The sequence below is a fragment of the Stomoxys calcitrans genome, chromosome 1 (genome assembly GCF_963082655.1).
Source record: "Stomoxys calcitrans chromosome 1, idStoCalc2.1, whole genome shotgun sequence".
NCBI classification, from domain to species: Eukaryota; Metazoa; Arthropoda; class Insecta; order Diptera; family Muscidae; genus Stomoxys; species Stomoxys calcitrans.
In genome coordinates this window covers 32,582,531-32,726,709 of record NC_081552.1, presented here as the reverse complement: position 1 = coordinate 32,726,709, position 144,179 = coordinate 32,582,531, and the positions used below count along the sequence as shown (strand labels likewise).

At 38.4% G+C, this 144,179-nt stretch overlaps 1 protein-coding gene and 1 long non-coding RNA gene across 3 annotated transcripts; one reads left to right on the top strand and one right to left on the bottom strand.

Moving 5' to 3' along the window:
- Positions 1-65,974: 65,974 nt before the first annotated feature.
- On the bottom strand, positions 65,975-136,837 carry LOC106094438 (transcription factor GAGA). Of its 2 annotated transcripts, none has more exons than XM_059361255.1 (7): positions 135,380-136,837; positions 111,826-112,062; positions 111,525-111,747; positions 111,157-111,456; positions 109,842-109,979; positions 85,286-85,833; positions 65,975-66,058 (listed from the first exon to the last, which is right to left on the bottom strand). In XM_059361255.1, the coding sequence occupies exons 1-7, from the start codon at positions 135,572-135,574 to the stop codon at positions 66,023-66,025; spliced, it is 1,677 nt and encodes a 558-aa protein (XP_059217238.1). In that variant the 5' UTR covers positions 135,575-136,837; the 3' UTR covers positions 65,975-66,022. The 2 variants fall into 2 exon arrangements, with proteins under 2 accessions (XP_059217238.1, XP_059217237.1); XM_059361254.1 differs by having other exon boundaries at positions 66,018-66,104.
- Positions 129,033-130,979, top strand: LOC106092880 (uncharacterized). The gene is made up of 3 exons (XR_001222253.2): positions 129,033-129,283; positions 130,002-130,095; positions 130,242-130,979. It is a non-coding gene; the product is annotated as an uncharacterized LOC106092880 (long non-coding RNA).
- Positions 136,838-144,179: the final 7,342 nt, after the last annotated feature.

Here is a 144,179-nt window from a genome sequence, read left to right as displayed (position 1 = left end):
GGATAGAGCCCATAGGGCGGGTGTGTTCTTTGATCTTACTAAGTCATTTGATTTAGTTGATTATGACATCCTTCTACGCAAACTTAAGGTCATTGGACTCACAGCCAACACCCTTTGATTGATTAAAAGCTATTTGGCGAATAGGAGGCAATTTGTTCAAGTTAAAGATGATATAAGCGACATATGTACGGCATTGAAAATTGTTTTTAACCCACCGCGAAGATATTTTACTTCTGACCTTTTTAAAAATTTTGCTATCAATGTACTTCCAATTAAAGCTTTATATAAACAACAATTCAATTTTTAGGTTTTTGAGGGCATGAGGGGTGTTGGATCGCATACTGTAGAATTTAATTCAAATTTTAATATCACACATCGAATCACAAGACAATCAAGCAATTTAGCAATTGCTCGCTGCCGACTAAACTAACCAAACAACGCATCACATATATTGGTCCCATGATTAACTGTACATTCCTTTAGATGACAAAGGGCGAAAAGATAGATTCTGCCCACAGTTGCGAGTAGCATAGGACTCGCTGCAATTCTCATCCAGGTTAAAGATGACGGGTCGAAAAGGCCTATTGCCTTGGAGGAGAAGTGCATTTTGAATACAAGACTACCTTGGTGGTAGTCTTGGTGTGTGTTAGTAGGGAGGAAAAGTGCATTTTGAATACAAGCCTACCTCGGTGGTAGTCCTGGTGTAAGAAGAAGGGGGGGAAGTACATTTTGAATACAAGCCTACCTCGGTGGTAGTCTTGATATTTAGTGGTATTTTGTAGTAGTAGGGAGGAGAAGTGCATTTTGAATACAAGACTACCTCGGTGGTAGTCTTGGTATTTGGCGAAATGATAGATTTTGCCCAGGGAGGGAGGAAAAGTGCATTTTGAATACAAGCCTACCTCGGTGGTAGTCCTGGTGTAAGAAGAAGGGGGGGAAGTACATTTTGAATACAAGCCTACCTCGGTGGTAGTCTTGGTGTAGAAGGGGGGAAAAGTGCATTTTGAATATAAGCCTACCTCGGTGGTAGTCTTGATATTTAGTGGTATTGGTAGGGAGGAGAAGTGCATTTTGAATACAAGACTACCTCGGTGGTAGTCTTGGTATTTGGCGAAATGATAGATTTTGCCCAGGGAGGGAGGAAAAGTGCATTTTGAATACAAGCCTACCTCGGTGGTAGTCCTGGTGTAAGAAGAAGGGGGGGAAGTACATTTTGAATACAAGCCTACCTCGGTGGTAGTCTTGGTGTAGAAGGGGGGAAAAGTGCATTTTGAATATAAGCCTACCTCGGTGGTAGTCTTGATATTTAGTGGTATTGGTAGGGAGGAGAAGTGCATTTTGAATACAAGACTACCTCGGTGGTAGTCTTGGTATTTGGCGAAATGATAGATTTTGCCCAGGGAGGGAGGAAAAGTGCATTTTGAATACAAGCCTACCTCGGTGGTAGTCCTGGTGTAAGAAGAAGGGGGGGAAGTACATTTTGAATACAAGCCTACCTCGGTGGTAGTCTTGGTGTAGAAGGGGGGAAAAGTGCATTTTGAATATAAGCCTACCTCGGTGGTAGTCTTGATATTTAGTGGTATTTTGTAGTAGTAGGGAGGAGAAGTGCATTTTGAATACAAGACTAGTAGTAGGGAGGAGAAGTGCATTTTGAATACAAGACTACCTCGGTGGTAGTCTTGGTATTTGGCGAAATGATAGATTTTGCCCACAGATGCGAGTAGCATAGGACTCGCTGCAATTCGCATTCAGGTTGAAGATGACGGGTCGAGAAGACCGATTGCCTATTTTCGTCGAATGTCCAGTGATTCGAAGAGGAAATAACATGCATATGAATTGCAGGTTCTGGCGCTAGTGGAGGCTTGTGATCGATGCGGACTGTATCTACATTAGTCTTGGTATTTGGCGAAACGATAGATTCTGCCCACAAATGCGAGTAGCATTGGACTCGCTGCAATTCGCATTCAGGTTGAAGATGACGGGTCGAGAAAACCGATTGCCTATTTTAGTCGAAAGGCGAAAGGTTTCTCGTGTGTCGCGTTGGTTTTTTGAAGCTACTCAAATGTGGTTTCAAATCTTGCCATCGTCCGGTGAGGCTCCATTGGTGCCATGGTCGCCTTTATTGGCCGAACAGAGGGCCAATAGGACTCGCTGCAATTCGCATTCAAGTTGAAGATGACGGGTCGAGAAGACCGATTGCCTATTTTAGTCGAATGTGCAGTGATTCGTAGAGGAAGTAACATGCATATGAATTGCAGGTTCTGGCGCTAGTGGAGGCTTGTGATCGATGCGGAATGTGTCTACATGGTTTACACTGATTACTCTGCTATTTCGAGTAAGAGACCATGGCACCAATGGTTTCTCGTGTGTCGCGTAGGAAGATGGCGGGTCGAGAAGACCGATTGCCTATTTTAGACGAATGTGCAGCGATTCGAAGGGGAAATAACATGCATATGAATTGCAGGTTCTGGCGCTAGTGGAGGCTTGTGATCGATGCGGACTGTATCTACTTGGGAGAAGAAGTGCATTTTGAATACAAGACTACCTTGGTGGTAGTCTTGGTATTTGGTGGCATTTTGTTTAACACCTAAGCGATGACAATAGGGGAGAAAAAAAATTAGCTGCACATTTCTTTAGATGACAAAGGGCGAAACGAAACGCTCATAAAGTCCAATATTTTCTTGGGCAATATGACCGCCAAAGAACCGGCAATCAAGTTAGTATTCAAAAACGACGCAACTGAAATTCTACCTCTGCAAAGTGTGTTTTAAGTTTCAGTGTACATCATATAATTAGTGTCGTGCATTGTCACAAATCTAACAGCTGAATCATAAAAGTCTGTTATGCATCAATTCAAGTTGTAAATTCATCTTTATTGGTGTTCGTTTTTGAACATATTTACAAGGTTTAGATCTTATTATACAATATTCTCATAAATGATATATTTATTTAAGTGATGGTTTATAATACGTACTTTATAAATAATACAATGATTGAGGGAAAAGTAGGACAAACCCTTCATTTAACTTTTATTCTACTTGCAATTACTGTATCGACTCGTTTGCTCAGAAATTTCAATATATTTTTTTCGATTTATCCATCCTAGCCATCGAATAGCAAGCATGGCAGATAGGGCGTTTAAATTTTTGCCAAATAATACCATCTTCAACATCCATTCCACAATGAAGGCATATTCCCTGCATATCATCGCTGTTGTCAATGAGAAATTTTTTCATATATATGCGATATGTGTCGGGATTCTCCAGCTGCAGCAAATCTTGGTTGGTCAAAGCGGCTACTACAAATTGACATACAAAAACACCGCAATTAAAATCATCGGTCTGTAACGTGTGTTTCTGAGGCATCATGGTAAAATCATTGGCATCATTTGCTTTCTTGAACCTTTGGAAAAGACTTTCAGTTTCTTTGGGCATTTCCCCCTGCGGATCCAAATAGCTAAAGGTTTTAGCTTTAGTATCAATTATGATCACAGTGAAATGACCATCATGCAATATGGGTACAACAATAATTTTAAACATTTCCAAAGGCAACTTTGCAATTTCTGAAAGTTCACGTTTGTAATAGAAAATCTTTTCGCCCTCTTGGCAAGTCAATGCTATGACATCGTTACGCTGAAGGGATTTTATAAACACGCCAATAAATACATCTACAATTATCTCATAAAGCCATTCCTCGGGCATCAAACTCTCAAAATGTCTCAGACGTACTTGTGAATCAAAATATTGGCTTTGGAAAACATTTCGAAATCTCAGCAAAATATATTCCTTTTTTCTTAACTCTAACGAAAGTCCATGGTATTGGCGAATTTCTTTAGCAGTGCTCCTACGAAATGCTACTTTAGCGACGTTTGAACTTTTATTCGCAGTTCTATGGGCAATCGCAAACCTAAGGCGGCGAATTGAGTTGGTCGCTAATGCTTTCATTTTTGTTTTATCTCTTACTATATATACCAATGAATATATTGAGCAATAGCAGGAGATGAAAAACTCGTCTTATAATGAGTTGTGACCTTTCAAATTGTTGGTCTTGTCCAGAATGCCAGAAAATCAAAATGTCACAATTATAGTTATTCTTATTCTTAATATTTCCTTAAAATTAACCTGATTTCTACAATTTCATATTGTAGTCATGAATTAAACTGCGAATAGACTTCCTTGGTGATGGCTTGCTTCCATTTAAAAAATTGAGACACAAGGAATGCTGACGCCAGTTGGATGACCAGACATTTCATCTATGGCCTTAAATTCGCCCAATAACATTGCATTCCAAATCTTTTAATTTTCTTCTTATATATAGGAAAGTTTCCATGCTACTTCTTCCATCAGACGACTCCCCAGGTGGTGGATAGGGCAAAGCTCATTACATATGACGGGTACCGCAGAAAATAAGTATGCGGGGCGAACCAACAAGTTAGCACAGGCATGGGGTGTCCCACTTGCACTGATACGAATACGAACACGATGGGTTCGCCAGCGATGGCCAATAGCCAAAGGTGGCGCTCGAAGATCTTCAGAAGTTTCACCATCAAGAAAGCCCGGCGTAGAGGGTCGCTGGCACCGGACGATGGCAAGATTTGAAACCATATTCGAGTAGCTTCAAAAACCAATGCGACACACGAGAAACCATTGGTGCCATGATCTCTTACTCGAAATAGCAGAGTAATCAGTGTAAACCATGTAAATACAGTCCGCATCGATCACAAGCCTCCACTAGCGTCAGAACTTGCAATTCATATGCATGTTTTTTCCTTTTCGAATCACTGCACATTCGACTAAAATAGGCAATCGGTCTTCTCGACCCGTCATCTTCAACCTGAATGCGAATTGCAGCGAGTCCTATGGTGATCGCATCTGTGGGCAAAATCTATCGTTTCGCCAAATACCAAGACTAACACACACTTGGTGTCATGATCCCTTACTCGAAATAGCAGAGTAATCAGTGTAAACCATGTAGACACAGTCCGCATCGATCACAAGCCTCCACTAGCGTCAGAACCTGCAATTCATATGCATGTTATTTCCTCTTCGATTCACTGCACATTCGACTAAGATAGGCAATCGGTCTTCTCGACCCGTCATCTGCTACTCGCATCTGTGGGCAAAATCTACCGTTTCGCACTTTGTCATCTAATGAAATGTGCGGTTAATTTTTTTTCTTCCCTATTGTCATCACTTAGGTGTTGAACAAAATACCACCAAATACCAAGACTACCTCCGAGGTATATAGCGCTTCTTCTTGGTATACTTCGTCAACCTCTGGAAACAAGGCACACAATGGCTTCATTTGTCACTGCTGGATTTGCGCTTCCTCAATGTCTTCAAAGACGTATCTGTCGAATTGCAAAAGTTTCGTGTCGATATATGGGCCTCTGTTCTTTGCATCCAGTTTCCTAGATTTCCCAGTGCTCGACATTGCATTCCCCAATCGAGACTGGATCGTCTTTATTGTACTGGTAAGATGGTTTATATTTCGTTGTTGTCGTTGCGGAGATGTTGTTCGTAGCATCCTCTTGGTGACTGCTTCGCTGTTACATGTTGTTGTTGTAGCAGTTTATTGTGTACTATCTTTCGTCTGCTTGATTCTGTTGAGTGTCAAGACCCAGGAACTCCGCGACTAAGATGGGGTGCGTCCACAGGGATCTGGGTCTGAGTCGAGTGGGTCTGGCCGGGCAGTTAAACAGGTGACGTATATCATGCGGTCCCTGGTTACAGTCGGGACATACATCTTGCACGTCGGCATCAATCCTAGCTCTGTGGGAATTGAGGCGGCTGCATCTGCCGGAACGTAATTGAGCCAGAATCACTCTGGTTTGCCGGGGGAGGTCGATTTCTTCGGGTGCAATGGGTGGCGGTCGTTCTCCAAGGACTACATTCACCCGGTAGCCAGTTAACGCGTCTGCTACCGTGTCTGCATGAATGTTGTTCAGACCCGCTTGATATGCCGCTTGATCTAGAGGTTCTCTCTTGTAGCGCTGGACCTCACGCTCTAGATCATGTAGATCTACCTTAAGGCTTCTGGGCGGTGGGTATCTATCCACAAGATGATGATTTGGATGATTTCTGCGATAACAGCCCAAAAGGTATTGCTTAGACAGCATGTAGTTATGTCTTCGCACTGGTAGGATCTTTGTCTCCTGGTGGAGGTGGTCCACATGAGAACTAAGGAGGCAGCCCGTCGCAGTTCGGAGGGCGGCATTCTGACAGATCTGAATATTATTCCACTGCGTGTCACAAAGCTGACGTGACCACACTGGCGCTGCATAACTTACCACAGACCGGCCAATTGCTTTGTACGTGGTCAACAAGGTTTCTTTGTCTGCACCCCAAGTGCTGCCAGCGAGTGACTTGAGGACCTTGTTTCTACTTTTGACTTTATTGCAGATTGCTGTGGCATGTGGGGAGAAAGTGTAGGAGCTGTCAAATGTGACGCCAAGTATTTTGGGACACTTGATGGTCGGAATCAATTCTCCATCGACCATCACAGTCAGCTCAGAATTCACCTCACGCGTATTTGTAGTGAACAGTGTGGCTGTAGATTTGGTGGCGGATATCTTCAGATTTCTTGCAGCGAAATATGAGGCAAGCTCGTTGAGGTAGACGTTCAACCTATCGCAGATGTCATCAATGGGTGGGGGGCCTGATGCCAAGATCGTACAGTCGTCCGCATATGATACGATCTCTATGCCGTCTGGAGGAGGTGGGATGGAGGATAGGTAGAGGTTAAACAGAGCCGGAGATATCACCCCACCTTGGGGAACTCCCTGTTTCACTCTACGGTGTTTTGACTTCTTATCCCTAAATTCCACAAATGACTGGCGGCCACACAGATAATTCGCAACCCAACGTTTAAGGCCTGGCTGGAGGGACGTGTTGGCGATGTCCTCAAATAATTTGGCATGGTTGACCGTGTCGAATGCCTTCGATAGGTCCAATGCCACGAGGACCGTCCTATCACATGGCCTGGGTTGATTGAAGCCACGGCAAATGTGTGTGGTGATGGCATGCAAAGCTGTTGTTGTGCTGTGCAGTCTCCGAAATCCGTGTTGATGCTCGGCGAATGGAAATTCTCCTACGAGGCTCGGGAGGAGTAATGCCTCAAGCGTCTTAGCCACTGGTGAGAGAAGGGAGATCGGTCTGTACGACTCCCCCAAACTCGGGTCTTTACCAGGCTTCAGTAGCGGGATCACTCTGCCCATTTCCAGACATCGGGAACTATAAGAGTGTTCAATGACAGGTTAAGGACAGTGGTAAGGTACTCAACTCCAGGTAAATCCAGATTCTTCAGCATCAATGTAGAGATTCCGTCGGGGCCGAACGCCTTGGAAGATTTGGCGCCACGGATGACATTCGTAACTTCGCCCACGGTAAATTGTGATGGCTGTTCATCGGCTCGGAGACCACGAATACGGCGAATGGCTCTCCTCCTTGCCCTGTCTCTCTCGGGATGCACGATAAATTGACGGTTGAACAACCTGGCGCATCTCTTCGGATCAGTCACGGTTAACTCGCCAAAAGTGACTGAGGTCCTGTCGTCCCGTCTACCGGGGTTCGAGAGAGACTTAACAGTGGCCCACAATTTGCCTGCACCGGTGCCTAAGTTACATTGCTCCAAGTGTTCCAGCCACAAATTCCGCTTATGTTCGTTGACTACCCTGTTTATTTCCAGATTCAGCTCGCTGATTCTGGGGTTAGCGGGGTCCATAGCACGAATCCCATCACGCTCGTCTGCGAGTACCACTGCTTGCGCCGGGAAATTGGGTCGCACTTGCGGTATTCGACCGGCTGGTATAAAGCGAGCGGCTGCTGCGTTGATGATGTCTCGGAATTTCCTCTCGGCCACAAGCACATCAGAGGGGGGTGGCAGTTCATTGAAGCGGCGATTGGTATACTCTCTGAAGCCAGTCCAATTGGCCTTCTTGTAGTTGATGAACGTTCGGCGCTCAGAGGTTATGAAGTCGGGTGGTCGGTCGATGGTGAGGATTATGGGGAGGTGGCCTGACCCCAAAGAGATGACGGCTTGCCAGGATACGTCACTCAGGAGATCAGGGGATGCGATTGAGATGTCTGGCGAGCTGCTGCACCTCCTCGTAATCCTAGTGGGGGCATCCTCATTCACCGTGCAAAACGTGGAGCTATCTATCTGCTCTGCCAAAGCTATGCCACGCTGGTCGTTGCCTAGGGGAGAATGCCATGACGAGTGATGTGCATTGAAATCCCCCAGAACCAGACGACTATGGCCAGATAGCAACCCACTTATGTCGGGGCTGTAGGCCTGGCCATTAATCGGGACACAGCTGCCAACCGGCGGTATATACACGTTGTATATCTCTATCTCGGCAGTACCAGACTTGACTGCTACCCCCATACATTCCATGTATGGGTCACTAGCGTCAAGCGCAGGCGAGATAGGTCTATACTGCACGGAATGGTGTATAACGAAGGCCAATCCCCCACCTCCATTCCTTGAGCGATCCTTACGTAGCACATTGTAGCCGTAACAACTGTGCAAGCTGCAGGTGTTAGTCAGCTTTGTCTCTTGGATCGCTGCGACCGATATGCTCTTCCGACTCATAAAATCCACAATCTCATCAATCTTGCCTCGCAGTCCATTGCAGTTTAACTGCAGGAACGACACATTTCCCGACACTGGCCTGGCAATAGTAGGGCTAGGGTGCTGTCTTTGCATAAATTGCCGTACGGGAGAGGTCGGGGGGGTCACATAGTCCGTCGACGAGGACGCCGAAGGCGACGACGGCGACGCTTGTGACCCACTGCTGGCTATGTTCGCACAGCACCTAGCGACATAGCCAGTATGACTATACTCCCGTAGCGAAGTTAGGCCAGAGCAAGAACGGAAATGTACCCACTCCAAGCACCTGTACGTGTTCGCTGTTACATATTCTGGTTCTGCTTCTTCTACCACGGGAGTTCTACTCATAGCGTCAACATGCATCATGAGCCTCACCGGACGATGGCAAGATTTGAAATCATATTCGAGTAGCTTCAAAAACCAACGCGACACACGAGAAACCATTGGTGCCATGGTCTCTTACTCGAAATAGCAGAGTAATCGGTGTAAACCATGTAGATACAGTCCGCATCGATCACAAGCCTCCACTAGCGTCAGAACTTGCAATTCATATGCATGTTATTTCCTCTTCGAATCACTGCACATTCGACTAAAATAGGCAATCGGTCTTCTCGACCCGTCATCTTCAACCTGAATGCGAATTGCAGCGAGTCCTATGGTGATCGCATCTGTGGGCAAAAATATATCGTTTCGCCAAATACCAAGACTACCACCGAGGTAGCCTTGTATTCAAAATGCACTTCTCCTCCCTACTACCAAGACTACCACCGAGGTAGCCTTGTATTCAAAATGCACTTGACGGTCTTCTCGACCCGTCATCTTCAACCTGAATGCGAATTGCAGCGAGTCCTATGGTGATCGCATCTGTGGGCAAAAATATATCGCTTCGCCAAATACCAAGACTACCACCGAGGTAGCCTTGTATTCAAAATGCACTTCTCCTCCCTACTACACCAAGACTACCACCGAGGTAGCCTTGTATTCAAAATGCACTTCTCCTCCCTACCTATGGTGATCGCATCTGTGGGCAAAAATATATCGTTTCGCCAAATACCAAGACTACCACCGAGGTAGCCTTGTATTCAAAATGCACTTCTCCTCCCTACTACCAAGACCAAGACTACCACCGAGGTAGCCTTGTATTCAAAATGCACTTCTCCTCCCTACCTATGGTGATCGCATCTGTGGGCAAAAATATATCGTTTCGCCAAATACCAAGACTACCACCGAGGTAGCCTTGTATTCAAAATGCACTTCTCCTCCCTCTTACTCGAAATAGCAGAGTAATCGGTGTAAACCATGTAGATACAGTCCGCATCGATCACAAGCCTCCACTAGCGTCAGAACTTGCAATTCATATGCATGTTATTTCCTCTTCGAATCACTGCACATTCGACTAAAATAGGCAATCGGTCTTCTCGACCCGTCATCTTCAACCTGAATGCGAATTGCAGCGAGTCCTATGGTGATCGCATCTGTGGGCAAAAATATATCGTTTCGCCAAATACCAAGACTACCACCGAGGTAGCCTTGTATTCAAAATGCACTTCTCCTCCCTGCAAATTGCAGCGAGTCCTATGGTGATCGCATCTGTGGGCAAAAATATATCGCTTCGCCAAATACCAAGACTACCACCGAGGTAGCCTTGTATTCAAAATGCACTTCTCCTCCCTACTACACCAAGACTACCACCGAGGTAGCCTTGTATTCAAAATGCACTTCTCCTCCCTACCTATGGTGATCGCATCTGTGGGCAAAAATATATCGTTTCGCCAAATACCAAGACTACCACCGAGGTAGCCTTGTATTCAAAATGCACTTCTCCTCCCTACTACCAAGACTACCACCGAGGTAGCCTTGTATTCAAAATGCACTTCTCCTCCCTACTACATGCTGAGATTTTGTTCGTAGCATCCTCTTGGTGACTGCTTCGCTGTTACATATTCTGGTTCTGCTTCTTCTACCACGGGAGTTCTACTCATAGCGTCAACATGCATCATGAGCCTCACCGGACGATGGCAAGATTTGAAATCATATTCGAGTAGCTTCAAAAACCAACGCGACACACGAGAAACCATTGGTGCCATGGTCTCTTACTCGAAATAGCAGAGTAATCGGTGTAAACCATGTAGATACAGTCCGCATCGATCACAAGCCTCCACTAGCGCCAGAACCTGCAATTCATATGCATGTTACTTCCTCTACGAATCACTGCACATTCGACTAAAATAGGCAATCGGTCTTCTCGACCCGTCATCTTCAACCTGAATGCGAATTGCAGCGAGTCCTATGGTGATCGCATCTGTGGGCAAAAATATATCGTTTCGCCAAATACCAAGACTACCACCGAGGGGGTTGGGGTGGTCCCCCTAACACTTTTCTTATCCTAAATACCTTTCATTTGAGTCCCATATGGTCGTGATTGGTCTAAATATATGTTTGATAGGTTTTAGGGTGGGGCGGACCCCCTAGGTACCCCATCCGAAATGTGGATACCAGATTTTTATTTTTAGGGTACTATATGAGAGCACACAAAATTTCGCTTAAATCGCACCACGCATCTCCGAGATCTGACGTTGCTAAAAATTATGGTAAGGGGGAGGGTCCGCCCCCCCTTCAGAAATGAAAAAATTTAGTACCCTATTTTCACCACGGGATCATTTCTGAGTCTGAGTCTATAAGGAACACACAAACAAACAAACCTACAAACAAACACAAATTGATTGTTATATATAAGACTAGCTGAGGCCGGCCCGCTCTGCTGCGCCCGATTATGCAATGTTGGAGAGAAATACTCTAAATTTGAACATTTCTGCGTAATTGTAGTTGAAAATGTATTCCAATTTTCCTATGGATTTTTCTACACTCAAGTACCTCTTATTTTAACCCCACATTGCAATGCTCAGTAAAAGTCCTTCTTGGGGTGTGGTGGACCCCCTGACACTTGGTCCTAAAAGTGAAATTCAATTTCGTGCTCTTTTCCCAAAGATTTTTCATTTAAGATCCATATTGGCATGATCGGTAAATATGTCCGATTTGAGGGGTTTTATAGTGGTGGGGTGACCCACAAAACACTAAGTTCCGCAATGGGATATCGGATTCGTTTTCTACTCTCAAAATACCTTTAATTTGAGTCCCATAATGTTGTGGTTGGTCTATAAATCCGTTTGCCGAGTTTTTGGGGGTGGTCGCCTCTCCTAGGCATCCCACCCCAGAATTTGATACCAAATTTTTTGCTTTTAGATCCTTCCTATATTCCTATATTTTATTTTTTAATAATTATTTACCACTCTGCCCTCTCTCTGTTCATGTTGGCATGTTTTTAATTGGATCAACTAAATCCAATTGGATCAAACAATTTCAGCTGAAGACTGCCAGATGACGCTAATTTAAATGCTAGTGCTACTCGCTAAGAGTGGATCATATGGTATGGTGGTTGTCTATGAATAGTCATTCATAGACAACCACCATACCATATGACTACCTATTAAATAGTCATCATTTAGTCTTTTTTATACCCATTTTTACCCATTTTACCTATATTCCGTTTGCAACACATCGAAATATCCATTTCCAACCCTATAAAGTATATATACTCTTGATCAGCGTAAAAATCTAAGACGATTTAGCCATGTCCGTCCGTCTGTCTGTTGAAATCACGCCACAGTCTTTAAAAATAGAGATATTGAGCTAAAATTTTGCACAGATTCTTTTTTTGTCCATAAGCAGTTTAAGTTTGAGGATTGATATAGCCCCATATAGACCGATCCTCCGATTTAGGTTCTTAAGCCCATAAAAGCCACGTTTATTATCCGATTTTGCTGAAATTTGGGACAGTGAGTTGTGTTAGGCCCTTCGACATCATTCCTCAATTTGGCCCAGATCGGTACAGATTTGGGTATAGCTGCCATATAGACCGATTCTCCGATTTAGGGTCTTAGGCCCATAAAAGCCATATTTATTATCCGAATTAGCTGAAATTTAGGACAGTGAATTGTGTTAGGCCCTTCGACATCCTTTGTTAATTTGGCCCAGATCGGTGCAGATTTAGATATAGCTGCCATATAGATCGATCCTACGATTAAGGGTCTTAGGCCCATAAAAGCCATATTTAGTATCCGATTTTGCTGAAATTTGGGACAGTGAGTTGTGTTAGGCCTTTCGAAATTTTTCTTCAATTTGACCCTGATCGGTTCAGATTTGGATATAGCTGCCATATAGACCGAACTCTCGATTTAAGGTTTTGGGCCCATGAAAGGCGCATTTATTGCCCGATGTCGCCGAAATTTGGGACAGTGAGTTAAGTTATGCCCCTTGACATACTTCTGCAATATGGCACAGATCAGTCCAGATTTGGATATAGCTGCTATATAGACTGATCTCTCGGTTTTGAGGCCATAAAAGGCGCATTTATTGTCCGATTTCGCTGATTTTTGGGACAGTCCGTTGTGTAAGACTCCTCGATATTTTTCTGCATCTTAACTCAAATCGGTGCAGATTTGGATATAGCTGCCATGTAGTCTTGGCCCCATAAAAGGCGCATTTATAATCCGATTTCACTGAAATTTGACACAGAGACTTATGTTAGGCGGTTTATTTTTAGATATAGCTACTAGAAAGACCAATATTTTGTTATACACAATTGAGCAATGACTTGTACTTATTAGTATTTGGTCCAAATCGGAACATATTTCGATATAACAGCTATGGGACATAAGGTATGCAATTTTCACCGGATTTTGATGGAAGGTGGTTTACATATATACCCGAGGTGGTGGGTATCCAAAGTTCGGCCCGGCCGAACTTAACGCCTTTTTACTTGTTGTTTTTCTTTTAAATTCAAATCTACAAAGCCACAAATGTTAGTTTTTTTTCCGTTAGTAAATTATTCATTCAAAAACTGTGATGTATTGTATAGCTATAGATTCTTAGTTTTAAGTGTTTACTTGGTACAATTGTTGTTCCCGCACTTTAATTATAAGAATTTTATATTCTTGTTGTGCGGGTGTATATAAATAAATTACAAAATTATAAATAAAAAAAAGAAGAAGAAAAGTTTTTATACCCTACACCACTACTGTGGTATAGGGTATTTTAACTTAGTGCATTTGTTTGTAACACCCAGAAGACAGAGATAAACCCATTGATAAGTATACCGATCGACTCAGAATCACTTTCTGATTCGATTTAGCTATGTCCGTCTGTCTGTCCATGTTAATTTGTGTACAAACCACAGGTCGTAATTTTTATCCGATCGTCTTCAAATTTGGCACAGACATGTTTTTCTGCCCAGAGAAAGAAGCCTATTGAAATTGGAAAAAATCGGTTTAAATTTAGATATAGCTCCCATATATATGTTCGTCCAATTTGCAGTAATAATGCAATAAATTGGTCATTTATTAACCGATTCTCTCGAAATTTGGCAGGAAGAATTTTGTTATGAATTTCGAGAAATGAAAAGCATTTCGTTTAAAAAGATTTTATTGTAATTTATCGAAATCTTTTTAAAAAAAATATATAATTTCCATGATGCCCGGACCAGAGCAACATTATACCTTTAGACAATATTTCACTGGAATTTTGCCGTTAGAAAAAAATGCCTTTCAAGCTTACATAGAAAAAATTTCTTTTTTTTATTTTATTTTGCGATTTTTAATTTTTTTTACCCTCCACCTAAGATGGGGGTATACCAATTTCGTCATTCTGTTTGTAACACCTTGAAATATGCGTCTGAGACCCCATAAAGTATATATATTCTTGATCGTCATTTTAAGTCGATCTAGCCATGTCCGTCTGTATGTCCGTCTGTCGAAAGCACGCTAACTTTTGAAGGAGTAAAGCTAGCCGCTTAAAATTTTTGCATAAATACTTTTTACTGGTGTAGGTCGGTTGAGTTCGTAAATGGGCCAAATCGGTCCATGTTTTGATAAAGCTGCTATATAAACCGATCTGGGGTCTTGACTTCTTGAGCCTCTAGAGGCCGCAATTCTAGTCTGATTTGATTGAAATTTTTGAACGTGGTAGTTTGGTATCACTTCCAACAAAATCGCTTAAAATCGGTCCATGTTTTGATTTAGCTGCCATATAAACCGATCTTGGGTCTTGACTTCTTGAGCCTCTAGATGGCGTAATTCTAGTCGAATTTGACGGAAATTTGTGGTGTTTTGGTATCATTTACAACAACTGTGCTAAGTATGGTTCAAATCGGTTCATAATCTGGTATAGCTGTCATATAAACCGATCTTGGATCTTGAACCGATCTTCTTGAGCCAATATAGAGCGCAATTCTGATCCGATTTGGCTGAAATTTTGCATGAGGTGTTTTGTTATGATTTCCAATAACTGTGCTTAGCATGGCGCAAATCGGTATATAGCCTGATATGGCTGCCATATAAACCGATCTGGGTTCTTGACTTTTTGAGCCTCTAGAGAGCGCAACTCTCATCCGATTTGGCAGAAATTTCATACGACGGCTTCTCTTATGACCTTCAACACACGTGTCTAGTATGGTCTGAATCGATCAATAGCTTGATACAGCTCCCATATAAACCTATCTCCCGATTTTGCTTCTTGAGCCCCTACATGGCGCAATTCTTATCCGAATGAACTGAAATATTACACAATGACTTCTACAATGTCAATCAGCATTCATTTATGGTTCGAATCGGACTATAACTTGATATAGCTCCAATAGCATAACAGTTCTTATTTAATATTCTTTGTTTGCCTTAAAAGAGACACCGGGAAAAGAATTCGACAAATGCGATCCATGGTGAAGGGTATATAAGTTTCGACCCGGCCGAACTTTGCACGCTTTTACTTGTTTCTGTTTCTATTTGGGACAGAAAAGCATAGTGTCGCAAAATGCATCGAGTGAGCGCAATAAATTTTATTATAATTTTGGCTAAACTATTCAATGGTCTAAAACCGGACAATGGAATCTCAATTTTGGCTTTATAAAATAATTTCATGGTAGGTGGGGCTAATGTTTGACTTTAGAAAATTTTTCACTGAAAAATAGCCGGGCCGAAGAGAATGTTACGCTGAATTATTAAAATTTTGTCTTTAGGAAAAATTGTGATGAAGTGTTGTCTTTGAGTTGCGCTGAAATTTTCATTAAAATTTGTTTAGAAAAAATTTTATTAAAATTTTGAACTTAAGAAAAATAATACTAAATAATAAAAGGTGATCCTGGTCTGATCAAAAATTTGTCTCTGTAGAAACTTTGTCATTTTAAAAAGATTTACCAAAATTTTGTATTTGGAATAAATTTATTAAAATCTTTTTTTCTATGCACAAAATCATTTTATGCGGGGGCTCGAGCCCGAGCCCCCGCACAATTCGAAGGCGATACGTTTAAATTCGATGAAAGATGTTGGTCATATTTTTTACAAGCGCGCTAGTATTGCAACTTATCAACGAGGAATTCCCATGAAAAAATGAAAATGAAATTAGTTCTGATGACGAATGTGAAAGAGGTGGGTCCTTGGTATCACCAAGGCCCCATTCGACCCACCCCAAAACCTACCAAATATATATATATACACTAATTACGACAATATGGGACTCAAATGAAAGGTATTTAAGATTAGAAAACGTATCTGATATCCAATTGTCGGATCAAGTGTTTGGGGGACGACCTCAACCCCGAAAGCACCCCTAAATTTGACATATTTACCGACCATGGCAATATGGGAATCAAATGAATGGTATTTGCGAGTAAAATACGAATCTGATATCCAAATTTGGGACAAAGCTTCTGGGGGTCCACACCTTTCCCAAAACACCCTCCAAACAGAACTTATTTACTGACCATGGCAATATGGGGCTTAAATAAAAAGTATTTGAGTGTAGAATCTGATATCAAGATGTGGGACCAAGTGGCCCATCCCCGAGAACATACCCCAAAGAAGACAAATTTACGACCATAGCAATATGGGACTCAAATGAAAGGTCTTTGGAAGTAAAGCACGAATCTGATATTAATGTTCGGTAAAACTGTCTATGGGGCCCATAACACCACCCAAATAGGAAGTATTTGCTGACCATTGCAATATGGACTCAAATAAGACGTATTTTAGAGTAGAATACGAAACTGATATATATTTCAAAGCCACTAAGTAGCCGCCCCATCCCAACAAAACACCGCCCAAACCGGTCATGTTTGCCGACTATGGAAAAATGGAGCTCAAATGAAGGATATTTGGGAGTAGACCAACATTCGGACGTATTTGCTCACCAAGACAAGATTTGGGTCTTCAAGACAGTGGAGCTCGATGTTCATAGCTTTTAGGGCCCATACCCCAAACCAGACATATTTGCTGGCTTTTTTTTAAAAATGGATTTAAGTGAATGGTATTTGAGATTAGAAAACGAATTTGATATCCAATTTAGAGGCCAATGGAAATATGAGGCTCAACTATATGAGAATAGAGCACGTTGCTGATATATTTTCAGGGCGAAGTGTTGGGGGGGGGGGAACAACTCCACTCCCCAAAACAGCAAATATTCAGCAAAATCGGGAATATTTACCGACCACCTCAATGTGGGTCTTAAATGAAAGGTAATGGGGGGTAGAGCAAGAATTGATTCTCACTTTCGGGACCAATTTTTGGGGGTCTAACCTATTGCCAAAATACCCCACAAACAGCTCTTATTTACTGACCATCGCAATATGGGGCTCAAATAAAGGTATTTGGGAGTAGAATACAAATTTGATATCCAAATGTAGGACCATGTATTTAGGGCATCACCCCTTCTCCAAAACTCCCCCCAAAGTGTAACAATTTTTCGACCATGCCAATATGTAGCTCAAATGAAAGGTATTTGAGATTAGAAAACGAATTTGATGACAAATCTTGGGGCCATGTGTTTGGCGGATGCCCCATCCTGTAAACTCCCCTCAAAACCAATTGCAATATGGGGTTTAAATAAATGGTATTTGAGAGAAGAGCACGATGCTGATATTTTTCAGGGCCAAGTGTCTGGGGGACCACCACACCCCCGGAAACACCCCTTAATCAGACATCATGAGAATATCGGGCTGAAATAAAGTATTTTGAGAATGGAGTACACCTTACATCCTAACTAATACATATAAAGTAAAATAAGGCGCAGCAGAGCGGGCCCGGTCCAACTAGTAGAATATAAAAACAAGTAAGAAGGCGTTAAGTTCGGCCGGGCCGAACTTTGGATACCCACCACCTCGGGTATATATGTGAACCACATTTCGTCAAAATCCAGTGAAAAATTCATACCTTATGCCCCATAGCAGCTCTATAGATATCATCCGATTTAGACCAAATGCTTATAAGCACAAGTCATTGTTCAACCGAGAGATCGGTCTATATGGCAGCTATATCCAAATCTGGACCGATCTGAGGCAAATTGAAGACAAATATCGAAGGGCCCAACACGAGTCATTGTCCAAAATTTCGGCGACATCGGACAATAAATGCGCTTTTTATGGGCCCAAAACCTTAAATCGAGCGATCGGTCTATATGGCAGCTATATCCAAATCTGAACCGATCAGGGCCAAATAGAAGAAAGATGTGGAAGGGCTCAACGCAACTCACTGTCCCAAATTTCAGCAAAATCGGATAATAAATGTGACTTTTATGGGCCTAAGACCCTAAATCGGCCGATCGGTCTATATGGGGCTATATCAATCCTCAAACTTAACCTGCTTATGGACAAAAAAAGAATCTGTGCAAAATTTTAGCTCAATATCTCTATTTTTAAAGACTGTGGCGTGATTTCAACAGACAGACGGACGGACATGGCTAAATCGTCTTAGATTTTTACGCTGATCAAGAGTATATATACTTTATAGGGTTGGAAATGGATATTTCGATGTGTTGCAAACGGAATATAGGTAAAATGGGTAAAAATGGGTATAAAAAAGACTAAATGATGACTATTTAATAGGTAGTCATATGGTATGGTGGTTGTCTATGAATGACTATTCATAGACAACCACCATACCATATGATCCACTCTTAGCGAGTAGCACTAGCATTTAAATTAGCGTCATCTGGCAGTCTTCAGCTGAAATTGTTTGATCCAATTGGATTTAGTTGATCCAATTAAAAACATGCCAACATGAACAGAGAGAGGGCAGAGTGGTAAATAATTATTAAAAAATAAAATATAGGAATATAGGAAGGATCTAAAAGCAAAAAATTTGGTATCAAATTCTGGGGTGGGATGCCTAGGAGAGGCGACCACCCCCAAAAACTCGGCAAACGGATTTATAGACCAACCACAACATTATGGGACTCAAATTAAAGGTATTTTGAGAGTAGAAAACGAATCCGATATCCCATTGCGGAACTTAGTGTTTTGTGGGTCACCCCACCACTATAAAACCCCTCAAATCGGACATATTTACCGATCATGCCAATATGGATCTTAAATGAAAAATCTTTGGGAAAAGAGCACGAAATTGAATTTCACTTTTAGGACCAAGTGTCAGGGGGTCCACCACACCCCAAGAAGGACTTTTACTGAGCATTGCAATGTGGGGTTAAAATAAGAGGTACTTGAGTGTAGAAAAATCCATAGGAAAATTGGAATACATTTTCAACTACAATTACGCAGAAATGTTCAAATTTAGAGTACTTCTCTCCAACATTGCATAATCGGGCGCAGCAGAGCGGGCCGGCCTCAGCTAGTCTTATATATAACAATCAATTTGTGTTTGTTTGTAGGTTTGTTTGTTTGTGTGTTCCTTATAGACTCAGACTCAGAAATGATCCCGTGGTGAAAATAGGGTACTAAATTTTTTTAATTTCTGAAGGGGGGGCGGACCCTCCCCCTTACCATAATTTTTAGCAACGTCAGATCTCGGAGATGCGTGGTGCGATTTAAGCGAAATTTTGTGTGCTCTCATATAGTACCCTAAAAATAAAAATCTGGTATCCACATTTCGGATGGGGTACCTAGGGGGTCCGCCCCACCCTAAAACCTATCAAACATCTTTTTAGACCAATCACGACAATATGGGACTCAAATGAAAGGTATTTAGGATAAGAAAAGTGTTAGGGGGACCACCCCAACCCCCTCGGTGGTAGTCTTGGTATTTGGCGAAACGATATATTTTGCCCACAGATGCGATCACCATAGGACTCGCTGCAATTCGCATTCAGGTTGAAGATGACGGGTCGAGAAGACCGATTGCCTATTTTAGTCGAATGTGCAGTGATTCGTAGAGGAAGTAACATGCATATGAATTGCAGGTTCTGGCGCTAGTGGAGGCTTGTGATCGATGCGGACTGTATCTACATGGTTTACACCGATTACTCTGCTATTTCGAGTAAGAGACCATGGCACCAATGGTTTCTCGTGTGTCGCGTTGGTTTTTGAAGCTACTCGAATATGATTTCAAATCTTGCCATCGTCCGGTGAGGCTCATGATGCATGTTGACGCTATGAGTAGAACTCCCGTGGTAGAAGAAGCAGAACCAGAATATGTAACAGCGAAGCAGTCACCAAGAGGATGCTACGAACAAAATCTCAGCATGTAGTAGGGAGGAGAAGTGCATTTTGAATACAAGGCTACCTCGGTGGTAGTCTTGGGAGGGAGGAGAAGTGCTAGTAGGGAGGAGAAGTGCATTTTGAATACAAGGCTACCTCGGTGGTAGTCTTGGTATTTGGCGAAACGATATATTTTTGCCCACAGATGCGATCACCATAGGACTCGCTGCAATTCGCATTCAGGTTGAAGATGACGGGTCGAGAAGACCGTCAAGTGCATTTTGAATACAAGGCTACCTCGGTGGTAGTGCATTTTGAATACAAGGCTACCTCGGTGGTAGTCTTGGTATTTGGCGAAACGATAGATTTTGCCCACAGATGCGATCACCATAGGACTCGCTGCAATTCGCATTCAGGTTGAAGATGACGGGTCGAGAAGACCGATTGCCTATTTTAGTCGAATGTGCAGTGATTCGAAAAGGAAAAAACATGCATATGAATTGCAAGTTCTGACGCTAGTGGAGGCTTGTGATCGATGCGGACTGTATTTACATGGTTTACACTGATTACTCTGCTATTTCGAGTAAGAGATCATGGCACCAATGGTTTCTCGTGTGTCGCATTGGTTTTTGAAGCTACTCGAATATGGTTTCAAATCTTGCCATCGTCCGGTGCCAGCGACCCTCTACGCCGGGCTTTCTTGATGGTGAAACTTCTGAAGATCTTCGAGCGCCACCTTTGGCTATTGGCCATCGCTGGCGAACCCATCGTGTTCGTATTCGTATCAGTGCAAGTGGGACACCCCATGCCTGTGCTAACTTGTTGGTTCGCCCCGCATACTTATTTTCTGCGGTACCCGTCATATGTAATGAGCTTTGCCCTATCCACCACCTGGGGAGTCGTCTGATGGAAGAAGTAGCATGGAAACTTTCCTATATATAAGAAGAAAATTAAAAGATTTGGAATGCAATGTTATTGGGCGAATTTAAGGCCATAGATGAAATGTCTGGTCATCCAACTGGCGTCAGCATTCCTTGTGTCTCAATTTTTTAAATGGAAGCAAGCCATCACCAAGGAAGTCTATTCGCAGTTTAATTCATGACTACAATATGAAATTGTAATTTCAGGTTAATTTTAAGGAAATATTAAGAATAAGAATAACTATAATTGTGACATTTTGATTTTCTGGCATTCTGAACAAGACCAACAATTTGAAAGGTCACAACTCATTATAAGACGAGTTTTTCATCTCCTGCTATTGCTCAATATATTCATTGGTATATATAGTAAGAGATAAAACAAAAATGAAAGCATTAGCGACCAACTCAATTCGCCGCCTTAGGTTTGCGATTGCCCATAGAACTGCGAATAAAAGTTCAAACGTCGCTAAAGTAGCATTTCGTAGGAGCACTGCTAAAGAAATTCGCCAATACCATGGACTTTCGTTAGAGTTAAGAAAAAAGGAATATATTTTGCTGAGATTTCGAAATGTTTTCCAAAGCCAATATTTTGATTCACAAGTACGTCTGAGACATTTTGAGAGTTTGATGCACGAGGAATGGCTTTATGAGATAATTGTAGATGTATTTATTGGCGTGTTTATAAAATCCCTTCAGCGTAACGATGTCATAGCATTGACTTGCCAAGAGGGCGAAAAGATTTTCTATTACAAACGTGAACTTTCAGAAATTGCAAAGTTGCCTTTGGAAATGTTTAAAATTATTGTTGTACCCATATTGCATGATGGTCATTTCACTGTGATCATAATTGATACTAAAGCTAAAACCTTTAGCTATTTGGATCCGCAGGGGGAAATGCCCAAAGAAACTGAAAGTCTTTTCCAAAGGTTCAAGAAAGCAAATGATGCCAATGATTTTACCATGATGCCTCAGAAACACACGTTACAGACCGATGATTTTAATTGCGGTGTTTTTGTATGTCAATTTGTAGTAGCCGCTTTGACCAACCAAGATTTGCTGCAGCTGGAGAATCCCGACACATATCGCATATATATGAAAAAATTTCTCATTGACAACAGCGATGATATGCAGGGAATATGCCTTCATTGTGGAATGGATGTTGAAGATGGTATTATTTGGCAAAAATTTAAACGCCCTATCTGCCATGCTTGCTATTCGATGGCTAGGATGGATAAATCGAAAAAAATATATTGAAATTTCTGAGCAAACGAGTCGATACAGTAATTGCAAGTAGAATAAAAGTTAAATGAAGGGTTTGTCCTACTTTTCCCTCAATCATTGTATTATTTATAAAGTACGTATTATAAACCATCACTTAAATAAATATATCATTTATGAGAATATTGTATAATAAGATCTAAACCTTGTAAATATGTTCAAAAACGAACACCAATAAAGATGAATTTACAACTTGAATTGATGCATAACAGACTTTTATGATTCAGCTGTTAGATTTGTGACAATGCACGACACTAATTATATGATGTACACTGAAACTTAAAACACACTTTGCAGAGGTAGAATTTCAGTTGCGTCGTTTTTGAATACTAACTTGATTGCCGGTTCTTTGGCGGTCATATTGCCCAAGAAAATATTGGACTTTATGAGCGTTTCGTTTCGCCCTTTGTCATCTAAAGAAATGTGCAGCTAATTTTTTTTCTCCCCTATTGTCATCGCTTAGGTGTTAAACAAAATGCCACCAAATACCAAGACTACCACCAAGGTAGTCTTGTATTCAAAATGCACTTCTTCTCCCAAGTAGATACAGTCCGCATCGATCACAAGCCTCCACTAGCGCCAGAACCTGCAATTCATATGCATGTTATTTCCTCTTCGAATCGCTGCACATTCGTCTAAAATAGGCAATCGGTCTTCTCGACCCGCCATCTTCCTACGCGACACACGAGAAACCATTGGTGCCATGGTCTCTTACTCGAAATAGCAGAGTAATCAGTGTAAACCATGTAGACACATTCCGCATCGATCACAAGCCTCCACTAGCGCCAGAACCTGCAATTCATATGCATGTTACTTCCTCTACGAATCACTGCACATTCGACTAAAATAGGCAATCGGTCTTCTCGACCCGTCATCTTCAACTTGAATGCGAATTGCAGCGAGTCCTATTGGCCCTCTGTTCGGCCAATAAAGGCGACCATGGCACCAATGGAGCCTCACCGGACGATGGCAAGATTTGAAACCACATTTGAGTAGCTTCAAAAAACCAACGCGACACACGAGAAACCTTTCGCCTTTCGACTAAAATAGGCAATCGGTTTTCTCGACCCGTCATCTTCAACCTGAATGCGAATTGCAGCGAGTCCAATGCTACTCGCATTTGTGGGCAGAATCTATCGTTTCGCCAAATACCAAGACTAATGTAGATACAGTCCGCATCGATCACAAGCCTCCACTAGCGCCAGAACCTGCAATTCATATGCATGTTATTTCCTCTTCGAATCACTGGACATTCGACGAAAATAGGCAATCGGTCTTCTCGACCCGTCATCTTCAACCTGAATGCGAATTGCAGCGAGTCCTATGCTACTCGCATCTGTGGGCAAAATCTATCATTTCGCCAAATACCAAGACTACCACCGAGGTAGTCTTGTATTCAAAATGCACTTCTCCTCCCTACTACTAGTCTTGTATTCAAAATGCACTTCTCCTCCCTACTACTACAAAATACCACTAAATATCAAGACTACCACCGAGGTAGGCTTATATTCAAAATGCACTTTTCCCCCCTTCTACACCAAGACTACCACCGAGGTAGGCTTGTATTCAAAATGTACTTCCCCCCCTTCTTCTTACACCAGGACTACCACCGAGGTAGGCTTGTATTCAAAATGCACTTTTCCTCCCTCCCTGGGCAAAATCTATCATTTCGCCAAATACCAAGACTACCACCGAGGTAGTCTTGTATTCAAAATGCACTTCTCCTCCCTACCAATACCACTAAATATCAAGACTACCACCGAGGTAGGCTTATATTCAAAATGCACTTTTCCCCCCTTCTACACCAAGACTACCACCGAGGTAGGCTTGTATTCAAAATGTACTTCCCCCCCTTCTTCTTACACCAGGACTACCACCGAGGTAGGCTTGTATTCAAAATGCACTTTTCCTCCCTCCCTGGGCAAAATCTATCATTTCGCCAAATACCAAGACTACCACCGAGGTAGTCTTGTATTCAAAATGCACTTCTCCTCCCTACCAATACCACTAAATATCAAGACTACCACCGAGGTAGGCTTATATTCAAAATGCACTTTTCCCCCCTTCTACACCAAGACTACCACCGAGGTAGGCTTGTATTCAAAATGTACTTCCCCCCCTTCTTCTTACACCAGGACTACCACCGAGGTAGGCTTGTATTCAAAATGCACTTTTCCTCCCTCCCTGGGCAAAATCTATCATTTCGCCAAATACCAAGACTACCACCGAGGTAGTCTTGTATTCAAAATGCACTTCTCCTCCCTACCAATACCACTAAATATCAAGACTACCACCGAGGTAGGCTTATATTCAAAATGCACTTTTCCCCCCTTCTACACCAAGACTACCACCGAGGTAGGCTTGTATTCAAAATGTACTTCCCCCCCTTCTTCTTACACCAGGACTACCACCGAGGTAGGCTTGTATTCAAAATGCACTTTTCCTCCCTCCCTGGGCAAAATCTATCATTTCGCCAAATACCAAGACTACCACCGAGGTAGTCTTGTATTCAAAATGCACTTCTCCTCCCTACTACTACAAAATACCACTAAATATCAAGACTACCACCGAGGTAGGCTTGTATTCAAAATGTACTTCCCCCCCTTCTTCTTACACCAGGACTACCACCGAGGTAGGCTTGTATTCAAAATGCACTTTTCCTCCCTACTAACACACACCAAGACTACCACCAAGGTAGTCTTGTATTCAAAATGCACTTCTCCTCCAAGGCAATAGGCCTTTTCGACCCGTCATCTTTAACCTGGATGAGAATTGCAGCGAGTCCTATGCTACTCGCAACTGTGGGCAGAATCTATCTTTTCGCCCTTTGTCATCTAAAGGAATGTACAGTTAATCATGGGACCAATATATGTGATGCGTTGTTTGGTTAGTTTAGTCGGCAGCGAGCAATTGCTAAATTGCTTGATTGTCTTGTGATTCGATGTGTGATATTAAAATTTGAATTAAATTCTACAGTATGCGATCCAACACCCCTCCTGCCCTCAAAAACCTAAAAATTGAATTGTTGTTTATATAAAGCTTTAATTGGAAGTACATTGATAGCAAAATTTTTAAAAAGGTCAGAAGTAAAATATCTTCGCGGTGGGTTAAAAACAATTTTCAATGCCGTACATATGTCGCTTATATCATCTTTAACTTGAACAAATTGCCTCCTATTCGCCAAATAGCTTTAAATCAATCAAAGGGTGTTGGCTGTGAGTCCAATGACCTTAAGTTTGCGTAGAAGGATGTCATGATCAACTAAATCAAATGACTTAGTAAGATCAAAGAACACACCCGCCCTATGGGCTCTATCCAATCCATCACATATGCTATCAATAAGGTTAACTACACATTCGTTCGTCCCAGGTCTCTTTCTAAAACCAATCTGACGCTCCAATTTCCTCAAGATAATCAGTCAGCTGCAAAAAGATAACTCTCTCAACAACCTAACTAACAGTGGAAAAGTGTAGTTATAGGTCTATAGTTCTGAATTAGCTGCATATTTTATCTTCTGCAGCTTTATTACATCGAGAAAATTAGCCTCGTCTATCATAAGATTAAAATCAATGTCAGAAACTGAGCGACAATATGTTTCCTCGTCATTAGAAGTTTGGTGGTCATTTTATCGAACCCAGTAGCCTTTTAGCAACCTAAACTTTCCATTACATTCTGAACGACATCCGAAGAAACCGGCTCCAGATAATATAAAATATTTGTCGGGACCAACATGGTATTGTAGAACGTATATTCAATATATTGGGTTGCCCAAAAAATAATTGCGAAATTTTTAAAAGAAAGTAAATGCATTTTTAATAAAATTTTGAATGAACTTTAATCAAATATACTTTTTTTACACTTTTTTTCTTAAGCAAGCTTAAAGTAGCAGCTGATAACTGACAGAAGAAAGAATGCAATTACAGAGTCACAAGCTGTAAAATAATTTGTCAACGCCGACTATATGAAAAATCCGCAATTACTTTTTGGGCAACCCAATAGAATCCGAAAGGTACTGTTTAAAATATTAAGCTTTATCCTTATCCGATAATAGTAGAATGCCATTCTCTGTTAGAATACCTGGTAAGCTTACTTTCTCTTTTGTAAACTGTTTATTCAAAAACCTCCACATCTTCTTCATATCACCATTGCATTTCTGTAAATTATGCCTATAGTAATTATTCATCAAATTCTTACTACATTCTTTCATGACCTTACTCACTCTTTTGAGTATCGCTTTTATGCATTTCTTATTTCTATTTTTCCTTCTTTGTAACAGAAGTTTATTATACCCACCACCGAAGGATGGGGGTATATTCATTTTGTCATTCCGTTTGCAACACTTCGAAATATCCATTTCCGACCCTATAAAGTATATATATTCTTGATCAGCGTAAAAATCTAAGACGATCTAGACATGTCCGTCCGACTGTCCGTCTGTCTGTTGAAATCACGCTACAGTCTTTAAAAAATGAGATATTGAGCTGAAACTTTGCACAGATTCTTTTTTTGTCCATAAGCAGGTTAAGTTCGAAGATGGGCTATATCGGACTATATCTTGATATAGCCCCCATATAGACCGATCCGCCGATTTAGGGTCTTAGGCCCATAAAAGTCACATTTATTATCCGATTTTGCTGAAATTCGGGACAGTGAGTTGCGTTGGGTCCTTCGACATCCTTCGTCAATTTGGCTCAGATCGGTCCAAATTTGGATATAGCTGCCATATAGACCGATCCTCAGATTTAGGGTCTTAAGCCCATAAAAGCCACATTTTATATCCGATTTGGATGAAATTTGGCACAGTGAGTTGTGTGAGGCCCTTCAACATTCTTCGTCAATTTGGCCCGGATCGGACCAGATTTGGATATAGCTGCCATATAGACCGATCCTCCGATTTATGGTCTTAGGCCCATAAAAGCCACATTTATTGTCCGATTTTGCTGAAATTTGGGACAGTGAGTTGCGTTGAGCCCTTCGACATCCTTCGTCAATTTGGCTTAGATCGGTTCAAATTTGGATATAGCTGCCATATAGACCGAACCTCCGATTTATGGTCTTAGGCCCATAAAAGCCACATTTATTATCCGATTTTGCTGAAATTTGGGACAGTGAGCTGCGTTGAGCCCTTCGACATCCTTCGTCAATTTGGTTCAGATTGGTGCAAATTTGTATATAGCTGCCATATAGACCGATCCTCCGATTTATGGTCTTAGGCCCATAAAAGCCACATTTATTATCCGATTTTGCTGAAATTTGGGACAGTGAGTTGCGTTGAGCCCTTCGACATCCTTCGTCAATTTGGCCCGGATCGGACCAGATTTGGATATAGCTGCCATATAGACCGATCCTCCGATTTATGGTCTTAGGCCCATAAAAGCCACATTTATTGTCCGATTTTGCTGAAATTTAGGACAGTGAGTTGCGTTGAGCCCTTCGACATCCTTCGTCAATTTGGCTTAGATCGGTTCAAATTTGGATATAGCTGCCATATAGACCGATCTCTCGGTTGAACAATGACTTGTGCTTATAAGCATTTGGTCTAAATCGGATGATATCTAGTAGTAGTAGTAGTAGTAGTAGTAGTAGTATTCTTTATTAATTTCATTAATGTTTTCATATAAATATAGCAATATAAACATAGCATTCTAAAAGAATAAATTGAGTATATATTTTCTTGACATTGACCTTCGGTCGTCTGTCCATTATTAAAATATAGTGTATATACTAGAGATTTACGAGTTTGTTTTTCCTTTCTTTTATATATTAAATTCAGACAATAACTGGTTTCTATATAACATACAAGTTTTTAGATAACTGGCTAAACTTTTCCAGTGTATAACATTTCCATTGAGAATATTTATTAAATCAGATTCATTAATTATGGGCATTTGGAAGAACATTAATCGGAATTCTTTGAGAGCTGGGCATCGACCCAGGAAATGTTGAATGTTTTCTATTTCAACTGTATTACACATTGAACATATTGGATTTGAATTTGTTTGGAACCTGTTGGAATTTAATGAAAACATCCCACTTCGAGCTTTTAATATCCACATCAGTTCGTCCTGCCTCAAGGGTTCGACAAAGTATAATCCCCCAAAAGTAGGTTGGAGCTTACTGTAGAAGCGGTGTGTATTATTTGCGTTTGAAAGTGCATCATTTGTTTTTGTTGCACGTATGTTTTGGAGGAGATTTTGAATGTTTTGTAACCAACATTGTTTTGACAGATTTGGCGTGAAAGCTTCTGTACTATTTTGCAGAGTTAAAGAATTTATATGCGTTTTCCAAAATATTTCGTGTCTCATCACTTTTTTGGCTAGTATTTTAGGTAGCCTATCATCTTTGTAATCATACAAAATTCTCGTTATATAGTTAAGATGGTTGTTCAAAGTGTATATATGCCCGTTTTCGACACCAGTCTCTAACATCATTATGTACGTTGGAGTAAAACTTGGCATTTTTAATACCTTCTTTAAAAAATATAGTGTCAGTTGGTCAACTTCATCAAAGTGAGAAAACCCCCATATTTGTGATCCATATGATTGTATAGACCTACTAATGGCCAAGAAGAGTTTCCATTTTGTTTTTATGGACACATTAGGTTTTGATAAGAAACAATTCCAAGTGGTGTTGATGCTATTTTTGGCTAATTGATTTCTCTCCTGTATTTGTTTCCGGAGTGAGAGTTTAGGTGTAAATGTCAACCCCAGGTAAGAATATTCCGATGTAATTGAGATCTCTGTTCCATTATACAGCCACTTTTCCTTACTCGAAAGCTTTCCTCCCTTCCGAAATACCATTATTTTTGATTTCTCCATGTTAACCTCCATGTTCCATATTTTGCAATATTCCTCCAGTTTTTGTATCATACGCTGCATCACGTCTATTTCGTCAGCTAGGATGACGATATCATCGGCATACATCAGAAGTCGAATATTTTGATCATCCACTGTGGTACCACCACCAATGTATTCATGTAGGTCATTGAGGTACAAAGCAAATAGGAGAGGAGATAATAAGCAGCCCTGTTTAACACCTGTGGTTGTATTAAAATCACTGGAGAGTTCCTGGCCTGTCCATACAGAAAAATTAGTTTCTTCATATATTTTTTCAATAAAGTTAACTACTTTTGTTGATACTCCTATGGTATGAAGTTTATATATCATGGCTTTTCGAGATACTCGGTCAAACGCAGCTTTAAAATCTACGAAGAAAGCATAGGTTTTTTTGTTTTTGTGCCAGTTTAAGTGTATTATTGAGGATAAGTTGAACAAATTATCAACGGTAGAGTAATTTTTACGAAATCCAGCTTGATATTCATTTATTTTTCCATGTTTTTCTGACCAATTAGCCAGTCGATCTTTGACAATACCCATCATCACTTTTGGTAAGCAATTCATGAATGATATTCCACGGTAGTTATTGGGAAGAGTTTTGTCACCTTTTTTAAATATTGGGTAAATAATGCTTCTAACGAACGACTTGTCTACTTCTCCTTTTTCGAAAATAACGTTGCAAGTACATGTTATTTCTTGTAGCAATTCATCAGTTGCGTATTTATAAAATTCGTATGGCACACGATCTTCTCCTGGTGCTTTATTTAGCTTTGCTTTGCCTAAGGCCTTTTTAACTTCCATCAAACATATTTCCCTATCCAAGTCATCATCTCTCCAGTGTATATAGGCGTAATGAATATCTGGAAAATTTTTTGTGTGGGTTAGCAGTTGTTGGAAATAATTCTTTAAGTCCTCCGTTTTCACGGGTATGCTACCACACCTTTCTTCGTTTCTCAGCTCCCTAACGATCTTCCACCAATCATGAGAATCTTTCACCTCGTCTATCTTTCTTTCCAATCTGTTATTATATTGGGCTTTGGCATTTTCACAAATTTCTTTATACCGTTTGTTAAAGTATACATACTTTTCTCTATTTTCACGACTAGCGTACTTTCTAAATTTATCCAAATATTCAAAAGATTTTTTCCTTGCGTTAAAACATGTAACGTTGAACCATTTTTCACGACCTGAAAATGTCATTGTTGTCGTAGCTATAGATCGATGTGCTTCTTGTATTATTTCCGCTATTTCGGAGAATGAATAAGGGGAGAGTTGGATGGATGATATCTATAGAGCTGATGATGTCTATAGAGCTGCTATGGGGGATGATATCTATAGAGCTGCTATGGGGCATAAGGTATGAATTTTTCACTGGATTTTGACGAAATGTGGTTCACATATATACCCGAGGTGGTGGGTATCCAAAGTTCGGCCCGGCCGAACTTAACGCCTTCTTACTTGTTTTTATATTCTACTAGTTGGACCGGGCCCGCTCTGCTGCGCCTTATTTTACTTTATATGTATTAGTTAGGATGTAAGGTGTACTCCATTCTCAAAATACTTTATTTCAGCCCGATATTCTCATGATGTCTGATTAAGGGGTGTTTCCGGGGGTGTGGTGGTCCCCCAGACACTTGGCCCTGAAAAATATCAGCATCGTGCTCTTCTCTCAAATACCATTTATTTAAACCCCATATTGCAATTGGTTTTGAGGGGAGTTTACAGGATGGGGCATCCGCCAAACACATGGCCCCAAGATTTGTCATCAAATTCGTTTTCTAATCTCAAATACCTTTCATTTGAGCTACATATTGGCATGGTCGAAAAATTGTTACACTTTGGGGGGAGTTTTGGAGAAGGGGTGATGCCCTAAATACATGGTCCTACATTTGGATATCAAATTTGTATTCTACTCCCAAATACCTTTATTTGAGCCCCATATTGCGATGGTCAGTAAATAAGAGCTGTTTGTGGGGTATTTTGGCAATAGGTTAGACCCCCAAAAATTGGTCCCGAAAGTGAGAATCAATTCTTGCTCTACCCCCCATTACCTTTCATTTAAGACCCACATTGAGGTGGTCGGTAAATATTCCCGATTTAGGGGTGTTTTGGGGAGTGGAGTTGTTCCCCCCCCCCCCCAACACTTCGCCTTGAAAATATATCAGCAACGTGCTCTATTCTCATATAGTTGAACCTCATATTTCCATTGGCCTCTAAATTGGATATCAAATTCGTTTTCTAATCTCAAATACCATTCACTTAAATCCATTTTTAAAAAAAAGCCAGCAAATATGTCTGGTTTGGGGTATGGGCCCTAAAAGCTATGAACATCGAGCTCCACTGTCTTGAAGACCCAAATCTTGTCTTGGTGAGCAAATACGTCCTACTTGGGGGTTGTTATGGTGGTGGGACGTCCCCTAGACAGTCGATTCCGAATGTTGGTCTACTCCCAAATATCCTTCATTTGAGCTCTATTTTTCCATAGTCGGCAAACATGACCGGTTTGGGGGGTGTTTTGTTGGGATGGGGCGGCTACTTAGTGACTTTGAAATATATATCAGCTTCGTATTCTACTCTAAAATACGTCTTATTTGAGTCCATATTGCAATGGTCAGCAAATACTTCCTATTTGGGTGGTGTTATGGGCCCCATAGACAGTTTTACCGAACATTAATATCAGATTCGTGCTTTACTTCCAAAGACCTTTCATTTGAGTCCCATATTGCTATGGTCGTAAATTTGTCTTCTTTGGGGTATGTTCTCGGGGATGGGCCACTTGGTCCCACATCTTGATATCAGATTCTACACTCAAATACTTTTTATTTAAGCCCCATATTGCCATGGTCAGTAAATAAGTTCTGTTTGGAGGGTGTTTTGGGAAAGGTGTGGACCCCCAGAAGCTTTGTCCCAAATTTGGATATCAGATTCGTATTTTACTCGCAAATACCATTCATTTGATTCCCATATTGCCATGGTCGGTAAATATGTCAAATTTAGGGGTGCTTTCGGGGTTGAGGTCGTCCCCCAAACACTTGATCCGACAATTGGATATCAGATACGTTTTCTAATCTTAAATACCTTTCATTTGAGTCCCATATTGTCGTAATTAGTGTATATATATATATATTTGGTGGGTTTTGGGGTGGGTCGAATGGGGCCTTGGTGATACCAAGGACCCACCTCTTTCACATTCGTCATCAGAACTAATTTCATTTTCATTTTTTCATGGGAATTCTTCGTTGATAAGTTGCAATACTAGCGCGCTTGTAAAAAATATGACCAACATCTTTCATCGAATTTAAACGTATCGCCTTCGAATTCTCATCTCTCTTTGCAAAAATGTTACCATAAACGTATTTATAGCCCACAGATTTTAATGACTTTGAGTAGTTAAATAGTTGCATCGATTCTCTATTCAAAAAATCGTTAACATATACTCCTTTCATATCATCCAATTTGTTTTTTTTTTACCTACCACCATAGGATGGCGGTACACTAATCTAGTCATTCCGTTTGTAACACCTCGAAATATTCGTCTAAGACCCCATTAAGTATATATATTCATGATCGTCTCGATGTTCTGAGTCGATCTAGCCATGTCCGTCCGTCCGCCCGTGTGTCGAACGCGTAAAGCTATCCGCTTGAAATGTTGCACAGATGCTTAATATTGATGTAGGTCGCTGGGGACTGCAAATGGGCCATATCGATTCAGATTTAGATATAGCTCCCATATAAACCGATCTCCCAATTTGACTTTTTAAGCCCTTATAAGCGCCAATTTTTGTCCGAATTTTGCACATAGTGTTCTGTTGAGACATCCTATAACTGTGTCAAATACGGTCCAAATTGGTCTATAACTTATATAGCTCCCATCAGGGACGTAGCCAGGGGGGGGGGGGGGGGGGCTAGGGCTCGAGACCCCGCACAAAATGATTTTGTGCATAGAAAAAAAATTTTGATAAATTTATTCCAAATACAAAATTTGTTTGCAAAATCTTTTTAAAATGACAAAGTTTCTACAGAGACAAATTTTTGATCAGACCAGGATCACCTTTTATTATTTAGTATTATTTTTCTTAAGTTCAAAATTTTAATAAAATTTTTTCTAAACAAATTTTAATGAAAATTTCAGCGCAACTCAAAGACAACACTTCATCACAATTTTTCCTAAAGACAAAATTTTAATAATTCAGCGTAACATTCTCTTCGGCCCGGCTATTTTTCAGTGAAAAATTTTCTAAAGTCAAACATTAGCCCCACCTACCATGAAATTATTTTATAAAGCCAAAATTGAGATTCCATTGTCCGGTTTTAGACCATTGAATAGTTTAGCCAAAATTATAATAAAATTTATTGCGCTCACTCGATGCATTTTGCGACACTATGCTTTTCTGTCCCAAATAGAAACAGAAACAAGTAAAAGCGTGCAAAGTTCGGCCGGGTCGAAACTTATATACCCTTCACCATGGATCGCATTTGTCGAATTCTTTTCCCGGTGTCTCTTTTAAGGCAAACAAAGAATATTAAATAAGAACTGTTATGCTATTGGAGCTATATCAAGTTATAGTCCGATTCGAACCATAAATGAATGCTGATTGACATTGTAGAAGTCATTGTGTAATATTTCAGTTCATTCGGATAAGAATTGCGCCATGTAGGGGCTCAAGAAGCAAAATCGGGAGATAGGTTTATATGGGAGCTGTATCAAGCTATTGATCGATTCAGACCATACTAGACACGTGTGTTGAAGGTCATAAGAGAAGCCGTCGTATGAAATTTCTGCCAAATCGGATGAGAGTTGCGCTCTCTAGAGGCTCAAAAAGTCAAGAACCCAGATCGGTTTATATGGCAGCCATATCAGGCTATATACCGATTTGCGCCATGCTAAGCACAGTTATTGGAAATCATAACAAAACACCTCATGCAAAATTTCAGCCAAATCGGATCAGAATTGCGCTCTATATTGGCTCAAGAAGATCGGTTCAAGATCCAAGATCGGTTTATATGACAGCTATACCAGATTATGAACCGATTTGAACCATACTTAGCACAGTTGTTGTAAATGATACCAAAACACCACAAATTTCCGTCAAATTCGACTAGAATTACGCCATCTAGAGGCTCAAGAAGTCAAGACCCAAGATCGGTTTATATGGCAGCTAAATCAAAACATGGACCGATTTTAAGCGATTTTGTTGGAAGTGATACCAAACTACCACGTTCAAAAATTTCAATCAAATCAGACTAGAATTGCGGCCTCTAGAGGCTCAAGAAGTCAAGACCCCAGATCGGTTTATATAGCAGCTTTATCAAAACATGGACCGATTTGGCCCATTTACGAACTCAACCGACCTACACCAGTAAAAAGTATTTATGCAAAAATTTTAAGCGGCTAGCTTTACTCCTTCAAAAGTTAGCGTGCTTTCGACAGACGGACATACAGACGGACATGGCTAGATCGACTTAAAATGACGATCAAGAATATATATACTTTATGGGGTCTCAGACGCATATTTCAAGGTGTTACAAACAGAATGACGAAATTGGTATACCCCCATCTTAGGTGGAGGGTAAAAAAAATTAAAAATCGCAAAATAAAATAAAAAAAAGAAATTTTTTCTATGTAAGCTTGAAAGGCATTTTTTTCTAACGGCAAAATTCCAGTGAAATATTGTCTAAAGGTATAATGTTGCTCTGGTCCGGGCATCATGGAAATTATATATTTTTTTTAAAAAGATTTCGATAAATTACAATAAAATCTTTTTAAACGAAATGCTTTTCATTTCTCGAAATTCATAACAAAATTCTTCCTGCCAAATTTCGAGAGAATCGGTTAATAAATGACCAATTTATTGCATTATTACTGCAAATTGGACGAACATATATATGGGAGCTATATCTAAATTTAAACCGATTTTTTTCCAATTTCAATAGGCTTCTTCTCTGGGCTGAAAAACATGTCTGTGCCAAATTTGAAGACGATCGGATAAAAATTACGACCTGTAGTTTGTACACAAATTAACATGGACAGACAGACGGACATAGCTAAATCGAATCAGAAAGTGATTCTGAGTCGATCGGTATACTTATCAATGGGTTTATCTCTGTCTTCTGGGTGTTACAAACAAATGCACTAAGTTAAAATACCCTATACCACAGTAGTGGTGTAGGGTATAAAAACTTTTCTTCTTCTTTTTTTTATTTATAATTTTGTAATTTATTTATATACACCCGCACAACAAGAATATAAAATTCTTATAATTAAAGTGCGGGAACAACAATTGTACCAAGTAAACACTTAAAACTAAGAATCTATAGCTATACAATACATCACAGTTTTTGAATGAATAATTTACTAACGGAAAAAAAACTAACATTTGTGGCTTTGTAGATTTGAATTTAAAAGAAAAACAACAAGTAAAAAGGCGTTAAGTTCGGCTGGGCCGAACTTTGGATACCCACCACCTCGGGTATATATGTAAACCACCTTCCATCAAAATCCGGTGAAAATTGCATACCTTATGTCCCATAGCAGTTATATCGAAACATGTTCCGATTTGGACCAAATACTAATAAGTACAAGTCATTGCTCAATTGTGTATAACAAAATATTGGTCTTTTTAGTAGCTATATCTAAAAATAAACCGCCTAACATAAGTCTCTGTGTCAAATTTCAGTGAAATCGGATTATAAATGCGCCTTTTATGGGGCCAAGACCACATGGCAGCTATATCCAAATCTGCACCGATTTGAGTTAAGATGCAGAAAAATATCGAGGAGTCTTACACAACGGACTGTCCCAAAAATCAGCGAAATCGGACAATAAATGCGCCTTTTATGGCCTCAAAACCGAGAGATCAGTCTATATAGCAGCTATATCCAAATCTGGACTGATCTGTGCCATATTGCAGAAGTATGTCAAGGGGCATAACTTAACTCACTGTCCCAAATTTCGGCGACATCGGGCAATAAATGCGCCTTTCATGGGCCCAAAACCTTAAATCGAGAGTTCGGTCTATATGGCAGCTATATCCAAATCTGAACCGATCAGGGTCAAATTGAAGAAAAATTTCGAAAGGCCTAACACAACTCGCTGTCCCAAATTTCAGCAAAATCGGATACTAAATGTGGCTTTTATGGGCCTAAGACCCTAAATCGTACGATCGATCTTTATGGCAGCTATATCTAAATCTGCACCGATCTGGGCCAAATTAACAAAGGATGTCGAAGGGCCTAACACAATTCACTGTCCTAAATTTCAGCTAATTCGGATAATAAATATGGCTTTTATGGGCCTAAGACCCTAAATCGGAGAATCGGTCTATATGGCAGCTATACCCAAATCTGTACCGATCTGAGCCAAATTAAAGGAGGATGTCGAGGGACCTAACGCAACTCACTGTCCAAAATTTCAGCAAAATCAGATAATAAATGTGACTTTTATGGGCCTAAGACCCTAAATCGGCCGATCGGTCTATATGGGGCTATATCAATCCTCAAACTTAACCTGCTTATGGACAAAAAAAGAATCTGTGCAAAATTTTAGCTCAATATCTCTATTTTTAAAGACTGTGGCGTGATTTCAACAGACAGACGGACGGACATGGCTAAATCGTCTTAGATTTTTACGCTGATCAAGAGTATATATACTTTATAGGGTTGGAAATGGATATTTCGATGTGTTGCAAACGGAATATAGGTAAAATGGGTAAAAATGGGTATAAAAAAGACTAAATGATGACTATTTAATAGGTAGTCATATGGTATGGTGGTTGTCTATGAATGACTATTCATAGACAACCACCATACCATATGATCCACTCTTAGCGAGTAGCACTAGCATTTAAATTAGCGTCATCTGGCAGTCTTCAGCTGAAATTGTTTGATCCAATTAAAAACATGCCAACATGAACAGAGAGAGGGCAGAGTGGTAAAAATTAATCATCAGCATGTATCTTTGTTATGACAACCTATCGGGCCTTTGAATAAAGAAAAATAAAATATAGGAAGGATCTAAAAGCAAAAAATTTGGTATCAAATTCTGGGGTGGGAGGTGGGACCACCCCCAAAAATTCGGCAAACGGATTTATAGACCAACCACAACATTATGGGACTCAAATTAAAGGTATTTGAGAGTAGAAAACGAATCTGATATCCCATTGCGGAACTTAGTGTTTCGTGGGTCACCCCACCACTATAAAACCCCTCAAATCGGACATATTTACCGATCATGCCATTATGGATCTTAAATGAAAAATCTTTGGGAATAGAGCACGAAATTGACTTTCACTTTTAGGACCAAGTGTCAGGGGGTCCACCACACCCCAAGAAAGACTTTTACTGACCATTGCAATGTGGGGTTAAAATAAGAGGTACTTGAGTGTAGAAAAATCCATAGGAAAATTGGAATACATTTTCAACTACAATTACGCAGAAATGTTCAAATTTAGAGTACTTCTCTCCAACATTGCATAATCGGGCGCAGCAGAGCGGGCCGGCCTCAGCTAGTCTTATATATAACAATCAATTTGTGTTTGTTTCTAGGTTTGTTTGTTTGTGTGTTCCTTATAGACTCAGACTTAGAAATGATTCCGTGGTGAAAATAGGGTATTAAATTTTTTCATTTCTGAAGGGGGGGCGGACCCTCCCCCTTACCATAATTTTTAGCAACGTCAGATCTCGGAGATGGGTGGTGCGATTTAAGCGAAATTTTGTGTGCTCTCATATAGTACCCTAAAAATAAAAATCTGGTATCTACATTTCGGATGAGGTACCTAGGGGGTCCGCCCCACCCTAAAACCTATCAAACATATATTTAGACCAATCACGACAATATGGGACTCAAATAAAAGGTATTTAGGATAAGAAAAGTGTTAGGGGGACCACCCCAACCCCGCAAAATATCCCTAAATCGAACATATCTACCGACCATGGCAATATGGGACTCAAATGAAAGGTATTTGCGAGTAGAATACGAATCTAATATCCAAATATGGAACCACGTTTCTGGGGCTCAAATGAAAGGTCTTTGGGAGTAAAGCACGAATCTGACATCAATATTTGGGAAAAGTGTCTTTGGGGCCCCCCCCACCCCCACAACACCACCCAAATAGGAAGTATTTGCTGGCTATTGCAATATGAGGCTTTTAGAGCAGAACACGAATTCGATATGGGGCTCAAATTAAAGGTATTTGGGAATAAAGCACGAATTTAATATCAATATTCAGAAAAATTGTCTATGTGGCCACCCCACCCCCACAAAACCACCCAAATAGTAAGTATTTTCTGACTATTGCAATATGAGGATCAAATAAGAAGGTTTTTAGAGCAGAACACGAATCTGATATATATTTTCAAGGTCAACTCACTGATTCCCAAAAACCCCTCAAGCCGGTCATATTTGCCGACTATGGAAATATGGAGCTCAAATGAAAGGTATTTGGGAGTACACCACGTATCTGATATCAACATTAGGGACCAACTGTCTAGGAGACGTCCCACCACCATAACAACCCCCAAATAGGACGTATTTGCTCACCAAGCCAATTTGGGTCTTAAAGAGAGTGGAACTAAATATTTATAGTTTTTAGGGCCAACACCGCAAACCGGACATATTTGCTGAATTTTGCAATAAGGAGTTTAAATGAGATTAGAAAACTAATTTGATATCCAATTTTGAGGCCAATGGCAATATGGGGTTCAAATAAATGATTTATAGATATATGAGAATAGAGCACGTTGCTGATATATTTTCCGGGCTTAGTGTTTGGGGGACCACCCCAATCCCCAAAACACCCCTAACAGACATCATGAGAATATCAGGCTGAAATAAGGTATTTTAAGAATTTAGTACACCTTACATCCAAACTAAAATTCGTAGACCAATAAAGATCATATGGGATTCAGATAATGGCACTTATATTGTTAAACTGTTAGTCAAGCGATATACTATTTTCGTAGAATGGTATTTCACTAAAAGCTCTTTAACTGTCGAAATTTGTTTTCATCTAAAGTAAAAGAAGGCGCAGAGGAGCGGGCCCGGGTCAACTAGTACAAATATAAAACACATTTGAAGAAGATAAATTTTAAAACAACGTTTATTTCTAGAACCACTTTGACGTTTGAATTTACGGCGTTTACCAATCAAAGTAGTGTCGGGGGAAATAACCATTTCCGACCCTATAAAGTCTATATATTCTTGATCAGCGTAAAAATCTAAGACGATCTAGCCAAGTCCGTCCGTCTGTCTGTTGAAATCACCCTGCAGTCTTTAAAAATAGAGATATTGAGCTAAAATTTTGCACAGCAGGTTAAGTTCGAGGATGGGCTATATCGGACTATATCTTGATATAGCCCCATATAGACCGATCCTTCGATTTAGGGTCTTAGGCTCATAAAAGCCACATTTATTATCCGATTATGCTGAAATTTGGGGCAGTGAGTTGTGTTAGGCCCCTCGACATCCTTCTTCAATTTGGCGCAGATCGGTCCAGATTTAGATAAAGGTGCCATTAAGACCGATCTCTCGATTTATGGTCTTGCGTCCATAAAAGGCGCATTTGTTGTCCGATGTCGCCGAATTTTGGGACAGTAAGTTGTGTTATGACCTTCGACATCTTTCTTCAATTTGGCTCAGATCGGTCCAGATTTAAATATATCTGCCATATAGACCGATCTCTCGATTTAAGGTTTTGAGGACATAAAAGGCGCATTTATAATCCGATTTCGCCGAAATTTGGGACAGTGAGTTGTGTGAGGCTCTTCGACATTTTTCTGCAACTTGGCTCAAAACGGTCCAGATTTGAATAGTTGCCATATAGACCGATATCTCGATTTAAAGTCTTGGCCACGTAAAAGGCGCGTTTATAATCCGATATCACTGAAATTTGACACAGTGACTTACGTTAGGCTTTTCGACATCCGTGTCGTATGTGGTTCAGATCGGTTTATTTTCAGATATAGCTACTAAAAAGATGAATGTTTTGTTATACACAATTGAGCAATGACTTGTACTTATTAGTATTTGGTCCAAATTGGAACACATTTCGATATAGCTGCTATGGCGCATAAGGTATGCATTTTTCACCGGATTTTGACGAAAGGTGGTTTACTTATATACCCGAGATTGTGGGTATTCAAAGTTCGGCCCGGCCAAACTTAACGCCTTTTCACTTGTTTTTTTTTTTTCGCAAAAAAAATCAAATAACAAAAAGAAAAAAACGAACCATTGAAATTAAAAAAAAAAACAACAATGATGCCTACAATGATGTCAAGCGTTGCCACTAAAATTTCTTTTTGCCATTTTCCTCACTATAAACAGAGTACTACTTTTTTGCCTATTTTGCTCCAGCATTTCGCCGACGTTTTTTTTTTTTATATGGAGTTTGACAGCATTCCGCTTGAAAAGCTGAACGGAATACTCAGCTTAAGGCAACGGAGATAGGTCTGCGGAGATTCGCGTTCTTCGTCATGGGAAAGCGGTTCCTCTTATTGACCTTGGATAACGGACTAACGCAGTTTTGCATCACTTACTTAGGCATATAGTGGTAAAACCTGTGCTGGATATTCAAATAAAAACGCTACGTTGTCTTCACCTTTGATATTCATAAATCTACACTCAAAAAAGTGAACCCACAGATGAGTTTAAATAAATTACTTTCGAATAAACTTCATATAGCGCTAAAGACATTTTTATTGATTTTTAGTTAATGTATATCTAAAAACTAATTACTTCATATGAACTTCGTGATGGTTCAACGTTAACTAAATGGAAATAAACTATTCTTTATTCGCTATATATGATGAACCATTGTGTATTGCATTTTTAACTCAACTCAAAACAATTGATGGAATAAAATGTTGGAAATTTTCCTGTGTGTTAATACATCTGTACAAATTTATTGCAAAATCCCTACTTCTATTCCGTTTAGTTTTAACTAATCCGCCCAAAATAATTGTTTTTATTGTAGATACGCTATACATTTTCATAATAAATTTTTGTCTTTTATTCATTTATTTATTTATTTAGCACTAACAAAAAACAAGTAAAAGCGTGCTAAGTTCGGCCGGGCCGAATTTGTCGAGTTCTTTTCCCGGCAACTCTTCTTAGGCAAAAAAAAGGATATAAGAAAAGATTTGCTCTTCTATTAGAGCGATATCAAGATATGGTCCGGTTTGGACCACAATTAAATTATATGTTGGAGACCTGTGTAAAATGTCAGCCAATTCGAATAAGAATTGCGCTCTTTGTGGGCTCAAGAAGTAAAATAGAGAGATCGATTTATATGGGAGCTGTATAGGGCTATAGACCGATTCAGACTATAATAAACACGTATGTTAATGGTCATGAGAGAATCCGTCGTACAAAATTTTAGGCAAATCGGATAATAATTGCGACCTCTAGAGGCTCAAGAAGTCAAGATCCCAGATCGGTTTATATGGCAGCTATATCAGGTTATGAACCGACTTGTACTTTATTTCAAATAGTTGTTGAAAGTAACAATAAAAAACGTCTTGCGAAATTTCAGCCAAAACGGATAGGAATTGCGCCCTCTAGAAGCTCAAGAAGTCAAGTCCCCAGATCTGTTTATATGGCAGCTATATCAGGTTATGAACCGATTTGAACCATACTTGGCACAGTTGTTGGATATCGTAACAAAACACGTCGTGCAAAATTTCATTCCAATCGGATAAGAATTGCGCACTCTACAGTCTCAAGAAGTCAAGACCCCAGATCGGTTTATATGGCAGCTATATCAGGTTATTGACCGATTTGAACCATACTTGGCACAATTGTTGGATATCATAACAAAACACGTTGTGCAAAATTTCATCCCAATCTGATAAGATATGCGCACTCTAGAGGCTCAAGAAGTCAAGACCCATGATCGGTTTATATGGCAGCTATATCAAAACATGGACCGATATCGCCCATTTACAATACCAACTGACCTACACTAATAAGATGTATTTGTGCAAAATTTCAAGCGGCTAGCTTTACTCCTTCGGAAGTTAGCGTGCTTTCGACAGACAGACGGACGGACGGACGGACAGACGGACGGACGGACAGACGGACGGACGGACAGACGGACGGACATGGCTAGATCGACATAAAATTTCACGACGATCAAGAATATATATACTTTATGGGGTCTCAGACGAATATTTCGAGTAGTTACAATCAAAATGACGAAATTAGTATACCCCCCATCTTATGGTGGAGTGTATAACAAGACTTCTGTTTATCAATATTTTTCTTAAATACACTTTGCGAATATGTATTTCATATATAACAACAATTAAAAAAAAAAAAAAACAATTCACACTTTAAGTTCTCAGGGGCTCTGGAAAAATTCCTAGAGATGAGTTTCTACCGGGTAAATACCCAACGCTTGGGTATTTATTTATTCGGTAAATACCTTTTATGGGTATTTATAACTTTGCAGATATCTTGGGTATAAAAATATTTTCCAAACAATTTTTGATGATTTCGTATTCTTTGTATGTAAACCTGACCTTCTGACCTCATAAAGTCAGATTTTAGTTTTATATAGCCGCTAAATAGACCGATCTCCAGATTTAAAGTCTTGAGGCAATAAATTGGTAATTTTTTCATCCGATTTCGATGAAATATGTCACAGTGAGTTCTGGTGGACCTCTCTTCTTTTCTGTGAAGTGCGGTTCAGATCGGACTATATTTGGATATAGCTGCCATATATATTCCGATCTCCCCATATTGTGTAATGAGCTTATAAAAGGAGCATTTGTCATCCTATTTCGATGAAATTTGACACAACGAGTTCCGGAACTCCTCTAAATCTTTTTGTTGAATATCGTCCAGATCGGACCATATTTGGATATAGCTATAGACAGATCTCCCGAAATAGAGTATTGAGCCCATAAAACGAACATTTTTCATCCGATTTTGATGAAATTTGAAGCAGTTACATACGTACGCTGACGATGTACAAATATATATCGGCAGTCCGAGGGATGAGAATGCTGAAAACATACGTCTGCTTAATCATGATCTGTCAAGAGTCAGCACGTGGGCGAGAGCCAATGGCCTGTGTCTCAACCCTGTAAAGTCCAAGTGTGTGGTTATCAGAAACAGGCTGTCTCGTTTTTCATGTGATGTCGCTATATTCATTAACGACTCTAGATTGGAAATATAATTGGATAACTAACTTATTTATTCTGAATGGATAACCTAAAAGTTCCATTAAAGGAATTAAAAGTATAATACAAGAAAATACAAAAACCTGGAGACAGAAACATGGGGACATATGCCACTTAGGAATCCTAAACTAAGTAATGCGTAAGAGCTAAGAAGGTGATTTTTATAACTCTAGAGAGATATGTTGGGTTTTTATTCATTAGCTTTGATAAGCGTCCCAGCACACGATAGCACAAAATACTTACTTTTTATACATACACAACGGACATTTTAAAACTTTCTTTCCTTATTTTTCATATATTTTATTATTTCAATAAATTTTATTAAATTATTATTATGTTAATTACAAGTTCTTTGTGTTTTATATTATAGGTTAACTGTTTTGTAGCTAATATCCTGAAATGTTTTAAGCCTCACTTCTGAAATATTGTCCCCTTATATCCCCTATACTCAAATATGGTCTGATCTGGATCATATTTGATACGGATGTCACGAGGCTTGATGCAATTTACTGTTGCAAAATTCAGAGAAATCAGAAAATAAATGCGGCTTTTATGAGCTTCAGACCCTAAATCGACAGCTATATCCAAAAATGATCGAAAATGGTTGAAAGTTGACGCAAGTGTGTAAGTGTCCATCATATTTCAATCTTAGATATGCTATGATTTATTAAATGAAAACCTTTTTTCATTTTTGATTTTGGCACTTACGTCTTTTTGGCGTTTAGGGGACGATAAGACTTAAGTATAGTCCCAAACGAGAGATGTGTACGAGGCACTTTGTCTTTTCCCAGACGAAAGCTGAGAACTATTGACAATAAGAACTAGAGCTGCGTGGTAGCAGAAATTATCTGGAGTCAGAGTACGCTTTGCAGTTGAGCAAACTTGTCTTGTTTACGACCCTAACCCCGAAAGCAAAGCTCCATATCCGCAGTCCTTACAGGTAAAACTTTTTTTTTTTTTTGAGTAAATGTAAGAAGAGAAATGTGAGATGAAATAAGTGGGGGCCCAAGAACCCAATGTCTCATAATAAAGAATTTTCTTCAAAACAAATAGGAGCTTACAAAACTGACAACTTCTCATATAAAACACCGTATTCTATGATTTAAAAATTTATATATTTACAAATAACTATAATACAAGTTTTATTATAAGAAAAATAGTTTTGATGAAATTTTTTTGCATTTTCAATAATTCTCATAAAACATTTTTTTAAAATACTTTAAAGTACTTTTTTATTTATTTATTTTTTTTTTTTTTATCAAATATTGGCTTATGCTAAGCTGTATTAAATATGAAATCGAATATTAAAAACACTGTAAAACTAATTAAAAACACAAGATAAATCACTACAAAGAGGTTTGTCTCTAGAGGTGGAGAACTATCGATGGTTTGACACTATCGCTACAATCGATAGCGGACAAGACACTATTGATAGTGCCCATCAATACTATCGTCGATAGTTTGGTTTTTACATCACCAAGTTAAATTTGCGCGTTAATTTGTGACTCCTGCTAAATAAATATGTGTGAAACAAGTAAAAGCGTGTGAAGTTCGGCCGGGCCGAATCTTGGGAAACCATGGATTCTGTTAAAAATTTATACAAAATAAATTTTGTGGCAGGGTATAATATTACTCTACATACCAAACTTCTGTCAAACCAGCAAAAATGAAAGCTTCTAGCAACCGAACAAGGATGATCGAGAGACTGGTTTACATGGGAGCTACACCATGTTATAGACTGATTTGGACCATATCTGGCACAGTTGTTGGAAGTCGTAACAGAACACCGCCAAATCGGTCAAAATCCTGGGGCTCATGAAGTCAAGTCCGGCGATCGGTTTATATGGGAGCTATATCAGTTTATAGACCGATTTAGACCGTACTTGGCACAGTTGTTGAAAATCATAACGGAACACTACATACAAAATTTCATCTAAATCGGTCAAAAATTGCGACTTCCAGGGGCTCAAGAAGTCAAATCCGACGATCAGTTTATATGGGGCCTATATCAGGTTATAGACCGATTTAGACCGTAATTGACACAGTTGGTGGAAGTCATAACAGAACACTACAGCAAAATTTCAGCCAAATCGGAAAAAAATTGTGGCTCGTAAGGTCTCAAGAAGTCACATCAGGAGATCGGTTTATATGGGAGGTATATCGGGTTACAGACCGATTTAGACTGTACTTGGCACAGTTGGAAGTCATAAAAGAACACTATATGCACAATTACATCCAAATCTGACAAAAATTGAGCCTTCTAAGGGCTCAAGAAGTCAAATTGAGAGATCGGTTAATATGGGAGCTATATCAGGTAATAGACCGATTTGGACCGTAGTTGGCACAGTTGTTGAAAATCCCCAACGGCCTACATCGATATTAAGTATCTGTGCAAAATTTCAAGCGAATAGCTTTGTTCGACCGCTATTGTGATTTCGACCGACGGGCGGACGTGGCTAGATCGACTCAGAACGTCGAGACAATCAAGAATATATATATTGTACTTTATGGCTCTTAGAAGAATATGACTAGATTAGTATACCCCCATCCTATGGTGGTGGGTATGAAAATTGATTAAAAGAGTTATACAAAGCGATAAGAGTTATATGGAGAAATGGATCGCTTTCTTCAAAAAAGGTATAATGTTTTCTTTTAAAGTATTGTAGTTATTATGAAGCATTTTGACTACGTGTTGAATTTAAGGTAAACGTAGAACCTTCATCACACTCAGTGTGTCGAGCGCTGAAAGGCAGACATGCGATTGCAGCAGCACGGACTCGGAGAAAGATGTGGCGGCCGAGAGGTGAACACAAAAAAAAATAAAAGTAAAATCTCACAAGTATGGAAATATTGTACTTTAAAAGGTCAGATGACAAAAAATTTCCAAAGTGTATAAACTGCGGAAATTAGTACAAAACCAGCGAAAATACTTCAAACTTCCACGATCATTTGAAGAGATACCGCTCTGGCTTGGAAATGCTGACAACATCGCATCGACAAGCAGCAGTTGCCGTTGTATGACACAAACTCAAAGCGAACGAAGGACGTCGGCAAGGCTTTGATGGAGATGATTGCCAAGGTTGTGCAGCCTTATAACATAGTTGAAAACGAAGATTTGTAAACTGCTGTCAGGTATTGGATCCCCGATATAAGCTCCCAAGCAAACATGTGCTGATGCTTAATATGTTCAAGGAAACTTCAGCTTCACATGTGATTTGTGGACATCGAGAGCCAATCATAGCTTTCTGACCGTCACATGACATTTCGTGTATGATTATACATTGAAAACAGCGTCATTAGCCACAAGAAAACTATTGAATACAACTAACCACTCGGCTCAAAATATTGCAGATGCTTTGAAAGATATTTTAAACCATTGGAATGTGCTCAACAAAGTCGTTTCTATTGTTACAGATAATGCCAGCTCAATGCTGAAAGCTTGCGAAATATTAAAAATTAGAAATCTTCCATGCTTTGCTCACACTTTAAATCTTGTGGTTCAAGATGGTTTAAAATTCGATAACGACGATTTAGTAAAAGCCTTGGTTACAAAGTGTAAGACTATAGTCAGATTTTTCAAGCTAAGCACCACAGCAGGCGAAAAATTTAAAGAGGCCCAAGGAGACTTTTACATTACATACATTGCTTCAAGAAATGCCAACAAGTTGGAACAGTTTCTACCTAATGGTTCAGCGAATATTAGCAACACATGATGCCCTCATTACAGTTCTATTATCAACTACTAAAGAACCGCTAGCTTTTACGACTGAAGAAATCAACAACTCAAAAGCTATAGAAAAAATAGTATCTTGGAAATACAATAGAAGCAACTGAAAAGATTTCTGGTGGAAATTATGCGATTCCTTCGCTAATAATAGCCATGGCGTATGGGTTCTACAGCAAAATGGAAAAACTTTTACCACAACTTCAAACTTTTTAAAGAAAAAAAAAATATGCAAAATACTTTATTAGAGTCAATCAAAAAACGTCTATCAATTTATGAGCTACGGTCAGTAACTAGTATGGCAACTATATTGGACCCAAGATTCAAAAAGAACGGGTTTCAGTATAAATCAAATGTTGAACAAGCATCAGCAATTTTTGAAAATAATCTTGTGGATTTGTCAGTCGAAGAAAATGCTGTCAAATGCTGAATTTGGCAACGGAGACCAATGCTCAGTTCACATTATTTAACTTTTAGATGATACACCCATTACCATATATGCAAAAGTGCGATTAGAAGGCATCATTATTGAAAGACATTATGTGGAGAGAGCTTAAGCCGCCCATGACATGGATCCTCTTTTATGGATTAAGGTAAACTAAAACAATAAATACTCAAGTAATATATATTTATATTGAATTTAATTGTATTTAAAAAAATTACCGACTACCAATAGTTCTCAACCTCTAGTTGTCTATAAAAAAATTTGAAATGTAAATGCAAGTAACATTTTACTTTTTTTTGGAGAGAATAAAAAGAAACAAGTAAAAGCGTGCAAAGTTCGGCCGGGCCGAATCTTATATACCCTCCACCATAGATCGCATTTGTCGAGTTCTTTTCCTGGCATCTCTTCTTAGGCAAAAAAGGATATAAGAAAAGATTTGCTCTGCTATTCGAGCGATATCAAGATATGGTCCGGTTTGGACCACAATTAAATTACATGTGGGAGACCTGTGTAAAATGTCATCCAATTCGAATAAGAATTGCGCCCTTTGGGGGCTCAAGAAGTAAAATAGAGAGATCGATTTATATGGGAGCTGTATCGGGCTATAGACCGATTCAGACCATAATAAATACGTATGTTGATGGTCATGAGAGAATCTGTCGTACAAATCAGGCAAATCGGATAATAATTGTGACCTCTACAGGCTCAAGAAGTCAAGATCAAAGATCGGTTTATATGGCAGCTATATCAGGTTATCAACCGATTTGAACCATACTTGGCACAGTTGTTGGATATCATAACAAAACACGTCGTGCAAAATCTCATTCCAATCGTATAAGAATTGCGCACTCTAGAGGCTCAAGAAGTCAAGACCCAAGATCGGTTTATATGGCAGCTATATCAGGTTATGGACCGATTTGAACCATACTTGTTGGACATCATAACAAAACACGTCGTGCGAAATTTTGTTCCAATAAGATAAGAATTGCGCACTCTAGAGGCTCAAGAAGTCAAGACCCAAGATCCGGTTATCTGGCAGCTATATCAGGTTATGAACCGATTTGAACCATACTTGGCACAGTTGTTGGACATCATAACAAACCACATCGTGTGAAATTTTGTTCCAATAAGATAAGAATTGCGCACGCTAGAGGCTCAAGAAGTCAAGACCCAAGATCGGTTTATATGGCAGCTATATCAGGTTATGGACCGATTTAAACCATACTTGGCACAGTTGTTGGACATCATAACAAAACATGTCGTGCCAATTTTCATTCCAATCGGATGAGAATTGCGCCCTCTAGAGGCTCAAGAAGTCAAGACCCAAGATCGGTTTATATGGCAGCTATATCGAAACATGGACCAATATGGCCCATTTACAATACCAACCGACCTACCCTAATAAGAAGTATTTGTGCAAAATTTCAAGCGGCTAGCTTTACTCCTTCGGAGTTTAGCGTGCTTTCGACAGACGGACGGACGGACAGACGGACGGACATGGCTAGATCGACATAAAATGTCGCGACGATCAAGAATGGCGCCTCGTCTGGCCAAAATTTTTACAGAGTGCCTAGGACTTGCATATACTCCTAATGCCTGGCAGGAGGCAAGGGTGATATTTATACTCAAGCCCGGCAAGACACGTTATGCGACACCAAAAGCCTACAGACCTATAAGCCATACGTCCTTTCTACTCAAAACTATGGAACGTATTGTGGACACCATGATAAAGAGTAGGACATCCTGCGAACTGCTCAAATACAAACAGCATGCCTATGTCAAGGGAAGGTCGTTGGAGACTGGCCTGCAGTTGGTTGTGCATAAAATAGAAGAATCCTTCGATGCCAAAACGTACACACTGACGGTATGCATTGACATCGAGGAGGCTGTTAACAATGTGCGGACCGACACACTGATCCAATACTTAGACCAGTACCGGGTGGACCCGGTCCTTAGACACTGGATTAACCATAGGCTAAGGAACCGGTGGATAAATTGTGCGTCCCATGGCATAAATATAAGGAAGAAAATGGCACAGGGCACGCCACAGGGGGGCATTTTATCGCCACCGTAAATGACCTATTACGGGTGCTGACTGAGGAGGGATATGACCCGTCTGCGGACCGACACACTGATTCAATCCTTAGACCAGTACCGGGTGCACCCGGTCCTAAGAGACTGGATAAATTGTGTGTCCCATGGCATAAATATAAGAGAGAAAGTGGCACAGGGGTCGCCACAGGGGCGCATTTTGTCGCCACTACAATAGGTGACCAACATAAATGACCTATTGCGGATGCTGACTGAGGAGGGATATGAACCCGTCTGCTACGCAGACGATGTTATAACACTTCTAAAAAGTAAGGATCCGAATGAGCTATGCAGAATGGCCGAAAGGGTCTTGCATATGGCATATCACTGGGCTAGATCCAGAGGTCTTAATGTTAACCCAGAGAAGACTGAAATATGCCAGTTCACGAGGAAGACGAAGGTGCACCAATTTATTGCGCCATGTTTCCTCAATAAGACGATTTCCATATCTGGCAAGGTCAAATACTTAGGAGTGATCTTGGACGGGAAACTGAGTTGAAAGTATTACATTCAGGAGCGTACTGAGAGGGCTCACAGATGTTGGGTACTATGTAGACGGTCCGTAGGCTCGAAATTGGACCTGAATCCGAGGATAGTCCACTGGCTCTACAGGAGCGTGATTAGACCAATACTTACTTACGTCTCTGTAGTTTGGAGGACTGCTATGGAGAAAAAGTGCCACATAAGGACCATACAACAGGTTCAGCGAGCATGTTGTCTTGGCATAGGCGGAACGATGATGACCACGCCCACTAGGGCACTGGAGACTATTCTAGATATACGGCCCATTGACATACAGATTAAGTGTGAGGCAACCACTGCGGCTATGAGACTTAAGGCGATAGGAGAATGGATTGAGGATGGCAGCAGCTCATACCATCGCGGTATAATCGAAGCGACGATAGGAAACCTGGAAGGAAGGGAAGACGTTTCCGAATGGATACCTTGAAGTCGAGCGCGTGGCACTCGTGCCATCGGCACAGTCTTGGATTGACGGAACCCTAGTATTGCCGTCTGGAAGATCATGTTACACGGATGGATCAAAGCTAGAGGACAGAGTGGGCCTGGGGGTTTACATTGAGAACCCAGGGACCGAGATCTGTTTTAGACTGTCTGACCATAATATGGTCCTGCAGGCGGAGATCCGGGCGATCGCGGAATGCGTGAAGTGGTGTGGTGCTAACGCGAGGACGTCGTGTGTGAACATCTTTAACGACTTGTAAGAAGGAGATTAACGCCTTCTCTGAGAATGTCAAAATCCCCATCGTTTGGGTGCCGGGCCATAACGGAGTAAGAGGAAATGAAAGGGTAAACGATTTGGCGGAGAATGCCAGAGGACTGCCGTCAATAAACTTGGTTAACCCGAAGCCTTTCGGGTCAACGCAGTCCGAGTTAAGGGAGTGAGCGACGAATGCGCATGCAACATTGTGGAACAGCGAAACGGTCGGTAGGACGGCGAAAATCCTATGGGGGGATCCAGATCGTGAGTAGACGAGGCTATTACTGAAAGGAAGCAAGAAGGAGGTCAGTATAGCTATTGGTAACATAACGGGACACATAGAACTACGAGCTCACTTATGTAAAATCGGTGCGGCAAGTGATGGCATGTGTAGGACATGCGGGGAAGATGATGACACGTTGGAGCATCGCCTGGCTTTCGCATCTAACAGATACCCGCACTTAGGTGGAGACAATACCAGACATGAACCAACTAACAGGGAGTGGTATTGAAAACAATTAAGGATTTTGTAAGTAGCACGGAATTCCTAACTTAAAAATTCCTTTGTAGAGGTTACTTTATAGGTCTTAGAGCGCACAACAAGCCGATTACTGGGTTAGGTGTATGTCCATAGTGGCATGAGGCGGATCAATATCTGCAATATCATTTTACCGACAAATGTCGTTAACAGCGTGTTATCGATAAAACGCAGTAATATCAGCTAAAGAATGCAAATCGTTGAGCTTAACTAACAAGAGATATAAAAACAAAAAAAATATGTTGAACCTAAACTTGAAAAAAAAATTATCCCTGTAAATAAATCTTTATGGGTGGAATGAATCTCAAACGTACGTTTCGTTACCATAAGAAATGCTTTGACATATTGTCCCTTTCATTCATAGTGGATTTATTTATACAAAATAACGCTTAATTTTGGCGCCATTTTTCAGCATATGACAGTTTTACCGACAAATGTCGATAACAACGTATATAGTACGCTAACAATGCTAATGAAACACACTAACAAAGCTCGACACCCTGACTTTCAGCAATTCTTTTTCCAAGGCATGTGTTTTTGGGTTGTAGTGGCAGACTCTTATTTCTGTTTCTGACAACGGCAGCGGCTCTCGCTGTTGATTCGTTAAAAAAACTAATGTATACAATTTATGACCGAATTAAAGTAAACTTAATCGCTACTATCAAAACTGTTATACCATGCAAAATTGCAAATGAACATTCCACCAAGGAACAAATTTAAGCTCAATGATAAGGCGCCTCCTTTTTATAGCCTTGTCCGAACGGCGTGCCGCAGTGCGACACCTCTTTGGAGAGAAATTTTACATGGGGAGGGGAAAACCACCGCTCAAATTTTTTTTCTGATGGTTTCGCCAGGATTCGAAGCCAGGCTTTCAGCGTTATAGGCGGACATGCTAACCTCTCCGCTTAGGTGGCCTCCATGAACTTTACTAAATAAATCGAAATTTGCCTACGAACATCCCGGTAAGCAACAGCGTGAAGACTTCCGTCTTATCAGTGTTAAGCGAAATCCATTTTCATAGTCGCTGAGCAACATCTATTCGATTTTGGCCAGCATTAGTGAGGGAATATATTAAATTTACGAATTGTGGATGTTTGTTACAGACTCACTTAAACACTTTTGCACTTCTTTGCGATAATAGTGTGGGGGCAGACCAAAGCCTCTAGTGGGGATCAGGTGGAATAAGACTATGATATTACGGATATCTGAATGCACCAGGTCACAATACGACATCCAATGGATAAAGTTTCACACAAGTAGGCATATAAAAATGTTTATGAACATTCAGGTGACTCACTTAGTCCTAAGATCCAACATCGCCGCATAAAAACTGGTTGTAGACTGTAAATAATAACTTGCTAAGTAGGGACCTCTGCCAAAGCGTCACGGTAGCTGAGTTGGTAGAGTGCTCGGATCACCAATATGAGGGTCGTGGGTTAAGTTCCCACCAGAAGCATTGGTAGAGCGCTACCTACTGTGGTATCACAATAGATAAAATTTTCTAAGTGATTCTGATTACCGACTGCCAATATAATCTAAGTTGTCTGGAAAGAGTAGATCTTGTATGGATCGCTAACCATAAGATTTTTGTGTGTATTGAAAGGCAGAAGCACTATTCAGAGCAGGATCATCTTCTAATGGTCTGTTCTTGCCCAGCAGTTATACGGATGTAAGTCTAGGAGACCTTGAAAATCATGCTACTTAACCACTATAAAATTTAAACGCCTACTCAATTCCTTTCCAGCACTCAAAAACGTCGATTTAGAGCTTTGGATCTACATCTCAAAGAACGCGGAGAGATTTAGAAACCCTTTTAAAGTTATCTCTATTTCCTCCTTTCCTTTCCTTTCCTTTCCTTTCCTTTCCTTTCCTTTCCTTTCCTTTCCTTTCCTTTCCTTTCCTTTCCTTTCCTTTCCTTTCCTTTCCTTTCCTTTCCTTTCCTTTCCTTTCCTTTCCTTTCCTTTCCTTTCCTTTCCTTTCCTTTCCTTTCCTTTCCTTTCCTTTCCTTTCCTTTCCTTTCCTTTCCTTTCCTTTCTGAGCAGCACAGTTCCTTAGTTCCTTCCCAGCAGAAAAAGGCGCCGACTTCAAGGCCTGATATCATTGCTTGTTTTACACCCACGAGGCCTGGTTTCCGCATTCCATGTTTATATCTTTTTAACATTGAGTGACAATGCCATGTTAGTCTTGCCTTTCACGGTAAATACATGGCCTTAAGAAGGACAAAATTACTGCTTAAAAACATCAGAAGTTCAATAGACACTCACATGTGTCCGAAATATTTTAAGGGTTACTTCAGTAGGAATACATAAATGCGGTAAAGGCATCCCTTGTCAAACTTTTGGAAGTTACGGTCCTTTCAGTAGAAGGCTTTGAAGCGCTGTTATCAGGCCCGATTTAAGCAGGCCTTACTTTTTTCCCACTGGGTTAGTATAAGGGCATTTCTCTTTTCACATATTAGTTCACTGAGCTCTGATTGTGTATGCTATTGAGCCCATTTCCTAATCATTCCGGAAATCAGTACCTTCGCGTTGCCCTGCATCTTCTTACCAATCCTGTTTACCAAACCAAACAAACATAGCTAATAATCGTCCAAACAATTGCTGCAAACGCCCAGAGTACCGTTATAACTTTCTCACCTAAGGGCATCCGACACTTACCCACCGAGCTACAATAGGAGAGTGAAAGGGCCATTGTTCTCTCATTTTATTTCTGAACAAAAACTACATTTGGGAATCTTCGTTCAGGACCGGAATCCTGAGAACGGTGAATAGCACCAGTTATGTCTTTTCAACCATCGAAAGGAGATTTCCCTTTCCAGAGCCCAATGCCAGAACAGAAACCATTAAATGAGCATCGGTTGAACAGCTGCCGTGTACATTTAATACACCGTCCATTCAATCCTCTTTGCATTCTCTTCTCGACCTTCCTTCACCAATGGCACACACGCATGTGAATCCATGGAGCATCGGTCCACGATCATCTGAGTGTCTGCTCGGTGAGAGTTTACAAGTGGTCCTGCTTGCCTACGTATACATGACCGCGTCCCCCGTCAAAACCATACCGTCTTAACCACACACCTGAGAAAACTTCCCAGAGACCAGATTGGCCAGATCGCTGAGATCGGAAAAAACCGCCTATCTAATATGGAAAGCCAGTGGCCCTTTAAACCTTCAGAAGAGCCTTCCCAGAGACAAGATTGCCGAGATCGGAGTCCTCCCGCCTTCCTAAGGTGGGAACCCTGTGCTCCTGTAGAACCGGATATGAGCAAAACAAGTGCTCGGTCGTCTCGTCCTCATCACGGTATCTTCCACAATTATCAGTTTGCGCGCGGTCATATGGCATATCGCACAGTATCGAGTTATAACTCCTGTATTATCAAATTTCAGCAGTTCCTTCGTCCTCTTCCGGTAGATGGTTGGCCAGACTGTTCTGGGCTGTTCGGCATCACAGTTGCCAATTGAAAATTTGACCATGGACTATGCTGTCCGATTCAAGCTTTAGCCCAATGATAGGGGAACTCCTCTTAATAGCCGAGTACGAACGGTGTGCCACAGTGCGACACCTCTTTGGGGGGTAGTTTTTACATGGCATAGTACCTCACAAATGTCGCCAGCATCAGATGTTCTCGCTAGGATTCCAAGCCAGGCGGACATGGTAACATCTGCGCTACGGCGGCCTCCCACCAAGAGCGATGAACAGTACCTAACTCCTACCAATTGCGTTATAGCTGTAGTAGAGCCTTCTGAAATAGTTGAGTAGAATTGCAAGCACTGTTTTCAGAACAAACGATAGGTTATGTTAGGTCTAAAAGAGGGTGCGGATATTAATCCGTCCCATGCCACTATGGACATACCCCCAAGCCAGTAATCGGCTTGTTGTGCGCTCTAAAAACTAGAAAGTTACCTCGAAAAAGAAAATTTTAAGTTTGAAATTCCGTGCTACTCACAAAATCCTTAGTTCTTTTCCATTCCACACCCCTAAGTTGGTTCATGTCTGGTATTGTGTCCCCCATCTAAGTACCGTTGTCTTTTAAGCCGCGAAAGCCGGGCAATGACATAGGAAATGCTCCAACGTCTCATCATCTTCCCAACATGCTATCACTTGCCGCACCGATTTGGACTCGTATGTGTCCCGTTATGATACCAAAAGCTATACTGATCTCCTTTTTCCTTCCTTTCCGTAATAGCCTCGTCCTCTCACGATGTGGATCACCCCATAGGAATGCGTCGACCCGAAAGGCTTCTGTTTAAGCTCTGACCTTTACTGCCAAATCGTCTGTTCTTTCATTCCCCCTTACTCCGTTATGGTCGGGCACCCAAACGATGTGGATTTTGCCATGCTCAGAGAAGGCGTTAATCTCCTTCTTACACTGCAAGACTGTTCGTTACCTTACCGTCCTGGTTGTTATTTCCCTTATGGTCATTTAACTGTCCGTAAAGATGTTCATACTCGACGTCGTAGCTTTAGCACCACACCAAACAGCCCATGGGTTTTCAGTGTAGACCCCCAGGCCCATTCTGATCTTACAGATGGCAATACTAGGATTCCGTCAGTCAAAGACTGTGCCGCTAGCATCAGTGCCTCGCACTCGACCTCAAGTGTCGTCTCAGGTATCCAATCGGATTGGCCTGTAATCCTTAGGTAGAAAAAACACTCACACGCACTCTCCGCCTCAAAAGGCCTCCAAATTGATAATTAAGATCCAACCTATCCACAATCTACTTGAACCCATTAATAAATAAGATGCACCGATGAGAGAATCTTATTGGCCTGTAGTCCTTAAGTAGGAAAACCGCCTACCACCAACCTTCACTGTCTTCTTTTCAAAAGATCTCATAGGCTCATTAATTTATGTAAGATCCACGAATGAGAGAGCCTTTGGTCTGTAGTGCTTAGGTATGAAAACTGACCACCACCAAAACTTCAAACTCTCTGCGTCTGAAAAGACATCAGAATCCTAATGATAACCTCGATACACCCTATCCGATTTTCCGATGTATCAATGTCAGCTATGAGAATGGAATTTAGATAAAGATGACTTTACATTGGCGCCCTTTTTGGATGTGAAAAAGGTATTGAAAATCTTACCCCTCTCTTTGATCCAGGGCGATACGATGCTGAGGGCAAGAAATATGCAAGCCTCCTGACAGAAAGGGAAGCGTGCGACTAGAAGATTGCACCAGGTAGTGTGCTGCTCAGATTCAATGCACAAATCATATAAAGCCGCCTCGGGATATAGTTCGACAGTCTCACAATTGGACCCTGGCAGAACTAAGAATTGTAAGATATTGGTTGCCCAAAAAGTAATTGCGGATTTTTCATATAGTCGGCGTTGACAAATTTCTTCACAGCTTGTGACTCTGTAATTGCATTCTTTCTTCTGTCAGTTATCAGCTGTTACGTTTTGCTTGCTTTAGAAAAAAAGTGTAAAAAAGTATATTTGATTAAAGTTCATTCTAAGCTTTATTAAAAATGCATTTACTTTCTTTTAAAAAATCCGCAATTACTTTTTGGGCAACCCAATAGTTATTGCAAATTTGCCAATGAAAATTCCATTAAGGACGAGGGGAAAATAGTTATAGAAGATAATAGGACAAATTCTTCCCAATCCTTTCTAAGAAAGACAAAATTAAAAAAAATCACAAAAATGTTGTTTCAAAAACTTTCATTAGGATCTTAATTTTTACAAAAAGAAATCTTACAATTATTTTTACAAAATATATCTATGTATATAACTATACGTATATATGTTGTTGTTATATAAGTTATCATGAGGAACCCTCGTGTTCCCGTATTCCCACAGTTTAGCTGCACCAAGGCAACCAAAAACCCCACACGAGCTGCTAAGTCAGCGCATTGGACACCTTATTCTAGACACCTTATTCATTTGGTTGCACCCAAACCAACTACTTACAACCATTCATGGGAAACCTTCATGCTCCCGTATTCCCACAAGTAACACGAGCCGCCTATTCAACACCCCACTACAGGTTAATAGCCCAATATTCTACACGGGCCACTGTGTCAGCAAGAAATGCAATGGCAACGTTGGCAGAGCGACAGCGGCGCAACATAATGTGGTGGCTTAGTTTTAAGTAACAGCATTATTGTAAGTTTAGTTTTTAACTCATACTCAATGAATAAAGTTTAATTCATTCATTAAGAATAATTGGCGCCCAACGTGGTTCACTTCGCGAAAAGAACTCTAAAAAAAGTTAGAACTGCGAAAAGTGAAACTACAAAATATAAAATAAAAATACAAATCCTAAAAAAGGAAAAGTAAAAACGTACGTGGTTCACTTCGCGAAAAGAACTCTAAAAAAAGTTAGAACTGTGAAAAGTGAAACTACAAAACATAAAATAAAAATCCTGTGAGAAAAAAAATATAAATAGGAAAGAAAGCTCAGTCAAAACTGTACCAAAATACCCTTAAGAAAAAAGGACTCAATTGAAAGGACTCAATTCGAAAATAAGCTTAAGTCACCAAGGAACGAATATCCTTGGGCAGCGAAAGGCAACATCGAAGACGATCTACAGAATCACCAAGGAACGAATATCCTTGGGCGGCGAAAGAAAGTGAAAAACAATCAGAGGGCTCATCAAGAAACACACATCCCGAGCCAAGAAGTGGAAGAAGCTACCGAAAATCAACAACAGAAATTAATTTTAATTAATTTACCTAACATTTAAGGATGATAAGGTAAGTGAAGTGCCAAGTGAAAATTGAAATAAAAAAGGAGAAAATTTAACCAAATTCATTCAAATATATTTTTTTTTTTTTGGGAATACTCCATTTTTTGGCGAATAATTTATGAGTCAGGAATTAGAAGACTTATTAGGCAAGTTAAGTTTAGAAACAAAAGAAACCATGAACGCCGAACAAGTAAGTGAGCTAGTTAGAGCAGAAGTGAGCAGAGCATTGGCCGCTCAAAAATTAGAATTCGACAGGAAAATAACTGCGATTAACAGTAGACTTGCTACTGACAAACCTAAAATTGAAAAGTTTACGAAAGTTCGGATAAATCCGCTGGTACCTTGTGATATCACCTTAGATGCCATAAAGTCTCTTCCGGAATTTTCGGGACAGCCAGGCACCTATGTGTCATGGCGCGAGGCAGCGCACAATGCATACGAGTTATTTGAGAAATACGATGGCAGCGAACGCCACTATCAAGCGGTGATTATTCTTAGAAATAAAGTGCGAGGTGCCGCCGATGCAGTACTTTCATCCTTTAGCACGGTATTAAGTTTTAAAGCAATCATTGCCCGTCTCGATTTTACTTACGCGGACAAACGTCCGATATATCTGATCGAACAAGAACTGTCCACGCTGAGGCAGGGTTCGGTGCAGTTACTAGATTTCTACGATGAGGTAGAAAAGAAATTAACCTTGTTAGCCAATAAGACAATCATGTCATATGAAAATAGTGTAGCAGACACTATAAACGAAAAATACAGAGCCGATGCACTTAGGGTTTTCATATCAGGTTTAAGGAAACCCCTTTGTGATATCCTGTTTGCCTCAAGACCAACAGACCTCCCTTCTGCATTGGCCTTAGCACAAGAAGTAGACGCTAATAACGAGCGCTACGCTTTCGCGAAAAATTTCGCAAATAGATCTGATAGTTCTTACAACAGAAAGGCAAGTTCTGCCCAAAATTCCCCTAATACGGATCACAATGTGGGACAGAAGAACCCACATTATTCGGTTACCAAACAGAAACAGGCTGGTCAACCGCAGAACAACTTAAATAACCAAAAGCCACACACCAGTGGTAACTTCGCCGATCATAGACGTGTCGAACCTATGGAAGTAGACCCTTCCCTATCCCAATTTAGACAAAAAAAAAACTACCAAAGTCATGACTATAATGACAGGTCACAGGGAAATACACAGAAACGAGCGTCAAATTCAGGGCGATACACAGGACCAAAACTACAACGTGTGAATCATCTTAGCGAAGAACACGAATCAATGGACGAGCCAACGTATGATGAAGATGCGGAACAGGCCGTAGACGAAATTGAGAGCGACGAGCTTAATTTTTTAGGGGAAGGTCCCTCCTGCCTTGGATTTCAAGGTCAATAGGAGGGAAAGAAATCAAACTCCTTGTCGACACGGGGGCTTCAAGGAGTTACATCAAACCCTTACCGGAACTAAAGGGAGTAAAGGAGGTCCAAAATTCATTTGCAGTAAAATCAATTCATGGAGTTACTCCCATCAAACTTAAATGCAAAATTAGAATTTTCGGCGTTACAGAAGATTTTTTTATTTTACCCGAGTTGAAATCATTTGATGGCGTTATTGGCCTTGATTTATTGAATAAGGTACACGCATCCATTGATTTAAAAACTAACACAATTACACATGACCATGGAAAAGAAGTTATTTTATTTATTACCAGCCAGGATATAAATCATTTACAACTTCAGGCTAAGTCGGTACCAAGGGAGTTCAAAGACGCATTCTTTAGAGTAATTGCCAACGTAAACGGAGTATTTGCAGACCCCAATGAAGCACTCCCATACAATACGAATGTGGTTGCGACCATCCGCACGGAGAACGAAGACCCAGTTTACTCAAGACTGTACCCGTACCCACTGGGCGTTGCGGATTTTGTTAATAAGGAAATTCAGGATTTACTGGCAAACGGTATCATTCGAAAGTCTAGGTCCCCCTATAACAACCCAATATGGGTCGTTAAAAAAAAGGGCTTTGATGAAAATGGACAGGAAAAAAAGCGATTAGTTATAGATTTTCGAAAACTTAATGATAAAACTGTCAGTGATAGGTACCCGATTCCAGAAATAACGGAAACTCTATCCAACCTTGGTGGGAGTAAATTCTTCACTACACTAGACCTAAAATCAGGTTTCCACCAAATTCAGTTGTCTGAACCCGATAGAGAAAAAACCGCATTTTCTGTAAAAAACGGAAAATATGAATTCTGCAGACTGGCCTTCGGTCTGAAGAACGCGCCCAGCATTTTCCAAAGGGCGATAGACGATGTGTTAAGAGAACACATCGGTAAGAGATGTTTCGTCTACGTCGACGATGTCATTATATTCTCGAAAAACGAGCAAGACCATTTAACAGATACGGAAGTAGTGATGCGAAGTCTATTCGAAGCCAATATGAGGGTATCGGCAGAAAAATCAAAATTTTTCCAAACCGAGGTCGAATACTTAGGGTTCTTAGTTTCACAAGGAGGAATTAAAACTTGTGCTGAAAAAATTGAAACAATTCGGAATTTTCCTGAGCCCAGCACCTTAAGAGGTCTAAGGTCATTCTTAGGCTTAGCGGGATACTACCGCTGCTTCATACGCGACTTCGCCAAGATTGCGAAACCACTATCAAACATACTGAGAGGAGAGTACGGCCGAGTTACTGCAACACAGTCGAAAAAAATCAAGATTGATTTGACTAGTGAGCAGAAAAAAGCCTTTATTAAAATAAAAGATATACTTGCCTCCGAAGACGTAACCTTAACATACCCAGATTTCCGAAAAGCGTTCGATTTAACCACAGACGCATCCTCCCATGCTATAGGTGCTGTCCTTTCACAGGAGGGAAAACCTATAACCATGATTTCCCGCACTTTGACAATTAGCGAGGAACATTACGCTACTAATGAACGGGAATTATTAGCCATTGTCTGGGCACTTAAAACGCTTAGAAACTACCTTTATGGTGTATCAAAATTAAACGTATTCACGGACCACCAACCATTAACCTTTGCCGTTTCGGACAGAAATCCGAATTCTAAAATTAAAAGGTGGAAAGCTTTCATTGATGAATGCAACGCAAAGCTAATCTATAAACCAGGCAAGGAAAACGTAGTTGCAGATGCGCTGTCCAGACAGCACATTAATGCTTTAGACAATGCGAGTGTTGAAACAATCCACAGCGAAGAATCATCTACCAACACGATTGAGAGAACCGATAAGCCGGTAAATTGCTTCCGTAATCAGATACTTGTTGAGGAAGGCACAGAACCCCAGAAAAAAACTTTCATTATTTTTGGGAAAAAGACGAGACACTTGATTTCATTCCGAACCGATGACGATTTAATTAAAAATCTCCAGGAAGCCGTGAACGTAGATGTAGTAAATGCTCTGCAGTGTGATCTACACACATTGGCACGATTCCAGCATAAATTGATCGAACTCTTTCCAACCGTGAAATTCAGGCACACAGAAAAGTTAGTTATTGATATATCAGATCCTAACGAACAACAGGAAATTATCGCAGCCGAACACAATCGAGCACACCGAGCAGCCCAGGAAAACGTGAAGCAAATAATTGAAGACTATTTTTTTCCAAAAATGGAAAAGAAGACTAAACAATTTGTAGCAAATTGTCGCGTATGCTCTCAAGCGAAGTATGACCGCCATCCAAGAAAGCAACTCATTGCTCAAACGCCCATACCCACATATTGTGGAGAAATTCTCCACATTGATATATTTTCAACAGGGTCGAAATATTTTTTGACTTGCATTGACAAATTTTCAAAATTTGCAATAGTACAGTCTTTAAAGTCTAGGACGATAGTAGACGTTAAGCCTCAGCTTCTGCAGTTGCTCAATGTGTTTTCAAATACGAAAACTATTTACTGTGACAACGAGAAGTCGCTCAATTCACATAGCATCAAGGCCACGTTAAAGAACCATTTCGACATCGATATTGCGAACGCTCCACCCTTGCACAGTACCTCAAATGGACAGGTAGAGCGATTTCACAACACACTGATGGAAATATCTAGATGTCTTAAACTTGACAAAAATTTAGATGATATCGAAGAGATAGTTCTTTTGGCTACCATCGAATATAACAGGTCAATACATTCGGTAACTGAGACGAAACCTATTACAGCCTTTCATTCCTCGGAAGCCGACGCACAAATAGTATCGCGTATAAAAAACACTCAGATCAAAAACTTAGAAGCGCACAATAGGAATAGGCAAGATAGGGATTTTGCCGTTGGGGAGAAGGTGCTCGTAAAAAATAACAGAAGGCTAGGTAATAAACTTACACCTCTTTACACCGAAGAGGAAGTTGAAAAAGACCTGGGTACCACCGTTCTCATAAGGGGGAGGAGGGTCCATAAGGACAATCTCCGCTGAATTTTCTTCCTTTCTAGAATTAACACAACGTTATATGCGGGAGACGATTAAAAAAAAAAAATTTTTATAACTTACGTTTTCAGAATCGCTTTAAAATTGGTTATAGCCATATTGGTATCAGCAACATCTGGACGACTAATAGACTACTCAAATGCAGGATACATTCCGGTGGCCGGTGGTGACCTTGTTATCTGGGAAAGTTATGGACACATCAAACATGTTACGAACCTGACTCTGTACGAACGACTAAAGGACGAGACAGCTAACGCTGCGGACCATTTTCCTCAAACACACATGAGGAAGTTGCTAGACGCAGACATAAATCAGATAAGTAGACTAATACAGACAGTAAATACTCATCACAGACAAGCGAGAAGCTTGAACTTTATAGGGACGGTACTGAAATATATTGCAGGGACCCCAGACCATGACGACTTTGACAGACTAACAAACAAGGCAGAACAACTAATCGACTCCCAGGACAGACAGTTTACTATCAACACGGAGGTACAAAAAGAAATTAATAGTCTCACCATTACAGTAAATAAAATCTTGAAGACAGAAAAACACAGAGAAATAGACACTAGCCACCTTTACGATATTCTATTAGCTAGAAACAGAGCAATAATAACAGACTTAGACAATCTTATCACTTCTATCACATTCGCAAAAATTGGAGTCTTGAACCCCATCCTTTTAGACAGTAACGAAATAAACTTCATAATAAAAAATGAGCACTTCACGAACCTCTCCGTGGCCGATGTTATGGCTGTAGCTAATATTAAGATTTTGCAATACGATAATGTAATTTACTTCCTAATAAGATATCCTATTCCTAAGCTTAGATGTAAGAAAATTACTATTTTACCAGTAGCTCACGGCCACCAAATGCTCCACCTACAAGAATCCACCTTAGCGGTATGCCATAATCGTACCTTAGCGGTGAGGAACTGCAGCGACACGATACCAACTTTTTGCCTACCGTCATCAGCCACATCATGCGCTCTACAACTACTGACAAGTAACACTGCAAGCTGCAGCACCACATTCAACAATCTCACGCCGATTACACCAATAGGCGATGGATTGGTAGTCATAAATGACCAACTGGCAATAGTAGAAGAAAGTAATGAAGCTCCTGTTACAATTAATGGCACTTACCTGGTCATTTTCAAAGATCATGTAAAAATCAACGATTCGGTATATTACAACGAGAATTCGACGACTCCTCTGCAACCTGAAACTCCATGGGCTTCTGAGATCAACCTGACACAACACACTGAGATACTAAGTGCCCCCTATCTGCATCACGTGAACCAACGGAACCTCCAACACATCCGCCATTTACAACGTGTGGTCGATCAGGGCCAAATCGCAGGTTTATCAATCATTGGTGGTTTTGCGATTGTGGGACTGGCAGGTTACCTATTACGACGAAGAACCATCACAAAAAAGAAGATCATCATAACCAGGTCAGTTGAAGATGCAATCAAAAACGCTATTACAAGGACCGAGGACGGCCCCCACTTAGAAGGGGAGGAGTTATCATGAGGAACCCTCGTGTTCCCGTATTCCCACAGTTTAGCTGCACCAAGGCAACCAAAAACCCCACACGAGCTGCTAAGTCAGCGCATTGGACACCTTATTCTAGACACCTTATTCATTTGGTTGCACCCAAACCAACTACTTACAACCATTCATGGGAAACCTTCATGCTCCCGTATTCCCACAAGTAACACGAGCCGCCTATTCAACACCCCACTACAGGTTAATAGCCCAATATTCTACACGGGCCACTGTGTCAGCAAGAAATGCAATGGCAACGTTGGCAGAGCGACAGCGGCGCAACATAATGTGGTGGCTTAGTTTTAAGTAACAGCATTATTGTAAGTTTAGTTTTTAACTCATACTCAATGAATAAAGTTTAATTCATTCATTAAGAATAATTTATATGCATATAAACCACTATTGTAAAATTTGCTTAATGCTAATTTAATATATAAAGATTTTTTTTTTTTGAAATAAAATTGCAACTTGTTTTTTTTTTTGAGTGTATAAAAAACTAAAAAAAAATAAACTCTTCATTTCCTATGGACTATGTATGTGTTTGGGGGTCTTCATCATAATACATAATAGATTTATTTTACATTATTTACTCCTTGTCCTTATCCTTTTACTTCAAATCATTTCATGAATCTATGATCCTGATGTTTCGTATTTTATTGCAAATACACCTCTTCCACTTCTGCCTCATCGTCCATACACTCGCCCGTCTGGGTTTGCAACTGCACCGTATGCAATTGCTGTATATGATGCGTTTCCACCACCTCTTCCACATCTTCGGCATCATCCACAGACATGGCAGCCTCCACGACTTGATCGACATTGCTGGTGCCATATTCCAATAGATCTTCATCGTCCATATCGGCTGAAGTGGCTTGTGTTTGGGTCTGTATGCTCATTAGATGGGGCACTCCTCCACTCTGATGATGGTGTTCCGTGGTCTGATATTGCTGCAGTGTCTGATGGGGATCAGAGTGGGTATGATGGTGTATGATAACTTGATGCTGTTGCTGCTGCTGTTGATACTGAGGCTGGTGATGCTGCTGCTGATGATGATGATGATGTTCCTCTATCTCCTCCACCTCTTGCAACTCATGATGTTGCAAATCCTCTGCATGGGCGGTGGTGGTAAATACCAAAGGCGGAGGCGATGCTGAAGTGGCTGTTGTCGTTCTAGAGGTGGTGGTGACGACATGATGCTGCTGCTGTTGATTGTGTTGTCTTATAATATGATCTGCGGCGGTTTGATGTTGCTGCTGAGATTTATTGGATCTCTTTAGGGTGACGGTGACTTCAGAGCCTAGGCCTGCCAAGGAAACGGGTGTGGTGGTAGTAGTGGTAATAGTATTGCTGTTGCTATGGGCATTATTGTTGCCATGATGATGCTGCTGCTGCTGCTGCTGCTGGTGATGATGATGAGCCCTTGTCTGTATTACACGACGCGTGGTGGTGGTCATACCCGATGTCGAGGGCTGTATAATGCCTGTGGTTGCATGGGACCCACTAACTACAACATGATTGTTGTGATTACTACTGCTACTGTTGCTGGCGATTGCGCTGGTGGTGGTCGTGCTGGTGTTATGGCTGGAGCTGTGATTATTCGCTGCCGAGTTCGGTGATATATAGTTTATGAGCAATACCCTCTCGCCTGCCGCATTGGTGGTGGCATGACCACGTAGCATGCGTCGAGTGGCCCTGGTCAACGGCTGTGATGTTGTGATTTGTACATTTCCCTGTGCCCCACTAACCATTTGCGCCAATTCAGCCGCACTAACATTTAGAACCTCTCCATTGCCACTTATAACAGTGGCATTACCTGATCCGCCTCCCCCGCTTGCTGCATGGTTGACCCTTGTTTCGTTTGCCGTTGTCGTTGCGGCGGCCACAGCCGTTGTTGTGGCTGTGATCGCTGTGCCAGTGCCATTACCCGTTGCCGTTACGACCTCGACTCCGTTGTCCGTTGCTGCGGCAGCTGCTGTTGTTTGGGCCGCTGCCGCTGTACCACCGTCGGAGCCGCAGATCATATCGTTGGATCATCATTACGTATTATTACTGCCTTTTAAAATGAAAACCTTCTTTACCAAAATGTTCTTATTGTTGCCCTGCATAGGTAGATTTTGTCCAAAACACATAAGACATACGATCACAATGGGATGGTGTGGTTGGAGATTAGATTATGCATAAAACAGATTGGCAATGTGAATATGATGATGGTTTTAGTTAGTCATTTACATGATGTTAATGGTGATGAATGACCACACATTAATAGATTGAACGATAAATGGTCGATGTTTTGGGGATGGATGGCATTGTTGGTCATAGCATATTTCATTAAAATTTTTTGGTTGGTTGATTGCATTTTAAGGCAGCGAGAGAAAAGAGCGCACCACAAAAAAAGAGAAGAGAGTAAAAAGAGAACAAACATTTATTGATTAGTATTTCCATGATGATATTATTTGTTAAGACAATAATGGTGTGATGAGTTTATAATTAATTCCTTTTCTTAAAGTGGGTTAACATTCTAAAAAGAAAACGTCCAAGGTGTCGTTGAGCTGTTGAAAGTAGCAGTAGAAACACATAAAACAAACAACTTTTAGACTAAATTTTAATATACACTTATATTTTACAAAAAAAAAAAGTAGACAGCCTTAAAAGATCAACAATCTTCCATCAGATTGTAACAGTTTTACCAACAGACCGTCGGCAATGTGGTATAGCAATGCCGTAAACTAATTTGGGTAATAGCGTGTAAAATTACCCACAACCTTAACGGCAATGAAATCAATGATCTTTAATCGTATACCACGAGTATTTTCAACACAATGTTGAATATCCTTAATGAACTAAAAAGGACAAGCAAATTTTAGAAGAATTGAGTTAATATCGAACTTCTAGTTCAATTCAATTCTTCAAGCTGTTTGCATACCAAAATATAAGATCGATAATATCGTTCTCAATGGACAAAGAAAATATCATTATCGACAAATAAATGGATTGGTATGCTATGCTAACGGCACTTTAATCGCTAGCTTTGTTAGGTTAGGTTGAATACAGTGGGTGAATTAGAAGAGCAGAAAAAATGCAGAAATCTATTTAAACAGCCAACCTCACACATATAGAATTAAGTTTGTTGATATCAGCAAACACAGTTTGCTGATTTTAAATTACAATTCTTCAACTATTGAAGGAATTATTTTCAAATTTATAAACTTCAAAACAACTATTAAAGCATTTCCTATATATTTGTAAATATTTTTAGTAATTTTAGGGGAGCATTTTTTGTTTAATAGCTTACATATAATTTTAGTAGATATTTCGTCTGATGTTATTAGAAATCTTTAAAAATGATAAAATAGTAAAAAATTCAAACAAAATATACGCTATACACCTCTAATATTAAAAAATAAGATGCAACTTAAAAATTTTTGAAGTATTTTTTTAACTTTTAGACTAGTTTTAATTTTTTACCATATGAAAACAGCGACAAAAATTACTGATGTGCCCTTTTCCGCAGACTTTCTGTTGTTTCAGCAAAAAATTTCATGTTTTTACAAACAAATTTCTCTGAGTGTATGTTAGTTTTTAATGGCAGTATGAACTCGACACACTTGGGTAATTTGTGTCCATTGTGATGCCACATCAGCGATAGACCAAAGCCCCTTTTATCTCATAGTGATCACCCAATTTGCCCATCCGCAACCACCGCACTGGTAATCAATGCACGCTACCATCTCGGCTTCCTGAACGGTATTACAGCCCTTTTGCGCATGAAGCAGAAGTTTTATGGTTCATTAAGGATTGTAACTCAACTATAGTTGGGTTGGCAGAACATGAAACTAACCATCGTTTGCCGCACCTATCTTACGTACAAGTGCTTGTAACCTTATGTGTCCTCTCTCTCTCTCTCTCTCACTGGTAGTATTACTCTCGCCTGGTCCCGTCCTTCCGATGGCTACTCTTGCATTCTGTACCCCTAAGTTGGTTCAAGTTCATTATACTAATACCGACGTCTTTTTCTAAAGAAATCCGGTAATAGGCTTAAGAAGTATTCCAAAGCAAGCTGTCCTATTTTTGTGGACAACTAGTACAGTTGAATTTTGACTGATCAGCCATCCCATTAAGACATAAGCGACCATCGAGCTGATTTCGAGAATCTCTGGCCTGCTTTCTGCACCGTTTTTCATATAGAAGAAACCAGAAGAAGGACCTTTCATTCATTTTCAGACTAGCTACAACTGCATCTTCACGGTTAGCGACTGACTATATTTCGTCTATTCTCGCACCCCAAAATGAGGTTGGAAAGCAGGAACTCTTAGTCCCCAACCCCACGATTTCTGAATAAGAACAACCTTTACTCTCCCTGTCATGAGAAATACCTTTAGAGTCGCTGCAGCAAATATGCAATGATGGAAATTTATCTGCAGCTTTTTAAGGGCACATGTCCTGGATGGGGTGGAGCTACCGCTCTCTTCGGAGGCCAAGTACATGGGCGATATTCCTGAGCAGAAACTAAGTTGGAGAAGAAACATCGAAGAAAAGGTCAAAAGGGGAATGAATGCGTTCTACTCATTTCACAACTCGATAGGAATGAGTTGGGGGCTAAGGCTGGGGACGGTGTACTGGAGGTTTACGGCGGTCGTTCGACCAATTCTCACCAATGGCTGTCTGGTGTGGCACAAAGCTCTGGACAACTGTGTCCTTCACAGGATCTGTGCTAATCTCTGCGGCAAGGAGCAGTGCACCCAGATAGGGGCTGAATGCCATTCTCGATCTTTTGCCTTTGTACCCATATGTTGGGTTTGTGGCAACAGAGATCGCCATGAGACTGAGGGAGTCAGGTACATGACGTTCTTTTAATTAAGGCCATTCTTCTATTCTGGGTGGGATTGTTATGACGCGTGTCGCTATGCTATATGCAGAACGACTGATTTAATATCAGGGGATTTCTTCCTTGTTGATGGGTTGGAAGTCATTTTCCTGGAAAGGGATCTCTGGATACTGGAGCAAGAGTCTTCATTGAATTCCTTGGAGTCAGGGAATCTTATGGACTTCTGAACGGGTGCAACGTCTTTCAGGCAGAGGTCTTCGCAATCCTTAAAGCACCAATCAAACTGCCACGATATATGTACAGTTAAGCGGCGGCAAACCATGGGAAAAGCTGTTGGCTCTGCTGAGTCCCACGCCATCAAAGTGGTGGGGAACGAAGAGGCCGGCGAGCTGCCCAGGAATGGATCGCTGATTGCCGCAGATCTTGCTATGGAATCAGGGAGACCTCCACTGTGCGAGTTTTTTCGGAGGGTGGACGTCATCTAGGATGACTGCGCGAATAAGGCGTGGGCTGATGCTGTAGGCTATAGGGTGTCAAAGGCTCTTCAGCTGAGTATTTCACGATATAGGACATCGCTTATCTTGGAGCTGAGAAAGCATGACTCAGGACTGTAATAGGAGTCCTGACTGGTCATTGCAACGTCACGTGATTGACGTCGCGCTGGGCGCAAGAAGAGGCAGACTACTGCAGGATGTCCTATGATGAAGAGGAGCTGGATACGGTCGAGCACCTCTGAACACCTCTTTCTGAGCCTGGATTCCCAACATGCTCTTAGCCCTCTTATCATTCAGGATTCCTCTGGAGGCCTGTCCTTAGTTGCTGTCTTTTATCGTTCTGTGGTGTATATTTATCATCTTTTCTCCTCCTTCTTCTCTTCTATTTACTTTCTTCTAGGATGAACACAATGGACCTAAGGCCTCCGAGTGAAGCGGCTAGTAAACGAGGTTGCTAGTCGGATGTCCTCCAGCAACAGTGAATCGTCCCAAATTTTTTTTTGAACCTGTCATGATAAGTTTCCTATCGTAGATCCAAGTACATTTGAGAGCGACATGGGACGCTAGACACCGCCACCTACTATCGTAGCGCCTTCTGAGATTCTTCCTTTAACGCTCAAGCAAATCTTGAGCCTATTCAAACTGAATGACCTTCTCAGTCAGAATATATATATTCACGAGCTCCGTCTCAGAGTCTTGTCAGCTATTTAGATCTTTCTATACCCTCCACCATAGGATGTGGGTACACTAATTTCGTCATTCCGTTTGTAACACCTCGAAATATGCGCCTTAGACAGCATATTCTTGATCGTCATGACATTTCAAGTCGATCTAGCCATGTCCGTCTGTCTGTCGAAAGCACGCTAACTTTCGAAGGAGTAAAGCTAGGCGCTTGAAATTTTGCACACATAATGCCTCTTAGTGTAGGTCGGTTGGGATCGTGAAAAAGCTGCCTTGGTCATTGACATATAACTTCTAATAAATGTGCCAAATATGTTCTAAATCAGTCCATAACCTGACATAGCCGCCATATAAACTGATCTCCCGATTAGACTAGAGCTTTTAGAGGACGCAATTCCTTTTCAATTTGGATGAAATTTGCAGATGTCATTTGGTATGGTATGGTTTCTAACATCAGCATATGTGGTTTTGGTATGATTTCCATCCTAAATCGGTTGATAACCTGATACAGCTGCCATATAAACCGATCTCCCAATTTGAAACTCTAAGCCACTGGAGGGCACAATTTTTACTCTATTTGCCTGAAATATTGAATATGGTATTTTTCTATGTCTTCTAACAGCCATTGGTCAATAATTTGAAAATGTTATTCAAAGAACTTGACAAATGCGATCCATGGTGGAGGATATATAAGAATCGGCCTGGCCGAACTTAGCACGCTTTTTCTTGTTAGGAATAGAATGGTTTTCTGCTTCCGGAAATGATCAGTTCTAAGCAATGTTGATGATAGTCAATCTAGAAACCTTTAACATCAGCAATTGAAGCGGCACCTGACTTCCACCACTTCTACACTCCGTAGGATACAACTGCTTGAGAGTTATAGGGGTATTCGAGGCAGTTTGTTTGGTAGCCATCAGCCTCATCCAGTCTTGCAATCGGTGCTTGAAATGCAGTTCCTTGTTTTCCCAATTGCAAATTCGGAATCTGCGAGATTTTTTGAATCCATGCATATGCTATTAGCCGAAAAGGAATATCTTCCTCTTTAACTAAATAAGTGCTGCTTCTAACCTTATCTCACCAACCTTGTAAAGGGAGAAACGGCAAATATCAGGTAAATGTTGATTAATTTGTATCGCTACAATCTGGAGGAAGTCCTCAATTATTAGGAATTTCTTTTCAATAGCCGAGTCCGAACGGCGTGCCCAATGCGACACCTTACATGGCATAGTACCTGACAAATGTCGCCAGCATTGCTGATGTTCTCGCAAAGTTCAAACCCAGGCGTTAAGCGTCATAGGCGGATATGTTAACCTCTGCGCTACACTTTTTCCCATGTTAATAATTACCTTCATTTTTCTGCATGTCCCTCTGTATGCTTGTCCGTATGTATGTCAGTATATCTGCGCCCTGTATTTCTGTCAGCCTGTAGGAAAGTTTCTTGGCTTCACAATTGTTTGCCTTTGTGCTCTTGAGCATGGGATGTTCACCAACCGACCGCAGTCTTCTTTGATGACTGCTATGCCCTTGCTGGGTATACAAATTATATTCTTAAGTAAACTGTGCATAAATTGTACAGAAACTGCACAATTCCTTCATAGATCAACGATCTAACAACAGTTTTACCAACAGCCAGAACGTCAGCATATGGTGTGGCAACGCCGTAACCTAATTGGATAATAGCGTGTAAAATTACCGACAACCCAACTGGCAATGCTGTGTCATTTTTACGGCATCTTTTTACATTAACAGCGAAATTATTTATCTGCATTTTCAAAAAAAAAAAATTTTTAACGATCTAAAAATTACTATTATTTTCAAAAATGTTCACTTCTTTTAGTATTTGTTTTTTTTTAGAATGATATAAGGGGACTTCAATTAAACAAAATGTATACATGTGGGAAAAGGTATGTAGAATCCATAACACATAATTCAAAGCACCATAGCATGCTAAAGGGTAAGTTTTTACAGGTTTTCATGCTAACATTTTCAATTGCAATAAAAGGAAAAAGGATACTTAAAGTGGAAAACAAATTTATATTGGGTTGCCCAAAAAGTAATTGCGGATTTTTTAAAAGAAAGTAAATGCATTTTTAATAAAACTTAGAATGAACTTTAATCAAATATACTTTTTTTACACTTTTTTTCTAAAGCAGGCTAAAAGTAACAGCTGATAACTGGCAGAAGAAAGAATGCAATTACAGAGTCACAAGCTGTGAAAAAATTTGTCAACGCCGACTATATGAAAAATCCGCAATTACTTTTTGGGCAACCCAATACATTTACCATTTACCAGAAAAAGGGAAGAATTCAGGATAAAAGAAAAGAAAAAAAAAAATAACAATGTAAGCGTTCGAACGAAATCCAAAAATAAATTGAATTGAAATTTTAGTAAATTTTTCATAAAGTATTGTTTTTTGAACACATTTTATTTGTTTGTATTTTGAAAAATATGCATTAACATTAGGTGAATTTGTTATTTCTTATACTTATATATAATTAAATAAAATTGAGAATAACAGAAAAAATTAAACTAAAATCCATAATTCATGCCCGAACGATGAAATAATTAAGTAAAATTGTAATGAATGTTTTAAAAATATGGGGAGGGGAAAACTATATATACCACGAAGAATATGCTCTACAAACTATGCTAATTAACTAACAACACATATTCACTAATATATAAAACATTTTTTTTTCTATTAGCTAAAGTTTTACAACCAACCAAATAATATTTGATTTATTTATAACAATTTTAATTCTATGACATTTTAATTATATAATCAACTAAATAGGGGAATATCATAAAAAAAACAAGTAAAAGCGTGCTAAGTTCGGCCGGGCCGAATCTTATATACCCTCCACCATGGATCGCTTTATCGGGCTATAGACCGATTCAGACCATAATAAACACGTATGTTAATGGTCATAAGAAAATCCGTCGTACAAAATTTCAGGCAAATCGGATAGTAATTGCGACCTCTACAGGCTCAAGAAGTCAAGATCCCAGATCGGTTTATGTGACAGCTATATCAGGTAATGAACCGATTTGAACCATACTTGGCAAAGTTGTTGGATATCATAGCAAAACACGTCGTGCAAAATTTCATTCAAATCGGATAATAATTGCGCCCTCTAGAAGCTCAAGAAGTCAAATCCCCAGATCTGTTTATATGACAGCTATATCAGGTTATGAACCGACTTGAACCATACTTGGCACAGTTGTTGGATATCATAACAAAATACTACGTGCCAAAATTCATTCAAATTGGATAAGAATTGCGCCCTCCAGAGGCTCAAGAAGTCAAGACCCAAGATCGGTTTATATGGCAGCTATATCCGGTTATGGACCGAATTGAACCATACTTGGCACAGTTGTTGGATATCATAACAAAACTCGTCGTGCAAAATTTCATTACAATCGGATAAGAATTGCGCACTCTAGAGGCTCAAGAAGTCAAGACCCCAGATCGGTTTATATGGCAGCTATATCAGGTTATAAACCGATTTGAACCATACTTGGCACAGTTGTTGGATATCATAACAAAACTCGTCGTGCAAAATTCATTCCAATCGTATAAGAATTGCGCACTCTAGAGGCTCAAGAAGTCAAGACCCAAGATCCGGTTATATGACAGCTATATCAGGTTATGAACCGACTTGAACCATACTTGGCACAGTTGTTGGATATCATAACAAAATACTACGTGCCAAAATTCATTCAAATTGGATAAGAATTGCGCCCTCCAGAGGCTCAAGAAGTCAAGACCCAAGATCGGTTTATATGGCAGCTATATCCGGTTATGGACCGAATTGAACCATACTTGGCACAGTTGTTGGATATCATAACAAAACACGTCGTGCAAAATTGCATTCCAATCGGATAAGAATTGCGCACTCTAGAGGCTCAAGAAGTCAAGACCCAAGATCGATTTATATGGCAGCTATATTAGGTTATAAACCGATTTGAACCATACTTGGCACAGTTATTGGATATCATAATAAAACACGTCGTGCAAAATTTCATCCCAATCGGATAAGAATTGCGCACTCTAGAGGCTCAAGAAGTCAAGACCCAAGATCGGTTTATATGGCAGCTATATCAGGTTATAAACCGATTTGAACCATACTTAGCACAGTTATTGGATATCATAATAAAACACGTCATGCAAAATTTCATCCCAATCGGATAAGAATTGCGCACTCTAGAGACTCAAGAAGTCAACACCCAAGATCGGTTTATATGGCAGCTATATCAAAACATGGACCGATATGCCCCATTTACAATACCAACCGACCTACACTAATAAAAAGTATTTGGGCAAAATTTCAAGCGGCTAGCTTTACTCCTTCGGAAGTTAGCGTGCTTTCGACAGACAGACGGACGGACATGGCTAGATCGACATAAAATTTCACGACGATCAAGAATATATATACTTTATGGGGTTATCCGCTGGGCGGATGATGATCCATGACTGTTTCAACTGCAGCTTCAGATCTAGAGCCCGGGAGTAGACTCAGAATGAACTCCAAAGACCCAGCAGCTGCGGTGGTGGTGTCTGCCGCAAGGTGGCCGATCTTGTTCGAGTCTTGAGCACAAGACCAATCCTATCCAATTCTTTATGCTTATAGTTTGCCTAGGCCATCGGCCTTCTTCGGCAAACGAATACGTCCTTTGAAGGCGTGGATTTATAAAAGGCGCATCGTTCTCAAGTTTATTGAGAGGATTGGTACGATCTGGTGCTGCTGGAGTTGAGGACTCTCACCGCTGGGGAGCTACCGCAAGGAGCCCCACGTCCGTTTTCGGAAATGGCACATCAGTTATACAAAAACCCTCAATCAATACCTGACATTCCATTCTCAAAGGAACCAAGGCGAACAATAGTCACATGTGTCCGAGAACCTTTGCTCATGGTGCTTAAGACAGCTTGGTGATGATGGTTGTCGACAAGGGACAATACGAGGATTGCTGCATTCCTAAAAACAAGTGGAGTGGGATAGTCAATGGACTGTAATCTGTGTATTCCTCCTGGACCTCTTCCAGTTTGTAAAGTTGCAGACTTATATTGGGGCCCATTCAAGCTTTCGGGGATTAACGTCCAATAGATATATGTCATGATGCCCTGACGTAAATGGCTAAGATTTGGCAGAATCCAGAAACCTGCGCATGGCCATAGCCATAGAAGGAAGATATTTTTCTAGCCTAATGGCACGCGCATGGATATCAATAAGTCCTTCCGATCGAGAATCCATACTTGCGAGACCAAGGGATTATAATCCCAATTTTGCAACCAGCATCCGAGAGATTGGTCGATTGGATGAGGCTAATGGCAATGGGAGACATGCAGTATTCGTACTAAACAGACGTTGTATCCTACGGATTCCACATGTTTAGTTAAAGGTATATAGAAGCGGTGGGGATGGGGATTCAGGAGACTCCTCAGCAATTGTTGCTGAAGTTTCTATCACATCTCCTGGCGGATTAGTGCAGACCGAAAAACCACAATTAGAAGAGTAGGACAAGGACAACCGACTAGCCATGTGTGTGTGTGTGGGTGATACGATTGGATTAGGCTGAATGTGTGCGACCGCAGGTAAGGAGGAATTATCCACACCGCAAGTTTCCAGTGCTCTGAGGAAGAGTGGTAAGGTAAGAGCGTAAGGAAACTCATTATGACAAGATCGAACGAGTGTTGTCAGCATGAACTCTTGGCGGGCTTAGCCGATGCTAACGCGACAGTGTTTGGTAAATCTAAACCCTGACTACGGTCGATTTCTGCATATATATATATATATAAAGGGTGATTTTTTTGAGGTTAGGATTTTCATGCATTAGTATTTGACAGATCACGTGGGATTTCAGACATGGTGTCAAAGAGAAAGATGCTCAGTATGCTTTGACATTTCATCATGAATAGACTTACTAACGAGCAACGCTTGCAAATCATTTTCAGTGAATGGGCCCTAGAAAAGTTGGCAGAAAATCCGCTTTTTTATCGACAAATTTTGTTCAGCGATGAGGCTCATTTCTGGTTGAATGGCTACGTAAATAAGCAAAATTGCCGCATTTGGAGTGAAGAGCAACCAGAAGCCGTTCAAGAACTGCCCATGCATCCCGAAAAATGCACTGTTTGGTGTGGTTTGTACGCTGGTGGAATCATTGGACCGTATTTTTTCAAAGATGCTGTTGGACGCAACGTTACGGTGAATGAACACATTTCGAACCGAACACTGATTTTGGTAATAAAATTCAATGATTTGCAAGCGTTGCTCGTTAGTAAGTCTATTCATGATGAAATGTCAAAGCATACTGAGCATCTTTCTCTTTGACACCATGTCTGAAATCCCACGTGATCTGTCAAATACTAATGCATGAAAATCCTAACCTCAAAAAAATCACCCTTTATATGGAGTAGCTGCAGTTGCAGTCGCGGACAATCAACGGTATCGAGTGGCCGGGTGTCACCGACTCATGCTTAAATACTGAGTGTCAGTGATTCTCGATATGACAAGGCGACTATAAATAACCAGTGGCTAAAACACTCCTACGGCGATGGATCCAATGAGCTTGACGAGAATCGCTACCTCCACGTACAAATGTGGCTACAACAACAAAAGTTAGTCATATCGAGCAAAAGTGAATGGATTCTGAAATTTAGATTACTTCCACATATTTTTGTCATTTGAACCAATAAACAAGTAAGAGCGCGCTAAGTTCGGCCGAGCCGAATCTTATATACCCTCCACCATGGATCGCATTTGTCGCGTTCTTTGCGCGGTATCTCTTTTTAGGTAAACAATGCTTTAGGCAAACAATTGAATGCTGAACATTGTAGAAGTCATTGTGTTAAATTTCAGTCCATTCGGATAAGAATTGCGCCTTGTAGGGGCTCAAGAAGCAAAATCGGGAGATCGGTTTATATGGGAGCTGTATCAAGCTATAGATCGATTCAAATCATATTGGACACGTATGTTGAAGGTCATGGGGAAGCCGTTGTACAACGGCTCTCAGCCAAATCGCATGAGAATTGCGCCCTCTAGAGGCTCAAGAAGTCAAGAACCCAGATCGGTTTATATGGCAGCTATATCAGGTTATGCAACGATTTCCACCATACTTAACACAGTTATTGGAAGTCATAACAAAACACCTCATGCAAAATTTCAGCCAAATCGGATGAGAATTGCGCCCTCTAGCGGCTCAAGAAATCAAGACCCAAGATCGGTTTATGTGGCAGCTATACCAGGTTTTAGACCGATTTGAACCATACTTAGCATAGTTTTTGGAAGTGATACCACGTGAAGAATTACAGCCAAATCGGATAAGCGCGCCCTCTAGAGGCTCAAGTAGTCAAGACCCAAGATCGTTTTATATGGCAGCTTTATCAAAACATGGACCGATTTGGCCCATTTACAATCCCAACCGACCTACACTAATAAGAAGTATTTCAAGTGCCTAGCTTAACTCCTTCGAAAGTTAGCGTGCTTTCGACAGACAGACGAACATGGCTAGAGCGACTTAAAATGTCATGACTGCTGCGGGCGGAGGCGACCGTAGCGCAGAGGTTAGCATGTCCGCCTATGACGCTGAACGCCTGGGTTCGAATCCTGGCAGGGAAAAATTTTCAGCGGTGGTTATCCCCTCTTAATGCTGGCGACATTTGTGAGGTAATTTACCATAAAAGAGGTGTCGCTCTACGGCACGCCGTTCGGACACGGCTAAAGGGAGGTCCCTTATTATTGAACTTTAAATTAAATCTGATTTGTGAGAAGTTAGCCCCAGTTCCTTAGTGGGGCTAACTTTTCTAGGGCTATATGGCAGCTATATCAAAACATGGCCCATTTTCGATATGGCCCATTCACAATCCCAACCGACCTACACTAATAAAAAGTATTTGTGCAAAATTTCAAGCGGCTAGCTTTACTCCTTCGGAAGTTAGCGTGCTTTCGACAGACAGACGGACGGACGGACATGGCTAGATCGAGGGGGCGTACCCTCTCCCTTGACCCAAAAACATCACCCAAAATCAAAAGTGGACCGATCGGGATAACATGGGTATCATATGAAAGCTATTGGAAAATAGAATACGAATATAGTATTAAAATTTGGGTCTAAGTACCCATCGTGCCGCCCCAGCCCTAAAATTCCGGTAAACAAACATTTTGGGCGTTCATGTCATGCCTCAAATGAAAGGTATTCGGGAGTACATTACGAATCTGGCATATAAAATCAGATCGAAGTATAGGGGATCCCCCTTCCCTCCAAAATCGCTTTAAATGGGCATATAGGACTGACCATCATGACTATATGGGGCTCGGTTTTTTTGTTTGTTTCGTAGAATCAAATATGGCTGAACCGATTTTCTTAAAATTTTCACAAGTTTTTCTGGAAGGAAACATAGGCTATGATTTTTAGATATCCGATCCCTTAACCCCAACAATGCCATCCAAAACCAAAAGTGGACCAATAGGCACAATATGGGTATCGCTAGACTATAAAGCGAATATGGTATTAAAATTTGGGTCCAAGTACCCTGCGGGCCTCCCCAATCCAAAAACTCTTCTAAACAGATATATTCAACGTTCATGTCAAATGAAAAGTTGTCGATAGTGGATTACAAATATGGCATACAAAATTAGGTCCAAGTAACGGGAGGTCGCCCCACCACCAAGTACCCCCAAATGGGCATATTAGCTAATCATGTCTATATGGGACTCAAATGAAAGGTATTTGGGAGTAGATTACGAATATGACATTAAAATTTGAGTTCAAGTTTAGGTGGTGTTTTTCTTTCCAAAAAATAAGTCAAATAGGTTGATTGACCCATTATGACCATATGGGACTCAAATGAAAGGTATTTGAGAGTAGAAAACGAATTTGATATCCAATTTTGAAGCCAAGTGTTTGGGGGTACGTCCTAAAGCGCCCCCTAAACTGAACTTAATTTCCGATTATGGCAATATGGAGCTCTTATAAACGGTATTTGAGAGTAAAGAACGAATTTGATATCTATTTTCAGTGCAAAGTTCCGGTGGCCGCCCCAGCCCCAAAACACCCTCCAAACATTTCATATTTACTAACCATAGCAATATGGGGCTCACATTAAATGGATTTCGGAGTGCAGCACGAATTTGATATCCATATTTGAGTCGAAATGTCTGATTGCCATCCCTCCCCTAAAAAGCACTTCTCATTACCGTAATTTTCAAAAAATACCAGATCTGGGAGATTGGTAATGCGACGTTCGAAATTTTTTGCACTCTCACAGTCGAAAAAAAACATGGTTTCTATTGTTGGGGTCGGGTGCCTCGGGGGCCGTACAAAACCCGCCAAATGGGTATATAGACCAACCACGACAATATAGAGCTCAAACGAAAGGTGCTTGAGAGAAAAAAACGAATTTGATATCCAATTGAAGAGCCATGTGTTTGGCAAACTGCCCCAACTGAAAACATCTCCCTATTATATAAAAGCTATTTGATGTTTAAATTGATTGATTATCGGCAATCCCACCCTCAAACAGAATTTTTTTTACCGATAATATAGGACCCAAAAGAAAAGTATTTGGGAGTGGAGTAAAAATTTGCCCAGGAACCGAGAAGGGGCACACTTCTCACACATCAATGAAAGCTTTTCGATTCAAGTTTAAACTCAGTGATAAGAGACTTGTTTTTATAGCCGAGTACGAATGCGGTGCCGCAGTTCGACATCTCTTTGGGAAGAATTTTTTACATGACCATCCATGGCAAATGTCACCAGCACTAAGAGGGGATCACCACCGCTTTAAATTTTGTCCGATGTTATCGCCAGGATTTGAACGCAGTCGTTCAGCGTTATAGGCAGACATAGGCTACAGGGGCACGAATTCGATATACAACCCTAGATGATATAAGTGAGTTAAAGAAGGCGCAGCGGGGCCGGTTCGGCTAGTTATTTATAAATTCCCGTTTGTTTCTAAAAATTTTAATAAATACACATTTTTTGCAAGGACGGGTAGATGTTAATTGTCATTTCGTGTATTTGTGTTGCTTTGTTTTGCCACAACCATATGCTCAAATCAACTCTGATTTGCAAAAATAATCTGTAACCATATAAAAAAAATTCGATACGATAGCTTTCGAATGCAGTAACGCATCCATTCGATACGTGACGAAATCTCATGCGTTACAAAAGGGTACTCGATCACGTATGCGGTAATTCGGCTCCAGTACGTACAACCGGCTGTCATGGGATTGCATTGTTATATTTTGATACATAATACGTTATACGTTAAACGTATCAAAATATAACGGGCGCTTATTCTGTGTGTTCCGAAGCAATGAAGCAGCTTCAGCTAAGAACTTTTTTGAAGGCAAGCCAGGCAGAATGACAATTTCCCCAAACATATGAAAAAAATAATGATACCGACTTTCTACTATTTACGAACAATTTATTATGTACGGACATTCTTTTTCCCATTTTCATCAAAAACAAGTACACATTTTGTTAGGTTCTCCCGGTATATATATGTCGTGTACCCATCCATAGAAGGTTTGCCTAAGTTCTTCAATTTTATTGGCAATAAAAGACGAGAAATCTAGAATTGGTTTACATACATAGGTATCAAATTATGTAGTTCATATTTAATAGTCTTAGACCCATATATATAAATAGATGTCGCTAAGTGGCACACCGAGTGGTCCCTCATCATTAAGCTTAAAGCAGAATCGGGCAACACTCAATGGAATGTTCGTGGGCAAATTTGCAAAATTTTACTTCAGACCATCAATTATTCAAAAATACTTGATGCCACATTTGGCAGCATTTACTTCACAGGTGTAGGAATAAATCCAAAAGTCGCTTTTCGCTAGCACCATGTCCAGCAGCCGTCCCAACCGCAAAGGAAAGCGGCCGCCCGGATATAACTCTTAGATCTTAGATAGTAGGCGTATCATATAGACCATCACAACTACGAAGTAGAAGCCAAGGGTCCCGCATGCAACCAGACACAACATGACACAATTAAACTATTGATCTGTCCAGCAGTCCACTTTGGAAGCATCTCATTTTAGCCAACGATTGTTGGATGAAGAGGGAAAGTTGTTATGGCAACACAGAAATTCAGGGACAAGCTGTTGGCCACAATTGTGCACTATTAAAATACAAAAAGTAAAACAAACATTACAAAAACAACACTAAACATGTTTGTAAACTATTTTAACAACCTTTGTAACTTCTTTTTGGTTATTATTTCACAAAAAAAAAAGCAGTCAAATGTTGAGCCAAAATAAAACAGCTGAAGCAAAACAGCTGTTTTCGAAAATTCGAATTTCCCTCTCCCCCATTCAATCGGAAGGCTTTTGGAAGGCAAACACCTGGAAGACCAAAAGCCCGATGGAAAGATCAAGTGGTGGGAGACACCTCCGGTGTCAGAGATTTTAGAATGAGCGCAGAAGATCAAGGCGCTAGGAACGCTATTCTATGTTCGGCTAGTGCAACAAATGTTCTGTCATAGCCAATTAAAATAAAGTAAGTAAGTAATCAATCAGAATAGGAGGATTTTATTCGAGGGAAAAAATTATTTCCTGGGAATAAACTCCCAGGGAGTTTTCAGAATTGGGCAGGTAGTGTTGTTGTTGTAGCAGTGTGTTATACACTGAGGCGGCAGCCCTTGCTGATGAAGAACTCCATCGGGTCTCCATCTCTGATATTGTTTCACCTCCACACAGCCATCTCTCGACAAACAAAAATTACACTATACAAGACACTGACACTACACGTGTTGTTATAGATGAGGCAGTAGTTGAAGTGCTTTTGAGAGAAAAATTCTTCCTAAAATTTTATTTTGGGATCAATGTGAGTTAATGAAGATTATCGGGGTGGTATGTTGCCTAAATCATGTTGTCAGAATAAATGAAGAAGCCCCAGCTAAGAAATCTTTTGAAAATAGGCCAGATGGTAAACACGTTCCAATGGAAATACTAACTATTGGGTTGCCCAAAAAGTAATTGCGGATTTTTTAAAAGAAAGTAAATGCATTTTTAATACAACTTAGAATGAACTTTAATCAAATATACTTTTTTTACACTTTTTTTCTAAAGCAAGCTAAAAGTAACAGCTGATAACTGACAGAAGAAAGAATGCAATTACAGAGTCACAAGCTGTGAAAAAATTTGTCAACGCCGACTATATGAAAAATCCGCAATTACTTTTTGGGCAAGCCAATAGATAAAGACATCTTGAAACTATATGCCGGATATTGGAGGAGCATAGAAGATCTTAATGGAACAAACGGTCTTTGACACCGAAATAAGTACTTAAGTACAGTCAAATATTTTTCCAAATAACGGATTCCGGATTCCAATGATTCCAACATGCCTGTAGTTGAACAAAGAACTTTGGTCTAAAATCTACAAAAATAGATTCCAAAGTGGACAAATCAGTTTCTAGTCAATTTTTTGCACATTAAACTTTCTTTACTTACTTAAACACATCTATGTTCGATTTTTACGCTTTTCAAATCCCTTTCTACCCACAGATAGAATTAGTAATGCTTGTACGAAATGAGGTACCTTCCTTTACCACATCTAATAGTTTTATAAGTAATTAAAATTTTAGAATATATATCCAGTTATTTCTATAACTTGACACTTTTTACTTTAACCAATAATCAATTATTAATAAATGTTGTTGTTTTTTTTACATATCATAAAAATTAATTCTAAGAAAAAAGTACATATACATATTTAAACTAAAATATTAATTAAGCTAAAAAATAAAGAATTTTTTTTACAGAAATTAGAAGGGCTTGGGATGATAGTTAAGTGATATTGATCTACAATAACATAGGATATGGAAAAAATCTTAAAACCAATAGAAAACCATTTCTTAAAAAAAAAGAACAAAATTAAAAAGTAAATCCCAAATTATGATTTTATATAGCAATCAAAAGCAATTAAAGTTTTAGGGGTAATATTTAAAGGGGTAATTCAAAATCAAAAGGCCACATAAGTTTGCAAGCTCTACATAAAAACTAAACAATTTGCCAAAAAAACAGAAGGGAGGAAAGTTCACAATTTTGATTTGCAACAAAACAAAATAAGGCTACAGCTTAAGAATAAAATTTGTATTATTTTTCTCTCCAAAGAAACACATATAACATAATTAAGTTTAAGTCATAACGAACTAAGATTAGTACAAATAAAAACACTAAAAGGGGATGATTTAGCTAAGGGCTAAATGGGGGGGGGGGGGTTGTTTCTAATAAAAAGGAAAGAGGACTTTTATTAAGGGGTAAATATTAAATGGTATGATAACACATTGCACTTTGTCACAAAAAAAGTTAGAAATAAAAGCAAGAGCAACATTTTTCGAGATTTAAAAATGTTAAGGCACTTTTAAAGGATCGTTTAAAATTTTTGAAAATTTCGACTTAAGGTCCTTGCATTGCATTGCACATGAATATAGCCTCTTCAGCTAGAAATGTTGAGAATATTTTTGTGGAACATATTAACCCTCTAGCGACCTATAAAAGAGGTACCTTTTCAATAAAGGCTTAATAAACACTTAAACACTTTATGGCGAACAAAAAAGTTCGCTTCTTCTCCAATCTCGGACACCTAGTTGCGAGATGCCTTCACCACTTGATCTTTCCACTGAAGTTTTGGTCGTCCCAGTGTAGTAACATCAAAATCAGACATGGCTTGAAATACCTTTCAATGTAATGGACTGCCGACAGCGGCTTTGTAGACAATGAAAATATGGCAAGTGTTGAGCTGCCCTTCTCGGCTCTTTTCCAGGATGTGACGCAACGTCTATAGTACATTTAGCAGGTCTAAAGCCGCATTGTTGAGTACCAATTATTTAATTGACTTTGGATTTTCATCTTGAACACAGTATGCTCAAAAGTATCTTAAAGGCGATGAGCAGGAGACTTATTTTTCTGTAGCTAGCACATACTGGCTTTTCTTCTTTCTTGCGTACGGGACATAGAACTCTGAGGTTCCAAACATCGGTTATGCCAGAGACGATATGCTGAAAGGCATTAGCATCAGCTTGTCGTCTCCGATCTTAAAAAGTTTAGCAAGCAACCCATCAGCTCCTGCTGTCTTATTGATCTTTAGTCGTGCCATTGCTATTAGGATCTCATTCTGACTAGGAGTTTAACATTCTATACCATTGATTGGAATTGATTCTGCGGTATCCTCTTCGCTACCATTGTCGCACACCAGCAGCTGGGAAAAATGTTCTTGCCATAGCCCATGACATACTATCTGCCTCAATTACCAAATTTCCTTCCTTGTCTCTGCAGGAGAATGTATCTGCACCAAAGCCATGGGATTGACGTTTGATTCTTCGGTTGCCAATAGTGGAAAGCTTCGTATTCTATTCACGTTTTACCTCAATGGGCCTCCTTTTTATGCCGAGCCCGAACGACGTGCCGCTTGGCGACACCACTTGTTAGAGAAGTTTTAACCTACAAATGCTAGCGACATTTGTATGATATTCAGACATGAGGGATAACCACTGCTGAAAAAATTACTGAAGTCTATGCCCTGATTGGAACCCCGGCGTTCGGCGTCATGCCATGACACGAGGCATGAATTTGGTTGGAGGGCAACGTAGCGCATAGACAGCCGCCGACGCTGATTCAAATCCTGACGAGAACATCAGTGGAGGTTTCCCCTCCTAATGCCGGCGACATGTGTAAGGAGCTATGCCATGTAGAGACTTCTGTCGCCATTCGGACTCGGCTATAAAAAGGAGACCCTGTTAAGCTTAAATTTTTATCGGACAACACTCATTGATATGTGTTGCTCGTTTTGAAAAGTGACCAAAAAGACCCGTTTAAGGAGTCGCTTGAGGCTTAAAATATTCCACAAAAATATTCTTTGCAGTGTTTTCAGCAATATCTCCTAAAACTTTATATGCCCAAATAAATGGCAAAATTATAAGGAATATTAAGCCGGTTATTTGACATCTTCCTTTGAAGGCACTTTGGTAAAAGATATTAAGGTATAACATTTACTTGGATTTTATTTTTTCACATGCTTATCTAAAAAAATGTTGCTTTTGTTTGATTATGTGTGTTTTGCAGTTATGGTTTGAGTTGTTTCTCTCTCTCTCTCTCCCTCTTTCTTCCTCTCTTATATGCTAGTTTAAGGGATTTGTTTTGTCTTAATTTCTTTGTCATCGTCATCTCTTTGTTTGTCATCATTGTCTCACTCTCTCTCTCTCTCTCTGTCTCTCTTTCTGTTTGTCTCATCACAATGTTGAATGTGTTTGGTATTCAGTCATATTCACCTGATTTATATTGCCCAGAATCTGATGACCCTGCAGTGTTTGAACCTGGGCTATGGACAACGAGGTAGTGCCATCAGTATTTTCAGTTTGTGTTACGATTTGCTGGCCTTGTTGCGTCTGCTGCTGTTGGGCGGCCTGTTGCTGCTGCTGTTGTTGTTGTTGCTGAGCCGCCTGCTGTTGCTGCTGCTGCGGTGTGTTCGTTGTTGTTGTGGTCGTCGATATATTACCCGACTGATCAATTATATGGTGTTGTTGTATCTGCTGTGTTTGCTGCACCTGAACTTGTTGTACTTGCTGTTGTTGTGTCTGCTGCTGCTGCTGCTGCTGCTGTTGTTGTTGTCCAGTATTTGTTGTGGTCACTGTCATTGTCTGTTGTCCTTGGTTTTGTGCATCAGGATCCTTCTTAACTTGCACAGTTTGTAGAGTGTGTAACGACTGCACCGATTGTACCTGCGGCACAGTGCTAACGGATGTTGTGGTCACTGTCGATGTTCCAGATGCATTTGAAGATCCCGGCGGTACGGCCATAGCGGTTTTCTTGCCTGGAGCTAAAACAAAAAGAGGAAAACAAAGAATTTAGAAGAAGATTTCACTAAAAATCAATGGTAATGCTTTATAAAATTTTGTCTTTTGACAGACTAATCAAATTTTTTCTTAAAATTTTGCCTTAAGAGAAAAGTTTTATAAAACTTTTTGAAAATAAATGTATAAAAATTTTTTTCTTAACGAAAATTGTTTGTCCTGCGAGAGAAGTTAAAAAATGAAATATTAAAAAAAATATATCATTAAAAAAAACATTAAACCAAAATATATTACAACACAATATTTTTATACCCTCCACCATAAGATGGGGGGTATACTAATTTCGTCATTCTGTCTGTAACTACTCGAAATATTCGTCTGAGACCCCATAAAGTATATATATTCTTGATCGTCGCGACATTTTATGTCGATCTAGCCATGTCCGTCCGTCTGTCCGTCCGTCCGTCCGTCTGTCTGTCGAAAGCACGCTAACTTCCGAAGGAGTAAAGCTAGCCGCTTGAAATTTTGCACAAATACTTCTTATTAGTGTAGGTCGGTTAGAATTGTAAATGGGCCATATCGGTCCATGTTTTGATATAGCTGCCATATAAACCGATCTTGGGTCTTGACTTCTTGAGCCTCTAGAGAGCGCAATTCTTATCCGATTGGAATGAAATTTTGCACAACGTGTTTTGTTATGATATCCAACAACTGTGCCAAGTATAGTTCAAATCGGGCTATAACCTGATATAGCTGCCATATAAAGCGATCTTGGGTCTTGACTTCTTGAGCCTCTAGAGAGCGCAATTCTTATCCGATTGGAATGAAATTTTGCACAACGTGTTTTGTTATGATATCCAACAACTGTGCCAAGTATGGTTCAAATCGGTCCATAACCTGATATAGCTGCCATATAAACAGATCTGGGGATTTGACTTCTTGAGCTTCTAGAGGGCGCAATTCCTATCCGATTTGGCTAAAATTTTGCATGACGTATTTTATTTTTACTTTCAACAACTGTGTCAAATAAGGTTCAAATCGGTTCATAACCTGATATAGCTACCATATAAACCGATCTGGGATCTTGACTTCTTGACCCATAGAGGTCGCAATTATTATCCGATATGCCTGAAATTTTGTACGATGGATCCTCTCATGACCATCAACAAACGTGTTTATTATGGTCTGAATCGGTCTATAGCCCGATACAGATCCCATATAAATCGTTCTCTCTATTTTACTTCGTGAGCCCCAATGGGCGCAATTCTTATACGAATTGGCTGAAATTTTACACAGGTCTCTAACATATAATTTAATTGTGGTCCGAACCGGACCATATCTTGATATCGTTTTAATAGCAGAGCAACTCTTTTCTTATATCCTTTTTTGCCTAAGAAGAGATGCCGGGAAAAGAACTCAACAAATGCGATCCATGGTAGAGGGTATATAAGATTCGGCCCGGCCGAACTTAGCACGCTTTTACTTGTTAAATATTAAAAAATTTTGCCCACGAACTTTCCAATAAGGAACAGGGGCAAACTTCTCACATAGTGCATTTCGATTCACGTTTAAGCTCAATGCTAAGGGGCCTTCTTTTTATAGCCGAGTCCGAACGGCGTGCCGCAGTGCGACACCTCTTTGGAGAGAAGTTTTACATGGCATAGTAAATACCTCACAAATGTTGCTAGGATAAAACCACCGCTGAACATTTTTCTGGTGGTCTCGCCAGGATTCGAAAACAGGCGGACATGCTAACCTCTGCGCTGCATTAAAAACAAGTAAAAGCGTGCTAAGTTTGGCCGGGCCGAATCTTATATACCCTCCACCATGGATCGCATTTGTCAAGTTTTTTGAATTACCTTTTCAAATATATATGAGCTATATGAAGTTATTAACCGATATGGACCGTACTTGTCATGCCGTACAAGTCTTGTAAACATATCACCTCGAGAATTTCAGGCAAATTGAATAATAATTGCGCCCTCAAGATGGTCAGAAAGTCAAAGAAGAAGATCGGTTTATATGGCGGCCATATCAGGTTATGAACCGATTTAAATCATATTTAACACAGTTGTTGGATGTGATACCAAAACACCAGCCAAATCGGATAAGAATTGCGCCCTCCAGAAGCTCAAGAAGTATAATCGGGAGTTCGGTTTATACTTAGCACAGTTTTTGTCACAAGTCACAACAAACACCCTCTAGAAGCTTAAGATGTTTAATCCGGAGATCGTTTCATACTTAGCACAGTTGTTGGAAATCATAACAAAACACGTCACGCAAATTTCAACCAAATTGGATAAGAAATGCGCCCTCTAGAAGCTCAAGAAGTCAAGAGCCAAAATCGGTTTATATGGCATGACAATCAACAACAATTTCACAGAAATTTAAAAGGGTTATCAAGATTTCGATAAAAAGATAAAAATATGTTTTAATCAAATTTTATCTAAAAACAATATTTTATTAAAAATTTATCTTTAAAAACAATTTAATGAAATTTTGCCTAAGACGAAATTGTTATAAGATTTTGCCTTTAAAAAAAAATTTAATAAAATTATATTTAATAAAATATATATCTTTCCTTAACCCTAGAATACTAAACATAATTTAAGTCCTCCAATGCTAAACTTCGCCTTGGGGCGACTTTTTAGTTAAAAGTCCATATTTCACTTAAAAAAAAAATAAAAACTTTTTCAAACAAAAACATGTTTATTACATATTAAATAAAGTTATTTTCTTTATAAGAAAAATTCATTTCTTAAATATATTACATATACTAAAGCCTTTTTTGCTGGCCCATATTTCGATCTAAAGTAGACAGAAATCTTTTACAAAAAATACAGTTTTAAATGAAAAACAAGTAAAAGCGTGCAAAGTTCGGACGGGCCGAATCTTATATACCCTCCACCATGGATCGCATTTGTCAAGTTCTTTTCCCGGCATCTCTTCTTAGGCAAAAAGGGATATAAGAAAAGATTTGCTCTGCCATTAGACCGATATCAAGATATGGTCCGGCTTGGACCACAATTAAATTATATGTTGGAGATTTGTGCAAATTGTCAGCCAATTCGAATAAAAATTGCGCCCTTTGGAGGCGCAAGAAGTAAAATAGAGAGATCAATTTATATGGGAGCTGTATCGGGCTATAGACCGATTCAGGTCATAATAAACACGTATGTTGATGGTCATGAGAGGATCTGTCGTACAATATTTCAGGCAAATCGAATAATAAGATCACAGATCGGTTTATATGGCAGCTATATCAGGTTATGAACAGAGTTGAACCTTATTTGACACAGTTGTTGAAAGCAAAATTAAAATACGTCATGCAAAATTTCATTCCAATCGGATAAGAATTGCGCACTCTAGAGGCTCAAGAAGTCAAGACCCATGATCTGTTTATATATGACAGCTATATCAGGTTATGAACCGATTTGAAGCATACTTGGCACAGTTGTTGGATAGAATAACAAAACACGTCGTGCACAATTTCATTCCAATCGGATAAGAATTGCGCACTCTAGAGGCTCAAGAAGTCAAGACCCAAGATCGGTTTATATGACAGCTATATCAGATTATGAACCGATTTGAACTATACTTGGCACAGTTGTTGGATATCATAACAAAACACGTCGTGCAAAATTTCATTCCAATCGGATAAGAATTGCGCACTCTAGAGACTCAAGAAGTCAAGACCCAAGATCGCTTTATATGGCAGCTATATCAAAACATGGACCGATATAGCCCACTTACAATACCAACCGACCTACACTACTAAGAAGTATTTGTGCAAAATTTCAAGCGGCTGGCTTAAATCCTTCGGAAGTTAGCGTGCTTTCCACAGACAGACGGACGGACGGACAGACAAACGGACATGGCTAGATCGACATAAAATGTCGCGACGATCAAGAATATATATACTTTATGGGGTCTCAGACGAATATTTCGAGTAGTTACAGACAGAATGACGAAATTAGTATGCCCCCCATCCTATGGTGGAGGGTATAAAAAACTCCTGGGTCTTTTAGACCTGAAATCCTTTTAGTCTTTAAAAATTTAATTCACGTCTTAAAACTTAATAAAAAAATATTCCTGGAGACAAAAATAAAATTTTGTTTTTTTTTTTACTATTGGGTTGCCCAAAAAGTAATTGCGGATTTTTTAAAAGAAAGTAAATGCATTTTTAATAAAACTTAGAATGAACTTTAATCAAATATACACTTTTTTTACACTTTTTTTCTAAAGCAAGCTAAAAGTCATAGCTGATAACTGACAGAAGAAAGAATGCAAGTCACAAGCTGTGAAAAAATTTGTTAACGCCGACTATATGAAAAATCCGCAATTACTTTTTGGGCAACCCAATATATATTTCTGTCGCATTGGCAACAGTTTGACGGCATGTTGTATGCTCATGCACTTCAATGCCGGAGAACAGAAGTCACATCTTGATCTTTTCCCCTTTTTTATGGATGGTTCATCTCAAACGAACATCATTAATTGCAGAACTAGGCCAACGCCTAGTTTTACGGCTACAGCTTGTGTGACCACACATCTGGTCAAAAGTATCCACAGCACCTTTTGTTTCATTATAAGAGTGAATAATTGTCGGCTTACCGGAAACGGAGTCAACGGAAGGCTTGTCGTGGAAAGGGCTTGTCGGAAAAGGCTTGTCGTGCATCGTAAAGAGCAAAATAACGGTCTTTTGAGGTTTTGACTTGTAGCCAACAACAACGAGCTTATCGTGGAATCCAAAAAGAGATGTACCAACAGAGGCGTGATAAATAATGTTTGACCTCTGCTGGAATTTCTTGTTTTCTTGTACTTGACAAGGAACTCAAAACGTTCACAGCGCATTGCAGCTAAATTTTGGGATCCGCAAATCCTGGGATCAAACAGCTCATTAGTTGACAAGTGATTATTTTTCAGAGCTACGCTCAAGATATTGGGTTGCCCAAAAAGTAATTGCGGATTTTTTAAAAGAAAGTAAATGCATTTTTAATAAAACTTAGAATGAACTTTAATCAAATATACTTTTTTTACACTTTTTTTCTAAAGCAAGCTAAAAGTCATAGCTGATAACTGACAGAAGAAAGAATGCAATTACAGAGTCACAAGCTGTGAAAAAATTTGTCAACGCTGACTATATGAAAAATCCGCAATTACTTTTTGGGCAACCCAATAAAAACGCCAAGAAGCGCACGAAGCTCTTCAATTCTGACCTGTGATATAGTGGTAGTTTGAATTTTATACTTGGTAGCTGCATCTTTAATAAATTCATTAGTCCACAAAAGTACTTTGTTCATCAAATCCGTAGTAAAAAACATTTCATAGGATCTAGTACGGCCTTGACTCCTTCTTTTGGGTGTGGTACAATGTGGATTATGTTTCTTGAAGGAGTTCTGTTCGATTGTTTTTGTGACGAAGAAGGTATGGAGGACCAAATATATTTGTTCTTTCCCCTCATAATCGATGCCGATGGGGTAATTATACGGTTCTCACAAACCGGATGCACCCTATTTTGCTAAAGCATGGCTAAAGCTTCCTGAACATAAGTCGGTGTGGATTGTGCATTGACCTGAATTAAAGGGTGATTTTTTTGAGGTTAGGATTTTCATGCATTAGTATTTGACAGATCACGTGGGATTTCAGACATGGTGTCAAAGAGAAAGATGCTCAGTATGCTTTGACATTTCATCATGAATAGACTTACTAACGAGCAACGCTTGCAAACCATTGAATTTTATTACCAAAATCAGTGTTCGGTTCGAAATGTGTTCAAATTTTGACAAATTTTGTTCAGCGATGAGGCTCATTTCTGGTTGAATGGCTACGTAAATAAGCAAAATTGCCGCATTTGGAGTGAAGAGCAACCAGAAGCCGTTCAAGAACTGCCCATGCATCCCGAAAAATGCACTGTTTGGTGTGGTTTGTACGCTGGTGGAATCATTGGACCGTATTTTTTCAAAGATGCTGTTGGACGCAACGTTACGGTGAATGAACACATTTCGAACCGAACACTGATTTTGGTAATAAAATTCAATGATTTGCAAGCGTTGCTCGTTAGTAAGTCTATTCATGATGAAATGTCAAAGCATACTGAGCATCTTTCTCTTTGACACCATGTCTGAAATCGCACGTGATCTGTCAAATACTAATGCATGAAAATCCTAACCTCAAAAAAATCACCCTTTATTATATTACACCCATGAATATTCTTCGAGTCATCATCTAACTCAGTCACGTAATCAGAGTCATCCACACTATTATCTGAATCAAAATCCACTTCTAAATTGTCTTCCTTTTCACTTTCATCCGATATTTCCTCCAGCCATTTTAGAAGCTGCTCTTCAGACTTTGCCATCTCAAAAACACAAACTGTAATTTTTAGCAAAAAATCAAAAAAAAAATTTACATATATGCACAAAAAATAACCTTGAATGCTAATCAGGGCGCCCCGGTAGCCGAGTTGGTAGCGTGCTTGGATTACCAGGACAGGGGTCGTGGGTTCGATTGCCGCCAGAAGCCGTGGTCTGTTGCTACTGTGGTATCACAATGGACCTAAAATTGTCTAAGTGCGTCTGTAAAGGACTGCCACTCTTACCTAACCTAACCTTTAATGCTAAACTTCGCCTCAAAGGCACCACACGTGTCTGTATATCACCAGCGTAACCACCCGCAAATCCAAAACCGTTTCTGTAGTTCGTACAACACTAAACTGAGTTGGCACGAGCGTAGGCTTTGATACGAATGAGCGATCAGAAGATATCACAAAAACAAAAAATTGCTTCGCCTCACAGGCTATATTAAGTGTTCTAGGGTAAAGAAATTTGTTTGTTTCGCAACCTTTTGTCATTAGGACAGCTTCTACAGTAACATTACGCTGAAATCCCATGCAGGCGACTATAAAACCTTCGGGCAGAGCCCAGCAATTATAAGCAATCAGTTCCTTCAGTTTTTAATAGCCGTTAGAGTCCCAGAGTCCTGGTAATCCTGCTGAACTGACCCCCCCCTTTCCAGGTCTATGAGGTTCATTAGTGTAACAAATGACCTATATGTGTGAATGACGTTGGGTTCAGTCGTCGAGACCGAGTTCTTTCTAGCATATACGCCTTCTCAATTTCTAGAAAGTCATCGTGTCAAAGTTGTTGTTATTGTAACCGCATTGGATACTTGTGAGTGGGTTTGCGCGTGGGAGCTGGGCCGCTCCCACGGCGAAACAATTAAAGGTGGTCTCATTTGTACCACAACCACAAATCATATGGTGCAAACCGCCATTTTGCCATCAAGCTGATCTACGTTTTGCCAACACACACAGAGAAATTTGTGTGCGTGTGTGTACACGTGTGCGTACATGAGCCGAGAATATGCGACAAAGAAGACAACAACAAAGAGAATGCAAAGAAAAATCTGACATCTAAATACCGTTAAACCTGGTCGGCTGTTAACAGCTGTTTGCGTGAGATCACCTTTTTAAATCCGCCTTGGGCCGCTCCGATACATAGAACCGACCGCTGTGAACGCTACGCTTGGAACCATCCATGTGTGTATCGAGGACTATCATCCTTAAACCGTAGTGCAGAGGTTAGCATGTCGACCTATGACGCTGAACGTCTGGGTTCAAGTCCTGGCGAGAATATAAGAACATTTTTCAGCGGTGGTTATCCCCTCATAATGCTGGCAACATTTGTGAGGTACTATGCCATGTACAGGACTTCTCCCCAAAGAGGCATCGCCCTGCGGCACGCCGTTCGAACTCGGCTATAAAAAGAGGCCCCTTATCGTTGAGCTTAAACATTAATCGGACAGCCTCATTGATATGTGAGAAGTTTGCCACTGTTCCTTAATGCAATGTTCATGGGCAAATTTGCAATCATCCTTAAACGCAGTATCCGCCATACAAAATATCCGCTGTTGGCAATGAGTATCCCGAAGATACTATCATCAATTGGTATATAAGTCAGGCGGTTGTTGTTGTTGGTGTTGGTGTTGTAATAGCCACATATTTGTATGTGGAAATAACGATCCTCGTCAAGCTCAACAGGCGAGTAAGCTTGTTCCGGCCCATAGGACGAAAAGTGACGCTAATTTAAAGGCGCTCCCACAGGCGAGCAAGCTTGTTCCGGCCCCTAGGACGAAACGTGACGCTAATTTAAAGGTGCCAATAACTCGAATTGTCATATCTGAGCTCTCACTCAATAGCATTTATTGTTTTTGTAGCCTCAGATTTGCGGAAGGGGAGCAGTAGTTGGCCAGGAATAATACTGGATCGATGCCGGTACGTAAACTCGACTGCAGAATGGATTGCCCCAGCTAATTTATTAAAGCTTTGCCTAAGCACTTGTCAGAAACGTGGAACCGTTTTTATACCCACCACCATAGGGTGGGGGTGTACTATTCTAGTCACTCCATTTGTAACACCTCGAAATATTGATATTTGTATTGGGTTGCCCAAAAAGTAATTGCGGATTTTTTAAAAGAAAGTAAATGCATTTTTAATAAAACTTAGAATGAACTTTAATCAAATATACCTTTTTTACACTTTTTTTCTAAAGCAAGCTAAAAGTAACAGCTGATAACTGACAGAAGAAAGAATGCAATTACAGAGTCACAAGCTGTGAAAAAATTTGTCAACGCCGACTATATGAAAAATCCGCAATTAATTTTTGGGCAACCCAATATTTCTTAGTCGATCTAACCATGCCCGTCCGTCCGTCTGTCGAAATCACGATAGCGGCTGAACGCGTAAAGCTAGCCGCTTGAAATTTTGCATGGATACTAACTGTTGATGTAGGTCGTTGGGGATTGCAAATGGGCCATATCGGTTCAGATTTGGATATAGCTCCCATATAAACCCATCTACCGATTGGACTTTGTGAGCCCCTGGAGGCCGCAATTTTCATCCGATTTGGCTTAAAATTTGCACATAGTGTTTTCTTATGACTTCCAACAACTGTGCCAAGTACAATTCAAATCGGTCTATAACCTGATATAGCTCTCATATAAAGCGATCTCCCGATTTGGCTTCTTGAGCCCTTACAAACCGCAATTTTTGTCCGATTTGGCTGAAATTTTGCATGCGGTATTCTGATACGACTTCTAACAACTGTGCCAAGTACGGTCCAAATCAGTATTTAATCTTATATAGCTCCCTTATAAACCGGTCTCTCGGTTATCCTTGTTCGGTTCCTAGACGCCTTTCAACTAAATTTAGTTTGTATAAATTTCTAGCAGAATCCAAGATTCGCACCGGCCGAAGTAAGCACGCTTTTACTTGCAAAAAAAAAACATAAAATACTTTCCTTCGATGCTCACAATGACATCCTGAAATCAAGTACTTTGTAATAGTACCCTATTGCCACGCCCAACCACATCTTGACCCATGTCCCTTAAAGGAATCTTCATGGGGAAATTTGAATTTGTTTACCCCCCCAACACGGGATGACTATTAAACACCACAAGGATTGGAACTCTAAGCTCCCATATGTGTGGTGCTCATCGTTGTTGTTGTTGTAGCAGTGTGTTGAACACTGAGGCGGCAGCCCTGGCCGATGAAGGACTCCATCGGGTCAATTCGGTACGTACAACCGGCCGGACGATGGTGCTCATCGTCATCACGAGAAACTCAACTGAGCGCTAGCGGGCTTGTCCACGGATAGTGGAAGATTCCGTATGCGAAGTAGCTGCAACTGCAGTCGCGAACAATCAACGGTATCGAGTGCAGATTCTCAGACCTGTAGGCACCGGCTCTTGTATAAATTTTGAATGCCTATGTTGCTTGATATGACAAGGCGAGTTATTGGCGTATTTAAATAACCAATGACCATAACATTTCCGCGGCAATCGGTCCTTTGAACCGGAACAAGCCATAGGTGAGCAAGCTTGTTCCGGTCCAAAGGATCGATTGAGCGGAGAGTCTCAGTGAGAGGTGGGACGGCACTGGCTCTTGCACAAATACTGAGTGCTATGATGCTCGATATGAGATATTGGCGCCTTTAAATAACCAATGGCCACCCTGTTCCCGCGGCAATCTGTCCTTTGGACCGGATCGAATTTCTATATGGATTTCTTTTTTCGACCATACTCGGCAAGCATGTGAATTGCAAATTCGCATCATAAATATATCAATGAGTGCAAAATCTCGAGTGGCCTTACTCATGTTTTGAGATACTGACGGACGAACTGACGCCGTCAGAACGATCGACATAAATATACACACAATCACTATTTCGATTAGCTACATGCTGAATGATGAAGTGATAATGACCCCAATGGGTGGGTATAAATCATGATTTAACCCAATAAAAGGGAATCCTCAATTTATAGTCAGAACGACATGCAGCTATTCGACACAACTTCGTAAAAGAAGTGCCGCCAACAATGGTGAGGGGGCTACCACCGAACATTCGAACCTTGTACCACGGTTATTTAAGTGAAAACAAAAAATTAAGGAATGATTTTTGAAAAGTGGCACAGCAAGGTGAAAATGTGGGCCAAAAACCCAAAAAGTATGGTATTAAGCAGCACAATAATAAAGTGGCACAACGGTAACGCTGATCGCCACCTCCACAACAAAAAAAGGCTGCACAAGCCAGTTATTGGTACAGGATATATCCTTAAGTCTCATCGTACTTTCCATTCCATTAAGAAACAGGGGCAAACTTCTAGTATATCAATTAGTGCTGACCGATTCAAGTTTTAGCTCAATAATAAGGGGCCTCCTTTTTATAGTCGAGTATGAACGGTGTGCCGCAATGCGATACCTCTTGGTGGAGAAGTTTATACATGGCTGCCCTACCGAATGGTGCAGCACCTCACAAATGTCGCCAGCATTAGAAGGCAATAACTACTGTTGAAAATTTTCTCTGATGTTTTCGCCAGCATTCGTACCCAGGTGTTCAGCGTCATAGGCGGACCTGCTAACCTCTGCGCTACGGTGGCCCCCTAATAATACCGAAAACTACATATATTGATCTCCCTCTTACTATCCCCCAGTATTACTGGACTTTAATAGACCCCGTCCTATACTCTAACTGCTTCGCATAAAACGGCATACCTTTTAATCGCCTGTTTGTCTATCTCGAAACTAATTTTTCGCTTAGCTCAAGAGTTTCTTTAAACTACAATTCGAGCAAAAGGGGAAGAATTTCGATTTATAAACAGATTCATCAAAGTCAAGAGCTAATAACTCATCGAAAATAATATTAAAATCCGTCTATACAGACGAATATACATCGACGAACAGGCTATACGGTTTTTATGACTTTGACATGTGATCCAAGGTCACCATGGGGACACACATCCTGCACGTTGGCATCAATCCTAGCTCTGTAGGAGTTAAGACGGCTGCATCTGCCGAATCGTAAATGAGCCATAACTACTCTGGTTTGCCGAAGAAGGTCAATTTCTTTAGGTGCAATGGGTGGCGGTCAGTCTCCAAGGACAACATTCGACTCGTAGCTTTTCCCCACATCTGCTGCCGTGTCTGCATGAATATTGTCCAGACCCGCTGGATATGCCGCTATTTACAGGTCTCCCTTGCAGCGCAGAACCCCTCGCCCTAGATCATAAAGATCCACCTTGAGGCTTTTGGGCGGTGGATACTTGTCCAAAAGATGATGATTTGGACTGCGATAACAGACCAGAAGGTATTGCTCGCCACGTGGGAATTGAGGAGATAGCACGACGAGCGAAATTCTGACAAATCTGAATATTATTCGTCACATAGCGGACGAGGCCACACTGGCGCTGCATAACTTAGCACTGACCGGCCAATTGTTTTGACCCTGTTGTTATCGTTTTTTATTGCACTTATTCTTCATCGCTGTTCTCCCTCTATGCTACCGAGGTGTAATAAAGTACAGATTTAATTAAGCACGTGTTTTGTTAATTTTTCAAGTCTGCTGGGACACATGCTCTCAATTTCCGATCTGGGTGATCATAAAAACGTAACTCATAAACCAGAAGGAATTGTTCCGACAGGGGAACCCATTAAATCTTCTGGCGGTAAGGTATGAGTGAACCACAGGCCCAGTTTTACTGGTTTATACATACCAAGTATAAACACTTGGCTGGTTGTGGACCTTTCTCCCTATTGTTTCTCCTTTTTCTTTCTCTCATCTCAAAGTTTTATAACTTGTGTGACGCTAAGCGACGCCAATTTGTAGAGAATTTTTACATGAATACGTCACAAATGTTGTCAGCACTAGTGAGGAGAAAGCTACCGCTGCACCGTAGGAGAAAATAAAAAAAAAAAAAAAACAAGTAAAAGCGTGCTAAGTTCGGCCGGACCGAATCTTATATACCCTCCACCATGGATCGCATTTGTCGAGTTCTTTTCCCGGCATCTCTTCTTAGGCAAAACAGGATATAAGAAAAGATTTGCTCTGCTATTCGAGCGATATCAAGATATGGTCCGGTTTGGACCACAATTAAATTACATGTGGGAGACCTGTGTAAAATGTCAGCCAATTCGAATAAGAATTGCGGCCTTTGGGGGCTCAAGAAGTAAAATAGAGAGATCGATTTATATGGGAGCTGTATCGGGCTATAGACCGATTCAGACCATAATAAATACATATGTTGATGGTCATGAGAGAATCTGTCGTACAAAATTTCATTCCAATCGGACAAGAATTGCGCCCTCTAGAAGCTCAAGAACTCAAGACCCCAGATCTGTTTATATGACAGCTATATCAGGTTATGGACCGATTTGAACCATACTTGGCACAGTTGTTGGATATCATACCAAAATACTTCGTGCAAAAATTCATTCAAATCGGATAAGAATTGCGCCCTCTACAGGCTCAAGAAGTCAAGATCCCAGATCGGTTTCTATGACAGCTATATCAGGTTATGAACCGATTTGAACCATACTTGGCACAGTTGTTGGATATCATAACAAAACACGTCGTGCCAAAATTCATTCCAATCGGATAAGAATTGCGACCTCTAGAAGCTCAAGAAGTCAAGACCCAAGATCGGTTTATATGACAGCTATATCAGGTTATAGACCGATTTGAACCATACTTGGCACAGTTGTTGGATATCATAACAAAACACATCGTGCAAAATTTAATTCCAATCGGACAAGAATTGCACACTCTAGAAGCTCAAGAAGTCAAGACCCAAGATCGGTTTATATGGCAGCTATATCAGGTTAAGGACCGATTTGAACCATACTTGGCACAGTTGTTGGATATCATAACAAAACACGTCGTGCAAAATTTCATTCCAATCGGATAAAAATTGCGCACTCTAGAGACTCAAGAAGTCAAGACCCAAGATCGGTTTATATGGCAGCTATATCAAAACATGGACCGATATGGCCCAACCGACCTACACTAATAAAAAGTATTTGTGCAAAATTTCAAGCGGCTAGCTTTACTCTTTCGGAAGTTAGCGTGCTTTCGACAGACAGACGGACGGACGGCTGTAATTTTGCACTTTGTGTTTTGGTATCACTTCCAACATTTGTGCTTAGTATGGTCCAAATCGGTTCATAACCCGATATAATTGCCATATAAACTGATCTTGGGTCTTGACTTCTTGAGCCTCTAGAGGGCGCAATTCGTATCCGATTTGGCTGTAATTTTGTACGTGGTGTTTTGGTATCACTTCCAACATTTGTGCTAAGTATGCTCCAAATCGGTTCATAACCCATATAAACCGATCTTGGGTCTTGACTTCTTGAGCCTCTAGAGGGAGCAATTCTTATCCGATTTTTGGCTGTAATTTTGCACATGGTGTTTTGGTGTCACTTTCAACATTTGTGATAAGTATGGCGCAATTTGGTACATAACCTGATATAGCTGCCATTAAACTGATCTGGGAGCTTGACTTCTTAAGCCTCTAGAGAGCGCAATTCTCATCCGATTTGGCACAAATTTTATACAACGGCTTCTCCCATGGCCTTCAACATACGTGAGCAATATGGTCTGAATCGATCTATAGCTTGATACAGCTCCCATATAAAGCGATCTCCCGATTTTGCTTCTTGAGCCCCGAATTGGACTATAACTTGATATTATGGGGTGCCCAAAAAGTAATTGCGGATTTTTCATATAGTCGGCGTTGACAAATTTTTTCACAGCTTGTGACTCTGCTATTGCACTCTTTCTTCTGTCAGTTATCAGCTGTTACTTTTAGCTTGCTTTAGAAAAAAAAGTGTAAAAAAAAGTATATTTGATTAAAGTTCATTCTAAGTTTTATTAAAAATGCATTTACTTTCTATTAAAAAAATCCGCAATTACTTTTTGGGCAACCCATTAGCTCCTCCTCCGTCCTTTGCCTAAAAAAGAGATACTGCGCAAAGAACTCAACAGATCCGAACCTTGATGGAGGGTATATTAGATTCGGCCCGGCCGAACTTGGCACGCTCTTACTTGTTTTTTTTTTTTTTTTTAATTTGCAAATGGCGGAAATTTGTCAACATATCGATAGAAAAAAATAACAATCGATATATAGCCAAAAAATTTAATATCGATAGCATCGATATTTTGCCAGCTCTAGTATAACAGGCACAATTCTAAGAATTTAATCATTTAGTAATTTGTTTATACTCAATGCTCAGAAATCATAACTTGCTTCTTGCTTCTTAAAGGCAGTGGCCAACAATGACATAAAATAATCTTCTTTTAGGTAAGATCTTGAGCACCCAGCCAATCAATGCGGAACTACAAATTCATCTCGAAATCTATCAGCAACAGCAATAGACATTTTATATATGCAATGGAAATGGTGTCATAAGAAGTAGTGCGAATGGAAAACAACAACAACAACAAAAATGTGAGAAATGTATTAAAAATGTAATTTAAAACAAGACATAACAAATTAATTACGTTTAGAATTTTTTGTTCATTTTATGTTCAGGCGAAGTATGTATTTTTTTAAAACAAAACCAAACTTTATCGTGATGAATTTGTAGTTTGAAAAAAAAAAAAAAATGTGTTAAAGAAAAAATTTCTTGAGACGTAATTGGGTCCTTTTTGGTAGAAAAATATTTAAAAATAAATAATAACTACAGAGTCCGGGGAAAAGGGGAAATCATTAAAAGCCAACGGAACCAAAAATTAAAAGTTTAGAAAAAATCCTCTATATTTAACTTAAAACAATACAAACTCATAACAAATAAGGTTTGGTTTTTTCTCTTTCATTATGTCCACTTTATTTATAAAGATGTTTCTTTTGTATTTTGTATGTATATCTACTATGTGTGAGAGGGTTTGTGTATATGTATGTTTAAACGGAAAATTAAGTTTAAAATACAAAACATAAAACTTAGTATAAATAGTAAATAGTTAATTTTTTAAATTATTTTAATTGTAATTTGGGTCTTATTGATATGGTCAAGAGGAAGAGATTTTTAATTAATTTTAAAATTCTTAAATTTTTTTGCTAAAAATTATAACACGATTTTTTTTTTCAATAAATAAACCTTACAGGAAAAGATAAAATTTTGATTTAAAGAATAAATTCTCATAAAATTTTTTGATATCGAATCCCTTTGAATATCATTATAAAACCCTTTGGATTGCCAAAAAAAAAAGTAGATAAATTTTATGTATAAATGTAATAATTTTTTTCTATGCACTTAATGTTAATATACGAAATGTTTTTTTGTTTGTTAGAATTCTTTATACTTCTGATGATTTAAAAACACTTATTGATAGTTTTTTACAAAAATACAATAATTAATAGAAAGATTGGGAGATAATTATCATTGTTGCCAAGTTAATAAGAAATTTTATGGAAGCTAAAGTTCATAGCTTAACCAACCGCACACATTGCACCACTCGCTATTTGTGGGTAGGTGGAGGTGCATTTGGCTAAAGTCGAATACACATAAATTGCACTAAAGACAGCAGGAAAGTGTTATAAGTCGGACCTTATCCTGTTGATTTTGTCAAAAAAAATCAAAAATTTGTTTTAGACATGAAATGCTGACAAATCTCTACAAATATACAACTTTGAATGTCTATAGAAAATAAATCTAAACTATTTTTATAAAACCAAAAATGTTGTTTTTGTTTCTTTAGGAAATATACTTTTGAAGAAATTTTTTGTAAAAAAAAAATTATCCTCATAATTATTTTAAAATATGTTTTTCATTAGACATTTCTTATTTCAATTAAATTCCTAAAGATTTCTTTTACAGAATTTTTTTAAAAAATCCTTTCCATAGAATAAAAAGAAGACATCTTAACATAGAAATTTGTAGAAATTCCTTTCTATAAGAAATATTCAATTGAAATATTGAAAATAAATATATTTTTTAAGAAAATATTTTTAAAATTCTAACGCAACGTTGTTTTATTCCATAAAAACTTTTAATATTGGGTTGCCCAAAAAGTAATTGTCGGTAATATAGTAGTTATACAGTAGGCGTTGACAAATTTTTTCAACGGCTTGTGACTCTGTAATTGCATTCTTTCTTCTGTCAGTTATCAGCTGTTACTTTTAGCTTGCTTTAGAAAAAAACGTGCGCGAAATTTTGTTTACATTTGTTTGTTTGGCGTCAATTTTAATATGGGTGCCACATGTATTGAAAGAAATTCATTTAACAAACCGAATCAACGCTTGTGCATATCGCACCTTAAACGCAATGAATTCGATCCTTTTTTTAAAACGAATCATAACTGGAGATGAAAAATGGATTGTTTACAACAACGTTAGTCGAAAACGATCATGGTCCAGGCATGGTGAACCAGCTCAAACCATGTAAAAGGCTGATATCCACCAAAAGAAGGTTATGCTGTCTGTTTGGTGGGATTGGAAGGGTGGGATATATTTTGAGCTGCTTCCAAGGAACCAAACGATTAATTCGGATGTTTACTGTCAACAAATGGACAAATGGAATACAGCCACCAGACCAGAATTGGTCAATCGTAAAGGTGTCATATTCCGCCAGGACAACGCTAGACCGCACACATCTTTGGTCACTCGCCAAAAACTGAGTGAGCTTGGCTGGGAACTTTTGATGCATCCACCATATAGACCTGACCTTGCACCATCAGACTACCATTTATTTCGATCTTTGCAGAACTCCTTAAAGGGCAAAACTTTCGGCAATGATGAGGCTATAAAATCGCACTTGGTTCAGTTTTTTTGCAGATAAAGGCCAGAAGTTCTATGAGCGTGGAATACTAAATTTCCCAGGAAGATGGCAAAAGGTTATCCAACAAAATGGCAATTACATATTTGATGAAAGTTCATTCTAAGTTTTAAAAAATCCGCAATTACTTTTTAGGCAACCCAATATTTTTTAAGCTTTTTAGTTGAATTATTATTTAAAAAAAAAAAAAAAGTTAAAAGCTTTTAATAATTTTGTTTTTTAATTTCCTGTGTTAAAATTTTCTATTGAAGGAATTAAAAAAAAGCTTTTTTATAGAAAACTTTTTAAAATTTATTTTCTTGGGGAACTCTTTAGAAAAATGTTTTAAAAAAAATCATTATCGTAAATTGTGTTTTTGACAGAAATATTTTTAAAATTTAATTTATATGGAAAAATATTTCCAAATAAGATTATTTATTAGAAACTTTTTTAAAATTCTTTTTTTTTTAATTTTATTAACAATTCCAGCTTTTTATAAATTTTCAATGTTACAAATTGTTTTTCATACAAATTTTTAATGTTTTTTTTTTTTGTTTTTTTTATAGAGAATTGTGTGAAAATTCTTAGCAAGTTTTATTTAAAAAAAATTTAAATCTTTATTTTTTTAAAATTGAAATAATTCAAAATATTTTTTTCATAGAAAATTTTTTAAAATTTGTTTTTATGGGAAAATTTTTTGAAATTTGTTTTAAAAAATTATTTTTCTATTTTTTATTCGACTAATTTTTTTTTTAATTTTCCAGCATTTCATTTCTATAATTACAAATTTTCCTTCTCGATAGATTTTTTTAATTTTTTTTTTTTTTTTTAAAAAAATGTAAAAGTTTTTATACAAAATTTTTCTACAATTCTAGCTGTTTTATTTGTGTGTGTTCTGGGTTTCACTTTTCCCCTAAAATGAACAGCTAACTATCACTTTAATAAGGTTTCAAAATTAAATTTATGGGTCGATTATGAATGGCAACCTTAGTTTAATTGCGTTGTCAGTTGACAAATTTGCATTACGGATGGCAACTTTCAACTGAAGTTGCCATCTATCAGTTGCTAAAAATATGTTTTTTCGGGAACCACTCTTTGTAATTGCTCTGCAGTTTTTTTTAGTAAATAAACGGTGAAATTAAAAGGAATTTTTTTTTGTGTTAAAATTGTTTATTTGTTTGTTAATTACAATTGTTTTGGTCTTTGTAGGCTTCACCATGGTTAAAATCCCCACAAATCAATAATTCTTGATGTTAGAAACACCCAAACCCAATGCAACCAGGGTAGTGCGAGCGCAAAAAAAAATATATTGGGTTGCCCAAAAAGTAATTGCGGAATTTTTAAAAGAAAGTAAATGCATTTTTAATAAAGCTTAGAATGAACTTTAATCAAATATACTTCTTTTACACTTTTTTTTTCTAAAGCAAGCTAAAAGTAACAGCTGATAACTGACAGAAGAAAGAATGCAATTACAGAGTCACAAGCTGTGAAAAAATTTGTCAACGCCGACTATATGAAAAATCCGCAATTACTTTTTGGGCAACCCAATATATAGGCGGCTGCAGATTTGTTGCAAATTAACTTTGATATAAAATCTGTAGGCGAGCTCTAAGGTTGAAAAGATATTGGTTATGAAGCAGCTAAAGAAATCCATTGAGAAAAGAACCAAACGGCGACATAAAATCATATTTTAAACGTTATAAAAAAAATAGTTTAACAGTTCTTTCTTCTAGCATTTTTGGTGGTGGATTCATTATTTGTTTACACATTTGCCTGCTGCGGGACTGCCAAAACACTATTACCGGCATCAAATAACAAAATTTGCCATGCATAATACAAATTTTTATTTTGGTGGCGTTGTCAGACAACCACTCAACTGAACGTTGGTTGTGCTATCCATAATCGATCCATTAATTTTCAATGTTAGAAAATTTTCTTCCATACAAATTCTTAGTGTCTCTTTTTCATAGAAAATTTTTTATTGTAAAAAAAGGTAAAATCTTTTATTTTTTCATTTCCTTTGTAGTAAAATTTTCTATTGAAAAAATTTAAAAAAAAAATATTTTTTTTCATAGAAAATTTTTTAAAATTTAGTCTATGGGATTCGACATTTTTTTCCGACAGATTTTTTTTCTTTAATTTAAGTTTCTACATTTTGTCGACAGAATTTTTTTTTTAGAAATTCAATTCTATGGGAAAATATTTCTAAACAGGATTTTCAGCATTTCATTTCTATAGACAATTTTTTGTTTTCTTCAAAAAAATTTTTTTTTATCTCCATTGTGTTAAAATTCTCTTTTGAAATAATTCAATAAAAAATTTTAACAATATAAAACCTTCTATAAAAAATTACATTTTTTTTTCTTTGAAAATTTATTAGAAAATGTTTGACAGATCATTTTTTCAATTATTTTTTCTATGGAAACATTCTCAAACAAGATTTTTAAGCATTTCATTTCAACAGAAAAAAAATATTTTCGAAAAAAAATTTTTTTTTTTGCATATTTTTAGAAAATTTTCCATAAAAAATTTTTTGCTTTTTAAAAATTTTAATAGGAAAATTTTTGTTAAAAATATTGAGAAAACTTTTTTTTATTACTTTTATTTTTTATTTCCTTCGTTTCCTTTTATCAACATCTAAATCAATTATCGGAGACTACCGTGGCGCAAAGGTTAGCATGTCAGCCCATGACACCGAACGGCCGTGTTCAAATCCCGCTGTGAACATCAACAAAATTTTCAGCGGTTCTTATCCCTTTACTAAAGCTGGCTACATTTGTAAGGTATACTGCCATGTTAAAACTTCTCTACCAAATTGTGTCGCTATGCGGCATGCCGTTCGGACGCGGCATAAAAGAGGTGGCCCTTTATCATTGATCTTAAACTTTAATCGGACTGCACTCATTGATATGAGAGATGTATCTCCTGTTCATTATTAGAATGTTCATGGATAATTTAATAGTAGTAAATCAATTAAGTTTATAATGTAAACAATTTTGAAAAAATTTAGTTTTTGAATAATTTTTGAAACATTCCTTTTATAAGGATTTTAATTAAAAAAATGTATTCCCATAAAAATTTGTTTAATGTTTAATTTCTTTTTTTTTTGTTTAGAAAATATTTTTAGTTCTATAGAAATGTTGTTTTACTTCATAAAAAATTGTATTTAAAAAATCTTTTAAAAAGTCTTTTCCCAAAAAAAAATTTTTTTTAAATATTTATTCCCTGGAAAATTTTTAAAATGTTTAAAAATTTGTTTGCATAGAAATTAAAAAAAAATGTCAATGGAAAATTTAGAATTTTTTTTTCCATAGGAAAAAATATGTTATATAACTATTTAATGCTTCAAAATGTTTTTCAATAGAAATTTAGTAAAATCTTCTTCCCATAAAATGTTTTTTTTTTAGTTTTTTCTTTATTTTATTTAGCTAAATAAAAAACAGTACCCATTCGACATTTCTATGAACCTTAAATTTCAATAACTTTATTCACATAAAGGGTGATTTTTTAAGAGCAATGGGAAAATGTTTCAAGCACGTCAAACTCTTGCTTTTTTTGGCAAAAAAAAAAAGTTGGATATCATCTCACGGTAGCGCGCACCATTCACAGTTACCTTACGATTTGCATCATCTTTGAAGAAGTACGGTCCAATGATGCCACCACCCTATAAACCGCTCCAAACTATGACTTTTTCTGGTAGCATTGGTAACTCTTGCAATGCTTCTGGCTGATCTTCACTCCAAAGTCGACAATTCTGCTCATTTACGTACCCATTGAGCTAAAATAGAGCTCCGTCCATAAGATGAAACAAGCGCGTATGAACTTTCTTAACAGAGCATGCATTTTGATAATAAAATTCAATAATTTGCAAGCGTAGTTCGATGGTAAAACAATCCATGGTTATATATTATAGACCAAACTGAAGATGTTTGACAGTGAAATAAAACACGATACGTGTGTGAGCTGATTAAACCAGTGTTGCCAAATAGCGAAAAGCTAAAAAATCACCCTTTATAAAGATTTTGTATAACTGGCAAAAATAACTCTTGGTTGTAGCGTGCATTAATTAACTTTTTAAGTAACTTGTCATCAATCATATAAATTCATTGTAAAATACATATATATATACAGCAATAATTATAGAACGTTAAAATTTTATTTGAAATTCAAACATTTCATTTGAGTTGGAAAGCATAATACTTTTTCTTAAGTATCGCACTTTCATGGCGTTTGAGCTTCAAATAAACCTTTTTTTACAAAATGTGAATTGCAATTCAAAGAATATTGAGGAAAACTAAGCCATGTTTAGATGTAATTCAAAACAAAAAGAAACTTGAAAACTACAGTTAAATAAAAAAAAGTGCTAAAAACAATAGTAAATAAAAATTGTAAACTGGTTAAAAAGTAAAACAAAATTATATAAAAAAAAATATCTAAAAAAAAAAAATCTCAAAAAAAAATATCTAAAAAGAAAAATATCTAAAAAAAAAATATCTAAAAACAAATATCTAAAAAAAAAAAAATATCTAAAAAAAAATATTTAAAAAAAAAATTAAAAAAAAAAAAAAAAAATATTTAAAAAAAAAATTATCTAAAAAAAAATTATCTAAAAAAAAATATAAAAAAGTAAAAAGGAAATAAATTTAAAAATATATAAAAATAAAAAACAACAGAAAAACAATTAGAAAATATAAAAGAAATAAGAAATAAAAACAATTAAAAAAACAATAAAAAAAGTTAAAAATTAATTAATTAAAAATTATTTAAAAAAAACTAATTATTTTGTTTATTTCTTTTTTTGTATTATTTTCATAGTTAACTATTTCTTTATTTATATTCTTTATTATTTTACAATTTTTTTTTTTATTTTTTTTCCAAATTTTGAATCTCTCACTAACTTATTATTTTTAATTTTTATTATTTCCAATTAATGGTTATTTTTACTTTATGATTATATTTAATTTTAATTATTTTTATTTTTTATCATTTTTAATACTAACACCATAATTTGTATCAATTTAATCATCTATAATTTTTAATTTTTTTCTCTTAACTTTTTATTATTATTTTGAATTTTATAGCTTTCAATTGTTTTCTTATTATTAATTTTATTAATTCTTTTTATTTTGATATGTTTATTATTTGAAATGTTTTATTTTTTTAATTTTTTAATTATTTAATTAATTAATTAATTTAGATAAATAATTATATATTATAAATTTATATCCTTAATTTTCAATTTTCTATTATGTTTAATTGCTTTATTATTTTTAAATTTTTTTATTATTTCTATTTTTTTTATTTTTTTATTTTTTTATTTTTTTTTAATATTTTTAATTTTTTATTATTTTTAATTTTTTTATAATTTATTTTTTTTTTAATTTTTTTATAATTTATTTTTTTTTAATTTTTTTATAATTTATTTTTTTTTTTAATTTTTTTATAATTTATTTTTTTTTTTTAATTTTTTTATAATTTATTTTTTTTTTAATTTTTTTTATTATTTAATTTTTTTTTTGTTATTTTTTTTATTAATTTTAATTTTTTTCATTTTATTTTTTTTATTTGCACAATTTCGTAATGTTACTTTAAAAAAAGAGTTTTTCTTGAATTTATAACTTCTAGCTCTGAGAATGTGGATTTCTCGAAATAACAAAATTAAAAAAAAAATATTAAAATACAAAAAATAAAGAAAAAAATAAAAAAAATAAAATATACAAAAAATAAAGAAAAAAATAAAAAAAATAAAATATACAAAAAAAAATAAAATATACAAAAAAAAATAAAATATACAAAAAAATAATATATACAAAAAAATAATAAAAAAAAAACAATATAAAAATAGAATAAAAATAATAAAAAAAAAACAATATAAAAATAGAATAAAAATAATAAAAAAAAACACATTTTGTGCCTAGTTTCTTCGGTCCTGAAATAATTCATACAATCGGATACTGTCAAGCTACAAAACATAGTGTTTTCTTTTTCTATAACAAATAGAAAAACAAAAAACCTTAAAAAAAACACATCATTGTCGGCATGATAAGTTTTGGTAGTTTTGTTTAGTTAGCTATTGTAGGGCCGGGCCTTATAATTTTATAACTTATATTACTTAATTTAATTAAGTGGATTTATCTTGAAGGGATTTACAAGTAAAATTAAATTAAATTTGTGTGTTTTTTGTTTTAAACTTTAACTTATGGATCGAACTTTTTATACGTATGTACATCATAAAGAAAAGTTAAGCATATACGGGCAGCAGTTAGTTAAGAGAAAAAGAGTTCTCTAAGCCAAACGAACGTTTAGAAAAGAAAAGAAAAGAAAAGAAGTTTGGAAAACCATAAACAAGAATAAGTATGAAGAAAAACAAGGGAATGCATATTGTGTATGTTTTCCAAGCGAGCAGTGTGTTTGTTGTTAGATTGAAAACTGAGAAATGAGAAATGAACGAAAAAAAAAATGTTGCATATTTAAATGTCTATTGATGTTGCTGCTGCTGTTGTTGTTGTTGTTGTTGTTGCCGTTGCTGCTGCTGATAAACTTCTTCGCTTACTATGTGTATGACATTTTGGATTTGACCTTGATTCGCTGCATTAGCCACTTGTTGCGCTGTCGTCGTTGTACCCACTATACAACCACCAGGCGTTGTTGTTATTGTTGTCGTACCACCATTACCACCAGCACCGGGTTCCTGCTTTAGCACCGGCAGTTGGGTTATTGTGTTACCCACAATAATTGGCGCGTTAGCACCCGCAACGCTGGTGGTTGTATTCATGGGTGTCGCATTACTAACCGCTGTGACTAATGCATTGACACTGGTCGCTGTTGTTGAATTATCTAAAATACCACTGTTATCGCTGGTCATTGTTGTTGAGGCTAACATGGCGGCGGTGCCATTAATGTTTTCACTAGATCCACTTAGATCACCACTCATGCCCGACTTACTTTTCTTATCCTTTTTCACACCGGGTTTGGCAAAATGTCTCAGCTCCAAGTGACGACGCAAGTTGCGCGATTGTCGTATGACAGCATAGCAGATCGGGCAGGTGGCCGGTTGTTCCGATTGTGAGCGTGATCGGGGTTCTGCGAAAGAGAAGAAGATATAAAATACATTGTTTTGAATACAAACAGAAATCTAAGCGGTACCAGATAATTCCCCTTGGCTAAAAGGAAAGGCAAAGATTTCAATAAAAAAAAACTAAAAAAAATTGTCTGGTAATGCGGCACATTTACCATGGTGATAACCTAAAGTGGCCTCGCCATAATTAAGATGCGCAGGATTATGTAATGTGGAATTGAGCAGGGAAAGCATTCTGTTTGCCATCCACTTGGGTATTTCGAGATGCAATGAATTTGTCAGAATTCCCCAGTTGTTTATAACTTTCAACCATGGGTCGAAAACCTAAGGACAGCAACAAAGTCCTAAAATTTTGAAAATAATAAAACATCAGACTAACGGCTTTGGTACAGGCACAACCTCATAGAGTGAAGATTCAGTTACAGATTGTGTTATATCCGATTGATTGTAGCGGTGACGAGGATACCTCCGAACTAATCCCTGACGAAACCTTAGCAGATGATGTTATCGTCGATGTTATCGTCCAAAAAATATCTAGGCACCAGAAGCTGACGTGTTGCCACTTGAGTTTTTTAATGCACTAGATGAGAAGCGTATAAGGCAGCAGCAGTCGATGTGTTGCCAGCTAAACTAACCGACGTTCTGATAAGGTGTGTGCCGAAGATTATCGGTACAATATGGGCAGAAGTTCTGAAAAAAACCAAAAATACGTCCACCCCTTTCATTTATTTATTTTTATTTACCAATTTCCTAATATTAAGCCATACGGTCACTTTATACAATTATAGAGGAACTGTACATTTGTCAATTGCCGGAGCGCTTTCGTCAGTTGAAAAAGTTTTAAGGTACATAAAGCCTAAAACTGGTAAGACTTTGCAAGACGACATTAACTTGCATTCGATTTCGATCTCATTGACATCATGGGTCGATAACAACGATTCTTTACTACTGCCTTTGTAAACATTTAGAAAGTATACACAAAATTAGGTTTGGCAGACAAAACCAAGTTATTAGAATCAAGTCCAAGGCGCCAACCAAACCAATCCAAAATTGAACGATAATCTCATGAGCATCATTAAACTCTGAATGTTTATAACTTCATTCCTCTATAGTCAGCGTTATTATCTACCTAGGTGCCGTCTTTTGCATTTGGAAAATTCGAGGTAGGTCATATGTACTTACTCTCTCCACTTAAGTTCTTGCTTCGTTTGCTCGATTTGCCCGGCGTTGAAATGCTTATCTCTCCACTGGTATTGGGGTCCATAACGATTGTCTCAACCTTGGTACCTTCACTCTTTATAATCGGTGTAGAGGTAATCATTTGGTTGTCATTGCCATTCTCAATTTGTTGTTGCTGCTGTTGTTGAACCTGTTGTTGGTGATGCTGCTGGGTCGTTTGAACAGTAGTTGTAGGATGAGAAGTGGTTGGGGTGCTTATAATCGTTTCCATGCCATCAACTTTAGTGATCTTGGGAGCCGTGGCTATATGAAGTAAATAAAAGGAATTAAAAATTCAATTATTCGTCACTTTTTGCTATTACTAAACTTACGTGACATTTTCTTAACTCTGGGTTTACGTTTTCTCGCCGGCAAATATTGTTGAATAACATCCTTGGTCGCATCAGTGGTCACAATGGTTTGTTGTCCGGTAGCTTGATTGGTCTGTGTGGTGGTCTGTAGAATTTGTCCAGCTTGATGTATGTCGTCGACCACTTGAGCATGTACAGTTTGTTGAGGGGCCGTGGCTATGGTAGCTATCAATTGTTCTTGTTCCTATAAATTAGAACATTTTAAACGTTCCAAGTGAATGCTTTCTTTATATACAATATATATTGCTCATTTTAAACTCACATGATGGTGTTGGGGTATCATATGTTGCAATTGTATCGAATGTGTTGTATAGTCGTCCTTGGTAACGGTTTGAGGGGCCAATCCTTGAATATTCAAACATTGAGCCGCCTGCAACAGGGAGGGCAATTGTGCATGATCCACGCTAACCTCACCGCGGTAGACAAACTCCAATAGGGCCTCCAAATCATTGGCATTTACGCCGGCCAACATAACCACGGGATGTTTGCAGGGCGTGTTCTGAAATGGAAACCCGAGAAAAGATGTATTAGAACAGTCGAAAACAAAACACTAATGAATTAAAAGTAAAACATTAATAAAAAAAAAGGTAATTTTGGACATTTATAAATCTGTTGAGAGAGAGCTATAAGTTATCTAAAAATTACGAAAACCTTAATAACTGTAACATTTTAACCGTTATTTGACATCTCAGTAGAACAATATCGTTTTCCATTCTTATAAGTAATTAGTGGACCAAACGTAACGTATTGTTGCGATATTTCAATTACGTTATGTTCATTGCATGGGAGGTAGAATCAAGTGAGAACAAAACAACGTTTCAATACAAGTGTTATAATATGATTCATTAAGGCGCTATCACATTATATGTTCTTGTCTTATGACATGTCGCTTTTTATATATTGTATTATTTGTATTTCATAGTGTGTCAAAATTTCCAATCTACGATTCATCATGTTTGCTATCACACTAGTATGCTTTTTTGTATGACATAACTTGAAAATTTGATCAAATATAAGTATTTTAAGCGTATTTTTAGGGGGGAGGGGGCCCGCTGGGTACTTGGACCTAAGTTTTAATACCATATTCGTTTTCTGGTCTCTAATACCTTTCATTTGATACCTTATTGTGCCCATCGGACCATATTGGGATCAGGGTGGCGTTTTTGGGGTAGGGATGAGGGTCCCCCTCCACCCGATATCTAACAATTATATAGTCTATGATTCCTTTTAGACAAACGTACACAATCTATGAAAATTTTAAGAAAACCGGTTCAGCCAAGTATCATATAGTCACAATGGGTCTAATGGCGTTTTTGAGGGGTGGCGTGATCCCCTATATTTCCATCAGATTTTGTATGCCAGATTCGAAATCTACTCCCAAATACCTTTCATTTGAGCCCCATATTAAATTAAGGGGGAGGGTCCCGGGGAGGGTCCCTCCCCCTTCCGATGCCCAAAAATTATATAGCCTATAGTTCCTTCTAGACCAACCTAAATATTCCCAAACTTTTCCCAAATACCTTTCAATTGAGTCCCATATTGTCATGATCGTCAAATAAACCTATTTTAGGGCGTTTTGGGGCTGGGGCGGCCCCCAGATACTTGGACCCAACTTTTATTATGAAATTAGTACTCTTCTCTTGAATACCTTTCATTTGAATCCCATATTGTCTCGAGCGGTCCACCTCCGATATCAAAAAATTATATAGCCTAAGTTTCCTTCCGGACCAACCTACACAATCCGTGAAACCGGAACAAACAAACAAAGCGACAAACACAAATTTAATTTTATATATAAGATTTATTTTTTTGTTTTAACTCGGTTTTTATTTTTTGACATTACTCAAGGTTGTGTTTATTTAGCACAATTTAGGCTCACATGCATGCACATGAATGACTCGTTTTTGTGGCAAAAGAGTCATTTTGCCTTATGAATTGGAAAGGAAAAACGAGTCGTTTGCTGAAAACAGCTTTGGCCTTAACATAGTATATGTCTACATTCTCGTTTCTACTCGTTTTGCTTATTTCGTTTTAAAGAACATCTCAACCGTGCACACTAGTTGAAATGTTTTGGAAATTGCATTTTTTTCACACTCCAACACAAATGTTATGATGCACTATTGTTATGAATTATGTTGCCTTGCTATATCTGTAAAATTTGTTTTTTTTTTTTAGAAAAAATTAAGTTTTTATTTGTTGAAATTATTCAGGGCTGTGTTTATTTAGCACAATTTAGGCACTTTTTTAAGCTCGCATGCTTTGAATGACTCGTTTTTGTGGCAAACTAGTCGTTTTGCCTTATGAATCGGAAAAGAAAAACGAGTCGTTTTCAGATCATTATATAGGAAGAACGAGTAGTTTGCTCGAAACAGCTTTAGTCTGAACAGAGCTGTTATTTGTTTATTCAGAGCTGTGTTTATTAAGCACAATTTAGGCATTTATTTGGGCTCACATGCTTTAATTGAATCGTTTTTGTGGCAAACGTGTCGTTTTGGCCTTATAAATTGTAAAGGGGAAAAACGAGTAGTTTGCTCAAAACTGCTTTAGTCTGAAAAGAGTATAATATCATGTCTACATTGATTCGTTTTGAAAAACATCTCAACCGATCACACTAGTTGAGATGTTTTAAAAATTTCAATTTTTCAAACTCCAACATAAATGTTATGATGCACTCTTGTTAAGTTTTTTTTGTTCCTGCTGTATCTGTAAAATTTTGTTGATTTTATAAATTTTTTTTGGAAAAAATTTAATTTTAATTTTTGACATTATACAGGGCTGTGTTAATTTAGCACAATATAGGCATTCATTTGGGCTCACATGCTTTGAATGATTCGTTTTTGTGGCAAACGAGTCGTTTTGCCCGTATAAATTGTAAAGAAAAAACTAGTCGTTTTCAGAGCGTTATAAAGGGGAAATGAGTCGTTTGTTCGGATCTCAATGTTCACACTAGTTGAGATGTTTTGGAAATTGCATTTTGTCACACTTCAACATAAATGTTATGATGCACTATTGTTATGAATTAAGTTGTCTCTTTGAGCTATACAATTTTGTTTACCTTTTTTGGAAAAATTAATTTTTATTTTTTGACATTATTCAGGGCTGTGTTTGTTTAGCACAATTTCGGCATTTATTTGGGCTCACATGCTTTGAATGGCTCGTTGGCAAACGACCCGTTTTACCTTTATAAATTGCTTGATCGGAACATAGTATAAAAAAAATTATAAAATAAACAAGATTGACATAGCCTAATGCTATGTCTATATTGACTCGTTTAGCTTATGTCGTTTTAAAAAACATCCCAACCATTCTCACTAGTTGAGAAGATGTCGTTTTGAAAAACATCTCAACCATTCACACTAGTTGAGAAGTTTTGGAAATTGGATTTTGTCACACTCCAACGTAAATGATATGATGCACAGTTGTTAAGATTTATTTTTTCTTGCTTATCTGTAAAATTTTGTTTAATACATTTTTATTTTTTTTTTTTTTTTGGAAGGAAATAGATTTTTGTGACATTCAGGGCAATTTAGCAATTTACAGCGGTCAAAAAAAGTATTCATCATTCAATGTTTTTTTTAATAAGTCTACAAAAGACAATTGGAATAAAAACATATTAAACTAATGATGCAGTAGTGCTTGTGTGATATATATGTACACAATTTCATTGTTTTTAAAGAAAAAAATAGTATTTATTGCAACAAAAAGGGCCATTTTACAGCTGAACACAAAAAATTAAACAAAAAAAGTATTCATCATTGCAAAAAAACAAAAAAATAAATAACATAATTTAAAAAAATTAATACTTTGTTATTCGACCACCGCGTCTTATAACTTCTTTTAAACGGTTTGACATCGATTGGACTAATTTAGCGGTTATATTTTGGTCTATATTAGTCCATTCCTCCATTATCACCTGCTGCATTTGACTCTTGCTCGAAAAATTGCGCGTTCTCAATTTGCGTTCGAGATGTTCCCAAAGATGTTCAATTGGGTTCAAGTCGGGACTTTGAGGAGGAGTTTTAATGACTTTGGGGCAGTTATACAGCATCCACATCTTGGTATTTAAAGCAGAATGTTTGGGGTCATTATCTTGATAATATTGAAAGTTATTACCAAGCCCAAGTTTTACAGCACTATCTTTTAAATTCCTCTTTAAAATGTCAATGTAATACTTATGATCCATTACTCCATTAATAATTTCAAGATTTCCCGCTCCTGAAGCCGCCATACACCCCCAAACCATTAAACCACCTCCACCATGTTTTACAGTAGCAACTGTGTTTCGTTCTTCAAGCTCTGTATTTGGTTTTCTGTACACTATGACCTTTCCATCGCACCCAAAAAGATTAAACTTGCTCTCGTCTGCAAAAATGACTGTTTTCCAAAATGATTCGGGCTGTTTTACATACATTTTTGCGAAGTTTAGCCTTTTCACTCGGTTTATTTTATTTATAAAGGGCTTCTTACGTGCAGTTCTTCCTCTGTAACTATGCCTTTTGAGTGTATTTCGAATTGTTTGTGTAGTAACTTCCTTCCCTAAATATTCCATAGTGTTTTTACGAAGAATGGTCGCATTTGTCTTCGGAGTTTTCTGAACTTGCCGCACTAGCCAACGCACATCTCCAACTGAAAGTGCTTTTGGTCGACCAGATCTTGGTTTATTGTCAACAGTTTTCGTTTCTGTCCACTTTCTGATGATGGATTGTATAGTAGATCGTGGTCTATTTAATATTTCACTGATAGTTTTTTGAGTTAAACCATTCCTGTGGTGTTTTATTATCAAAACTTTTACCTCATCAGAAACCTCGTTTTGCTTACGACCCATTTTGACAAAAACTATATTTTCAATGAAATTAAATATTTGCTGTCAAGGGCAAAGCCTCCTTTACTAAATAAAACAGAAAAGGGGGATTCCCAAATAATATTTGAATTTGACTTTGATGATAGCACATCAATGATGAATACTTTTTTTGTTCTGTTTTTGGTGTTATTATATAAAATTGCATTTTTTGCGCTAATTAAATTTATTTTTTGAATTTATTTTAAAACATATTACGAAAAATAAACTATTGCATAAAACTGCATTATTTGTTTACTTTAAATTTTCTTCAATTACCCAAAATAAGTGAATTTATTATCAATTTTGCTAATGATGAATACTTTTTTTGACCGCTGTTGCTCACGTGCTTTGAATGACTCCTTTTTGTGGCAAACAAGTCGTATTGCAAAGGAAAGACGACTCGTTTCCAGAGCATTATAAAGGAAAAACAAGACGTTTGTCCAAACATCTTTGGTTTGAACATAGTATAACCAAAATAAATGGAATATGAAAAGCAAAACAAACTACTTATTATATGTTTCGAAAACAAAATTCCTTCGTCAAAAATGAGTGTGCTCTTCTAAAAAACAAACTTTTATAGTTTATAAGAATAATTTTTTTATAAGATTTGTTTTTCGGTAAGCTGTATTCAATTCTGTATCTCAATTCTCTAAATTGTATAACAATAATTTATTTTATTAAAGCTACCATAGTTTAAAATATGTTATTGAATAATTTTCCCCCATAATTAACTGTTAAAATATTTGGAGTTTTGATACATAACCCAAAAAATTTAAAGCAGATGACACATAAGTTGAAAATTAAACTATAAAAACTTAAATTATTTTTGTGCCTAGATTAATAACCTGTTTTTGATGTCTTCGGCACATCTATTATGCATAGAGTCTCAATAAGTTCCTAGCATCTCTTTAAATAGTTATCCTGGAATATCTTTAAAAGGATTTTGTGCCTGACATCACGCACTACGTTCCATAGCTTTCCGCACTTAACATTCGGTTCTCTGTGACATAATTTTAATGTCTCCCCCATAAATGTTCAATGGGATTGACGACAGGAGACTGACCAGGTCAGAGCTTAACCTGAACCCCATTGACCTGAAAACACCCCTTGCCAATTTATTAGTATGTTTCCGGTCATTTTCTTGTTAAGAGTACCAATTTCAGTAGCATATTCCAAGCTGCATAATGTAATATTACAGGATCCAAAGTTATTACATATCCATGATGTTTTAAAGTTTGAACTTATACCGTCCAACGAATCAATTCTTTTGCCCCACCATGTTTGACTGTCTTTTTTTGTAAATTGTGATTTATATTATGTATTTGGCAGGTCAGCAAACGTCTGTCTAGGCCATGATATGTCCTTTGGCGAACTTTAAGCGTGAAATTTTATAAAGAGTGATTTTTAAAAACACACAAAATTCAGAAAATGCTTGAAATCTTCATTTGAATCGATGGTACGGTACATATAAATTAGTGTTAGAAGATTATTTCATGCAAATGTTGACCGTGACTTCGCCTCAAACGATCCATCCGCTTAGTCCAATTTTGGCATTCTCTTTCCAACATTTCGACCGGTATCTCACGAATATTTGCTTCAATGTTGTCTTCCAAGCGTCAATTGAAGCGGACTTTTCTGAATAGACATGAGCTTTAACATAGCCCCACAAAAATATTCTAAAGGCGTTAAATCGCACGATCTAGACGGCCAATTGACTGGTCCTGAATGTAAAATAATATGTTCACCGAACTCGCCCATTGTTACGCGTGTTGTGTGGTATGTGGCGCCGTCTTGTTGAAACCGCATGTCATGCAAGTCAAGCTCTTGCATTTTGGGCAAAAACAAAAGTTGGGTATAATCTCACGGCAACCCTCACCATTCATAGTTACGTTTTGATTCGCATCATATTTGAAGAAGTACGGCCCAATGATGCCACCAACCCATAAACCGCACCAACCTGTAACTTTCTCTAGATGCATGGGTAACTCTTGTAATGCTTCTGGCTAATCTTCACTCCAAATCGACAATCTTGCTTATTGAACCAAAAACGAGCTTCGTCGCTGAATGGCAGAAGCGCGAGATGAACTTTCCTAACAGAGCACGCATTTTGATAATAAAATTCAATAATTTGCAAGCATTATTCGTTTGTAAGACGTTTCATTCGTCCTTAAATTATAGACCAAACTGAAGATGTTTGACAGTGAAACAAAACACGAAACGTGCGTGAGCTGGTTTAACCAGTGTTGCCAAAAAGATACTAGCTAAAAAATCACCCCTTACTTCTGGGTCAGCAATTCTTGAATTTATTGCGAATAAGTAATTTTCCAACAAACGTTTGCGAATAGTAGCACCAATTTTAATTTAATTTGCTATCGTCGTAAATTTGTCTTCTTTGGGGGGTGTTTTTGGGGAGGGGCGGCCCCCCAAAAACTTAGTCCCACATTTGGATATCAGATTCGTATTCTGCTCTCAAGTACCTTTTATTTGAGCACCATATTGCCATGTTAAGTTTTTTTGGGGAAGGGGTAGATCCCCAGAAACTTGGTCCCACATTTAGATATCAAATACGTATTCTACATGCCAATACCTTTCATTTGAGTCCCATATTGCCATGGTCGGCAAATATGTCCGATTTAGGGGTGTTTTGGGGATTGGGGTGGTCCCTCTAACACTTGGTCTGACAATTGGATATTAGATATGTTTTCTTATTCCAAATATATTTATTTGAGTCCCATATTGACGTGATTGGTCTAAATATATATTTGGTAGGTTTTAGGGTGAGCGGTCACCCTATGTATCCCATCCAAAATTTGGATACCGAATTTTTATTTTTAGTGTACTATAAGAGAGCACATAAAATTTCACTTAAATCGCACCAGGGGGAGGGTCCTTCTAAATTCTCTTAGAATATCATGTTGTAATTTGGATGTTGATATACCAACAAGTTTGTCCTATGAAAATATGAGGTGGAAGCACTCATGACATAATTACCAGGTGGAGTACTGTTAACAGCTGAGTACAATATTTTTTTTCGCAAAGTGCACTATCTGTCAAAGAGTTTTGGTTGTGTGTGTGTATTATAGTTAAGAACCACAACACACACAAACAACGAAAAATGGCGCGAACTAGTACCATACTCAAAATCAGAGTTGCCCTAATCACTGATTTTGACAGATTTAGTTGTTGGGCAACTGCCACTACCTGTAAATGAATATATCTTGGTAGCACTCCTATTATTTTTTGACACACGGCAATATGTTGGCAAATCAAAGATTCTTCTAGCGGATGCCTTTTTTTAAATTCCCACACGCCAACCCAACTGCCATAAGATAAGCTGATGCAGCCAATACATACGAACATATAATTGAAAGCACGTGTGCACTGGTTTATTTACATACCAGATACCATAAACATACCGGCATAATTGTCCCACATTTATTTTCCGCCAGTGAAACTCTTCAACGTGAGAGTGTTTGACATTGATTTACAAGCTGGGTCCAAAAAAACAATCGTGTAAATGAAAAAAAAAACGAGAGTAATGGGGCAGAAGAGATCATCTCATTCACCATATGAAAATACACCAGAGGCAGCAGCTGCGGCAAAATCCACAAACACGATGCACCACTTGGCCATAGGCATAAAATAGTGCATTAAAAAAACACAACACCTTTAGAGTAGAGTAGCCAAACCCCATTGACACATGTAGAACTCACGTTTTTAACGCTCACTGCGACGAGACGACAACAGCAAGCAACAAACACATACACACACCTCAAAAAAAAAAACTAAAATTTGAGATAATTATTTTTTATGCTCAGAGTTTTTGGAATTTGAAACGGCCCAAAAGAACGAGAACGAACAAATTATAATGTCAAAATAAACTTACACAAAAATACCAAAATCCAGTAAAGAGGGCCAAAAAACAAAGAGATATATATATCATGAGGGAAAAGGAGGAAAGAAAGTAGAAAGATGCTCTTCATTTTATACCAATCAACCTCACTAGCAAACGCGGAGAACAAGAGATTTTTAGAAAGGTTTATTTTATTACCACACAAAAATGAGGCGACTTAGGCTGAACAGAATCTTGGAAAAGGGAGAAGAATACAACAACAATGAGGTACGTTTAATACTTGTATGCTTGTGTAAATTACTCCCACACACACAGAAGAGCTCAGCAGCAAGTAGTCGCAGTAGTTTGACTAAAGGAGAACATTGCACAGACCGAAGAGTTAATGCGTCAAAGAGTCACACCACACACACACCTATTCATTTATGGGCCTTAAAATAAAAAAAATATAAGAAATGAGGGAAAACCAAAGCGGCACGCGAATGAATGCTCATCATTCCTATGTGTTAACATTACAAAAAGCAACAATAATTTTGAGGTTAATCAACTCTGAGCGGAAGTAAACAAAAGTTTCTCCACGAAAAGAAATTTATGGAGTAGTTGCCTTTGAGTACGAATGAATGAAAGCAGCTTCGCAGAGATGACAGTAACGAAAAGATATGGGTAGCATTGTATTGACAATGGAAATCCATCACATACATGCATTGCATAGCTTTTGCTATGCATGCTAGCCTCTGAATGGATTTGAATTACTCATTTGTTGGGTTTGAGATATAACTGGTGATAGGTGTTTGAAATTTTTTTTATTAAAATGCGGCATTTTTGACTACGTCTACTTTGTTCTTTCTTGCTCTTGAGCCATTGAAATTTCTAAGATTCCAAAAATTGGTGGTCCACAGTACAGGTTGATCTAAGAAAGGGTTGCAGAAGACTTCAACAAGGCGAAAGCAACAAAGGATCTGAATGGACGCTGCAGCTCCGAGGAAGATTCATCCTAGACATATTGGCGACGGAATATATAGTACATTTAGAGATTACACGGAAAATGTCAAGGGAGGAATTATTGGAACTATTGTTAATTAACTGATAACCCTGTACCTGAGACAGCCAGGTACAGGGTCTTTTCTACCTTGCAGGTAAACTTCTATAGAATTGTTCCAGACAGATAACGGCGGGGGCTTTGAGGTGTTCTCTTAAACACTAGTACAGAGCATATTGAGATGATTACCCAATCACTATAGTTTGTGCTAGGGTAGGTTGAAAAAGGGTGTCAGTATGAACATGAAACCGCGTTACCGTTGGAAATTTTCAAATAGTGGCATAAAAGGTGTTATTTGTAAAAAAAAAGTGGATTTTATTTTTTTTTAAAGTTGCATATTTTTTTCGTTTTTATTAAAAAAAAAACAAACAAAAAAGCTAGGAGAGAGCTAGTGATGATGGAATCATCATTATCGGAGAGCTACGATGAACCCAACACCGTTCCTTTGAATTTGTTAATTAGGGAAGATGCTGCCATGGGATTGACCGGGTCTAGCTGGGCAGTTAAAAAAGTGACGCACAGTGGGATTAGAAAAAATTAGTGCAAATTAGTATGTCAATTGTGAATGCATACAGATAGATATCTTCAATGGTAACAAAGTGTTCGTAGCCGCCACGTGACCAAATAGAAAGCTCCCTTAGCCTCACATCAGTGGTCGTAGCAATTTATCAACCACAACAAGTGTACTTTATGTATACGGTGATGGCATGTAAAGCAGTTGTAGTCCTATGCAGCCTTCGAAATGCATGTCGATGGTCGGCGAATGGAAATTGTCCAACGAGAGGAACGGGAGGAGTAGTCCCCCACGCGTCTTGGCTACTGATGAGAGATGGAAGAGCGGTCTGTACGACTCATCCTTGCACGTGTCCTTTTCAAGTTTCAGTAACGGGATCAGACTGCCCATCTTCCAAACATCGGGTACTATAAAAGTGTTCAGATAGGCTGAGGACAGTTGTAAGGTAATCGATTCCAGGCAGATCCAGATTCTTCAGCATCAGTGTAGAGATTCTGTTTGGAACCAGCGCCTTGCGCAACTTGGCGCCACGAATGACATTCGTAGCTTCGTGCATGGTTGTTGTTTTTGTAGCAGTGTGTTGTACACTGAAAGAGTCCATCGGGCCAATGCGGTACGTACAACAGGCTGCCATGGCATTGCACGGTTATTTGTGAACGCTTTCCAGCAGCATGGAGATCACAGAAATAGGAATGTCTCCCTTTCCAGCCTTTTCACTCACGGCTTAATACATTGACGTTTATCTAAGGAAGATACCTTATAAGTATCGCCAGCATTTTTTATTTAAAAAAAAATTGTTTTCCAAGTAAGCAAATAAGCAAAAACTAACCAAAACAAAGATCAGCTGTTTTTCTGCAAATTTTCACTGGAAGTCATTCACGTACTTTTCGTTGCAAATATTTTAAAGAAAGTAAATTTTTACTGGAAATGTACCCGAACAGACCTATGCGATTTGTTGGACGACAAACAATAGATAATCGCTACATAGTTGTATTTTAAAACAAGTGGCACAAATAGTTGGAAAAGTGGCGCAAATATGTTATAAGTATGGCATTTAGTATCAAAATAATAAAGTGGCACACAAATGGCATTGTCCAAAAAAAAATTGTCAAATTTGATACTAAAGTAGCACAACGGTAAAGCTTACATATACCTAAGCCAGTAATCGGCTTCTTGTGCGCTCTAAATACTAAAAAGTAAAGTCGAAAAAGAAAATCGAAGTCAGAAATTAGTTTCTACTTACAAAATCCCTAATTTATTCCATACCACGCCCCTAAGTTGGTTCATGTCTGGTATTGAGTCCCACGTAAGTACTGATGTCTGTTAGCAACGAAAGCCGGGCAATGGCATAGGAAATGCTCCAACTTCTCTTCAGTTTCCTCACATGCTATAACTTGCCGCACAGATTTTGCATTAGTGAGCTTGTAGTCCTTTGTTTCCTGTTATACCATATTACCTCAGGCAGTCTAAAACAGATCTCAGCGCCTGGGTTTCCATGTTAACTCCTAGGCCCATTCTGTCCTCTAGCTTTGATCCATCTGTGTAGCAAGATCTTCCAGATGGCAATATCAGGGTCCCAGGACTCTGCCGCTGGGAGCTTGAACGGAGGGATTTTATGGATTTCAAACCCGGCACGGGATAGCTGTGAGAACCACACAGGCCGGAACATTGAGGTCCGATCTGTGTGGTGGTCATTGCTGTCACGAGAAACTTAGCTGCGAGCTACCGGACGCGTCCATAGGTTGCGGTTAGTGGAATGCCTTATACGAAGTAGCTGCAACAGCAGTCGCGTACAATCAGCGGTATCGAGCGAAAAGTCTCAGTGAGAGATCGATGTGACAAGGCGAGTGGCGCCTTTAAATAGCCAATGGCCAACCTTTAATCGCGGCGATTGGTCCTTTGGACAGGAGCTTGACGAGCGCTGGCCACCTTTGGTTTTGGATCTTGGCGAGAACATCATAAAAATAGAGTGGTCCCTCATCATTGAGCCTAAACTTGAATCTGACAGTACTCATTGATACGTAGGAAGTTTACTCGCTATTCCTTTAAGGAATGTTCATGGGAAATTTCGCAAATTTTACAGCTTTCATGTGAATTGGCAGTCCTAACACAATTCCTATTGCCCTTAGGTGGTATGTAATCATTTCGCTAACATTTCCTTTCTGTATCCATTATGAACACTTCTTATTGAAAGTTCAACGTCTTAATATATATATTTTTTTCTTTATTTTGGTTACACTACTGATTGAGTCTCAATAGCGAACTTCTCCAAAACACAACAAAAAAAAAGCCGCCATGAAAGGTTCAAAATCATGCAGAACAACGTCAATTAACTGTAGTATCGGAGAAAAGCAAATGCTACATAGTACTAAACAAAAGAATTACAAAACAAAAATACATTTACAAAGCGATTTTCACACACAACACTCAGAGAAGATACGTATGTATAAGCAAAGGTCAGTCATTGAGTGTAGACCGCATTGTCTGAGCACTTGTGAGACTTTCACATCAAATGCTCAAGAGTAGAGAAGTAATGAGACAAACCAAATTAAAAAAAAAAATAAATTTACAATGTCAAAGGGACCCAAGAGAGAAGAGTGGGAGCACAACACAAGGCTTTGTACGCAGTTGGTTGGAAGGAGCATAAAACAGACAACACACACATTCAACTCTCATAACAAAAAACATGTTGGTTGTATCACCATGGAGTTTAAGTTTTAAAGGAAGAGTATACTTATATTATTGGCCTTTTACAAATCCTCCCTCTCTCTTTCAAAACACAGGTATAAGGATATTGTCAGAGAAGTTGTTTGGGAAATATGTTCTGAGGGTGTTTGCTCAACGCTTTGCCGTGCGTGTATACCCCTATAAAAGAATGCTCATTTTTTTCATAGAGTAAAAAGGGTAGGCTGAGAATAGTGACAAATACACTCTTCATTCTGATAAGAAGTACTCCATCAACCTCTCACAATGAGCAAAGGTTGCAATATTTAAATTAGATTTTGTTTTTTATGCTCCCAAACGCAATGAGCTGGGGCTATAAAAATACTGTTGTGGCTATTGTTTGAGAGTTATTTTTGTTGTTGATGGTGGCGGTGGCATCATCAAGCCATCAAAAATTCTCTGTTTACATTTCGTTTTTTGGGATTAGTGCTATTCTCTGCTTACGCCTTATTGTTTACAAAAAGTGACTTATAAAAAAACCAGGCAAAGGATAAAAAGAATCAAGTCTAACAATACATTAAAATAAAAAAAATAAAATAAAAATTTATTAGGTTAGTAACGCATTGTCCAGCTGTTAGGATATCATTTTATTGAATAACAAAAAAACGTTTTGTCAAGTAATAATGATATATATATGAAATCAATATATTCCACTGATGGCTATATTCCTTTCTATAAAAGTTGACATAAAACTATTTCCCCTACAAATATAGTGGGGAACATTAAAACACCCAAACATTCTTTTAATAGTAGTTAGGTATTCCACCTCCATAATATTGTAATAACTATTTTTTAAAATAAGGAAAAATTTTTAAGATTAAATACACCGCATTGCCACGTAGTTAGGATATTCTTTTGATATCAGCCAGTAATCTAACTCCATAATCGTCATACATATCTATTTCTCAGATTATTCAAAAACTTGCGAAAAGGTAAATTGATTTTTTAATACCTATATGTATTTGTAATCAATATTTTTACTGCATCAAAACTAGGAAATATGTATGTGTTAACAATATGACAAAAAATCGAAAGTCTAACTTTTCTTTTTATTTACTTATTACAACATATTGCTACAAATGTATTTTCTTTAACTCCAAGAAAATGTTTTTGATTTTAAATGTGAAAAGCTTCTTTAAATTCAACAAGAATTCCTCACAAGATTTAAATGGAATATGCAACCATATGCTATGTGAGGTGCTAGCTAAACACATCTAACTAAACATCGTGGGATGCTATTCTTCTTTATATAGAATCTCTCATACACAGAATTCCTTTGAAATCTCACAGTAACACAATGTGTGGGAGTATAGAATAAAATCAGAGAAATTACAAAAAAAAAACAACTGCTAAGTGTGAGGAGATATGTATAAAAAACACAGTACAGAGACGAGATTTTTCGCCTTGCTCTTGCCCCTCTTTTTCGCGTATATAGAGACAGAAAGAGACCTTCAATAGCTTGTCGTTGGCGCTGACAGTATTACCGAATAGAGTGTAACGTCATCAGGTATACAATACATGTATACAAATATACAATACACAATACTTTCAAATGGCCTTCGTTGTTATATTCACATCTCATTCTCCCGTTCTTTCTCTCTTTCGATTAGTTGTAGGCTACAAGCTGCTCTCATTCTATCTCATGTGTTGTAAAGGTTGAAAAATTATATCTCTTTCCCTACCCCGCAACTAAACATTATTTATTTTTTTCGTAACAGAGCACGAGAGGGCTGCAGAGACTTTTTATTGTTTTTATTATTATTTCTTATAGTATGATTTGAACAGTGGAGCGAAAGAATTGAACCAATTTGAAAAATTTTAAAAAACAAAATACAACATGAAGAATGTGGCTAAAAATCAAAAAATATTATATTACATATATTGAATACATGTGTTATTGGCAATATAGGGGCTCATTTAATTGTTACATACCTATATATATCGGCGCAAAGTTTGTATTTCAACTAAACAGCGAAAAGCTATTGATATCGTGAAACAGCATTTTGCATTAAGGTCGGTCAAAATAAGGTAAAATGGCATGTGCCATCTAAAAGCTGTTACCATAGTACAATTAAGAGGTAGCGTCATTAGCGCAACAAAAATCTACCCCCAACGAATCTACGTTGATTGGCAAATGCAAGTAGTTTTTAGATATAAACGTTGTTTTACAATTAATCTTCTTCAGATGGGTTTTAAAGTTGTATTTTCATCATTATTATTCTGTTTTGTTGCTTATGTATGGAATATCATGTCAAATAAAACATTGTTAAAAAATCTTAGAAAAATATCTGTGTTAACAAGCATTTGACATTTAGATTTGTTGCAAAATCAAAACAAAAATGAAAAAAAATTAGTCAGCTGTACGCATGACCCCACTTTAAAAACACATGATTTTCACGGTTACTTTTTTGTTCAGTTCAGCATTCGGAATAGTTGTGAAAAAATTAAATAATATGTCCTTTTTTTAAAACAAAAGATTTTTTATACCAACAAAATCCTGCCTTTGTACTACACAAAGATTAATAATAGCCTGTTTGTGGACGCCGAACAATAGTCTAGACGAACAAATCACAATCGTTCGAAATCGAATATTTTTCGGTTTGTGTATGTCGAATTCAATTTTTCGCCAAAACAATGTTTTTATTTTCACATGGTAATAATTTTGGGATTGCCATATCGTGGTTTCTCCAAATCTACTACCAATTCGTTTCTACAATTGTGCAATTATTGTATGATTTTCTTAAATGAAGTCATCCATTGGCTTTTACATTTTTAGCGGCTGAGTAGGATCCCAACATTGTAAAACTACCTCTTGATATAAAGCCAATAGAAGCTCTTATTTGTATAAAAAATTGTAGAAGTATTCTTTGGTGAGAGGTCCGTAAAATGTTATAGACAAACCTCTTTGACCCATTACTTTTGTCAAAGAATCCGTAGTTAGCTCTTAAATGCTAAAACTTGTGCAATTTTATATTTTACTTGTTTTTTGCTAAAAAATTCTAACTCGAAAGCAATTTATCAAACGGCTGATTTTGACATTTGCTTCGCATTTTTGGCAATTGTTTCGATATACATAAACTCATTTTTGTATGGGAATGTTTATTGTTATATGGAGTTTGACAGTTGTCAACCCTAATAAAATAAAATATTTTGTCTATCGTTTCTTATCCAGGATTTACACACGTAGAACAATCGTTGGGATCCAATAGCTAGATATTTTCCCTTTTCTTTACAAATCAATCTGAAAACGACTATTCTTTCCTGTACAATTTATAACGAAAACGAGTCATTCAAAGCATGTGAGCCCAAATAAATTCCTAAATTGTGCTAAATAAACACAGCCCTGAATAATGTTAAAAAAATAAAAATCAAAAATTTTCCAAAAAAAATACAGAATAAACAAAATTATGCAGATAAAGCAAAAACTTAACAATAACATTTATATTGGAGTGTAAAAATGCCATTTCCAAACGGTTGAAATGTTTTTAAAAACGACGTAAGCAAAACAGTCAATGTACCATAGCATTATAAACAAGTCCTTTGCTTTGGTCTGAACATAGTAAAAAATTAGTGTAAAAATTCAAGTAATTCCTGTTTTTTTTTTTAATAAGAAAATATAAACAAATGGTAAGATCAAATAAAAAATCTGAAACTAAATTTTTCTCTGAGTTTTCACTTCCAAGAATCTCTACAATGCATCTCTAAAGGGAAAGCGTTCTCAAGAGCCCTGAGCAAGTTGTGGATGACAATTCTCTGAGAAATGTGTATAAAGCTCAGAGAATTCCAACTCGAATTGACCCACTGTGTAGGACGCAAAAAACCCCATCAGAGCGCAGCAACAACCATGAGTTGGCAACAAAACAGCGCAGAGTACAGCCGCAGACGAGACAACAGAATAATCATACCATCAACATTAAGTCTCTGAGTATGTGTGTGCTAAATGCCACAACGAGAAAGTTCCATAATGGAGAGTTGTTGATTCGTACAATGGTGGTGGTATGGTGTGTGCTGCTGTTTGCGAGTAGTATATATTTCACTAAATGTCAATAGAGCATGAGCAATAGCTAGCTGACTGTATATAAAATAGAGGGGTATAACATTGTAGAATGGTTTCTACGAGTGTATAAAGACCTCTCGCTCGAACACACGGGTTTTGATCATGAGACCACTACGTGTGATTTCTCTCTTCCCCACCCCCTCCAAAACGTAACCCTCTTCTAAAAAAGCAAAATTAATAAGATACGACAAAACCAGCAACTCTTCAAATGGTTTTTCGTTCAGAGAAGGGAAATTAAAAAACTGGGGAAGGAGAGCTATGGAAAAATACAACACACAACAAATGTACAAATGAAAAGAAAGTGGGAAACACAATAAAGTTATCGCTAATGTACATTTTCATTGGTATACAGAAAAATATTCAGTTATACTTTGGTGAAGAAAAATTTTTTTTTTTCAAATATGTAGATAATCCTGATTTAAAAACAAAAATTATCAAATAAGTTTCTGGTATGTTTGTGTTTTAGGCCACGACCGGCGTTTTGGATTTTTTCTGAACCGTAGAATGCTCTGTTTATGGGAGTAGGACTTGGAGAACACTACAGCCAGTCATCTTCACTGGTCAGAGTATAGTTTGTAGTTGTCTCTGGTCAGATGGATAAATGGATGCTCTTCATTTTCGTTACACTCTTCTATGTGGTGTCCACGAGAATGAATGCATGAACGAACAATAGTAGAATGTGTACTGGTATCTGAGGTCAGTATTTTCGCATTTCGAAGAGTGTTTACGTTGATTTTGGTCTGTTATTAAATATAAAACACCCACCCCCTCCCCTTGAACCACCTTCTGATGACACACACACATGCTCTGCTCCGCGCTCACTTTTCTCCTTTGCTCAAACAGGCTGGCAGGCACAAGCAGGCCCTCCTCATCAATTCAACAATTTAATGCTGGTTCGGAGATACAGAGCTAGTGAGTCCCCAACCAAATAACACACCAAAGCCTCTTTCTTGCGAGTGTATGTACATATGTAAGTGTGTTTTGGGCAGGGAGACATTTCCTCATTTGCCTCAATTGTCAATTGAAATCTTTAAAAGAAATCTCTAAAAATCTTTCTTGGAGTCGAGAAAATTGCCTAAGTTTCTTCTTTTCCCATACATAAATAAGCGTTGTTGCTGTTTGTGGTGTATAAATAACATCATCATATCTGGTAGAGTAGAGCGGCAGCGAGTACATTTACAGTGTGTGAATGACTGACGATGGTTTTAGCAACGATTTTTACACTCTACAGCAACACTTGTACACTCTGTTGTTGGTGCACTCAATCTGCTATCTAGAGTAGATGAATATAAAAAACTTGAAATTGAAAAACGTGAAATAACCATTCTCATACATGGGCTCCTACACTCCCTCCCCTTTTCTCTTTTTTTATGTCAACATTATGTGGCTGTGGCTATGGATTTCTACTTTGCAGAGGTATGTTTTTCTGAGATGGGTCTGCCAGAGATGAGGAAATAATGTCGGTGGTGACCACCACCACAAGTTCACAACAAAAAAGTGAGACACAAGTAAGTTTGGAGAACTAAAACGTTTTAATGAATGACTTTTTACCCACGACTCTTTCTTTCGCTTCTGCCAATGACGTTGTTGTTGTAATCAATGTTTATTTTCATTTTTGTTTTTCTTGTTGACACCCCATCTCAATGGAGAGCAGAGCGTAACAGTAAAATAACTATGACAAGTTGTTTAGATACCGCAAGCATATAAAAGGTTACGGAAAGTCTCTGTTTACAAACAAACACAAAATGCGCGCAACATCTGTTTTTCAGTCAAAGAAAATCGGATTCATTTCGGAAACCGGTACTTTCAAGTTGCATTCGCGAAACTTCTTTTAATCTACTTCAAAGTAAAGATATTTATATGAAACCTCAACTATTTATTATTGCCTGTGAGTGACCAATTTGAAAAAACCATTTTCAGAATGTGGCACGTATGGATAGGTGTGAGGCCACCCACCCGCCTGACTTTGGAGACCCAGTTGCCTGTCATGCAACTTCAAAGCCCAACACGAATTAAGGCATTATCTCCTAGGCAATGACCAGAGGGGCATAGTTTTTGCCTAGCAAATTGATAGCTCCACGTTTTGCAATATGAAAGTCGACCTCCACCAGGATTATGTTCAGTTGAAAAGAGGATGTGGATATTAATGCCACTATGGACATACATCTCTAAGCCAGAAATCAGCTTGTTGTGCGCTCTAAATCGTGTTTTCTGGGTTTCACTTTTTCCCAAAATTTACTGCTATTGTCACGTTCATAAAGTTTAAAAGTATCTAAAATTTTCATCATGAGATTTTTTATATAAAACCAAAAAATTAACATACAGCAAATAATTAATTTGGACTTTTTGTTTGCGCGATAATAAATAATTGATTTGATGTATCATGTCATCCCGTAATTTCTTTGGAATCAGACCCATAGTTATATCCATTGACCGATTATTCGACGTCATAGCATCTATGTTCTGGTTCTGTGTTCCGGATTGACCCAGTGTAATACTCACCGACCATATGCTGCCGCCTAAGTGTACGTGTTTGTAAATTTATGAGGATAGCAATAAAGTTCGACGGGTTAAGAGCTGTTGGCAAGATTATAGACCCAGCATCATCATTGCGCGGTGAATTATCATCTTGCCAGACATCTCTGTTATCATAACCTAGTAGTTGGAAAATGACGTTTCCTTGCAAGTCATTGGGATCGTTAATCATTTCATTGGGACGGACCACCTTCCAAAAATTCTTACTATTGACCGACCATGCGATTTCAAAATCTTTAAACGCCGGACCTACATATTTCAACCAGAAGAAAATCGGCAATTCCAGTCGGTGGTACATGCCGGATTGATCCGATGTATTCCTTTATCGACAAGGGCTGCCGCCTCAGTGTACAACACACTGCTACAACAACAACAGAAGAAACCCGATTGGGACGGCTTCAATAAATAACCAATCGCCACTTCAGTGATCTATTCCCACCCTTAGATGTACGTATTGCTGAGAAGAAATTCCGAAACATCATTAACGTTCAATCGCTTTCAAACCTCTGCAAGATGATGACAGAACCTAAATCACTTTTTCGTCGTAACAGATCAATTTATTGAGCATCCCGAGAGTGACCAGGCAAGGAGGGGATCCATTCGTCTTTTCGTGGTCTGCAAGCCAATGACAAACCATCACACAACATTATCCGCAGCGCCATATCGTCCAAGGCGGTGGACCCAGACGAAATCTCTGAAGACAAGTGCATGACACAGATCCTCAACCTGTCCCTGAGCACTCTTATATTTCCCTATCGGCAGACTAATCCCGCTAATTGCGGATTTTTTAAAGGAAAGTAAATGCATTTTTAATAAAACTTAGAATGAACTTTAATCAAATATACCTTTTTTACACTTTTTTCTAAAGCAAGCTAAAAGTAACAGCGGATAACTGACAGAAGAAAGAATGCAATTACAGAGTCACAAGTTGTGAAAAAATTTGTCAACGCCGACTATATGAAAAATCCGCAATTACTTTTTGGGCAACCCAATATCGTGTTTTCGCGCCCCCACTTTAAATACGTCTGCGTGAGGTTATATTAGAGATGGGCATTTTAGTTCCTTTTGGTGATTACTCCTTTAAGTTCCGTTCCACAAAAGGAACTAGTTCCTTTTCTTAGTTCCTTGGCTCCTTTTCATCCCCTTTTTTGATTGCTTTATACAAAACAAAAAAAGAGCTTTGAATTTTGTTTTGAACCTTAAAATGAGTGTTTTTAAATGTACATATAGACATTCTGACTGTATATGTAATTGAATTTAAAATTCATTTTTGTACTTTATTTTAAACAAAGCGCATCAAAACAATTTAGATTTATTGACAGTAAAAAAAAATATGTGGATGCCACCAAAGAGGGCACCTCACCCACTTTGGATGCCACCACGTTTCTATATTTGTTCCACTACACTCATTTAATATGGCTGCCACAAATAATTTAGTTTCCTTTCACCTAAATCATAACGTACACAGTTGTTGTCCATTTAAAAAATTTGACGCTTCATACAACAACTGCGTTTTGACGCAGTTGTTGTATGAAGCTGAAAAATATGGCATATCAATCAGCTGGTCTACAAATTAACAAAAGGGAGCAAAAGAAAAGTGTACGTGCAAAAAAAAAAGGAACTATGTAACTATAAGAAGGAAAGAGATGGAACTAGTTCCAGCAGTCCCTTAATTGGATAAGTTCCATTGAACTAGTTCCATTCGGAACTACCCAACTCTAGCTTGAACCTCTACCTTGCCGAACTAGACGGTTTATTTCGCTGCCAGAAATTTGAAGATATCCGCCACCAAATCTTCAGCCACACTTTTCACTTCGTCGTCAGCAAAACCGTAAAAATTACGGCCACCAACTATCCCAAAATACTTGATGTCACATTTGACAGCCCTTATAAAACTTCCGCGTATACCACTGCAATGTATGACAAAGTCATTGGAGAAAGAAGGTCCTCAAATCGCAGTCAGCACTTCGGTGCTGGTAAAGAAATCTTGTTGACTACATTCGAAGTATTTAGTCGGTCAGTGATTAACTATGCAGCTCCGATGTGGACTCGGCAGCTGAGCGACACTGAGAGCAAAGGAATCAAAGATCCTACCAGTGCGAGAGCTCAACTATATGTTCTCTAAGCAGAATCAACTGGGCTGCCCTAGCAGAGACCGTCCCAATAAGCATCTTGTAGATAGGCATCCATCGCCCAGAGGGTACATTTACATGATCTATAACGTAAGGTTCAGCGCTACAAGAGAGAACCTCTAGATCAGGCGACGTTTCAGGTCTGAAAAGTATTCTGGCAGTCACGGTAGAAGAAGCGGGGAACAGCTACCAAGTGAACGCAGTCCTTGGAGAATGACCATCATCCTATTGCAACTGAAGAAGTTGGCTTACCACGGCAACCGGAATAGTTTTGGCTCAATTATACGCCGCCAAATTCGCCGCCTCAAATCTTACAGAGCTGGGATTGATGTCAATGTGTTGGATTTATGTTCAGATCACACGTCATCGGTTTAGCTTCCATTCCAATCCTGCTCGACTTAGAACCAAATCTGAATGCATCCCAACTTAGCAGAGAATCCAGCAGACAAATACAATGGATTAGGCACTAGATACTGATACAACAACAACTCAAGAAGTCTGACCGGCAGATAGGATTATTTGGAGGCTATATCTTCTTATGGACCTATCTCGGCAGTATTTGGTGGTGTGGGGTGTTAGAGTTCACATACCAACTATTCAATCTTAAAGTTAAATTCGTGTCATTTGAAGTTAAAATTGAGCTTTGAATGGCAATTCCAATAAAACCTACTTTGAAATATATAAATAGATGCATCAATGTCAGAAGAGCTTACAATTCACCGAATGTAAATTCTAAAAGACGCGTATATAGACGCATATGTATCAGGGTGTATGCATTACATTCACCTGGATATCTCGACATCGGTAAACGTCGTATTAGTTATACCTATGAAACTTATTCACCAAGAGGTGGCACAACAACAACGTCGTCTATAAAAACGACGTCCCCTTTCAGTGGGCTAAATATTGTCTTTTGGGCTTCTATCCTTTTGACTGAATTGCCTACATTCGCATAGATCTCCCGTTTTAGACAGCACCAAAACTTAATCCGTCAATGAAATCCTATGGCAAGATTGTACGTACAGGATTGACCCGATGGAGTCCTTTATCGGCAAGGGCTGCCGCCTCAGTGTACATCACACTGCTGCAAAAACAACATGATCTAGAGCGTGAGGTTCAGCGATACAAGAGAACCTCTGGATCAAGCAGCATATCAAGAGGGTCTAGACAATATTCATGCAGATCACCGCAATCCCATGGCAGCCGGTTGTACGTACCGGATTGACCCGATAAAGTCTTTCAACGGCAAGGGCTGTCGCCTCGGTGTACAATACACTGCTACAACAACAACAACAACCGCAATAGCTATCGGGTAAACGGGCAAACCATAGTAGTTCCGGCCCAATTACGATCCGGCAGATACAGCCCTCTCAACTACTATAGAGCAAGGATTGATGCCGACGTGCAGGATGTAAGTATGTCCGGATTGTGACCAGGGACACGTCAACTGTTCAATTGCCAGCCAGACTCACTCGACCCAGAGCCAGATCCCTCTGGACGCACTCCATCTTAGTTGCAGAGTTCCTTGATCTGGATACTCAACAAAATCAAGCAGACGAAAGATAAAGGGTGATTTTTTTGAACCGAACACTGATTTTGGTAATAAAATTCAATGATTTGCAAGCGTTGCTCGTTAGTAAGTCTATTCATGATGAAATGTCAAAGCATACTGAGCATCTTTCTCTTTGACACCATGTCTGAAATCCCACGTGATCTGTCAAATACTAATGCATGAAAATCCTAACCTCAAAAAAATCACCCTTTAGAACACAACACTCTGCTACAACAACAACAATCCCATGGCAGCCGGTTGTACCTACCAGATTGACCCGATGGAGTTCTTCATCGGCAAGGGCTGCCGCCTCATTGTATAACACGCTGCTACAACAACAACAACAACAATGCGTCTAAATGACTAAATTGCCTAAATTCGCATAGGGGATTTTACTTTTTTGGGCAACACAATAACTATATCATAGAAGTCTACAATTTTCAGTTATGTCATTAAGAGCGCAATTCGTTGTTTAATCTACTAAATCTGCATAAAATCATACTTTGGAAAAAAGTAAAATAAAATATCTATGGAGGCTCTAATTGGAAATTTCTATATTAAAGTTCAACTTACCTTCAACAAGTCCAGCAAAAAGGGTGATGCGGCACACAGCACTATTTTATGGGCCGGAAAACTGCGTCCACCGGCTGCCAATGTACAATCGACCAAATCGCCGTGACAACGCAGCAGCTGTATGGCCGAGACCAGTGACGTGCCGTAGTCTCCCCACGTCAGGGAATATAGAGAATTCATGGGCAAAGCCATCATGGAGTCCACCGATTCACCAACAGCACAAACGTCCTCCAAGGGCTGTTGCTGTTGCTGAATTGGGTGGTAATAGTGGGTAATGGTGGCGGCGAATTTAAATTACCCAACACAAATTATTCTATGCACTTTATTTGGGGGGAGGGCTTTGCTAAATGTTTATTATTTCCACCAAACGTGGCTCACTGTCCCTTCTTGTAGTCGTCTAATGATTGGGGTGGTGAGGGGTCAACGATGTTAAAATTTTTGCGATGTAATTCATCCAGATGTAGTATTTTTCTTAACACTGCACTTTAAATGTTCATATATATTTTTTTTAATTATTTCTGTTGAGTAATTTCTTTAAATTATATATATTGTTCAGTTCAATTTTTTTTTCTTTTTTATTTAACAACGCATTGCTGCGCTCTAACTCAGTGTTTATTCATACACTCACAATAAAATTTGTGAAATGAAACTGTAAATAAGCGCAGACACAAATAGAGATTGAAGAAGAAGCACAAAAAGAGGGGAAATTATTATTTTGAGGATGATGAGACTGCTCTGTGGCTTTCTCTCTCGCTCTCATGCTGTCATACAAAGTTACTGGCTGCGATGGGAGCAAATCAAAAAAGAGAGAAAGAGAAAAGGAGAGTGCATGTGTTTCGTGCTTTTTAGTGTGGGGGGAAGTTGGGGCCGCCAACAAGCTGCTAGCACTTGCGAGCCAAACGACGACGATCAAGTTTTTTTTTTTTAATTTTTTCACTGATGTATTGCGCATTGACGTCGTGAAAAAATCATGAACTTAAAAAAATGTATATGTGTACACATATCTATATATGTATGTATAAATTTTAATGCATATACGATTTTTGGTTAAACAATGTATAGAGGGCTATGAAAAAATCGTTTCTTTAGTTTTCGCAACATAACAATTGGAATTATGAGTTGAACTATTTATTATTCAAACTGCAACCAAAAATATACTTCTTTTTTTAAGCCCAGTCCTATTGGCAGGCTTTTTGTTTTTTGTCCCGAATATTTTCGTTTGAAAATGATAAATCTTGTTTTAGTTTCTCTTTTATTAGTTTTTAGAGATTTCCCGCTTTTTTCTGATTATCAAGTTTAAATGTTTTATTCATTTTTATTCTCATGAGTAGCATACATGAGCAAACACACTCCTTAACACATCACACTCTTCTATTTTCTTCTACTCTTTAGTTGTTGTTGTATTTTTGAGAAAATTATCCGACGCGCTCACCTACTTCTCGCTAACGTTGAAAGATGTCTACTAAATGAGGGTTATTTGAAAATTCCCTGAAAAGTCTGTGATACAGAAACTCACTACCATCAATGCAGCTACTACACATTTTGTGTAGCCACATAGTGGTATGCCTGTGGCTATGCGCATGTTGCTATTGTTGTTGTTGCTTCCCATAAGAATCCGAAGAGGGCATATTTGTAAATTGTGTTGGCATTGTGTTTTGTTTTTGCTTCGAATGGGAGCAAGATGGCCGACGCTCTTCATGAACTCACACATACAACACTCATTTATAGTAGCAGCGCGACGGCAGCTCGATTATGACCAAAAGAGGTACAGTCATTTATTTTGTACTCGTGTAGATTGTGAGTTTCTCGAATGAGTGTACCATGCTTCTGTTGTGCGGGGTGGTGATGGGTAACCTCTTGTTAAAGAGACGAAAGCCAAAATAAATTTTAATGAAATTTTGCATCCATTAGGTTTAGGAGTTCTTCCAGCTAGGCCCAACAAAAACACATTTTTGTTCGTCTGACCAAAACAGTAGCTGGGGAACAAAGAAGAGGAGAGATAGTTGGATCGAAATATTTTTGGAAAACACTGTTTGAAGCTTTACATCCTTACGGGTCACCTAAATGAATTATGCTGGTGGACCCTTTTATCGTTTTCCACATTAGAAGAGAGAGTTATTTTTGCAACACCTTCAACCTACAGCGGTCAAAAAAAGTATTCATCATTAGCAAAATTGATAATAAATTCACTTATTTTGGGTAATTGAAGAAAATTTAAAGTAAACAAATAATGCAGTTTTATGCAATAGTTTATTTTTCGTAATATGTTTTAAAATAAATTCAAAAAATAAATTTAATTAGCGCAAAAAATGCTATTTTATATAATAACACCAAAAACAGAACAAAAAAAGTATTCATCATTGATGTGCTATCATCAAAGTCAAATTCAAATATTATTTGGGAATCCCCCTTTTCTGTTTTATTTAGTAAAGGAAGCTTTGCCCTTGACAGCAAATATTTAATTTCATTGAAAATATAGTTTTTGTCAAAATGGGTCGTAAGCAAAACGAGGTTTCTGATGAGGTAAAAGTTTTGATAATAAAACACCACAGGAATGGTTTAACTCAAAAAACTATCAATGAAATATTAAATAGACCACGATCTACTATACAATCCATCATCAGAAAGTGGACAGAAACGAAAACTGTTGACAATAAACCAAGATCTGGTCGACCAAAAGCACTTTCAGTTGGAGATGTGCGTTGGCTAGTGCGGCAAGTTCAGAAAACTCCGAAGACAAATGCGACCATTCTTCGTAAAAACACTATGGAATATTTAGGGAAGGAAGTTACTACACAAACAATTCGAAATACACTCAAAAGGCATAGTTACAGAGGAAGAACTGCACGTAAGAAGCCCTTTATAAATAAAATAAACCGAGTGAAAAGGCTAAACTTCGCAAAAATGTATGTAAAACAGCCCGAATCATTTTGGAAAACAGTCATTTTTGCAGACGAGAGCAAGTTTAATCTTTTTGGGTGCGATGGAAAGGTCATAGTGTACAGAAAACCAAATACAGAGCTTGAAGAACGAAACACAGTTGCTACTGTAAAACATGGTGGAGGTGGTTTAATGGTTTGGGGGTGTATGGCGGCTTCAGGAGCGGGAAATCTTGAAACTATTAATGGAGTAATGGATCATAAGTATTACATTGACATTTTAAAGAGGAATTTAAAAGATAGTGCTGTAAAACTTGGGCTTGGTAATAACTTTCAATATTATCAAGATAATGACCCCAAACATTCTGCTTTAAATACCAAGATGTGGATGCTGTATAACTGCCCCAAAGTCATTAAAACTCCTCCTCAAAGTCCCGACTTGAACCCAATTGAACATCTTTGGGAACATCTCGAACGCAAATTGAGAACGCGCAATTTTTCGAGCAAGAGTCAAATGCAACAGGTGATAATGGAGGAATGGACTAATATAGACCAAAATATAACCGCTAAATTAGTCCAATCGATGTCAAACGGTTTAAAAGAAGTTATAAGACGCGGTGGTCGAATAACAAAGTATTAATTTTTTTAAATTATGTTATTTATTTTTTTGTTTTTTTGCAATGATGAATACTTTTTTTGTTTAATTTTTTGTGTTCAGCTGTAAAATGGCCCTTTTTGTTCCAATAAATACTATTTTTTTCTTTAAAAACAATGAAATTGTGTACATATATATCACACAAGCACTACTGCATCATTAGTTTAATATGTTTTTATTCCAATTGTCTTTTGTAGACTTATTAAAAAAAAAACATTGAATGATGAATACTTTTTTTGACCGCTGTACATATGTATGCATGCTTGAGTTGTTTTGATGAAATCTCTTTTGGAGGCAAATCCAAAATCCAATTGCATTGGAGAAATTGTCATATAGCAATATTTGAGATACAACATTCCGTCGTCTTTAATGGTGTGGTTATGGGAGATGAAATGAGTCGGGTTTGTTTCAAATGGGAGAGGAAGGAAGAAGGAGAGGAGAAACCACAAATTCGGGACGCTAAGACATTAGCAATTTAAACGGCATGCAGTTTTAAAGGACTGATCTTACAAATAACATGGGTGCCGCTTTAAATGGGACGACGGTACTGTTTGGAAATACGACAAAAATTGGAAAATTTCTTTATAAACAATTCTGGCATATGAGCATCTATAAAAGCATTTGACATCGTTAGAACTAGAGTAAGGAATATGAGGACTATCTATCATAAGCAAGTATTGTTTCAATAAAGGTTTTCTAAGTGTTTGCAGGATATAATAAATTTCATAGAATTGATTTCGGACAAAAAGTTTAAGGGAATTCAACTATTGTTTTAATATGGATTCCTCTTCTGTGGACCATGTTGTACAATTAAATATAAATCTAGACTGTCAGATGAACACATCATAAGCCGGCAGATTGTCATCCCATTTTGCGAATACGTAAGCATTTATTGTACCACTGATGCCGCTCGTCCAAACACGGTGAAACCCAAATAAACTCTGGAAGATATTTCACCCAAACTCTCACATTCATGTTTGTCGTCTGCTGTTGAATATCAAATGTGTAAGTAAATGCAGAGAATAGTTTTTATACTCACAGCTCTTGGTTAAAAAACGTAGAATGAAAAAATCCATCTCATTGTTTTTTGTTTCCAACAAACAACGAAAAAATGCATCTCAATCTCCTGTGTGTTTCTAAAACATAATACGCTCTATATTATTCAACATGTTTTTCCATTCTCCAAACTCTTCTTTACATTTGTGTTGTAGTTGCCCTCATCAATAGTGGCGATTAAAACCAATGCGGCCTATACTCTTCTTAACGAGATACAATCACGATTTGTTGTTGCTTTTGAGCTCAGAGTGTAGTGTTTTTTTGCAAAGTGGTTTACTATGTAGAACAGTCTTGTCAGATTAGGGGAAATTTCCCCATAAACAGGGATTTTTTTTCGTGATTGGGTAAAAAAAATATCGTACTTAAGCATTTCGGTTCAGATTTCGACATAGCTCCCATATCAAGTGGTCTTTCGACATAACTTCTTAACCCCTAGAAACTGTACTATCATCCTATTAGGCTGAAATCCATTTAGTGTTCTGTTACGACTTCTAACAATGGTCCAAATCAGTTTATAACCTGATATAATAGCTCCCATATAAAACTGAATAAACCTATCTCCCGTTTTGTTATATTGAGCCCCTGTAAGCTGCAGTTGTTTATTACTAACAATGACAAAACTAAAATGCACCAAACCTTTGGTTGTGGGGATAGCAATTTTTTATAAAAAGAAAACATTATCAGTATTATATTTTTTTATTGGTAAAACATTTAAATTTGGGAATTTTTAGTGAAATTTTGGGGATCTGTCTCAAAAAAAAAATTTGATGTATTTGGGTTGTTTTATATACCAGTCTAGTGGATAAGCTAACTTGTGGATAAATAAAAAGCTCTTCCCGCTAAATGCTTTGTACTCTAACGTTGAAAGCAGTGACACACATCCGAACATAGATAAAATATATATAGATAAGGAATTTGAATTTCGCACAGAGACTTGTTGGTGGTGCTTGTAAATAAAGATAAATGAGAATCGTCTAAGAGCATGCCACAAGCAGAATTCTGCTCTCAACGGCATGCAGTTTGCGTCGTTTGCATTTTCTAAATATGCATTATTTCCTTTCCCGTGAAGAAAACTAAGGCGTAGGGCACGTATGTTGGGTTTCGGCAGTCTTGGCTTCCAATATATGTATCTTTTTTTCTTTTATTTCCTTTCTTTTCGCTGCGAATAGCATTTTCTCCATACGAACTAAGCGAGAATAGCCGCTTAATTGGTAAATAAAACACCCCTATTGTTTTTGGTCTCTCAAAACAAAACTGTTAGTGACTGCAATTTTGTAAACCCTCCACAATAGGACAGGAGTATACTCAGTACGTCATCCTTACAAAATATATATAATCTGGGTCGACTTGATATTTATTCTTAGTCGATTTAGACATGTCCGAATGGCCAATTTAACGAGCCACGTTTCCTCAACAGAACTATTTTAGTATCCGACAATTATAAATAACTAGCCGAACTGGGCCCGCTCCGCTGCGCCTTCTTTTGATCTCTAATATCTTTGAAGGATGGAGACACTTCGCCCTGAATGCGGATCATAATTTTGTCTATTTTTGAATTCAATCGAATTTCCACCTCTGTGGGCCTATGTAATGTCACCGTTGTGCATGGGTTAGCATCTTCGACTAATCCGCAATTCCTATACTTATTTTTCTTTATTTTACTGACCGATAGGTTGCCATAACAAAAATAAATGCTGCATGATCAATTTTTACTCTGCCGTCTCTCTATTCGTGGTGGATTCAGTTGATTCATTTGCAAACAGAATAGATGGCGCTTATTTAAATGTTAGTGCTGCCATCAATAAGGGAAAGGTTTAGACTTTTATAACCAAAATATTAACAAAATAACTTAAAAGTTCTCCGCTACATGTCGCCCCGGATGCTTGCGCAGTCACATATAAACGACTGAGAATTTTACATTTCTCCCATCTGTTAGAGCTTTTTTGAACATATGTTATGAGTCTATAGATCTTCTTTGTGTGTGCTCCTTCCGGACCACTCCCCACAATTTGTGAAAATTTGAAAGAAATCGGTTCAGCCTTTTTTAAGTCTATACGGAAAAAACTAATTTACAAACCCACAAGCAAACAAACAAACAAACACAAATACATTTTTATATGTATAGATTGGGTTCAATTAGAAAATTTTTACATTCAATTAAAAAATTCGCTGACCTATTAACGAATTTGTATTATTGATTAAAAATTTTATAATTTGAATTTGGAAATCTACATCCATATGAAGTATCGTTTTCCAAACCTATGTATATAGTCTCTATAGGGATTTTTTTTTTTTTTTTTTTTTTTTTTTTGCGGGTCAGGATGGGAAAATGCTTTACGCATGTGACGAGTACGTCTCTCGCCTTATGCCGGGCTCCGTAGTCAACGGTACCGGCTAAAAACCCACCCTGTGACACCCCTGGGAGTTAATTCCACCCGTGTTCTCATTGGTCACATCCTAATTTTTTCTGTTTTACACTATTACAGCATAACACTTTTTAAAATATATTGTTTTTACTTAACAATTATTATTAATTAAATTATTTTATTTTCTACCCACGCCATTATGTGTCTGTCTATGATAAAAACTAGACATATATTTGTCTCATTCGCACTTCTTCGCATTACATATGTGTGAAAGAGGACACACCAGAACGCAGAAATAGATACTCACAATTTGTATTATTAAATAACGAATTAAATTAATTCGTACAATTAAAAATATGGTTAACGTATGCCTTCTTAACCAACTACTTGCCATGATACAAACATAATCGGAGTTCAATGTCAAAAATAATTAAAGCAACAAACACATTGGAAGTGTCATATTCAGGAGCATACTGAGAAGGCTCACAGATGATCGGCACTATGTAGACGGGCCGTAGGCTCGTAATGGGGCCTGAATCCGAGGATAGTCCGCTGGCTTAATAGGAGCGTGATAAGACCCATACTTACTTACGCCTCAGTAGTTTGGTGGACTGCTATGGAGAAAAGGTGCAACATAAGGACCATACAACAGGTCCAGATAACATGTTGTATTGGCATAGGCGGAGCGATGAAGACCACGCCCACTAGGGCACTTGAGACTATTCCAGATATCCGACCCATTGACATTCAGATTAAGTGTGAGGCAGCCACTGCGGCTATGAGCTTAAGGCGATGGGAGAATGGATTGAGGATGGAAGCAGCTCATACCATCGCGGTATAAGCGAGACGACGAAAGGAAACCTGGAAGGAAGGGAAGACGTTTCCGATCGCATACCTGAGATGAACTATGAAGTCGAGTGCGAGGCACTGCTGCCGTCGGCACAGTCTTGACACAGGATTGACGGAACCATAGTATTGCCATCTGGAAGATCATGTCACACGGATGGATCAAAGCCAGAGGACAGAGTGGGCCTGGGGGTTTACATTGAGAACCCAGGGACTGACATCTGTTTTAGACTGCCTGACCATAATACGGTTCTGCAGGCGGAGATCCGGGCGATCACGGAATGCGTGAAGTGGTGTGGTGCTAACGCGAGGACGTTGAGTGTGGCCATCTTTACCGACAGTAAAATTGCCATAAGGGCAATAACAACCAGGACGGTAAGGTCACGAACAGTCTTGCAGTGTAAGAAGGAGATTAACGCCTTCTCTGAGAACGCCTTTGGGTGCCGGGCCATAACGAAGTAAGGCCCGTCTGGCGGTGAAGGCCAGACGACGGCCGTCAACAAACTTGGTTAACCCAAGGCCTTTCGGGTCGACGCAGTCCGAGTTAAGGGAGTGGACGACGACTGCGCATGCAACATTGTGGAACAGCGAAACGGTCGGTAGGACGTCGAAAATCCTATGGGGGGATCCAGATCCAGATGAGAAGACGAGTCTATTACTGAAAGGAAGCAAGAATGAGGTCAGTATAGCTATTGGTATCATAACAGGACACATAGGACTACGTGCTCACTTATGTAAAATCGGCGCGGCAAGTGAAAGCATGTGTATGGCAAGCGGGGAAGATGATGAGATATAGGAGCATTTCCTTTGTCATTGCCCGGCTTTCGCGCCTAACAGATACCGGCACTTAGGTGGACACAATACCAGACATGAACCAACTTAGAGGGAGTGGTATTGAAAACAATTAAGGATTTTGTAAGTAGCGGGGAATTCCTAAATTAAAAATGTTCTTTTTAGAGGTTACTTTATAGTTCTTAGAGCGTTCAACAAGCCGATAA

Coding starts and splice junctions, on each gene's coding strand:
- LOC106094438 (XM_059361254.1), bottom strand. CDS start 135,574: ATGATGGCTTTGCCCATGAATTCTCTATATTCCCTGACGTGGGGAGAC. Junction 111,748..111,825: donor TGATACCCCAACACCATCAT/GTGAGTTTAAAA, acceptor TCTAATTTATAG/GAACAAGAACAATTGATAGC. Junction 109,980..111,156: donor CAAGAACTTAAGTGGAGAGA/GTAAGTACATAT, acceptor TCTCTTTCGCAG/AACCCCGATCACGCTCACAA.